This window comes from Pan paniscus, chromosome 1, assembly GCF_029289425.2.
Source record: "Pan paniscus chromosome 1, NHGRI_mPanPan1-v2.0_pri, whole genome shotgun sequence".
Lineage (NCBI taxonomy): Eukaryota > Metazoa > Chordata > Mammalia > Primates > Hominidae > Pan > Pan paniscus.
In genome coordinates this window covers 131805378-131923527 of record NC_073249.2, presented here as the reverse complement: position 1 = coordinate 131923527, position 118150 = coordinate 131805378, and the positions used below count along the sequence as shown (strand labels likewise).

Below are 118150 nucleotides of genomic sequence, written 5' to 3'. Positions count from 1 at the left end.
ATGGTGGCGCAGGCCGTGGTCCCCACTACTTGGGAGGCTGGGGTGGGAGGATCGCTTGAGCCTAGGAGGTAGAGACCTGGAGAACAGAGTGAGACCCCATCTCAAAAAAAATATGTATATGCATATATATACATATAGAATAAAGAAATTCACAAACGTAAAAAAATCTTATTGTCACTATTTTACAGATAAAATAACAGGCTCAGAGAAGTTAAGTAACACACTCAAAGTCATATAGCTATGAAAAGGTGTACAAAAAATTTATGTTTCAATAGAAAATCCTGCATTGCTGGCTGGGTGCGGTGGCTCACGCCTGTAATCCCAGCACTTTGGGAGGCTGAGGCAGGCAGATCACCTGAGGTCAGGAGTTTGAGACTAGCCTGGCCAACATGTTAAAACCTCGTCTCTACTAAAAATACAAAAATTAGCTGGGCATGATGGTGCATGCCTGTAATCCCAGCTACTCCAGAGGCTAAGGCATGAGAATCACTTGAACCCAGGAGGCAGAGGTTTCAGTGAGCTGAGATTGCGCCACTGCACACCAGCCTGGACAACAGAGTGAGACTCTGTCTCAAAAAATAATAATAATAATAAAAAAGAAAAAGAAAATTCTACATTGTTTAGAGGACACCTTCCAGATCATCTGATTCCTGCCTTTAATTGTCTTTGAGCCATTTTACAACTCAGTATAAATATGTCTTTTTCAGATTTGCTTAAAAACAGGTTGTAACATCTGCCTGGTTCCCTCACTGAGTTAGTTAAATAAAATCTTTGACATTATTTCCTTTTCTATCTGTGTCAGTCATGATTTTAGCTTTTTCTGAAAATTATCTTTTAAGAAAGATATAACTGGAATGCAACCCCAATTCTGACTTCAAGGCCCATTTATGCAACTCAAAGGTCTCCAACTTTTTTTTTTTTTTTTGAGACAGAGTCTTGCTCTTTGCCCAGGCTAGAGTGCAGTGGCGCAATCTCAGCTCACTGCAACCTCTGCCTCCTGGGTTCAAGTGATTCTCCTGCCTCAGCCTCCCAAGTAGCTGGGATTACAGGCGCCCGCCAATGTGCCCGGCTAACTTTTGTATTTTTAGTAGAGATGGCGGTTTCACCATCTTGGCCAGGCTGGTCTTGAACTTCTGACCTCGTGATCCACCCGCCTCAGCCTCCCAAAGTGCTAGGATTATAGGCGTGAGCCACCGTGCCTGGCCTAGGTCTCCAACTTTACTGTACACCTTACTGGGGAGCTTCTTTTTATTTTTGTTTTATTTATTTAGAGAAAGGGTCTTGCTCTGTCACCCACGCTAGAGTACAGTGGCGTGATCATAGTTCACTGCAGTCTGAAACTCACTGCAGTCTCAGCCTCCCAAGTAGCTGGGACTACAGGTGCGTGCCATTGTGCCTGACTAATTAAAGTGTGTGTGTGTGTGTGTGTGTGTGTGTGTGTGTGTATTTTGTAGAGATGGAGTCTTGCTATGTCACTCAGGCTGGTCTCAAACTCCTGACCTTAAGAGATCCTCCCACCTGAGCCTCCCAAGGTGTTGGGAGCCACAGTGCCCAGCCAGGAGCTTCTTTTTAAAGTGCAGAGCTCTGTGTTCTACCTCAAGAAACTCTGATTTACAAGGTTTTTTGTTTGTTTTTGTCTTTTTAACATGACTCCAGTTATTCTGTTGCAGGTGGTCTGAAAAACACTGCTTTGAACAACTCTATGATACTGCTTTCCTGGTAGGAGAAATAAAGTACCTGTACAAAGCAAGATATACATTTGCTTAAACTCTCAAACGAGAAAAGAGGGAGAGAGAAATTCTCAGCCTTAACTAGGAGAGTTTTGACAAGAAAAGATGGGAGGAAAAGACAGTGTGTGTGTTGGGGGCAACATGAGCAAAGGTAGAGATGCAGGAAAATGGAGAATGACTAGTAGTTGGATTTGGTGAGAATGAGTAAAGAGTATGAACAGTAAAAATGGAAATGTAGGTTTGAGCTCAAACGGTGGACATTAACACATTTAGTTAATAGGCAATAAAGAGTAACAGAATGATTTTGATTTGAGGTGAAAAGAAGATAACCAACAGCAGGTCAGAAGAATTCTGAAGAGGCATGAAGTTGCGGAGAGAGACAGACAACTTATGAATGACAAGAAAAGAAAAGATATGAGATCACAAGGATTTGAGGACTCTTCTATAACCAATGAATATTTATTGAGGGTCTATTTTGTGTGAAACGTGGTACTGAGCAATGGGAGAAGATGGAAAGGAAATTATTAACTTGGTATGATGCCAGGGAGACATAAGAGGAAAAGGGTGGTATACAGGTCTAAATTTGGTGAGTGAGAGTAAGGGTAGAGGAAGTAAGTAAATGAAAAATACATAGGGAGTCCGACTGACAGAATTTGCTGTGTACTTGGATAGAGAGAGCTGAGCATGAGGGAGGAGTCTAGGAAAATTGAAGTCTCTAGATTGGGTGATTAGAAGCATGATGACTTCGTGAACTCAGAGAAAGAAGAGTATGGAAAGGAGGAGGGATCATGAGTTATATATTTTATTGCATTTGAAGAACCTGGGAAAACATAGTAGAGTCTTGGGAATATAGGTCTGAAGCTCAAGAATGAGTTTTAGACGGCATACGTGGAATTGATACAAGATACACCTTAGTGGATTGGGGGAACAGGGAGGACAGGGTTAAGCCAAAGCTAAGATGGATTTCAAGGTAGGTAAGAACCTGGAGTGGGCAGAAGTGAACTGAGCAAAAGGTTAATTGCAAAATTTAGAGCTAAGAATCAAAGCAGAAAAGACCGTTATGTTCTCAGGTTCAAGGAATTATCAAAACTTTGAGATGGAAAGCTCAAGGGCTAGGGGAATGCAGCAAGAGCTAATTGAGAAATGAGAGCAAAAGCAGTGGATAAAGTACTATATATGTATATATTTGCAGAACTTCCTTTAGCAAGAGTAGTGTATTTGTTTGGGAGAACTACTTTAAAAAAAAAAAATTTTTTTTTGAGACTGAATCTTGCTTCGTTGCCCAGGCTGGAGTGCAATGGCACGATCTTGGCTCACTGCAACCTCCGCCTCCCAGGTTCAAGTGATTCTCCTGCCTCAGCCTCCTGAGTAGCTGAGATTACAGGCATGTGCCACCATGCCCGTCTAATTTTTATATTTTTAGTAGAGACAGGGTTTCACCACGTTGGCTGGGCTGGTTTTGAGCTGCTGACCTCAGGTGATGCACCTGCCTCAGCCACCCAAAGTGCTGGGATTACAGACGTGAGCCACTGAACCTGGCCAGAAGAACTACTTTAGGTAGGCAGTGAAACTCCATTGGATTTAATCAACAGAAGATGTTTCTTCAACTCCTATGTAGGAAAGAAGAGAGATTGGAAGATAGAGCTGGTAGAAGTTCTACTCAACTTCTCAGGAACCCCCTACTCTTATGTTAAGTTGGGGAGAATCATGAAATGTTTAGAGATAATTTCCTGTAGAAACTAGAGGAAGGGCTGAATTCTGGTTCAGAGAGATGAAGGAATAAGAAGGATGTCAGTGAGTTATTTTTATATTGACATTCTTATAGAATGATTGGGCTTTACTGTTGTAATGGTACAAGCCAAAGTAGACTAAAATTATTAAAACCACATCTAAATTATTTAGGAGACATGATTTTGAATTTCAGCTCTGTTTGTTCATCCCATCCCCTACAAATCAATTTGACAAGTGTTGAAATTCGACAGTGGTGTATTTAGCTATTGGTTATGGTTTTTTATTTCCCAAGAATGTCTTGTACGACTAGCAATCAGAATTTACACAATTGTTTTCAAAGTTTCCCATGATACTCTTACAATGTGCATTATTTGTTAAACGAATTAATAATTTGGATTAAGACAAAGTGAACTGAAATCAAGTTCATTTCACCTCTATGTTGATACATTAAGAGGATGACTTTCTCTTTCTGTACTAACAGAACACTGTGTGCCTAAAACAGTGTTAAAAAGCCAAATGCTGATAGATTTTTAAATATCTGGTAGAGGATTTTATCAACAAACCAGAGGGCTTTGTAGGAGCCATAAAAGGGGAGGCAAAGCAGCCCTTTACATCACTTAGCTGTATTTTATTAACTTTAGGTAATTGCTTAGGATAAAGAAGGAGGAGAAACACATCATTCTCTCTAGAATGTAGATTATCAGGTAAGACTCTCCCTCAGCCACAGAACTTTGAGCTTCCTAAGTGAGTTCCTTGACAAGCTGAGAACAATGGGAACACTTAGATAGCACCCACCTTGCAGGGTGCAATGTAAGTTGCAAAGGTGTACAGATGCTCCTTTACTTAGGGTGGTGTTGTGTACTGACAAACCCATCATAAATGGAAAATACACTAAGTCAAAAATGCGTTTAACGGGCCAGGCGCGGTGGCTCACGCCTGTAATCCCAGCACTTTGGGAGGCCGAGGCGGGCAGATCAGGAGGTCAGGAGATCGAGACCATGCTGGCTAACACAATGAAACCCCATCTCTACTAAAAATACAAAAAAATTAGCTGGGCGAGGTGGCGGGTGCCTGTAGTCCCAGCTACTCGGGAGGCTGAGGCAGACGAGTGGCATGAACTCCGGGGGGCGGAGCCTGCAGTGAGCTGAGATCGCGCCACTGCACTCCAGCCTGGGGGACAGCGAGACTCCGTCTCAAAAAAAAAAAAAAAAAAAAAAGCGTTTAACATGCCTAATCTACTGAACATCATAGCTTAGCCCAGCCTACTTTAAACATGCTCAGAACATTTTTAGCATGGCTCACACCAGAAATCCCAGCACTTTGGGAAGCTGAGGTGGGTGAATTGCTTGAGCTCAGAAGTTCAAGACCAGCCTGGCCAACATGGCGAAACCCCATCTCTACAAAAAATTAGCTGGGCATGGTGGGGTGCACGTGTAGTCATAGCTACTTGGGAGGTTGAGGCAGGCGTGGATTGATTGATCCCAGATAGTCAAGGCTGCCGTGCGCCCTGATCACACCACTGCACTCCAGCCTGGGTGGCAGAGTGAGACTCTGACTCAATAACAATAAACAAAAATAATACTTTCAGTACAGTATTCAATAAATTATACAAGATATTCAGTACTTTATTATAAAATAGGCTTTGTGTTAGATGATTTCGCCTAGCATCAGGAGAGAGTATAATTGTACCACATATCACCAGCCTGGGAAAAGATCAACTTGACAATGCAATGAAACGCATTCAGTAGAAGAATCTTGAAGGAATGCATTTCACTGCATTGTAAAGTCGAAAAATGTTAAGCTGGACTATTTTAAGTCAGGGACTATCTGCATAAGACAGATTTATTGAAAATAAATTCCCTGAAATATCCTTTTCCCTGAAACTAGATTGTCTTCAGGTAATTGATAATCTAGGTGTATTCAGTGATTTCACTCTCAGAACAGTTGTGAGACTTAGAATTGTACTTTGGACTTTAATGTACCATAATCTTGCCTCCTCCATGGGTGGTGGGTTTTGATAATTAGGCACTTGTCCAGAAAAGCTGGATTTTGGATGAATATATTACTTCATTTGTTTCTAAATTCAGAAAATATTTATTTATTTTTATTGGTGGCAGCAATAGAGACTAATTAGAAAGGATGAGTGCATGGCCGGGCGCGGTGGCTCACGCCTGTAATCCCAGCACTTTGGGAGGCCTAGGCGGGCGGATCACGAGGCCAGGAGATCGAGACCATCCTGGCTAACACGGTGAAACCCTGTCTCTACTAAAAATACAAAAAATTAGCCAGACGTGGTGGCGGGTGCCTGTAGTCCCAGCTACTCGCGAGGCTGAGACAGGAGAATGGCGTGAACCCGCGAGGCGGAGTTTGCAGTGAGCCGAGATTGCACCACTGCACTCCAGCCTGGGTGACAGAGCGAGACTCCGTCTCAAAAAAAAAAAAAAAAAAAAAAAAAAAGAAAAGAAAAGAAAAAAGAAAGGACGAGTGCAGAAAGAAGACTACTGCAAAAAGGACTAGTTTGGAGGCAGTTGTTCTAATGCAGACACTGAATGCTTCTGTGGGACGAGGAGGAAGTCAATGATGACCCCCAGGTCTTCCTGATGGCTTAGTGGATCCTGTAGCCATAGCCATATGGAGAGATAGAGAATCACTGTAGATAATATTCCATTTAAGAACTTGTTATTGAGAAAGGCTCAAATTCTGAAGACCTCAATTTCTATCTATACATGTTAAGAGGTAAAGTGAGTTTCTTACCTGTAACAAAAGAAACAATTTCAATGCTAAAAAATCCCGACATTTACTTCAACTTCATTTCAATTTGATATGTTTGTGAAATTATCTTGTATTTTCTACTTACCACAGAGAATTTTAAAATCTGAGACTTTAAACATAATTTTCCTTATTGAAAATAAATCCCCGTAAAATATCCTTTCCCCTAAAACTAGATTGTTTTCTTTTTAAAATCAAAAAAGGGCCAGGTGTGGTGGCTCGCGCCTGTAATCCTACCACTTTGGCAGGCCGAGGCGGGTGGATTGCTTGAGCTCAGGAGTCCGAGACCAGCCTGGGCGACATGGTGAAATTTTGTCTCTACCAAAAATTGGCTGGGCGTAGTAGTGTATGCCTGTGGTCCAAGCTACTCGGGAGGCTGAGGTGGGAGGATTGCTTGAACGTGGGATGTGGAAGTTGCAGGGAGCCGAGATGGCACCACTACACGCCAACCTGAGTGACAGAGTGTGACCCATCTCAAAACAAACAGACAAAACAACAACAACAAAACCAAATAAAAAATTCTTAATATATTGCAAAGTATAACAAAAATATTTTGAAAAGGGATGGCAATGGGTAATTTCCAAAACCGTTACTTGCTGGAGGACAAAAAATGCTTTTTAATTAAAATGCACAGCATGCAGGTCAAGATTAAGTGGGAGATCTGAATGCAGCATATGCATTTTCCATAAAAATAATAACTGTCATTTTCGATGCTTCTGACTTCTCATATAGAATGTCTAAAACAGGAACTTTGGTTAGTGATACACATGATTCATATGTATGGGTTGAGCTGCTTATAGTAACACCATTGCAGGAATGATAGTTGTAATAACATGAGGTAAATTTTATTGGGAGATAAGAAATTTGTAAGGGAGATAATATGTTTGCATATTTAACAACATTCATAAAAATAGTTCTTTTAGGCCGGGCGTGGTGGCTCACGCCTGTAATCCCAGCACTTTGGGTGGCCAAGGCATGCGGATCATGAGGTCAGGAGATCGAGACCATCCTGGCTAACACGGTGAAACCCTGTCTCTACTAAAAATACAAAAAATTAGCCGGGCGTGGTGGTGGGCGCCTGTAGTCCCACCTACTTGGGAGGCTGAGGCAGGAGAATGGCGTGAACCCAGGAGGCGGAGCTTGCAGTGAGCCAAGATTGCGCCACTGCACTTCAGCCTGGGCGACAAAGCGAGACTCTGTCTTAAACAAACAAACAAAAAAAATTTGCTCTTTTAATTTTTAATTATTTTTAGGGTAGTTTTTTGTCTCTATGAAGTGGTTGGTTTATATCACTACAAAAATATGATTCTTTTGGAATTGAATATTTTAGCAGGGGATGGCAGTAGAGCAGGGGCTCTTTATACTAAGGAATATTTCTAAACTCTAAAGTTGTATTTAGCTATAAGGTCTATGAAAACCACTTATGAATAGTTTATCAACTTTATTTTTAAAAATCGTACATAGGAACAGGATAGGGAACATGTTAGTTCTGATTTTAATCATATTGATGTATGGGTTCTTCATGTTTCAAAACAGTAAGCAGGAATTTTTATATGCTGATAAACAGTGATACTCTAGTATTATCCAAGCAACGTCTGTTAACAAGGCATTTTAGATCTAGAATTAAACAAAAAAAGATATAGCTTTGTAAATTTCCCTCTTTTTCAAAAATGATGGTGGGGAGACCAATCTGAAGAGGCTGTCGTGAGAGATGAATGCTCCTAAGTCAGAGAGTAGTGAGGAAGTAGAATAACAATATGTTTATGGGATGAGGTTGGTTGGTTTTAATTTGCATATAGTTTTACAAATGAAGACCATTTATAATGTGTAAAGGTCCTTTATTTTTCTTTTTCTGTGATATCTGTTCATGTTTTCTAATTTTCTCTCGAGTGTCTGGTCTTTTTCTTCTTTGATATATAAGCTTCTTATATATTTATCTGTGATTTGAATATCAGATATTTTTTCCAGTTTGTAATTTGTGTCTCATCCTTGCTTATGCTATTATTGTTATTTTTGCCAGGTAGTAGTTTCTGATTTTTTAATTAGTTAGATTTATTAATCTTTTATGGCTTTTAGATTTTGAGTCACAGTTAGGCCTTCCCATTCCTTTTTACGAATTCCAAGGTAAGGAGAGACTTCATCCATATTTTCATGGAATGCATTTTTTTGTTTTTGTTTCTGTTTTGCTCTGTCATCCAGGTGGGAGTGCAGTGGTGCAATCATGGCTCACTCTGGTTTTGACCTTCTGGGCTCAGCCATTCTCCCACCTCATTTTTTGATTTTTTCTAGAGAGGAGGTCTCACTATGTTGCCCAGGCTGGTATCAAACTCCTGGGCTTAAGCAATCCTCCCATCTTGGCCTCCCAAAATGCTGGCATTATAGGTGTGAGCCACCATCCCTGGCCTTTGTAATACATTTGTATATTCGTATTTTGCATTTAAGTCTTTGGCCCATTTGGAATATTTACTAGCATACAGAATGAGACATAGATTTAACTTTATTTTTTCCAGGTGCTATCCATTTATTCAAGTGTCCATCTTACCCCACTGACTTGAGATGCTGCTTATTTGGGTCTATTTCTGGGCTTTCTATTTAATTCCATTAGCCTATCTATTCCATTGGAAATCCCAAAGTATTAATTATTGAGATTCTATAGTATTTTTTAATATACAGAAGGTTATTCCTTCCTCACTGATCTTTTAAAAATTGTTCTTCTGGTAAACTTGTTTGTTTATTTTCCCATGTGGACTTTGGAATCATTTTGTCCTATTCCAGAAAATTGCCAATTAGTGTTTTCATTGATATTGTAATACATTTAAAAATTAGGGGCACATGCAGTGGCTCACACCTGTAATCCCAGGACTTTGAGAGGCTGAGGTGGGCAGATAGATTGAGCTTAGGAGTTTGAGACCAGCCTGGGCAAGAAGGCAAAACCCCGTCTCTGCAAAAAATACAAAAATTAGCCAGGCCTGGTGGGTGTGCCTACAGTCCCAGCTATCCAGGAGGCTGAGGTGGGAAGACTGTTTGGGCCCAGGAGGTTGATGCTACAGGGAGGGAGATCTCATTTGAGCCAAAATTGTGTCACTGCCCTCCAGCCTGGGCGACAGAGTGAGACCCTGCCTTTAAATAAATAAATAAATAAAATTAAAACTTAGAGAGCATTTACATACATTGACTTTTTCTCTCCAAAAAACCTGGTCTGATTTTCATTTGTTCAAGTCTACTCTTGTGTCCTGCAGGAGTGTTTTAATGTTTTTCTCATGTAAGTTTTGCATTTTTTTTTTTTTGAGATGGAATCTTGCTCTGTCGCCCAGGCTGGAGTTCAGTGGTATGATCTCTGCTTACTGCAACCTCCGCCTCCTGGGTTCAAGGGATTCTCCCACCTCAGTCTCCCAAGTAGGTGGGACTACAGGCGTGTGCAACCATACCTGGCTAATTTTTTGTATTTTTAGTAGAGACGGGGTTTCACCATGTTGGCCAGGCTGGTCTTGAACTCCTGATCTCAAGTGATTCACCTGCCTCAGCCTCCCAAAGTGTTGGTATTACAAGCGTGAGTCACCATGCCCAGCCAGTTTTGCATATTTTTTGTTAATTACCCCTACACACTTTTTGTTGCGATTATGTAGGTCTTTTTCTTCTTTTATTTTGTAAGAGTATTGTTTATCTGTGTGTTTGTACTACATACACATAATGTGTGTATGCATATATATATATATATATATATATAGACACACACAAACAATTTTGGTAAATTAATTTTTTTCCTGCTCCCACACTTAAATTTTTTATTGTTTATATATTTTTTAGTTGATATTTTGGGTATACATATACACGTACATGTGAGGATATACATATGTATACCAAAAACATCAACTGAAAAAATGTATATTTAAAAAATATATATATTTCACTTGATTTATAGGTATAAAATCATATAATATAGAAATGACAGTTTTACACTTTTTTTGTCAATAGTTATATCTTTACTTTCTGTCTTTCCTCTAGTTCCTTTGACTGATACTTTCAGCCCCACATTAATTAGTAGGGGAAGAACGAGCAACCCTTTTGTCCTGTTGACCTGAGCAGGAATCCTCCAAATTTCCCTATTAAATTTGAAGCTGGGTTTGAATTTTAAAATTAATTTTTAGTCAGACATTACTACTTTGCTTTATGTGAGAAATGGAAATTTTCATCCAACAACAAGATCCCTAAATGTCCAACAATAAGGGATTGGTTAAATACATTATGTTAAATTCATTGAATGTAACAGAGCACTTACAAAATATGTAAGCTTTTTGTCATTGAAATAAAACCGAAAGTATATGCAAGTATGCATGGAAAAATATCGAGGAGGACATTCAATAAATGGATCTAGGCCAGGTGCGGTGGCTCACGCCTGTAATCCCAGCACTTTGGGAGGCCAAGATGGGCAGATTACTTGAGTCCAGGAGTTCAAGACCAACCTGCACAACATGGCAACACTCTGTCTCTACAAAAAATTTTAAAAAGTAGCCAGGTGTGGTGGCGCATGCCTGTAGTGCATGCCTCCTACAGGTGGAGGTTGCAGTGAGCTGAGATTGCCCCATGCACTTTAGCCTGGGCAACACGGCAAGACTCTGTCTCAAAAGAAAAGTAAAAAAAAAAAAAAAAAAAGGATCTAAAAGTTATAAGCATATAAACTGGTGATTGATAACATAAATTTCAACTAATTTATAAAATCTAAAAATATCCATAACATTTTAGCATAATTTAAAAACGTTAGAGAGTTATGAAAAATTGGCCAGGTGTGGTGGCTCATTCCTGTAATCCCAGTGCTTTGGGAGGCCAAAGCAGGAGGATTGCTTGAGGCAAGGTATTTGAGACCAGCCTAGGCAACAGAGCAAGACTATCTCCACATAAAATAAAAAAAAAATTATCTGGGTGTGGTAGCGTGCACCTACCCAGCTACTCAGGAGGCTGAGGTGGGAGGATTGCTTGAGCCCTGCAGCTCAAGATTACGGTGAGCTATGCTCATTCCACTGCACTCCAGCCTGGAAGACAGACAGATTGTGTCTCTTAAAACAAAACAAAACAAAACAAAAAAAAAAAAAAAGAAAAGAAATGAAAGAAATTTACAAAATAAGAACTGTGTTCTTTGTTCTGGATCCCTTTCTGTTATTAATTATTTTCATAATGAAAAAATAAGCCTCTCCTGTTTAATTATGGAATGACCAGAGGTGTTTATCATGTATTCTTTGCAAAATGACATGAAAATGGTAGTGTAGAAAGATGTTTACAAGATATAAGCCACAAGGAAAAAGGGAATAGGAGAAAAGTCTACAACAGATAAGAGATTTCAATAAATTGTAAAAGCCAGAAATTGGACAGAGAAGTGATAACTGGCTTGGCAAAATGGAAGAGAGGCTAACCTCAGTGCTTGGAGGAAACTTAGCACTTGATGGTGCAGTGGACTGTGGAAGGCAGGGGCAGGGCACAGGCTGAAAAAGGAAGATTGCCGTATAATGGTTCACTAGGCTCTTGGACCCCTGGGTCCCTTCTCCACCTCATTCAGGCAGCCTGCACTCATGCCCTCCACCCTAACATTGCCACTATCAATGCAATCCCTCTATGAGGTTAGAAGTTTCTCCTCTGGAGAAAGGAGTTTATCCTTTGGTGAAGCGTTCTCATAAACAAAATGTCTAACCAGAGAATGGGAAAGAGCCCTTGGAAATGACAAATGTGTTTGAAATAGAAAGTTCGGTGGAAGATAAGGTTAAGGAATTATTTTGGTCAAGGATGTCTCAATCTTGGCACAGTTGCCATCTGGTGCTGGAAATTCTTTGTGTGGAAGTTTGCTCTGTGTATTGTATGATGGTTAGCAGCATCCATGGCTTCTACTCACTAGATGCCAGACCATCCCCCTCTTTCCTGTGGCGACAACCAAGAATATCTCCAGACATTGCCACGTGTCTCCTGGGGCAGGGGAATCAAGCTTCTCCTCCTTCTGCCCCGTTTGAGAACCTCTATCTCAGACAATAGATAAGAAAGATACAGAGATGATCAATAGGATAAAAGGACAATACATTTAGAGAATAATATAGATGTTCCAATAACCTACTAACAAGAATTCACAAAAAGAATAGAGAAAATGGAAGGGAGGAAAACAGCAAATAAATAAAAGAAAAAATTTGCAAATGAGATAAAAAAGACCGCTTGGTATCCAGCACAACCACTGAAAAAAGACCTATTTGTAAGGTGCATCAATATGACATTTCAGACTACTAGGGAAAATGGAAGATTCTAGAAAGAAAAATAGGTCAGATACAGAGGAGTGGGAACTAGAAAGGCGTTAGACATTTCAATGGCAACACTGGAAAAATGCTTTCAAAATGCTGAGGGAAAATGATTTTCAATCCATCTAAATTATCAGTCAGGAATAAGAGTAGAATGAAGACATTTTCAGACAGGCAAGTACTCTAAAAATTTACCCTCTAGTACCTCTTCTGAGTAAGCTACTGGAGTCTGTGATCTGGCAAAATAAAAGAGTAAACTGAAAGTTGTGTGTTTGGGCATTGGAAGATATTATTGATGGGCATTTGATAGATATGTTGAAGCATTTGTATCTAAAATTTAGGTTAGATACATTTTTATTTTATTTATTTATTTATTTTTGTAGAGACATAGTCTTACTAGGTTGCCCAGGCTGGTCTTAAACTCCTGACCTCAAGCAATCCTCCTGCCTTGGCCTCCCAAAGTTTTGGAATTACAGTTGTGAGCCACTGCATCCAACCGTAGCTACATTTCTTTTTCTTTTATTTCTTTTTTTTTTTTTGAGACAGAGTCTTGCTCTGTCGCCCAGGCTGGAGTGCAGTGGTGCGATCTCGGCTCACTGCAACCTCTGCCTCCTGGGTTCAAGCGATTCTCCTGTCTCAGCCTCCTGAGTAGCTGGGATTACAGGCGTGCGCCACTACGCCCAGCTACTTTTCTTATTTTTAGTAGATACGGGGTTTCGCCATGTTGGCCAGGCTGGTCTCAACCTCCTAACCTCGGGTGATCTGCCTGTCTAGGCCTCCCAAAGTGCTGGGATTACAGGCATGAACCACCACACCTGGCCCCTAATTGTTGATTTGAGAGAACATTGTAATATGGTTATGTTGCAAGGAAGCATGAGGGCAAAGTTGTTGTGGTGGTGGGTAAAAGAGCTAAATCCTCAAATACCATAAGATGTCAATAAAGAATATGTAAAACTGAAAATCAAGAAATTCTGTTACAAGGTTATCATTTAGGAGATGAAGAACATGGTAGGGTTGTGTGGAATGTAGGGTGAAGACAGGTGGGGAGAAGCAGGGCAGGGGGCTGATGGTACTCATTGATGTTTTTTGTTATAAGCCTTTAAGAATTATTTGATTTTTCACTTATGTGTGCTACTTTCACTAAAAATAAAAATGCAAACAAAACAATACACATACATTGTAGAAAATATATCACATATAATAAAATGCGCAAAAAGAACATAAAAAGATGGCCAGAATCTCATCCATCCAGAAAACTGAGTGTGCCTGTAGTCTCAGCTATTTAAGAGGCTAAATGGGGAGGATTGTTTCTGTATTTTATGGGCTGCCTCCATAGATGCCTGAGAGTTAGAGGCTGTCATGTGATGTGGTATCTGTGACTGGCCACTGTACTCCTGTACCCCAGCATGGGCAGCATAGCAGACCCTATCTCTTAAAAAAAAAAGTCTCACCCACCCAGAGATAACCACTGGTAATATCTTGAAATAGTTTCATCTGAAAACAAATGAAAGTACTTTTAAAAAAACCTTTTGGTTTGTTTGTTTGTTTGTTTAGAGACAGGGTCTCACTCTGTTACCCAGGCTGGAGTGCAGTGGTGCAATATCAGCTCACTGCAGCCTCCAACTCCTGGTCTCAAGCAATCCTCCTGCCTCAGTCTCCCAAAGCACTTGGGATTACAGACATAAGCCAGTGTGCCTGGTGAAAGTATTTTTAAACACTTATAAAACTACAAACACTCTTAATACACTAAAACTACCAACACAGGAAAAAGTAGTGCTTGGGGTTATTCATTTTTTAGTAATTCAGCCTTTCTGATCAAAATGTTTGGCGTCATTTAGTTTGTATCTTCACTAACAGAGCAGAGTGGAGAATTAAGGCAACTTCTCAAAATATTTTTGCTTTAATTATAATTTTTAGAAAAAAACAGCTTTTGGTCTTAGTTTTTCAAACAATTGGTTCTATTCAGAAGATTAAGAATTTTGGAAAATAAATTCATCAGGAAAACTTACTTCATTTAAAACAGTTTTTGGCTGGACATGGTAGCCTGTAATCCCAGCACTTTGGGAAGTCGAGGTGGGTGCATCACTTGAGGTCAGCAGTTCGGGACCAGCCTAGCCAACATGGTGAAACCCCGTCTCTATTAGAAATACAAAAATTAGCCAAGCATGGTGGTGCATGCCTGTAATCCCAGGTATTCGGGAGGCTGAAGCACGAGATCTGAAACTGGAAGGCGGAGGTTGAAGTGATCCGAGATGGCACCACTGCACTCCAGCCTGGGCAACAGAGCAAGACTCTGTCTCAAAGAAAAAAAAAAAGAGTTTTTGTATTTGTTGCCCATTTCAAGTGTGGATAAATACTTTCATTTCTCTGATCTGTTTGCTTGAACTGTTTCAGTGAATAACAATATAAAAAGTGCAATTCAGTCTTTATACATCCCATTTAAAATGCAGAAAAACTTCATATGGTAAATACAGAATTCTGAGAAAGTATCCTTGGAAAGGGAATATTGGTGAAACAATTAATAATACAGATTTAATGAACTGGATATATATATATACACATTATATATATATACACACATTATATATATATATACACACACATTATATATATATATATATACATAATATATATGTTTGTTTTTGAGACAGAGTTTCGCTCTTATTGCCCAAGCTGGAGTGCTATGGCGTGAGCTCGGCTCACACAACCTCTGCCTCCCAGGTTCAAGCGATTTTCCTACCTCAGCCTCTCGAGTAGCTGAGATTATAGGCAAGCACCACCATGCCTGGCTAATTTTTTATATTTTTAGTAGAGACAGGGTTTCTCCATGTTGGTCAGGCTGGTCTCGAACTCCCAACCTCAGGTGATCTTCCCGTCTCAGCCTCCCAAAGTGCTGGGATTACAGGCGTGAGCCACTGCACCCAGCCATGAACTGGATATTTTTAAAGAGATTAAGCTACCCTGAATTTTTCAGGAAAAAATACAGTTGATGTATTTTTCTACCTCCTAAGGTCACTGAGTTTTAATAAGCTTAAAACTTGCAACATTCAACTACTATTTACTGAATTCCTCTCATAGCTCAGGCCTTGCCCTTGATATATTAACTTACATGTTCTGTACAATCTCAAAAACAATCTTGCAGATTTCATGAGGCATTTGTAGAGGCCTAATATGAAGAAATATAGTGGGACATAGAGTATAGTGGATTTCTGTGGGTTTACCTGGCCTTGGTTACTGCTGTTGGTGTTAGAGAATTATGCATATCAAAGATAATGATGGTGCATTTATCAGGAAAGAACAGAGCTACTATCGGCCACCAGAGACTAGCATGGGAGAGTTTCTGTAGGAGGTAGTGTTGATACAGACTCTTGAGAGGACACTGTGAAATTGGTATTTTCTGGGCTGACTTCACAGATGTTCACATATAACCATCCTGCCCACAGAGAGTTATGAAATAGCTATGTGAGTGCACAAGGTAGCTATTGCGCAAACCAAAGTTGTCAGGTACTGCACATATTGTGAAGGGACTATGATGGGACACCGTGTGGTTCAAAGAGCACCGGTGCCCTGGTACGTCCTGAGAGTCTTGGGGAGAAAAAGGGGAACACGCATTTGGGGGCCTGAAGGATCTTTCTTTCTGCTTGACTGCAGGGCAGGTTTCTGTCCCTCCCTGTTCCGTGGTATAGATTTTGTCTTTTCCACATCAGTCCAGGTCTTCAGAGTCACTATGAATTATTATTACCATTTTATAGATGAAGAAATTGAGCCTCAGTGAGGTTCAGTTAGCTAAAGGCACACAACTCTAATAAACTGACAGAATTCCAGGTTCTGATTTAAATTCTATTGCCCTCTCTTGAAAATAAACATGGACAGCTTATATGAGCTTTTGTGTATATATTTTCCGGTCTAAATCTGCGGCAGATATGTGTGTCTTTCTGCGCATGTATATAGTAGATCAAATATGTTAGCTCTATTGACATTTCTTAGAAATAAATATCCTGTTATCAATGATAATGTTTACAAATTATTTATTTAGAACTTACCTCTTTTCAAGAAAAGGCCTTGTGATTGCTCTCTGCGAATTATAATGCATGAGTATACCTCTTTGTTATTTTGTTTTGTTTCAGACAATTATCTCTGGTTGATGCAGATCACTTGGAGGCTTTTGGGGCTGTATATAACAGGTCAGAACATCTATTTAATGTCAAACTTTATCTACTAGGCAACTTGGAATTCTCAGCCAGCACCAAATATTCAAATCCAACTTCCACACCCCGACAACAGAGGGGTTCCGGGTGTAGGTGTAGTGCTGGTGCACCCATGAGGGTGTTTTTCAGGAATTCTGGAGGTGGTGCTGGAGAGAACACGCTTCTTCTACACGCGCCCCCTACCAGTTTGGTATGCACCTGCAGCCCCAAAGAAGAACTGGCGGGACTCGAGTGTGGCCGTGTCAGACGTGGCAAGAAAAACCAGCAGTTGCCTTTTCATCTCTTTTCTGATGATCTAACCATGAAGTCCCCAGTATTTGAGCATTTAAGGCAGAATGTAAATTCATAATTTAAGAAGATTTTTTGTTACGTGGCTAGCCCAGGTACTGACCGCTGCTGGGGCGGGCTCACACAGTTCCCCCGCTGGCAAGTTTTGTGACTTGCTTTGGAAAACCCGGGAATTGCACCCTCTGCCCTTGGCAAGGTGTGAGCTTCCAGGATCTCTCCGCTGCGACTTCGGGTGTTAGGGTTTTTGGGCTCTTTCCGGGACCCAAGTTCCAGCGCAAGAAGGTCTGCTCGGGGGCCCGCCTCGGGGCCCCGCCCACTTTGGCCAGGGTCGGAGCCGCCCGGAGCGGGAGCCGGAGCCCGAGCGGCCGCGGCCCCTTTAAGGAGCAGCTCTGCGGTAACCCGAGCCCGCAGTCCGGGCGGGCGCGACGGCCGCCGCGGTAGCTGGAGCCTCCGCGACTGCACCTCCAAGCGGCCCGGAACCCGCGGCTTCCCTGGCTCCCGTGAGCATCTCACCGGGCGGCACTGGCCAGCGCCAGCCCTCGGGCCGGCCCGGATGACCAGACGCCTGTAGACACCCGCCGCCCTCTCCCGGCTCGGCGCAGCCGCCGCCCGCGCGCGACTCGCCCCGGGACCCGGCACAGGTGACGCCGTTTGGAGGGGGGGTTGGGGAGGAAGGCGGGCTTGCCTCGCCCCGCGGCTCCCCCGCGCCAGCCGCCAAGCGCAGCCCGCGGAGAGGGGTGCCGCGGCTTCCCGCCCCTGGCCTAGCGCGGCCGAGAGCTCCTGCGCCTGGAGGCTGGGTGGGCGTCCGGCGCGCGGGAGGCGGCCCGGGGCTCCCGGGCGGGCTCCGGCAGGTGTGTGCGGCAGGCTCAGCATCGTCCCCGCCCGGCGGGCCACGGCGTCGCTCCGGGAGCAAATGGTGTCCCGGGGCCCGCGGCCCCCGCGCCGCCCGGGCGCCCCGCATTCCTCTCGCGTTTCTCGGGCTGCACGATTCCGGCTGCCCTGTCTGCCTGGCGGTGCCTCTCGGATCTGAGCTTAAAGCGGGTGGGTGCAAACCTTTGGGCATCCAGGGAGAGCTTTCTTGTTAGAGCCCACACACAATCGGGCGCATCAAGTGGGTAAGTCCCCCTCCCCCGCCGCCACCTTCTGAAACAAGTAGCTCTTATTTACCCTTGCAGTTCTCAAGTGGGTCCCATTTTTAGCCACTGAGTGCTGAAAAGTCTAGTGGGAAGGGACCAGGCGGAGAGTCGGAGGGAGAAATTGGTTTCTATTTCCATCTTTACCTCTGTAACCCCTAAGTGCCTCGGTTTACCCAGCCATGAAATGGGATTCGTAATGCCAGCAGTTTCCTACCCCTCCAAGACGGCAGAAAAACCTCTGTGAAAACACTTTGAGTCTAAGTTCATTTAAGAGTCGCTGTTGCTGGTCTGCATATTTTTAATTGTACACACATTTGAGTGTTAATGTGGTGCACACTTTTATATGAAATTATGAAATTAAAGACTGATCTTGGATAATGTTTAATCCAAATACCAGTTTGGAGAAGATGGAAGAGTTTGTGTGGACCCTAGGAATTGATGTGTGAAATAGGAAAAAAGATTTAATAAAATCTTTACGCAGTCATAAATGGAGTTGAGAAAAATTGACCTTGGATTGTGGTGTTTTAAGTGAGTTACTCCCGTGCCAGCGCATGGTGTCGATTGAAATGTAGCTTCATCTTTGTGTAGCCGATTAAGGTAATAAGTTAGAGAATCCCAGCTCCCTTTTAATTGTGCTATATATGAGGAATTTTTATCCTTGCTTATCTTTTCCTTAAATTGGGCGAAACGAAATTAGAAAAGTGTATTCCCGCCGTGTTAGAAAATATGAAAGAATGGGTGAAGAACCATGGATTTTAGTTTATTTGCCACGCCCCTCCTGTGCCATCTGATAACCCAGAGAATATTTTGAGGGTGCTTCTTTTTTTTTTTCTACGCCTGCAACTCCTTTTGTCCCATTACCTCCCTCTGGAGTTTGAATCTTTACTGTCCTCATCCTTGAGATGAATTTTATCTGTTTAGGCTGGATGCCTCTGACCCAGCTGCCCAATCAGTCATTATTTATTTACAGTATTAGATTTCCATTTATATTCATTTCACTCTAAGCCTTCTTTACCCTGGTGGAAAGAATAATGGGTCTTTGCTACTAATGCTTTATACTTGGGGGTGACTAGGAATGGCATGCTCAAGGTGCTGAGACTAATGCAAACCCCAGGGAAGCTAGGTCCTCACTGGAGTCTTCTGAATAGGTCCTGGAGTACAGATGCAAGAGTTGGCCTGTCTTTTCCTTGATTTTCTGAAATCTCCACTGGGTAAATTCATCTGATCGCCAAGGGAAGTCTTATGAGCAGGGAGCTATCAGAAATCTGAGTGTTAGACTGATTAAGAGCCTTCCCTGCAAAAGACTGGGGAGAAAGAAGTAGTGGCTTTGTAGGTGTTGGAGAGTCCTCCCTGTAACCAGATAACTAGTAGGAAGTAAAGGATCCCTAGATTCCCAATTGAGAAATGGGAAAGGGGCTGGGTTTCAAAAGGGAAGTGGCACAGCTCCTAGGCAGGTTTGGGAATGTACCTGAGGTTTGATGGGCCCTTCTCCCTCTTTCTCTTTGAGAGTGTTTCTGGCTCCTCAGAGTCAAGCACAGCTGTCTTAACAGTTTTCAGACCTGTTTACTCTCCTCTTTGGTGCTCTAAAGGAGGCCCAGCGTTCATGTTCCTCTCTCAAAGCTGGTCTTGCATGTATTAGAGGAAAATGGGCAGTTTAGTTTGTAAGAAACTCTTTAGACCTCAGTGTCTCTCCCCACCCTTCTTTCCAAATTAGTCCCACATCCTACAGATTAAGGATTTGTTTAGGCTTCAATATCTCAAACTGGGATACTCAGTTTGGCTGAGAAGAGTAAACTGAACAGTCTACACTAAGATATGAAAAGCTAGCTTTTCTGTTAAGGAAGATAATGAATTAATTGTCTGGGTGAGAATTATGGGCATTTGGACAAAGGAGGGCCAGACTGGGGGTGGAGTTGTGCTGGACAACTTGTGCCCTCGTCCTTGAGAGAGGAAAGGATACCACCAAACTAGTGCAGTCACCTTGTTGTGCTTTTTCTTCTTCCATTTTCCTTGAGAGAAGAAGAAGATAGCAGTATGGAGGTGGAGTCACCATCTGTTCTCAAGGATGGGAAACAGACTTTAACTGAACATTAGGAATGAGCTGTATTCACCTGGCATTGGTATCAGGCGCTGGATGGATTACACCAGAGAACACATTACATCAGGAAAGTAAGGCTAATTTTGTAAGAAAGTCTAGGTATTTCCAGAGTGACTTTGGTGGTATTTTTTCTTGTTGAGGATGAAAGGTTGCACACAAAGAAATGGAGGCCTACTGCTCTGAGGCTTGTTATTCCTGGTGAGACAGTTGGATGTGCTGCAAGCAGATCCCAGACCTGATCAGGCAGGATAAGGCAGGAATAGCAAAAGGTGTTTCTTTGTTCAGAACATTGGTCTGTTCACGGAGAAGGCAATCCTGTGGATATATAAGAAGGAGCTTCTGAACTGGTGTAAAAGGCCAAAGCTTTTGAAAACAGCCAACGAGGAAGACACGTGGAAGGCTGTTCAGAGCTTGAGCCAGCACTGGAGGAAGGGAGTCCCAGACAGCGGGACCAATATCATGCGTGGAGTTTGACTAGGTGGACAAAGGCTTGTCTAAAGCAGTGTTTCAAACATTTTCAGACTACAACAGTACAAAATGCATTTTTACACTGAGACCCAGGGCATAGCAAGTATATGTGTATGTGAAACTAGTTTCTATTTCTATTGTATTTCTGTTTCTAGTCTGTGTTCTTAAAAACTCATAACGTGTTAGTGGATCACAGTCCACTATTTGGAAACCATTTGTCCAATGGGTAGAAAAACAGGCTGCAGTGGAGCAGGCTGGACGGAGGGGGATTGGAGATACTGGAGGAGGTGTGGGGAGCATAGAATTGATTGAGCACTACCTGGACCCCTGTCGGTGGGAGAGAAGGGAGTGTAGAGACTCATCTTGTGTCTGACAGGTGCAGAACTCACATAGATGAAATGATGGGACAGATGCAGAAGAGGGGACTTTCAACCAGTTCTACTCACTTCAAAGCAAAATGATTGGCTTTAAGGAAAAGGAAACGTGCAAGGAGTGAACTTGGATATGTAAGCAGATTTCTTTAGAGCAGTAAGATTTTCGTCTGTACGCTTAATGAGGAGACAAAAGGACCTAGAACAAATTGGCTGATGAATTCAGGTCATGTCCACTTTCATGGCCGGATAGGGAGCAGAGGGGCTAGTAGTGCAGGGGGAGGGTGAGTAGGAGGCTCACACCTCCCCTCACAGTTTTGAGAAGTTGGAGCAGAAGCAGCGGATGGAATGTGTTTTGAAACCCCATTTGCTGATCAAACTCGTTGGCTGCTTGCCTCACAGAGAATTTGAAAAGTATTCTTTTTTTCTTTTTGAGACAGGGTCTCGCTTTGTCACCCAGGCTGGCGTGTAGTGGCACAGTCTTGGCTCACTGCAACTTCCGCCTCCCGGCTTCAAGTGATTCTCCTGCCTCAGCCTCCCAAGTAGCTGGGATTACAGGCACCCGCCACCACCCCGGGCTAATTTTTGTATTTTTGGTAGAGACGGAGTTTCACCGTGTTGGCCAGGCTGGTCTCAACTCCTGGCCTCAAGTGATCCGCCCAACTCAGCCTCCCAAAGTGTTGGGATTACAGGCGTGAGCCTCCGTGCTCAGCCTGAAAAGTATTCTTATTACATTTTATAAAAGGGCTAGGCTGTCAGGACTTCCTTAGAAGTATAGATCTGTGATCAAATTCCAATCATCGTTTGTAGCCTTTGGGGGTCATCTAAACAGCTTCTTGGAGAAACTGATGAGGCAACCAGCAATTCTGAGTTAATTCCAGTATTTGCCCCGGAGTTAATCAAGGGCAGAGTCTTAATCTGTAGTTAATCTGTAGGCTTTTGATTTCCTTTTCATGACTATCAACATCTGGTTACAACACCGAACACTCCTAGCAGCAAGAAAAGCCTGGAGGAAAAGTACACAGGTGGCTGGCGTGGTGGCTCACGCCTATAATCCCAGCGTGGAGGTGGGCAGATCACCTGAGGTGAAGAGTTTGCGACCAGCCTGGCCCACCCACATGGTGAAACACCGTCTCTACTGAAAAAAATACAAAAATTAGCCACACATGGTGGCATGTGCCTGTAGTCCCAGCTATTCGGGAGGCTGAGGCCAGAGAATCGCTTGAACCTGGGGGCAGAGGTTGTAGTGAGCCGAGATTGTGCCACTGCACTCCAGCCTGGGCAATAGAGTGGGACTCTGTCTAAAACAAAACAAACACAACAAAACAAAAGTACACGGGTATCAGAGTTCACCCCAGCACGTTGCTTAGTGACTGCTTGCTTTTATCATTGATATTCCGACCTAGTTGGAGCCTCCCCTTGACCTGACCCTGCCTTATCAGATTTTCTTACCTTAGTTGATGTTTTCAGTGTTTGACTTCACCCTTCCTCAGCTGTCTGGTATTTATCTAATGCTTTCAACTGTGGTTTCTCTGTTATCTCTGACAACTCTCCCCCCATCCCCCACCAACTGCCTTGTGGTGTCCACCTGACTCCATGGAGCTCAATTCTGGGTCCTGGCTTGTGACATGTTACTATTCATTGAATTCTGCCATGGCAAAGCATAGGAAAAACTGCACATTGATGAGTTTATGCATTTATTAATTTAACTTTAAAATTTTGGGGACCTGGAGAAACTTTCTTGGTCAAATTAATTTTAATTAGTTTTCTCCAAATAGGCTGAAAAAATCTTTGAAAAATTAAACTTCTCTCTATATCTGTATTTAGTGGAATGGGAGGAAGAAGGAATTTTCATTTGATGAAAAAGTTTGAAAAATGTACAAGTTCTTTTTATAAAGTGTTACTTTATGGACATGATTTTTTTTTTTTTTAAAAGAGAAATAGGGTCTCACTGTGTTGCCCCAGGCTGGTCTTGAACTCCTGGGCTTAAGTGAGTCTCCTGCCTTGGTATCCCAAAGTGCTGGGATTACAGCCCTGAGCCACTGCGCCTAACCCGGGACATGATTCTTAAAACTAGTCTTGCTCAATTAACATGTTTTGCTCCATTACATGTAAAAATATTGAGACAGTTAGGAATTTAATTAAATGCTTTATAATTTGTTACATGTAAGGACTTATAAAGACTACAGCTTTGTTTAGAATGAGGTTTCCTTCCCTTTTCATATTTTTTAAACCTGTGTGAGTGCTCCCAAACAGATCAATTTCTTACATGCCCTATGGAAAAGTGGAGGAATCCAGGGCAACATAAGGATGAAAGGGTGAGGCCAAGAGGAAGGCTTGATCACCTGGAGCCAGAAGAAAGAACCAAGCCTTTAAGACATATTTAGCATTTTGAAGATTTGAGAACACTTTATAGTCACAGGCCTCTAAATGTTTAGTGTTTTTTTAAATTGCAAAAGTAAAACTAGCTCATTACAAAAAAATTAGAAACAATCAATATTTAAGAGAATGAAAATTCACCTCTGCTTCCTCTTCCAGCTCCCACCCTGGCTAGTTTCACTCCTAAACACACCTAGTTATCAGTTTTGGGGGTAAGGCCCTCCAGACGTTTTCTCTACAAATGGCAAAATGTGCCCAGAGTTATTTAGTTTTGGAAAATTTATTATTTTGCAGCTTGCTTCTTTTATCACCTTTTTCATTTAAATGTCAATAACATGTGATAGTATACATATAACCATATTTCTATTGGTGGACCTTGAAGTTACTTCTAATAATGTTTTGATAAACACTCTTATAAATACTGTATATCTTTTCAAACTTGTGCGAATTTTTGAGGGTAAAAGACCAATTCATTGGCATACTGCTTATTTTATAATTCGGGTAACACAGTGTTATCAACATTTACATATTCTGCTATTTAATTCCCCAAATATTCACTCAGCAGTGAAAGCACAGCGTTAGATGTTATGGGGATTTCAAGGTGGGGCAATGCATCCTCCTTACCTACAAGAGGTCACTCTCTGATAGGGGGATTAGGCATGCACATTGACTATAGTATCTTTAGTTTTATTTATATTCCCCTTTGTTTCAAACAGGATTTGGGATTTTTTACAAAGATGCATATGATATGACAAGATAAAGTATATTTAGTATAAAGAAGGAAAAGAAGATGGAAGCATAAGTGAGGCTGGTTAGTGTATTTCGAAGTCCTGTTCTTTCCTTACTAAAAGTTCTGGCTATAAGCTTTCCAGCAGCAAAGAGAAGAGGCAAATGATCTATAACAAGCTTCAGGGTGTCCAGAAGAGAAACCAAATCAGAGAAGCACACCTATTCCTGATTCCAGAAGGCGAGAAAAATTTTCTCATTTGAGTTTTCATTAAGAAAACACTATATTTGCAATGGCCAACATCCTGAACAACCTTCCCAGTATCTTACAGTAAAACCTAATGACTTTGCCTTACGATGCCATCTCATATCATGTTGCCCAGTGCTAGCCAGGGGTATCATGCCATGGCACTGCTCAGTGAAAGGTCAGTAGGGTGAGGTGTAGGTTCATGGGTTTAATCCAGAAATAGCTTTAAGAGGACCTAAAGGGACACATTAGCAATGAAAAATAGCAATGTGATCTTGTTTCTGCATAATTTTTCCACAAAGTAGTATAGAATATACAATTTCAGCGGAATTGCTGTGAGTAAAACCTACAGAATACTAAGTCTGTAACTTTTGAAATCAGAAATGAGGAAGTTTTAGATAGCATTAACTTAATAGAACTATAGCACTGGCTGGGAAAAATATTTTTCTAAAAAAAAAACAAAACAACAAACACCACCACCCTGTACTTGGTCCACACAACAAGGATGGTACTTAATCAATCCCATAAGTTAGAAAGGATTAGAGCCACCATGCTAAGAAGTCTTGATAGCATCTTCAAGATTAAACTTGTTAATAGGTTATACAGTGTGAGAATGTCATCAGGGCTTAGAGGTCTACCAGGTGGGTCAGCTTGACCGTGTTTCATAAAGCCAGGAAGAATTCACTTCCCATGAGTTATCTGGATCTGAACTTCCATGACCACATTCACCAAATTCTTGCCTTGGGAACGTTGCCCTAAAACAGTTCTTCATTATCAAGTCTGTGGGCCAAGCTTAGGTTTTTTTTATGTGACTTACTACACCTGAATTTAAACATGAGGTTGAGGCTACCTGAAGTTTGTGATGTGATGAAGGCACATCTGATTCATTTTGCACATCACCTTACTAAGCTGTGAAGTAGTTCAAGGAAACATGTCACCATATCTAGATTTTTTGACTATCTGGCAGTATCAAACCTGAATCAGGTAGATAAGTCCATGTTTATTGGGAAACAGTGCAGTTGGGACCAGTTTTAGGCAATGGCAATCTTATGGGAAGAGCTTAGAAAGGAAACCACTGTCAAAGTAGCTCGAGTAGAATTTTTATCTTTTAAGACTAGTCAAGAGAAGGAGGGAAAGAGTAGATCAAGGAGTTCCATTTGTAACTGTGAACAATCAATGGAGACAACTCACTACCTTCAGAGTAGCCCTCGGGTAGAGTGGACCTTAGGTAACAAAAGGCCACCTAGAGAATTTAGAAACTCCTTGGCTGTCTTCTCATTTTGGCCCCCAAATTATCCGGTCAGATCATAGGTATAAACAAGCTGCAGGGCCCTTAGGCCAAGGGTTAAATCAAGAAGGAAATGATCACATTCCTTCAAATATAGAATATAATATTCCTATATGATTTGGCATGACTGGAGAAATATTAAATAGGTGTAACATTTCTTGCTTAAGAAAGGGCTGGTATTCCGGCCATAGTGGCTCAGACCTGCAATCCCAGCACTTTGGGAGGCTGAGGCAGGAGGGTCACTTGAGTTCAGTAGTTTGAGACAAGCCTGGACAACATAATGAGACCCCATCTCTATTAAAAAAAAAAAAAAAGGAAAAGAGGCCAGGTGCAGTGGCTCATGCCTCTAATCCTAGCACTTTGGGAGTCTGAGGCAGGAGGATCACTTGTGTTCAGTAGTTTGAGACCAGCCTGGACAACATAGCGAGACGCCATCACTATTAAAAAAAAAAAAAGAGGCCAAGCGCAGTGGCTCATGCCTCTAATCCCAGCACTTTGGGAGGCCGAGGTGGGTGGATCACTTGAGGTCAGGAGTTTAAGACCAGCCTGGCCAACAGGACAAAACCCCATCTCCACCAAAAAATACAAAAATTAGCCAGGCATGGTGGTGCATGCCTGTAGTTCCAGCTGCTTGGGAGGCTGAGGCAGGAGAGTTGCTTGAACTCAGGAGGCAGAGGTTGCAGTGAGCCGAGATCGCTCCACTGCACTCCAGCCTAGGTGACAGAACGAGACTCTGTCTCAGGAGGAAAAAAAAAAAAAAGGCTGGTAATATCAAGAACTGTTCTTTATTGAGTGGTCTTTTAATCTGTTGCCAAATAAACCATCCATAGACCCTAGTAGCTTGAAACAGTGATTTATTATTTCCTGTGATTCTGTGGGTTGGCTAGGTAGTTACTGTGTTGGTTACAGATTCACTCAAGTGGGTGCCTTCAGCTAAAGGGTTAGCTGGGCTGAAGGATCCAAGATGGCTTGCCAGCATGGCTGGTAGTTGATACTGAGTGTTGGCTGTCAGCTGGGCAACCTCAGTTTTCTCATTGTGGCCTCTATCTACCATCCTCTGGTAGACTAGACAGGCTCCTGACATGATGGTCTCAGGGCAATTTTCCAAGATAGTGTTTTTTAAGTCCTACCTAGGCTCTAGAACCCTCAAAGCCTCTCTTCGGTTGTATTCTCTTTGTCAGCAGTTGGCAAGGCCAGCCCAGGTTCACAGGGCAGAGACATAGACTCCACCTCGGGATTGGGGGACTGGAGTGGCAGTGTCATTGTTGCAAAGGAATTTATGGCCACTAAATGGTTTACCACAGGTGACTACATGTACTAGGAACTGTGCTTGGTGCATTTAACAGATTATCTCACTTAAGCCACATAACTATCTTGCCATTAGGCATTCTCATCCCCATTTTAAAGAACCCGCAGGTCACAGAGGTTGTGTTGTTCTTGCCTAAGGCTACTTGATAAGTATTGGAACTAGGCTTTGATTCTAGGTATCTCTCTAGCTGAGTGGAATTCATCTTAAGAACCCAACAAGTGGGAGACATATGCTAACTTGTTCTTCAGCCCCTCTAACTCATTTAATACCACTTCCTTTCCTGTGGGGAACAGCCACAAGAAGAAAAAAAGAAGGCAGCAGGCAAAGCCCTACCTTAGCCACTTCCCTTATCCTAAGGACTTTCCAGGGGTAATGAGATCCATGATTTGGAGGTGAGAAGAACTTCCCTGACTCCATAGGTTCTGACTTCCTAGGTAGCTTGGCGGTGACTGAGTGATCCCTTTAAAAAAAGAACAAAATATATTTGGGGAAAATCATGCTTTGTCCAGGTTTTCCTTGAGTTCACAGAGTTGGCAAAAAGCCAAGAGATGTTCCAAGCCAAGAGCTCCTTTTGTGATCCCTCCAGGAAGGGAAGAGCAGTGATATGGAAATAAGTACATTAGATGCCAGGTGGAAAAGGCAGTCTGTAGAACCTCTCTCTTTTTTCCCAAGAGTCTCCCCAGACAGTAGAGAGCCACCTGGTCTCTGCTTCAGCTTCAGGGACTCTTCCTAGCATAGACTTCTTCCAAGGCTGGAGTCCAGTGTTTTGTTTGAAATGTTGATTTCCTTGAAGGTGGGCTCTCAAGTTGTATAAGCTTCAAAACCATTACTTTTTATTTGTGCCAGCTACTATATTAATTTGACCTCCCAATTACTATTGTCTCCTGGCTGAAGGCATTCTGATTTATCCAAAATCCAATGGCTGTAATTGTAACTCATAGGTTGAAAAACAAAGATTTCTTTATAAAAGTTTTAAGTGAGTCTGTAGTCCCAGATACTAGGGAGGCTGAGGCAAGAGAATTGCTTGAACCTGGGAAATGGAGGTTGTAGTGAGCCGAGATGTTGCCACTTTCTAGCCTGGGCGAAAGAGTAACACCGAAAAAAGTTTTCGGTGGAGTGAGATGCTAGGGAGCAACATTTGTCACGTAAATCACATGTGTACTCTGAGGCATAAGGCCTAGAAAATGACCTGAATTTCCTAAGGGTAGAATTCTTCAATAAGTTTGGAGTTGAGAAGCAGAGGAGCTGAAGGGAGAGATGGAGGCCTTTTTCTTTTTGGCTTCATTCTGCTTGTTAAGCATTATAAAAACAAACCCCAAGTAAAGGAATAAATGTAAATGAAATAAAAAATTTAAAATGAGACAAAAGATAAAAAGTTGATGCAAAATGGATGAATTATATCAGATTTAATTTATTTTTAAATTAAAAGCTAGAACATATAAATGTAAGCTAAGAAAATAGGAATAAAAGTTTTGTTAAAATCCAGTTAAAATTACTGTACCTATAATGGAAGGGAGAACTAGTTAGGTGTTGTGGATACCAGTGGGAGAAATGATTTCTTGGAACAGCAGGAATTTTCAGGGAGGGGTTAAAGAGGTGGGATAGCCTCCTACCCTTGCTGTGTCAGAATATCTTGGTGTAGGGACTCTGGGTTGTTTGAAAAATCTATATCAACAGAACTCTTTTGCTCCCACAAAACAAACTATAGAAAGACTACAAAGTCTTCTCTACTTGTAGGAATAAGCAGAATTGTATGTGTGTGTGTGGTGGGGGTGGCAGGGGAGCCTGGGATATGAACATTTTAAAGGCACTTAATTGGATCAGAGAAAGATTCCTGGAAGGCATTTAGTATAGGATGTACAAGGAAAGATAGGATTATGACAGGTAAAGAAAAGTCTTAGATTAAAGAAATGTGTAGCAGAGTTGTGACTCAACTGTCAGATCGGTTTTCTGAGCTTTGGTAGCAAGGTGGGGCCACCCCCAGCCTTTGAGTATGGATACTTTTTTGCTGAGAGTGGATGACACAGAGCTTAGTTTAGAGAACAGGGGTTAGCCTCCTTCCTAATCTAATGTCTGTGGTTGTAATTATTATATACAATTATGAGAAAAATAAAGGTCTATTAGAAATGTGTGAAAAGTTAAGCTTAAATATTTTGTTCTTTGTTATAATCAAAACAATCTGTAATCCAAAAAGATTGTTTCAAGGAGGTGTCAGTTGCCAGGGTCTGTAGCAGGCAGAATTAATCAGTTTCTCTTTAACTTGAACTCTGTTATGTACTCTTGGAGGAGTAAGGGCTGAAGAAATAGGAAATAGAGAATAAAAATATAAAGGATACCCTTTTTCAAAGTTCAGTATTTTAGTCGACAGGGAGGAACCATAGAGAAATCTTTTCTATAGCCATGAGCAATTCCTTGTTAAACCTTAAGTAATATCATTTATCTTTGAAAGGAGTGTAACAGGCCAGGCGCGGTGGCTCACGCCTGTAATTCCAGCACTTTGGGAGGCCAAGGCCAGTGGGTCATCTGAGGTCAAGAGTTCGAGACCAACCTGACCAACATGTTGAAACCCTGCCTCTACTAAAAATACAAAAATTAGCCGGGTGTGGTGGTGGGCGCCTGTAATCCCAGCTACTCAGGAGGCTGAGACACGAGAATAGCTTGAACCTGGGAGGCAGAGGTTTCAGTGAACCGAGATCGTGCCATTGCACTCCAGCCTGGGCAACAGAGTGAGATTCTGTCTCAAGAAAGGGAGTGTAACTTAATTATATGAACATAGGGCTTCTTCACCTTTCCTAGCTTGGTCTTCTTTTCCTCCCATTTGGTTCAATTTAAAAAGCAGTACCATGAATATTAGAGGATTTATAGAAATTGGGTTGACTTTTATGCAGCTGGCTTCCTGTAGACTTTTACACTCACGATAATGGTTCTTTAACTTGATGCTCAGAAAAGAAAAAGAGGTGGAACATTTTCTTCATATTATCCTCCTAAGTCTTTTTCCCTATATGTCTCTTCACATACAATTAAAACAACAAAAAGCAAAAACTATAACTGCAGTTAGCTGAGAGCTTTATATACATTCTTTTAGATGCTTAACAATTTTTACATGATGGAAAAGTCGAAAATGAGTAGTTGACATTCTTTTTCTTTATTTTATTTAATTTATTTTTTTTTGAGACAGAATCTTGCTCTGTTGCCAGGCTGGAGTTCAGTGGTGCGATCTCGGCTCACTGCAGCCTCCGCCTCCCAGGTTCAAGTGATTCTCCTGTCTCAGCCTTCCGAGCAGCTGGGACTACAGGCACGTGCCTCCATACCCAGCTAATTTTTTGTATTTTTGGTAGAGACGGGGTTTCACCATATTGGCCAGGCTGGTTTCAAACTCCTGATGTTGTGATCCACCGGCCTCGGCCTCCCAAAGTGCTGAGATTACAGGCGTGAGCCACAGTGCCTGGCCCGACAGTTATTCTTTACTAAGATTTCAATGTCTTTGGTCATTTTTTGACATTTTGTCAATGTTGAGATAGATAATTACAGTGTACCACCCATATGAAAATGCAAACAAAACTCAGAATGGGTGTAGGATGGTATGCCTTTTTTGGTCAGGGTTTTTTATTTGTTTCTTTGGCTTGGTAAATAGCTCATCTTCTGCAGTGATGTGCTTATTTACAAAAGACTTAGAGTTTGCAGATAGAGACGTTTACATCCTAGAGTGTTAGGACTACTGGTGGTGGTAAATAAGTCAACAAATCAGTACTTCTGCAGTTGATAAGAATGTTAAAGTACAATTACAGGTTATACATGAAACTTTTGAATGTATATCATGTTAAAAGGAGTTTACAGTAGATAAATATACTCCATTTATAATGCTACTTTTTGCTGTTGGACATTTTTGGAGGTGAGAATACTTTTGAAGTCAGTATACTTTCATGCTGTAATACTGTGGTTGTCAGTTCAGAAAATTCCTTTTCTAGTATTGTGATTACCCTGGTAAAACAAGGAATCTATAACACTAGCAGAATGGAAAGCACATGTAAGAGTATGTCTGTTATTATAACTGTTTTATTTAACATATTTATTGAGCATAAATTACATGGAAGACATTGTGTTGTGCATGGAGATTTAATGGTGAGGGGGAAAATGCCGTATTTCCCACCCTTATGGGGCATACATTCCACTGTGAGAAGGAAATGTCTGTTTAAGTCGCAGCTGTAAAGGAGAGGGACATGCAGCATGAGGGCAGGTAATGGGGGAATTAACCTGTTGACAGAGCTCAGAGAAGACAGCTGAAGAAGCATGGATGTGAACTTGGGAGTGGAGGGGTATGGAAGGGAGTTAGGGAATAGGATGTGCACAGGCCTTGTGGAAGAAGGGAACATGGCATCTTTAAGGAAGAGAAAGAAGGCCATGTTAGCTGGAATGCAGTAAGTGAGGGCAGGTGCCAACTGAGGCTGGAGAAGATGGAGTCCTCGTAAGAGCATTGAGAAACAAATGAAGGTTTTAAGATGAGGGTGGGTAAGGAAGTGACATGATCAGAGATGGCTTTTAGAAAAGATTCTCCTGGAGCCCTCCAGTTTGTTCTTCACTCTAAGGAGACCAGTTTGGAGACAGTCCAGAAATGTGATGATAGTAGCTTGAGAAGAAAATGCATCTTTTTGATAGTTATTTAAGAAGTATAATCCATTGGACTTGGTGGTAGATTGAATATGGTGGCAGAGTTGGAAGGTGCAGAAAGCAGGTTATCAAGGGTGACTCCTGGGTTTCTGGCTGTCAGATCTGAATGTATGGTGCAATAGGTTGACTATGGTTTGTCCCCATCAAAACTCATGTTGAAATTTGATTCGCAATGTATTGATGTTGGGAGGTGGGGCCTAGTGAGAGGTGTTAGAATCCTGGGGGCAGATCCCTCATGAGTGGCTTGGTGCCATTCTTATAGTAGTGAGTTCTCATTCTGGCAAGAGTGGATTAGTTCCTTTGAGAGTGGGTTATTATAAAGCCGGGACGCCACCCAGGTTTTGTCTCTTCACACATACCTGCTTCCCTCTTTGACCTTCTCCACTATGTTATGACTTAGTACAAAAGTTTTTGCCAGAAGCCAGGGCCATGCCCTTGAACTTCTCAACTTGCAGAATTGTGAGCTAAATAAACCTATTTTTCCTTTATAAATTATACAGTCCCAGACGGGCATGGTGGCTCACACCTGTAATCCCAGCACTTTGGAAGGCCAAGGTGGGTGGATCACTAGAGGCCAGGAGTTCCAGACCAGCCCGACCAACATAGTGAAACCCTGTTTCTACCAAAAATACAAAAAAATTAGCCAGGCGTGGTGGCACACGTCTGTAATCCCAGCTATGCTGGAGGCTGAGGCACGAGAATCGCTTGAACCCAGGTGGTGGAGGTTGCAGTGAGCCGAGATTGCACCATTGCACTCCAGCCTGGGTGACAGAGTGAGACTCCATCTCAAAAAAAAAAAAAAAAAAAAATGTAGTCTCAGATGTTCTGTTACAGCACCACAAAACCGACTCAGATATTTGTGATAACCATTCACTGAGATGAAGAACCTAGCTGAGGACCAAGTGTAGGGGTCAGGTTATGAGCTTGGTTTGAGATGCCTTTGAGACACTGTGTAGTAATATCAAGTAGCAGTAGGCTATATACATTAGCTCAGAGGAGAGATCTAGGATGAATATTTAAACTTTAGATTTTTCTACATCTAAGTGGTAACTGAAGCCACAGGTGTAGGTGAAATCACATAGGAAACAAGTAGATAGAAGATGGTCTGGAGTCTTAAAGAACTCTGTTATTTAGTAGCTGGGTAGAGGAAGTGTGGTGTTATGGAAGTACAGGAAGAAAGCATTTCAAGGAGAAAATGGTCAGGATCTGATGTTGCGGAGAGGTCAGGTAACATGAAAGCTGCACATAGCAGTCATTGTTAACCTTAGCAACAGCTGTTCCAGGAGAGTGATGTGGATGGGGACAACAGTGGAGTGTGGTGAAGTGTCAGATGAGAAATGATGACAGAATACAGGCAAATATTTCTAGAACTTTGTCTGTAAAGGAGTGGAGAGAGAGAGAGCGCAAGTGTAAAAATTCAAGCGAGAGAGAAACTTTATGGAAAAAGAGGATTGAAGAAGAGGTTGTAAATCTGTTGATTTTTGTTTTTGCTAAGAACTTGAGCCTGTTTAAGAGCCAATAGACCCTGGTGTGTGATGTTCCCATTCCTGTGTCCATGTGTTGTGGGGTGGGGGGACGGGGGAGGGATAGCATTAGCAGATATACCTAATGTTAAATGATGAGTTAATGGGTGCAGCACACCAACATGGCACATGTATACATATGTAACAAACTTGCACGTTGTGCACATGTACCCTAGAACTTAAAGTATAATTTTTAAAAAAAAGAGCCAATAGAAAGAGCCATTTGAGAGGGAGAGAGTAAAGGATAATGTGGAGCAAAAGATTCCCAAGAAGGCCAGAAAGGATGGATCTAAAGTGCACAAGTTAGAGAGGTTGACCTTAGGTGGGAAGACAGATAGTTACAGATGGAGGTAGTTTGTATAGTCGGTAGTGTGGGATATTGAATGTTTTCATATGTTGGCTTCTGCTTTTTTGTGAAGTAGGATGGGGGTCATCTGCTGAGAATGGGGTAGATGGATGGTGTTTTGAAAAGAATAGGGACAATTTGGGAATTTTATTGTGGACTCTGAGAGGGTTGGTTGGAGTGGCAAATGGTTGGAGTGGAGGGCAGTGTTGAGGGCTGTCTGATCCCTCTGTAATTCTCACACACTGGCTTCAACCTTCTCATGTGTGGCTTTCTGCAACAGAGCTCTGATTGTTCTGGACTCACTGCTGAGTAAATAGTTGGGCATATCCAGGATTAGGATTTTGTCAACTCTTGGCAATGGAAAGGGAATTTGGGTGTTAGAGTGCTGTGGAAATGGTGGACTTTGGGATGTAAGCTGATTAAAGAGGGATGTACAAGCAGAATAGGGCTAATGGGTTGGGAAAAAGCTGAGAGGTCAGTGGACTGATAATGTTGTAATACTGCACAGCTTGAAGGAAAGAAGGCCCTGGTCAACAAAGGGAATACTTGAAGTGTTATTTTCGAGGCAGAAAACGATGCATAGGGGACAATAAAGGTTCATGGGTGGGTAAGGTGGCATGGAAGACATGCCATTCCAGGTGAAGATAATGGACTGAGTCATCTAGGAGATGCGGAGCCAACAAATGGGCAGGAATATGGCAGGGCTTGACGACATCAGTGAGCCAGGGCTAATGTCTTTGAGTAAGCAAAAGTGATTGGGAGATTAGAATATAACAGTGAGGAAAGGAGGAGGGTGGTGTAACTGAATGGCAGGACCCTAAAAAGGATATGGGTGTTTGCAGTGGGCAGGGGAATGGAGAAATAAGGCCTGAAGGGGCAGAGGTGCCAAGGCCATCTCCTGACTCCAGAGTGTGAGAGGCTGGGCAGCTGCTACTTGAGAGGGTTGCAGGAGAAGAGGGGTGTCTTCAGCATGCTCAGAGGAGAGGCCAAGGATATGACACTACTTTCTGGGTGTAGAGCAGCAGTTCCAAGGGACCTAGAGGAAGGTTGTGGGAGGTGGAGAGGGTGATGGGCTGGGAAGGAACTTGGAAGCAAAATAGCGGTACTCAAGTGGTAGAGGATAGATCTCTGCAGTGGGCACTGCCTACATTTTAAGTGTTGCCTGATGAAAACAGGCATGAGTTATTGTATGTCCTGTGTGCTGCTGGAGGTGGATGATGGTAGAAGCAGAGACTAGGTGCACACCATATGCTGAGTACTGTTCTAAGTGCCCAAGAAACATTATATCATTTATTTCCTATTACAACCATGCCAGGCTAGTACTGTTGATATTTCTGTCTTACAGATGAGGAAACTGAGGTTCTGTTAAGGCAAGTTTAGTAATTTTTCTAAGGCTACACAGCTAGCAAATGGTAGAACTGAGACTCAAAATCAAGACTTTGTTCCTGTGTACTTCCCATGATGGTGTATCTACTTAACATTTCCTTCCCTGTGAAATTATTATTTTTAACATATCTGATAGACGTTGAGAAGTTAATGTAATAGGAATTGTCTTTCTGAATACCAAAATTAAGTTCAATTTTAGACCCCAAATCTTGTTTGCAGAGTCCTCTGAAAGTTAGACTAGGGCCCCTGCCTTCTGCAGACAACCCTCCCAGCTCTTCTTTTACCACTTCCATGATAGACACTTGGACACTTCTAAAGGGCTAGAGGGTGGTTAAGTTAAACTGCCCACTTGTGTCATTTTGAGTAATGCAGAATAAGTTCCTGGTCTCATTTTTTTGTACACTTTTTTTTTTTTTTTTTTTTTTTTGAGACAGCGTCTTCCTCTGTCGCCCAGGCTGGAGTGCAGTGGCATGATCTCGGCTTATTGCAACCTCTGTCTTTCAGGTTCAGGTGATTCTTGTGCCTTAGCCCCCCCAAGTAGCTGGGACAACAGCCGCATACCACCACGCCCGGCTAATTTTTGTATTTTTAGTAGAGATGGGATTTCACCATGTTGGCTAGGTTGGTCTTGAACTCCTGACCTCAAGTGATCCACCCGCCTTGGCCTCCGAAAGTGCTGAGATTACAGGTGTGAGCTACCATGCCCAGCCACAACACTTCTTTAAATATTCAAGGAATGCTCTCAAGTTCATTTTGTTTTGTTTTTGAGACAGGGTCTCATTCTGTCACCCAGGCTGGAATGCAGTAATGTGATCTCCGCCTCCTGGGCTCAAGTGATTCTCCCACCTCAGCCTCCTGGTAGCTGGGATTACAGGTGTGCACCACCACACCTGGTTAATTTTTGTATTTTGTTTGTAGAGATGGGGTTTCACCATGTTGCAAAAGGCTGGTCTTGAACTCTTGGGCTCAGGTGATCTGCTGGCCTTGATCTCCCAAAGTGCTGGGATTACAGGCATGACCCACTGAGCCCCGCCTGCTCTCAAGTTTTCAAGTTTTTTGTTTTTTTGTTTTTTTTTTTAAGAAATCTTGTTCCCAAGCTAACATTACTCAGCCTCTTAGCTCTTTATGACATGATAAGATTACCATCTTTACACCACTCTAAAGGTACTTTGCTATGTAATTAATTGGGAGTATATGGGACTGATGCTTGATCAAAAGATGCACTTCCACTCTTTCTGAGTATAAATGAGCCTGAAATTTGTTTTTTTTTTGTGTGTTTAGTATCATTGTTATACTGTTGTCTTTCATTGATTTGTGTCACTTACAATGCTAAGGTCTTGTGTGTATGGCTATTATGCCAAGTCCTATACTTTGGTATTGCCTTTAAAAATTTTATTATATTTTGCCTTTATGATTGGGATTCATTATTTCAGCTAATCAAGATAATTTCAAAACCTGATTGTGTTAACTTAATGTATTAGCTGTCTTTCCCACCTCTGTGTTGTATGCAGCTTAAGTAAACATACAAATATTTACAAAAAATATTTGCTGAAACAGGACCAAAAAAGAGAAAATCGTATAAAATATCAGGAGATATTTCTCAATTCTACTTTGGATCATTAATTTACATGCTGCTTCTAGTTTTCAGCTAGCTCTTGGGCTCACTAACTTTGTTGATCTAGCCACTTTTTTTGGTATTTTTCATAAGGCTATCATGAGAAACTTTCAGAACTTTGCTGGAATCAAGGTATCCTTCATTTGGTATTCTCCAATCTACCAGGATTTATTGGTCAGTTATTTGTGGAGGTAAGGTATAGGAAGGAATCAAGGATGACTGAGCTGTTCCAGGTTGGAAGATGGGGCAGTGTTGTGGATGTCCATGTCATTCATTGAGGTATAGCACCACAGAGAAGGGCTGGTTGGGGTTAAGTTCAACTTGGGTGAAGTAGAACCTGCGGGGCCTCCGGATGCACAAATGGAGCCCATCCAGAGGGTGGCTGACCATTCAGGGCTGGTACATGGCGGGTGGTGAAATCTAGTTGCACACAGTATAAGCTGTGTTGAAGGTGCAGGGCGCCTAGCCAGGCAGAACCTATAGTATGCAGAGAAGAGATTCAGGTAGTGGGGGTTGGGGAGAGGTAGTAAACATTGCCAAGTTAAAGGTATTTATGCCTGATCGCCTTCATTTTCTTGGTCAAATGGGAAGAAACCTCATCTATTTTAAGAGGGAGAACTAGAGATTTGAGAGCGGTGAATATTTGGAATCAATGTGGGAAATAGGAAAGGGAGCTTGCCAGGGATGGGAAAAGGAATGCTAAGCATAATTGGGGCATTCTTCCCAGCTTCCCCCTTCTTTGCTGCCCTTAAAGACAAACACACAGACCCATCCCCTTCTTTTTAGGGATTTTTACTGCAAAACACTCCAGCAGTGGTTCTCACTGAGGGATTATATCAGAAAATGAAGGAGAGGGGTTATGTATGTGCATGGAAGTGGCACTGGTATTTGATATATTCTCTAAGGAATCCCTGTATTTGCAAAGGAATCACAAATGGGGGAAATGAGTGAGTGATCGTGTTTTGGTGGGGAGGGGCTGGTAATCCTAACCTCACCTACTAGAACTGAGTCTGTTTTTTCTAAAGTCAGTTTCCTTTAAAATTGCCCCTTCTTCCCCTCATCCCCTCTTCCTTCTTCCTCTCTGTCCTTCTTTCCTCCTCCTCTTCTTTTCTCTTTCCCTCCCTCCCTCCCTTTCTTCCTTCTCTTTTTTTCTGAAACAGGGTCTTGCACGGTCACCCAGGCCTGAGTGCCCTGGTACACAATCATAACTCACTGTAGCCTCCATCTCCTGGGCTCAAGTGATCCTCCCATCTCTGCCTCCTGAGTAGTGGGGACTACAGGAATGTGCTACTACACCCAGCTAATTTTTCTATTTTTTGTAGAGACGCGGTCTTGTTAATGTTGTCCAGGCTGGTCTTGAACTCCTGGCCTGAAGCAGTCCTCCTACCTGGGCCTCCTAAAGTGCTGGAATTACAGGCATGAGCCCGACTGAGAACTGAGTCTTTTGGGCTCCAGCCTAAAAGCATCTTATTGGGATTTTAATAGAAGAGAAGATGTCCTCTTGGTTTACTTTTGGATACCTCCTCACTGTTATGTGTTACCTCTCCTGGGTATTTATTCCTTGGAAAGCAGGGAGCATTCTCTTAGCACCCTACACTTACCACTTTGTGTGGTGAGGATCAATTTCTTTGTATCCCTACTGGCTATAAGCATGTCTCCCTATTTTGTATTCCAGCACAGTGCCTGGCTCATGGTGGACCAGAGACAGATGGATGGACTGTTTTTTGATGTGAAGACTGAATTAGCCCTGGCAGTGCTGTTTCCCAGGGCCCTGTCTCTGGGAGTCCTCCTGCTGGAAGGGAAGGGCTCTCATAGCTGATAGTTAAGACATGTACAGTCATGCATTGCTTAACAATGGGGATACATTCTAAGAAATGTGTCCTTAACACAATTTTATCATTGTGTGAACATCATAGAGTGCACTTAACACAAACCTAGATGGAATAGCCTACCACACACCTAGGCTATATGACATAACCTGTTGCTCCTAGGCTACAAACCTGTACAGCATTTACTGTACTGAATACAGTACAGTACTGTACTGAATACATTGTGTAGACAGATGCTACACAATGCCAAGTATTTGTATATCTAAATACTACATTGTATAGTATTTACTGTACTGAATACATGGTGTAGACAGATGCTACACAATGCCAAGTATTTGTGTATCTAAACCTAGAAAAGGTACAGTTAAAAAATGTAGTAAAAAAAATTAAAAATTGGACTAGGCAAGGTGGCTCATACCTGTAATCCCAGTGGTCTGGGAGGCTGAGGTGGGAGGATCACTTGAGGCCAGCACTTTGAGACCATCCTGGGCAACATAGTGAGACCCAGTCTCTACAAAAAAAAAAAAAAAATGAGCTGGGTGTGGTGGCTATGTGGGAGGCTGAGGCGGGAAGATCACTTGAGCCTAGAAGTTTGAGGTTATAGTGAGCTATGATTGTGCCACTGCACTTCAGCCTGGATGACAGAGTGAGAACCTGTGTCAAAAAAAAAAAAAAAAAAAAAAAGATAAAAAATGTTACACCACCTCTGTGGAGCAATTACTGTGAATGGAGCCTGCAGGACTAGAAGTTGCTCTAGGTGAATCAGTGAGTGAGTGGTGAGTGAAAGTGGAGGGCTAGGACATTACTGAACACTACTGTAGGCTTTATAAACACTGTACACTTAGGCAACACTAAATTGATTTTAAAAATTTCTTTTTTCAATAAATTAACCTTAGCTTAGTTTCTTTTTTATTTTATAAACTTTTTGATTTAAACCTTTGATTTTTTTTTTTTTTTTTGAGACAGTTTCACTCTTGTCACCTAGGCTGGAGTGCAGTGGCGTGATCTTGGCTCACTCCAGCCTCCGTCTCCCAGGTTCAAGTGATTCTCCTGCCTCAGCCTCCTGAGTTGTTGAGACTACAGGCGTGTGCCACCATGCCCAGCTAATTTTTTGTATATTTAGTAGAGATGGGGTTTCACCATGTTGACCAGGCTGGTCTCGAACACTTGACCTCAGGTGATCCAACAGCCTCGGTCTGCCAAAGTGCTGGGATTACAGGCGTGAGCCACTGCACCCAGCCTTTGATTCTTTTTAATAACACTTATCTGAAAACAAACCCATTGTATGGCTGTAGAAAAAGATTTTCTTTATATCCTTATTTTATAAGCTTTCTTCTATTTTTATAATTGTTATTATTATTTTATTACTTTTTTGTTAAAAACGAAGACTCAGACACACACATTAGCCTAGGTCTGTCAGAACCATCAATATCACTGTCGTCCTCCACATCTTGTCCCACTGGAAGGTCTTCAGGGGTAATAACACACATGGAGCTGTCATCTCCTATGAGAACAATGCCTCCTTCTGGACTGCCTCCTGAAGGACTTTCCTGAGGCTGTTTTACAGTTAATTGTGTGTGTGTGTGTTTTTTAATAAATAGAAGGAATACACTGTATAATCATGATAAAAAGTATAGTGTAGTAAATGCTTAAGCCAGTAACATAGTCATTTATTATCATTGTCAACTATTATGTACTGCACATAATTGTATGTGCTAGACTTTTATATGACTGTCAGTGCAGTAGGTTTATTTACACCAGCATCACCCCAAACACATGAGTAATGTGTTGTGCTGCGGTGTTATGATGGCTACAGCGTCTCTAGGTGATAGGAATTTTCAGCTCCATTATAATCTTATGAGACCACCATTGTATATGTGGTCTGTCATTGACTGAAACATCGTTATGCAGTGCATGACTGTACTTCAGACCTTTTCATGTTTTTCCCTACTAAGAAATCAATGTCAATTAAAGTTTATGTAAACCATCTTGAATGAAAAGTATAAACATTATTTCATTCAACAGGTCTCTGGAAAAGTTTCTTTGATGTCCACAATTCCTGTGAATCAAGATGGACTAATTATAATGTAGAGTTCATGTCTAGACGCTCTTGTAAATTGCTACAGAAGTATTTCCCTTATCTGTTTCAGCTGCTCTTCGCTAGGCCAAATAGTATCCCAGCTTTCTGCCAGCTACTAGCTACCTGTAGAGGTATATGAAGTAGGTCTGCTTTTCCAGTTTTACTGTATATTCCTGTACTTAATAATCACCAAACTCTTGCAGGCCCTTTATATATGTTAGTAATGAGCATCCTTTGGTTTTATCACTTTTTACCATTTTTCTTGCCTGATTCATGCATTAAAGTGAATGAACAGGGGTAGCTGCTTCCTACCAGAAGCCTTGGTTTTCTGGGGAAATTTGTAAAGATCTCTAGATTAGTTCTTGATTTGGCATGACTGATTAAGCAAGCAGCTGTTTACTAAGAGGCAAAGCTGAGAGTAGAGCAATTTAATTGGCTTCTATCTGTTGAGCTTTTAATGGAAGTCACAGCTTGAATATATGGAGCTCTTTATTTAGTTTTAAATGAAACATTTTTCCAAAGGGAGACTCTAAACATATATCCCAAAGTCTTACCTGATAATAATTCTGTTCAAAATATAATATTCATCCAGTATAACAAAGACTTAAAAACTCGATTTTTGGGCGAGGGTGGGATGATACATTTTTTAACGGTGAATTGTTTTGAGTGCTTTTAAATACATTAGTTAAATGAAAAATTCATAAAATGGATAAGGTATGATATGTTTTATGGCACCTTTTAACATTCATGAAATAAATGCTTTGTATACATTGAATTTTAACAAACTAAATGAGCAGCCCATGCCCACCTTCTGCTCTAGGATCAGCAGAGAGCATACGAAAGTCTTCAGGGGAAACCTCCTCACATTTAAGATTAGACTCTCCATTCTCTTCTGATTACTGATTATATTTTTTTTTCCAATTTTGTGTCCATCTGGCCTCCAGATATCTATTTGCTTTAATCTTAGAAAAACATTATTCTCCTTACATCCCACTTAGCAAATTATGGTAATGCTTAATTTATGTACAAAACTTTTATGTATTGTTTGGTTAATATTAAACCTAGGCTAAAAGACCACAAATTAAAATTTTAATACCCAATAAACATATGTTGAATTAAAAAGAAGTAAAAGAGCAGTAAAGTTAATGGAGTCTCATAGAGAAGAATTGTAATATCAATATTTTTACCAAGTACACACACACATACACACAAAGAATGAGGAAAGAATTCATTATAGACATGAATTCTGACGGAAGGGGCCCTGTGGGAGATTGATTCTTATTACGATATCCTGGTCGGAAGGGAATGAAGTGGGGTTATTGCTAGTGCAGTCAATGACTTGGCTTTTCTCTGGTGAATTGACTTCAGTAGGTGACTTTATTTCTTTGCATTAGGCAGCTGGAAATGTGTATTGATTTATTTCTTTTTCATTTGAGAATCAGCTTTATCAAAGATGGAGCCATAGAAATGCTATATTTGCTGGATATGAGCAAATGCTTTAGTGCCTTTTTTTTTTTTTTGCTCTGAATGTTCCTGAGATTTTTAGGAGCCAAATAAAGTTCAGCTCAATTAGATAGAAAACACACTTTGAGTGTGCATATATGCATAGTACTATTCTTTCTGCTAACTCGATAGTTAAGACCTGAAGCTCTTTTATAAAAATCTTTTTTTTTTTTTTTTTTTTTTTTTTTTTTTTTTTAATAAGGGATACAAAGCCCTGCAGGCCTTTTGCTCCAAGAATGTGTGTGATTGAAGAGCATGTTTTAAAAGTTAAATTCTCATTTGTGCAGTGACGGTGTTAGCGGTGGAGGGTGTTCAGGTTCTTGGCATTTTGAACAAAGAATTAGACAAAATGCACAAACAAAGCAAGGAAGGAATGAAGCAATGAAAGTAGCGATTTATTAAAAATGAAAGTACACTCCACAGGGTGGAAGTTGGTCCTACCATAGGGGCTCAAGAGCCCGGTTACAGAATTTTCTAGGGCTTAAATACCTGCTACAGGTTTCCCACTGGCCACTTGTTGTACACCCCATGCAAATGAAGTAGTGGCCCACAATCTAGGCCAGTTGTGATGCCTCACGCCTGTAATCCCAGCACTTTAGGAGGCTGAGGTGGGCAGATCACGAGGTCAGGAGTTCAAGACCAGTCTGGCCAACATGGTGAAACCCCGTCTCTACTAAAAATACAAAAATTAGCCGAGTGTGGTGGTGCGTGCCTGTAATCCCAGCCACTCGGGATGATGAGGCAGCAGAATTGCTTGAACCCGGGAGGCGGAGGTTGCAGTGAGCTGAGATCTATCGCACCACTGCACTCTAGCCTGGGGGACACAGCAAGACTCCATCTGGAGGCGGGGTTGGGGGCGTGGCGGGGGGGGAGGGGAAGTTACACTTCTGTGCAAAGGAAGACTTGGCTGGCAGTCAGTCAGATTGGTTGGGGAAAGCAACCAGTCAGAGGCTGAAACTAAGTTATAAAGTTATACTCCTATGTAAATGTCTGATTGGTTGCGGAAAGCAACCAATCAGAGGTACTTTCAGTTTTCCATTTGCCACTCAGAAAAGTGAGGGAGGGGTTTTCGAAGTGAGTAACCTCCAGTTATTTTGTTAGTTAGGTGTGTAAAGTTGGGCTTTTCTGTTTGATTTAGTTCTAGGAAGTCAGTATGAATCAGCCTTAGGTTCCCTGCCTCCAGACCCTATTGTCTTGCCTCAACAGTGCAATGGCTCTTTGCTAAGACTGTGTTCTTCTTAAGATTTTAATTTTGTTTTAAATGTTGTTTGTCCTGCTGCAAAATTAGTTTTTTAATTATGGAATTATTTTTTGTTTTGTTATTACAGGCAGTGTTAGTTCTATGGTTTTTGGCTTGATTGTTTCTTAGAAATTATGTAACCAACTCTTTCATATCATAGATGAGAAATTGAGGGATAAAGAAATCAAGTGATTTGTCCTAAATTTAATTGAAATATTATTAGAAGAATAGTTTTTACTTATAGTACTTGAAATTCTCTGTTAATGTTAAGACTTAGATAATTTTGAATATCATGATGTTAAAATTATAAATGACACCTCTAATATTGAGATCTTTAAGATAAAACAGACATAAGATACATGACAAATAGATGGTAAAGGTGAAGAAATATACAAAAGGTCAAAAATTCTTATAGTTTATATTACATTTGTTCTAAATTTTAAAAATTACTAAAATTACAAGACATATTTCTTTAAAAAATTACTCTAGGTTTATTATGAGACAACAATTTATAGCTGTCATTTATCTTAACAGGTTGAAGAAATATGGAGATCAACACAAAACTGCTCATCAGTGTTACCTGTACCAGCTTTTTCACCTTTCAGCTTCTTTTCTACTTTGTAAGTTACTGGTTTTCAGCAAAAGTTTCTCCAGGTTTCAATAGTCTCAGCTTCAAAAAGAAGATTGAATGGAACTCAAGGTAAAGCATATGAAAATGTAATTGATGACAAGAAACTAGTTTATGAGATAAAATTATTTAAAATATTTCAAAAAAGTATTTCATTTAGGATCTAATGTAAGGCCAAATTTTTATTTGATCTTAGAAATAAAAGGAAAAACAAGTAGATGATCTCATGCAAAAAAAAGTTTAAGAATTCATATATTGAAAGATGTTAGGAGAAATTTACTTAAGTTTCTGAGGAAGTGTGTGAAGATGAAGTAGACTCCAGCTGACTGTGGATGAATACTAGTACTTTCGTGTTCTTCTTTGAAATATTTATAACAAACATATTCTTTGGAAACAAAGATGGAAGAAAAAATTAGTTGTACTTTTGAGTAGCTTATACCATACAGTATTGGCCAACTTAGCCAGACCTGGGGCAGTTAGACTCTACACATCAGGGAACAAAGTGTACAGTCAGTGCATATGAATCTTATAATGAACTTTGCATTATAATTTAGAGCCCTCCAGCATTTATTATTTTGTTATATAATTTTAAAGTAAAAATTTCTTTTTAGTTTTTTTTTTTAAACAGAAAAGTAAATGGAGAAAGAATTAGACATCTATTGATATAGAAATCTGCTGGAGTTTTATTTTTTATTTTTATTTTTATTTTATTTGTTTATTTATTTTTTTGAGACAGAGTCTCGTTCTGTCACCCAGGCTGGAGTGCAGTGGTGAAATCTTGGCTCGCTGCAACCTCTGCCTCCCAGGTTCCAGTGATTCTCCTGCCTCAGCTTCCTGAGTAGCTGGGATTACAGGCATGTGCCACCATGCCAAGCTAATTTTTGTGTTTTTAGTAGAGACAGGGTTTCACTAGGTTGGCCAGGCTGGTCTCGAACTCCTGACCTCAGGTGATCCACCCACCTTGCCCTCCCAAAGTGCTGGGATTACAGGCGTGAGCCACTGCACCCTGCCAGAGTTTTAAAAAGTTGGTTGCAATTTTTTTTTGTGTGTACAACTTATTAATCTCACAACATTTCAAACACAAAATGGCTCTGATGACTTCTTCACGTGCTTTAGAGCATTTTATGTCCCCAAACATCGCCGTGCATTTGTAAACCTCAGTGAGTCAGAGCAGCCGTGGCCGTATTTTTTGTTGTTGCTATTTAGTTGAAGTTAATACTAACCATAAAATGGATTCAGCAAGTCTCTAAAGTTTGCTATAATTATCTTTCATTGAAATTTCCTTTTAAAATTCAAGAAATTCTGTCAGTGTCTGAGTATTTATTTGAGAATGGTCATATTTGATTTGAAATTCCCTTTGAACCAAATTGTTTTGCAGGCATCTACTTTTATGATTCAGACTGTGAATTTAATAAGACTCTAGTTGTTTTTTTTTTGTACTTTACAGTGATGTATCGGGTTCATACATGTCAAAGTTCTTTTCACCCAAAAAGCAAGAATTATTTCTCTACATATTTTCAAAAAATAAGCAGTATGATTATTTTGTCTTAAGACTAGCACAAAAATATTGTTCAAATGCGTTATACTAGAGATACCATTACTTTAAAAAATCTTTTCTAACATATGAAGATAGATGGAATGGTAGGAAAGAGAAGGGGGTACATACGTTCTCTGATTAAATGTTGAACTATTTTCATTTCCTCTTTCCTGTGGTTAGGATAGGTAAAGGCATTTGAATGTTAGGTAGCTGCAAGTCAGAGAAATAGGAAAGGGTACAGAGAGATGGAAGCCAAGATGAAAATGAAATGAAATTGAAAAATATTTTGCATTATCTAGTCTTATCACTGCCATTCTATGACACAGGAAATACCATTTGGGAAACTGAGTTTCTATTTGAAAAAGGAGTCTGGGATTATATAAAATTCATTTAGGTATTCAGTGGTGTTTTCTTTTTTTCTCAAGTTTGCTCCTGCTTCTCACTCCAGCTTTTTTTACAAAGGACTTAAGCTGTAAGGTGGAGAGTGCAAAGTAGGACAAGGAGGCTGTATTTTGAGTAAAATATGTATAAATGTCTTAAAATTCAGCCTCCAGTTTGAAACATACAGGTAAACACACATAATTCTTTCTAGTGATCAGGAAAGAGTCTCTAAACATGAGTTGAGAGTGGTCTGAGCCATCTAGTATAAAAAGAAATGGAGGAAAAAAAATCACTGGAAATGCCCACTTGAGAGACAACAGTTTAATTAAAAGTGAAAAATTGTTGTACTGAATTGTTACTTTTTCTGAAAACGTGTATACTTACAGGTGCTACATCTTATAATGTAAAAAAATTTTCTTAATTACTTATATTCACTTTCTTACCTATCACATCGAAAGTCTTATTGTGTTGAAATACTACTAATTTTTAAATGTTTCTCTAAAATTTAGCTGAGTTATATAATTTCTGTTGGCAATATTTACACTACTTGTGATTAGTAACTTAAAATTGCTATTCTAAAATGGTCATTAATCATTTCCTTAGAGTGCTATCCCTTTATATGCACAAACATTTCTTTTCTACCCTCTTTGAAAAAAAATTGAAATATTTTATCTTGGGTAATATCTTGGAATTTCTTTTTAGATACTAAGGAATCTAAATTTTCCTTTGCTAGGAATCTGATTTTAAATAATAAAATATAAAATTTTTATTAACAGAAGTTTCTGAAACTATAGTATAGACTTTTAATACAGAATAGTGTATGAGTGAGGGCAGGGTATTTGTTTTTCCTCCTCATTACAGAGGGAGATATTTGATTGGACCAAGTAATATTTAACTTTTCTGTACTGAATCATACACCATTTCCATCAGCTGAGGGCTTAGAATGCTTTCCATTTACCACATAACATCTCAAAAGAGAAGTGAATCTGAGGCCTGAGTGTCAGAAATAAAAAGTTAGGTTTTTCAAAAGGGAGCTTTCTGACTATGGTTACCAAACAGTAAAACAAGTTTGTAAGAGAGATTATATATTTTTTAATTTTATATAATTTTTGAATAGCAATAGAGAGTGGGCTGTATGACCATTTAAATGGAGTATTTTATTTTATATCAAGGAATTTAATTTTTTTTTTTTTTTTGAGACAGAGTGTTGCTCTGTTGCCCAGGCTGGAGTACAGTGGTGCAATCTCCGCTCACTGAAACCTTTGCCTCCCAGGTTCAAGTTATTCTTGTGCCTCAGCCTCCCGAGTAGCTGGGATTACAGGTGTGTACCACCATACCCAGCTAATTTTTGTATTTTTGGTAGAGATGGAATTTCACCATGTTGACCAGGCTGGTCTCAAACTCCTGACCTCAGGTGACCCGCCCACCTTGGCCTCCCAAAGTGCTGGGATTACAAGTGTGAGCCACCATGCCCGGCCAAGGAATTTACATTTTTATCCTGTGCTCAAGGTGTGCTTGGCATGAAAATTATAGACTTGTAAACCAGATAAATTGGATTAATTATTCACATTTCAAAATGATTCTTAGGTATTATAAATGATACTTGGTCAATGCCTTTAAATTGGTGAGAATCTTTGCTTATTTAAAATATGGCTTGATTTAGCATGATACATCTATTTTGTAACACACTATTAGGTCAAGTATATTGGTTTCTAAAGTTACAATGAAATTTTCTGATACCAAACCTAATATTAGTTGATATATTTTACTTACTTCTAAAGATTTGGGATCATATTGTAGAGAAAAATTTATTGCACACCAGTAATTTTTAGAGAGAAAACTTTGCTGTACCTCTCATTTTTTATCCTAATGAAAAGAAGTTTCATTACTTGTGAACTTCTCAATAAAGATGTGAGAAATCTGAAATTGTTGGGTAAAAAAACTTTATTGTATGGATGAATACACAGTATCCTTAGTTCTCTAAGTAACATAGAGCTTGGGAATTAGTCACATCATTAAATTTATTAACAAGGTATATTCATAGAAACTTATGGTTTTTATGTTAAACTTATTCCTTATATACAAGAAAACTTGACCTGGATCTTGAGAACATTGTGCTTTCACTTGGGTGTTTCTTTTAAAAACAAATTTTCTGTATAAATTTATGTCCTCAATTTTTCTATTTAGAAATGTTTTCATAATAATGATAAAGAGGGACTAATAATAGCTACCCTTGTTTTCTTACAAATTTGTTACAAGAATCAAGTGCAATAGTGCATGTCAACGTACTTTACAAACTGAAGCCTCCCAGGATAATAAATCTTCATATCATGATCCATTCGAATTGTTTTAAGGATATGGAGTTTGTTAAAGCCAGTAGATCTGGAAGTCATTCCCAGCTGATTGGAGCAGGAAACTTATCCTGCATTGATGCTGTTGGGGCTGGAGCTTGGAGCCAAGGGTAGTGGCCTTGCCAGTTGCCATCTGTCTGCACAAAAGTCTGTCAGCTGCATCATCATGTATGCATCTATCTGTCTTAGAACTTTTAACCAATAAGTGATTCACCAGTTCTCTAGCAGGAAATTGTAGGCCTTGGTATCTTCCTCCTTCTTTATTCCAAAGTAAAGCTGTGGCCTTTGGATTTCTAAATGGCAAGAAATGGCAATTTTGCATTATACTCTCCGTTATACTCCACCCCTGTATATAAATGCTTCCAGGTATAACTTGTTCAGAATGTTCTGTGTCTTGTCAGAATTAAATTTTATTGCAAAGAATCTAAAATCTTTGTGTGTATTTTGTTTAATTTCAGGGTAGTATCCACATGCCATTCTTTGGTGGTTGGTATTTTTGGCCTGTACATTTTCTTATTCGATGAGGCTACTAAAGCTGATCCACTTTGGTAAGCTGTTTCTTTTTCTGAGATTGCCAATTTCATTTATGTTTTGATATTAATTATTTATAAGAACATCACTTACTTTAAAACAGAAAACATATTGATCGTATATGCCTTATTAAAATGCTTGTGCTCAGACATTCTAGCAAAGTGCATTTAAATGATTTATTTTAGATTTGAGCACAAATGAAGGCCATTTTGCCTTAGTGTAGCAATTGTTATCCCAAACAAGGAGAATATGATGATAATTTAAACATTTTTACTGTGTTAATGAGTAAAGCCAAGTTATTGTAGTCACAGTTCTGAAGAAAAATAAATCATTATTGAGGTAGGGTGGTCAACTTGGATAATATCTACTTAAGACTTTTTTGTCTCCAATTTATGTTTGACTCATTTGATATCAAAGAGATGAAATGAGAGTTACAGATGGCCATGTGATAGGAATTTAGTACCACAGGATTTGAAGCACTAATGCACTAATAATAACTGTGTTCAGCAGTAATAGGATAACATGTAAGATGGTCCTTTTAGAAAAATTTAAATGTCATTCCAATGGCAGAAATTTTGCAAACTGTTTCCTGGTGTTATATGAGAAGGCTTAGTTCAGCTTAGTTTGAGAGAGCAGGCATGTTTGAAGAAGCACTGCACTGAGATGAGGTAGTTGTGGGCTCCGGGGGATGTAGGGCAATTTAGCCTTTTCTTTTGACCACCACCATTTGACTGCAAGGATGTTTTTCTATTCATAAATATAAAATTATTCCCATAAGGATAATATCAGTATTGATACATTTTCATTGGGATGCTGTTTTTCAAAGAGAATTAATTTATTGAATTTAATTCCATGACTAGGTTTTTAAATAGTCTACCTACAAAATTTCTAGCTTTTTAAAAATTTTCATTTTCATTTTACTAACATGACCATCAGCAAAATAAAACCAGTTCTTTTGGGAAGTAAATTTCATAACAAAGATTTGATTAATTGTTCAAGTTTTGCCTTATCAAACTTTAACATAATTTTTGATTTGAATTTTATGTCATGATTTACTCCAGGTCAAATTTTCCCGGTTATATTTACAGATCAAAATTTGTAAAGAAGGCACAACTTGTGCTAAATCTTTCTATTAAATATTTGTAGTCCAGCTATTTTAGTTAGTGTTACTTTCACTAGTAGTTCACTTTGTAACTATCTTACTATGTAAGATAACAGCAGTAGTTACCTTACTGCTAACACCAGTACCACATGATGCGTCACAGTTTGGCTAAACTGTCATTGTGTGTTTTGCAATTTTATTTGAAGATGACAGCTTACCATTTGAGAATCTATAGAAAGCAATTTCATTATATTTAAATCTCTATAGAAAAAAGAAGTAGCGGTCATCTACAATCTATATACTTTAAAAAGGAACCTTTTTTTTTTTTTCAGGGGTGGTCCATCACTTGCAAACGTGAATATTGCTATTGCCTCAGGCTACCTCATTTCTGGTATGTGAGATGTTGTTTTATTGTCTAATTCTTTGTAAACTACTCACGGAATTATACAAAGAATACATAGTCTATGCTTTTGGTTTATTTGAGAGATAGCATTTAGGAAGCATACAGAGGAAAAAAATACCTCCCATGATGGTAGAACATGAAATGTCTTTTCATGAAATGGTTTTCTGTTTCTCACTGAAGATCAGAGTTACAGAGTGATGCCTCAAACAACTGAGGCCTGGACATTTTTTATCAGCAAGGATATGGTCCCTCTTTGTCCTAATGAGGCTCTTAAGTGTAATGACTGTGAAACTAACGAAGTTTAACTTTTAGGGTCCCTCACTTGCAAGAGTTCTTGAAATGTGTTCCAGTAGTCATGGTTTTGTGTTGTTTTTGTAAAATTTGCAGAAGTAAGCTTTTTTCTTTGTTTTTCTTTTTAATAGTTATAGTTTTTGGTGGCGTCACTATTTTGAATTAGTATTTAATTGCATTCTTTTTTATTTTTAAAATATTTTTTGTACGATTTGTTTTATAAATGAGTTGGTCATTTTGTACCTTCCCTATGACCATCTTATCTCTGTTTGAATTATTGTAGTGACAAAAATCAGTCACTTAAGCTTATTTAAAATTATTTCTATTCAATAATATTTTTTGTTTATTTTAACTCTGGAAACAAGTTATTCATTTATGCTTTCAACAAATATTATATTACATATGATTAGGTTGGTACAAAAGTAATTGCAGTTTTTGTGATTAAAAATAATGGCAAAAATCACAGTTACTTTTGCACCAACCTACATGCCAGGCCTTGTGCTAGATTCTGAGGGTTTAAAGATGCTCACAACCTGGCCCTTGTCTTAGAGGAGCCACAGTGGATGAGACAGGCATATAGGAGCAGAGATTTTATGGTAAAGTAGATAATCAGAGTAACTGAGGGATGAACAAAGTGCTGTGGGCTCAGAGTGGACAGTGATGAGTTGGCAGGAGAAAGAGTTCAATAGATTTGAAAAACAGTGCAACTTTCTTCTTATGTAATACCTTACTCACTTTTCTTTCTTACAGATTTGTCCATTATAATTTTGTATTGGAAAGTGATTGGTGACAAATTTTTTATAATGCATCATTGTGCGTCCCTGTATGCATACTACCTTGTACTGGTGAGTTCCAGGATTTTTTGTAGCCTAACTAGCAGACAAGATTGGGAATAGCGATGTAAAGGTGAACATAAATCTAAACATACAATTCTTAGTTTTTAAAGACCATCTCCAGATGCATTCAGGGATTGCTTTTGTGATATGCTATCTTGTGTATTAACTAAAATAATACCTTTATGTGTGTCTGTGTTGGTGTTGGTGTGTCTGTTTGTATTCATAGATTTTGAGACAGACAAATGACCCTAATTCTTTGAATTTCCATTTAAAACCTTCAGGATTGTGTAGCTATAGATATTTGTGTGTATTTCTAGATGCATTTATGATTTAACAGCAAAGAGTATGAGCCAGCGAAAATATTTCTTTTCTGTTTAATTCCATGTGCAATTACATATACATAATTACATTTAAGTAGGTTGGAGCAGTGGAGAAATCTTGCTCAGACTTTTTCAGAATTCCAAGACCAAGGTTAATAGAGGATTCTTCCAACAGATCTCAGGCAGTAAAGCATATTAAATTATATATCTAAAATTTCTACATATACATATGTAAACTAGCAACTTTATATTCCTTGTGTGTTTGTTAGGTTTCTCTAGAATCAATTGTTTTTCAACATAAATATACCAACAAGCTCAAGGTAGATATTGCAACTGCAATTTTTTCCATAAAGATGGTTGCTTTTTTGATATGTCTGTGTTCTATTGTTATAGTTTAAAATTTGTCTTTTAAAGTGAATCTATTCATAGGGAAACAAAATAGGAAAATTTAGATCAAATGATGAATGTTAACAGATGCTATAAGGATCCTATGTTATTTACCAATCTTACAGTAGTTACTCATTGACTATAGGAAGGTTTTTTTCTATGCAGTGAATTCCCAGGTCATTTTGTGCATTTTGTTATTCCAAGTAAAGCTAACAAAAATAATAATAATTATAATTTTGGGGGGGGGTAAATGATCATGAAATTCTTATCACTTATGCAATAATGAGAACTTGTATTTGGAAAGCACTTTCACTTAATACTTATGTAACCATTTAAGCTGTTTGCAGTAAGCTTTTTTTCTTAAATGATTTTGTTATTAAAACAAAGTAAAACTTAAAGTGATGAATAGAAGCAAGTTCCCTGTAGTTTTAAAATGTATCCTTACTGAAGAAATAGTTGAAAAGTAAGATTCTTTGGAATTTAAGGTATTATAGGTTATATAATGTCTTGATTGCTATTTTTGTATCTTTCTACTATATTTACTGTCATTTTAAAATTCTCTGGCAGAGTAATTTAGAGCTTAATGAATCCTCTTCTGTCTATATAGAGAGGTACAAATCCTACAGCCTTTTTTCCTGATACTCATCTTTCACCCCTGGAGCAGGATACTAATTATCAAGGAAAACCTGACAAGCCGATCTCTTATTCTAAGAGAAATGAACACATTTATGCTTTAATCCCCAATTTTTAAGGACAAACTACCCTCCTTTGTACACCCTTTCTGACTACATTGATAGCCTTCATTTTTTTGTGTATGTGTTCCTTGTGAATCACCTTCTATCTCCAATTAAACCATGCCTTTAGATAATGAGTTAGAATATATTTGGAAAACATTTAAACTTGAAAATCATTCAATATGCATCAATTTCCAAGCCCACCATATTATTATTATTTATTTTCTTTTTTTTTTGAGATGGAGTCTTGCTCTGTCACCAGGCTGGAGTGCAGTGATGTGATCCTGGCTGGGCAGAAGGGATAATGGGGAATTACTGTTTAATGGTACAGAGTTTCCATTTGGGAATATGGAAAGTTCTGGAGATGGATGGTTGTGATGGTTGTATAACAAAATGAATGTACTTAATGCCACTGAATTGTACACTTAAAAGTTGTCAAAAGGGTAAATTTTATGTCATATATATTTTACCATAATAAAAAAGTTAAAGCAAGCTTATGAGATAACTGAAACAAAGTTAGGAAGGAGAACTAATAACATATTGGACAATGTTATTACATTTTTAGAAAGGCTTCATCCTAACTATAAACTGAAACAAATGGGTGGAACTTAATAGTGATAAATGTTAAGTTTTGCATTTAGGTTCAACGATGCATAAGGATAAAGAATGACCTGGAGGTGGTAGATGACTGCATCTCAGTTATGCCAATTTATCACATCTGCTAAAACAGAAAGCTTTTTCAAATTTAGATTCTATTAGAGGAGGCATGGTATCCAATTCACACGTAGTTTGCCTGGTCAGACCACATCCAAGACCATCATCATCTGAAGTCCCTAAACTTGCGTGTATCTGGAAGAGAGCTGCTAGTTAATTGTAGAGAGGAGATATTAGATTAGGTAGCTATTGTCTTATAACAAACAATTGAAGGACCTGGAGATGTCAGCCTAGAAAAGCTAAGAACTAGAAGGACATGATGGCCTTGAAATGTCCCTGGAAATGTGAAAGGACTACTAAGTGGAAGGGGGAGTAGACTTATTCTGGATTGATTCTGATGTTGGGACTAGGACCAATGGGGTGGTAAAGAGAGGTAGGGGAGACTTCTATTTTGTGGAAGAAAGACATCCTCAGTGATTGGAAGATTATCACAATGGAAAGGCCTTTTAAAGTGGCTATTCTACCATAAGATAGCTTTAATCAGATAGATATAAAAGTAGATACAATCAGCAGAAGCTTTAGGTAGGAGCTTGCACTAAATAATCTTTAAGGTTCTATTCTAATTCTGAGATTCTGTGATGCACCTGTTTTGTTGAAATGATTTGATTTAGTTCTAATGCAAGAGAACTAGACAATGGGGGAATTAACAATAAGCTAAGTTATGTCACCAAGTTCTTAAGTAACCCTAGGAGGAAGAGGTGAAAGCAGCTGACCTGCCAATCCATTCACTTCCTTGGGGGACAGGAGGGGAGAAAAAGAAGGCACGTGGCCCAGTCTAATCTCCTTGTCAACAGGACTTAGGATAAATAGAGTACTGATGTTTGTTAGGAAGAAGAAACATTAACTCTGAAATGCCCTTAGCAGTGTGTCCCTGGGTAAGGATTACCTATAGTAAAGAGAACCCAGTACCTATAAGGCACAGCTCATTGGAGAATGTCATGTAGGCACACAGCAAAGAAATAAATAACTGGGTTGCCAGTGGCCCTTGATGTCCCAGACCTCTCTCTGCTTCATTTGAATTATTTGATGGTCTCTATCTTTGTAACATTTAGTAGAGCTTCATGCTAGGTAGGAACACTGTTTCACATGAGTCTCATTTGGCAGTCCAATCCTGTGTGTTAGCTCAAACCTTCATCTCTGTCTTATAAGCAGATAATCAAAAACCTTGAATGATTACAATTAAGCAAATAATTATTAAACATAGTAATAGATTTTGTTTCCAAACCTCAATTCTAGGTTGATGGTACCCTGAAACGGTTTCCATTAATAGGTAATAGACTGACCCAGAGTCTCAAGCACAATTGAAATGTGCTTGAGACTCTGGGTCAGTCTATTACCTGTTAAAAAATGCCCCATCATTGCCACTATAGAACACAGTCACGTTTTTACACAGGATTCCAATTTGGGATGCCCAGAACTTATTTCCTACCAACATATAGTCGTAGTGTAGTGTAGTGCAGTGCAGTGCAGTGCAGTGCAGTGCAGTGCAGTGTAGTATAGTAGGGAAAGGGTGCCCATTTCTGTCCAGGCCTTTGGTGGTAGAACAGTCAGTATTTAGTACCATACTAGCAGTAGTAGGTGCATAATTTAGTTCTCTTTTCCCCCCTACCTTCTAAACCTCTGGTCTTAGCCACTCTTAGCTGGTAGAAAAATTTCCCATAGTAAGAAAATCCAGACTTCCATAATCGCTTGCTAAAAGGAGAATTTTCTTTTAAGCTGCGGAAGGGATCAGAAAAATCCTGTTTTGTTTCCCCTCACAGTCATGCAGAGGCCATGGCAAATGTAGATTTTACTCTATGCAAAGCTCCTTAAAGGTAGATGACAGAGTGGAGACACCACACTAACCATAAATAACTTGTGAGTTTTGCCATAATTTACCAACAATAAAGTATCAGAATTTGTAATTATTTAAAAATATTATAGGAAGATTTAATCCTATCCCTTTAATAGCATCTATCTCATTTGTATTTTAGAGTAGGTTTTCTTGAATAGGAGAGAAAAGGATAAAGTAACAAGGAATTATGCATAACCTGAATCTTACCTAATGGCCACCTATGCTGATGGATGTATGTGTCACATGTGATGCTATCTGTCATTGGATTAAATGGGCCCAGAGTCATTGATATATTGACGGGTACAGGATCAGAAAATATAGACTCAAGATTACTGAAGCATAGTTCTGCACCCCAGTGTGACTCACAGAGGTTTTTTTTTTTTAAGATTTTTTTATTTTTCTTTTTTTCCTACTGGCAGGATCAACCAGGTATTACAGAGATTTTGAGCTAAGGAGGGTGGGGGATAGGGGATAGCAATAGGATAGAATGAGTGGTTTCAATTAGGGATGTAAGATTTAAATATAAGATACTATTTAAAAATTAAAATGTCATCCAGGGATCAATCAGTAATACCGTAGTAATTTAAGGAATGGAAAGATCTTTGTGTTAATTTCTGTTAATTTTTCTTCTGAATATAGATGTTTGTAAAAAAAAATTGAGTTTGTAGAAATACTGGGCTTAGTAAGTATAATGTTTTCTAGGTCTGATTCTCCAGAGATAACTACTGATAGTACTTGATGTATATTCTTGCAGTTTATATAAGTTTTACATAAATGTTCATATGTATATTTATGCCTTTTTGAATTTTCTAAGAGAGCTTTTGAGATAGATGGGATTTAAACCCAGCCTTCAAAAATATGCATATTTAGGTTGGAAAAAAAAGTAGGGAAGGCTTTCTAGGTTAGAAAACATTTTGAGGAAAGTCACTGAGGAGATATCAGATCTTCATGGGTGATACTGAGGACTTGGGGTGTCAGGGTATGGAATTTGTGTAGACATGGGTGATGGTTGTACATATGGATGAGTAAGATAGGGCCAGCTGATAGGTGGAGTGAAAATTCAGACTCACCAGCCCTGCATTTTTGCTTTTCACGGAATGGTTGTAGGATCTTTAGCCAGAAAATAACTTGATACAGTTGGCATGTTAGAAAAATAAAGCTGATGATGATATGCAGAAAAAAATCTGATTGGGGAAGAGGATATCTTTTAGGAGGTGCTTGAAGTAATATAGGTGACAGATTACAAAGAAGCTAATTTTGATGGTTATAGTGGTGGTTATATTAATGAGGAAGAAACAAATCTGAGTCATTTTGCAGTGAGTAGAGCACAGTATCTAATTTGGATTTCAGAGAAGGAAGGGAAAGAAAAGACCGAAATGATCCAGAGCACTAGAGGAAGATGACACCATGGAAGGAAATGGGAGAAGCAGTTTGGAGAGATACTGTGAGATGTTAAGAGGTTTTTGGAGATGTATGGCTATCCCAGGGGAAAGTGGCCCATATGCCATTAGAAATGAAGGTTTGTGTAAAGGGCAGTGCAGTCAGGGTCAGGGACCAGAAGAAGGATGATCAGGCAAAGGATAACTCAGAAGGTAGAAAGAGAACCATAAAAGAATGCATTTGGAAATCAGTGGTTTCCAAAAGCAATATTGGAAGCAATATTCCCTAAAAGCAATATTGTAAATAAAAAGCTGAGATAAATAATGTTTTAGCAGAGGCCATTTAAAAAAGCTATTTTAGGTAATTCATTTTTATTTGAGGATTAGGAAACATTGACAAGCAAAAAGAAAAAATGATGCCCCAATCTCACAACCTATATAACTATATTATTTACTTACTTAATATTTACATTTAGGAATGTACTTTTTTCCTATATACATATGTGTTTATGCGTATGTCAAAAACAGCATTTCTCATATAAATATATAATATGTATATTATAAAAATGTGATCAAAACTAAAATTTAAGTTTTCATTTTACATATTGAAGTGGTTCTGGAAATCTTGGGTCAGAAAGCAAGGAACCTATCAAAGACTAATGGGACTATGTCAGAAGGACACAAGATCCAATATGAAGGCTCTTCTGTTGGCTTAAAATGTGACATTTTGATCATCAGTTAGAATAATGACTGTGGTTGATTGAAATCCATTGACTCGTAAGTTCTTAATTATATTTTTAAAAAATGAAAGGAGAAAGCAAGCCAGTTGGGCAGTCTTGCTTGACATCTCATGTGGGTGCTGTTAAATGGCAGTTGAGGCTGGAATTATCTAAAGGCTCATTGGTAGGAGTTCAGTGGGAGAGTATCTATATGTGGTCCTTCCGTGTAGCTTGGGCTTCTCACAGCCTCATAATTGCGTTCTGAAGAACATTTCAAGAGTAATTGTTCCAAGAGACCCAGGAGGAAGCCGCAAGACTTCTTAGGACCTGGCTTCAGAAGACTTACTACATAGGTAATTCCAGTATATTCTATTTATCAAGTGAGTTGCTAAGGGCAGTTCAGACTTAAGAGGTAGGAAATAAGACCACCTCTTGATACGAGGAACATTTTGCACATACAGGGAGGGAAGGAATTGATGTGGCCCTGTTCAGACACTATCCATATCTTGATTTGTCAATGTTGGGTAATAATGTTAGATAGTATTTTCTTGCTGTGGTGGACAAGAATTTAATGTTCATACCTCTATTTGCCTTCCCTTCTTCCTCCCAATGTAGTTAGGGAATGCTAGTTGTCACTCAGTTCCTTTTAAAACTGTAAGTATTCTTATTTCTGGTCCTATATACTTAATTTTTTCTTTTTTTGAGACAGAGTCTCATTCTGTTGCCCAGGCTGGAGTGCAGTGGCACTGTCAGGGCTCACTGCAGCCTTGACCTCCCAGGGCCAAGCGATCTGCCTGCCTCAGCCTCCTGAGTAGCTGAGACATTCACCACTATACCTGGCTAATTTTTAAAAATTTTCTATAGAGATGGGGTCAGCCTATGTTGCCCAGGCTGGTATCAAACTGCTGGGCTCAAGTGATCCTCCTGCCTCAGCCTCCCAAAGTGCTAGGATTACAGGCATGATTCACCATCCCTGGTCTCTTGATACTTCATTTATTTATTTATTTATTTATTTATTTATTTATTTTTATTATACTTTAAGTTCTAGGGTACATGTGCACAACATGCAGGTTTGTTACATATGTATACATGTGTCATGTTGGTGTGCTGCACCCATTAACTCGTCATTTACATTAGGTATATCTCCTAATGCTATCCGTCCCCCCCTGCCCCCACCCCATGACAGGCCCCGGTGTGTGCTGTTCCTCATCCTGTGTCCAAGTGTTCTTATTGGTCACTTCCCACCTATGAGTGAGAACATGCAGTGTTTGGTTTTCTGTCCTTGCGATAGTTTGCTCAGAATGATGGTTTCCAGCTTCATCCATGTCCCTACAGAGGACATGAACTCATTCTTTTTTATGGCTGCATAGTATTCCATGGTGTATATGTGCCACATTTTCTTAATCCAGTCTATCATTGACAGACATTTGGGTTGGTTCCAAGTCTTTGCTATTGTGAATAGTGCCACAGTAAACATACATGTGCGTGTGTCTTTATAGCAGCATGAATTATAATCCTTTGGGTTTTGACCCAGTAATGGGATGGCTGGGTCAAATGGTATGTCTACTTCTAGATCCTTGAGGAATTGCCACACTGTCTTCCACAATGGTTGAACTAGTTTACACTCCCACCAACGGTTTAAAAGTGTACCTATTTCTCCACATCTTCTCCAGCACCTGTTGTTTCCTGACTTTTTAATGATTGCCATTCTAACTGGTATGAGATGGTATCTCATTGTGGTTTTGATTTGCATTTCTCTGATGGCCAGTGATGATGAGCATTTTTTCACGTGTCTGTTGGCTGCATAGATGTCTTCTTTTGAGAAGTATCTGTTCATATCCTTTGGCCACTTTTTGATTGGGTTGTTTGATTTTTTCTTGTAAATTTGTTTAAGTTCTTTGTAGATTCTGGATATTAGCCCTTTGTCAGATGGGTAGATTGCAAAAATTTTCTCTCATTCTGTAGGTTGCATATTCACTCTGATGGAGTTTCTTTTGCTGTGCAGAAGCTCTTTAGTTTAATTAGATCCCATTTGTCACTTTTGGCTTTTGTTGCCATTGTTTTTGGTGTTTTAGTCATGAAGTCTTTGCCCATGCCTATGTCCTGAATGGTATTGCCTAGGTTTTCTTCTAGGGTTTTTATGTATTTTAGGTCTAACATTTAAGTCTTTAATCCATCTTGAATTAATTTTTGTGTAAGGTGTAAGGAAGGGATGCAGTTTCAGCTTTCTACATGTGGCTAGCCAGTTTTCCCAGCACCATTTATTAAATAGGGAATCCTTTCCCCATTTCTTGTTTTTGTCAGGTTTGTCAAAGATCAGATGGTTGTAGATGTGTGGTATTATTTCTGAGGCCTCTGCTCTGTTCCATTGGTCAACATCTCTGTTTTGGTACCAGTACCATGCTGTTTTGGTTACTGTAGCCTTGTAGTATAGTTTGAAGTCAGGTAGCATGATGCCTCCAGCTTTGTTCTTTTGGTTTAGGATTGTCTTGGCAATGCGGGCTCTTTTTTCATTCCATATGAACTTTAAAGTAGTTTTTTCCCATTCTGTGAAGAAAGTCATTGGTAGCTTGATGGGGATGGCATTGAATCTATAAATTACCTTGGGCAGTATGGCCATTTTCACGATATTGATTCTTCCTACACATGAGCATGGAATGTTCTTCCATTTGTTTGTGTCCTCTTTTATTTCCTTGAGCTGTGGTTTGTAGTTCTCCTTGAAGAGGTCCTTCACATCCCTTGTAAGTTGGATTCCTAGGTATTTTATTATCTTTGTAGCAATAGTGAATGGGAGTTCACTCATGATTTGGCTCTCTGTTTGTCTGTTATTGGTATATAGGAATGCTTGTGATTTTTGCACATTGATTTTGTATCCTGAGACTTTGCTGAAGTTGCTTATCAGCTTAAGGAGATTTTGGGCTGAGACGATGGGGTTTTCTAAATATACAGTCATGTTATCTGCAAACAGGGACAGTTTGACTTCCTCTTTTCCTAATTGAATACCCTTTATTTCTTTCTCCTGCCTGATTGCCCTGGCCAGAACTTCCAATACTATGTTGAATAGGAGTGGTGAGAGAGGGCATCCCTGTCTTGTGCCAGTTTTCAAAGGGAATGCTTCCAGTTTTTGCCCATTCGGTATGATATTGGCTGTGGGTTTGTCACAGTTTTTATTATTTTGAGATACATCCCATCAATACCTAGTTTATTGAGAGTTTTTTGCATGAAGGCTGTTGAATTTTGTCGAAGGCCTTTTCTGCATCTATTGAGATAATCATGTGGTTTTCGTCTTTGGTTCTGTTTATATGATGGATTATGTTTATTGGTTTACGTATGTTGAACCAGCCTTGCATCCCACCGATGAAGCCAACTTGATCATGGTGGATAAGTTTCTTGATGTGCTGCTGGATTTGGTTTGCCAGTATTTTATTGAGGATTTTTGCATCAATGTTCATGAAGGATATTGGTCTAAAATTCTCTTTTTTTGTTGTGTCTCTGCCAGGCTTTGGTATCAGGATGATGCTGGCCTCATAAAATAAGTTAGAGAGGGTTCCCTCTTTTTCTGTTGATTGGAATAGTTTCAGAAGGAATGGTACCAGCTCCTCTTTGTACCTCTGGTAGAATTCAGCTGTGGATCCATCTGGTCCTGGACTTTTTTTGGTTGGTACGCTATTAATTATTGCCTCAATTTCAGAGCCTGTTATTGGTCTATTCAGGGATTCAACTTCTTCCTGGTTTAGTCTTGGGAGGGTGTATGTGTCCAGGAATTTATCCATTTCTTCTAGATTTTCTAGTTTATTTGCGTAGAGGTGTTTATAGTATTCTCTGATGGTAGTTTGCATTTCTGTGGGATCAGTAGTGATATCCCCTTTATCATTTTTTATTGCATCTATTGGATTCTTCTCTCTTTTCTTCTTTATTAGTCTTGCTAGCAGTCCGTCAATTTTGTTGATCTTTTCAAGAAACCAGCTCTTGGATTCATTGATTTTTTGAAGGGTTTTTGTGTCTCTATCTCCTTCAGTTCTGCTCTGATCTTAGTTATTTCTTGCCTTCTGCTGGCTTTTGAAGTGTTTGCTCTTGCTTTTCTAGTTCTTTTAATTGTGATGTTAGGGTGTCAATTTTAGATCTTTCCTGCTTTCTCTTATGGGCATTTAATTTTACAAATTTCCCTCTACACCCTGCTTTAAATGTGTCCCAGAGATTCTGGTATGTTGTGTCTGTGTTCTCATTGGTTTCAAAGAACATCTTTATTTCTGCCTTCATTTTTTTATGTACCCAGTAGTCATTCAGGAGCAGGTTGTTCAGTTTGCATGTAGTTGAGTGGTTTTGAGTGAGTTTCTTAATCCTGAGTTCTAGTTTGATTGCACTGTGGTCTGAGATAGTTTGTTATAATTTCTGTTCTTTTACATTTGCTGAGGAGTGCTTTACTTCCAACTGTGTGGTCAGTTTTGGAATAGTGCGATGTGGTGCTGAGAAGAATGTATATTCTGTTGATTTGGGGTGGAGAGTTCTGTAGATGTCTATTAGGTCTGCTTGGTGCAGAGCTGAGTTCAATTCCTGGATATCCTGGTTAAATTTCTGTCTCGTTGATCTGTCTAATGTTGACAGTGGGGTGTTAAAAGTCTCCCATTATTATTGTGTGGGAGTCTAAGTCTCTTTGTAGGTCTCTAAGGACTTGCTTTATGAATCTGGGTGCTCCTGTATTGGGTGCATATATATTTAGGATAGTTAGCTCTTCTTGTTGAATTGATTCCTTTACCATTATGTAATGTCCTTCTTTGTCTCTTTTGATCTTTATTGGTTTAAAGTCTGTTTTATCAGAGACTAGGATTGCAACCCCTGCTTTTTTTTGCTTTCCATTTGCTGGTAGATCTTCCTCCATTTCTTTATTTTGAGTGTATGTGTGTCTTTGCATGTGAGATGGGTTTCCTGACTACAGCACACTGATGGGACTTGACTCTTTATCCAATTTGCCAGTCTTTGTCTTTTAATTGGGTCATTTAGCACATGTACCTTTAAGGTTAATATTGTTATGTGTGAATTTGATCCTGTCATTATGATGTTAGCTGGTTATTTTGCCCGCTAATCAGTACAGTTTCTTCATAGCAATGATGGTCTTTACAATTTGGCATGTTTTTGCAGTGGTTAGTACTGGTTGTTCCTTTCCATGTTTAGTGCTTCCTTCAGGAGCTCTTGTAAGGCAGGCCTGGTGGTGACAGAATCTCTCCGCATTTGCTTGTCTGTAAAGGATTTTATTTCTCCTTCACTTATGATGCTTAGTTTGGCTGGATATGAAATTCTGGATTGAAAGTTCTTTACTTTAAGAATGTTGAACATTGGCCCCCACTCTGTTCTGGCTTGTAGAGTTTCTGCCGAGAGATCCGCTGTTAGTCTGTTGGGCTTCCCTTTGTGGGTAACCCGACCTTTCTCTCTGGCTGCCCTTAACATTTTTTCCTTCATTTCACCTTTGGTGAATCTGACAATTATGTGTCTTGGAGTTGCTCTTCTCGAGGAGTATCTTTGTGGCGTTCTCTGTATTTCCTGAATTTGAATGTTGGCCTGCCTTGCTAGGTTGGGGAAGTTCTCCTCGATTATACCCTGAAGAGTGTTTTCCAACTTGGTTCCATTCTCCCCATCACTTTCAGGTATACCAGTCAAACGTAGATTTGGTCTCTTCACATAGTCTCATGTTTCTCAGAGGCTTCGTTCATTTCTTTTTACTCTTTTTTCTCTAAACTCTTCTCACTTCATTTCATTCATTTGATCTACAATCACTGATACCCTTTCTTCCACTTGATCAAATCGGCTACTGAAGCTTGTGCATGTGTCATATAGTTCTCGTGCCATGGTTTTCAGCTCCATTGGGTACCTGAGGTCTTCTGTATGCTGTTTATTGTAGTTAGCCATTCGTCTACTCTTTTTTGAATGTTTTTAGCTTTTTTGCGATGGGTTCGAACATCCTCCTTTAGCTCGGAGAGGTTTGTTATTACTGATCGTTTGAAGCCTTCTTCTCTCAACTTGTTAAAGTCATTCTCTGTCCAGCTTTGTTCTGTTGCTGGCGAGGAGCTGCGTTACTTTGGAGGAGAATAGGCGCTCTGATTTTTAGAATTTTCAGCTTTTCTGCTCTAGTTTCTCCCCATCTTTATGGTTTTATCTACCTTTGGTCTTTGATGATGGTGACATACAGATGGGGTTTTGGTGTGGATGTCCTTTCTGTTTGTTAGTTTTCCTTCTAACAGGACCTTCAGCTGCAGGTCTGTTGGAGTTTGCTGGAGGTCCACTCCAGACCTTGTTTGCCTGAGTATCACCAGTGGAGGCTGCAGAACAGCAAATATTGCAGAATGGCCAATGTTGCTGCCTGATCCTTCCTCTGGAAGCTTTGTCTCAGAGGGGCACCCAGCCATATGAGGTGTCAGTCGGCCCCTACTGGGAGGTGCCTCCCAGTTAGGCTACTCAGGGGTCAGGGGTCCACTTGAGGAGGTAGTCTGTCTGTTCTCAGATCTCAAACTGTGCTGAGAGAACCACTACTGTCTTCAAAGCTGTCAGACAGGGATGTTTAATTCTGCGGAAGTTTCTGCTGCCTTTTGTTCAGCTATGCCCTGCCCCCAGAGGTGGAGTCTACAGAGGCAGGCAGGCCTCCTTGAGCTGTGGTGGGCTCCACCCAGTTCGAGCTTCCAGGCCGCTTTGTTTACCTACTCAAACCTCAGCAATGGTGGATGCCCCTCCCCCAGCCTCACTGCCGCCTTGCAGTTTGATCTCAGACTGCTGTGCTAGCAATGAGCGAGGCTCCATGGGCATGGGACCCTCCGAGCCAGGCGCGGGATATAATCTCTTGGTGTGCTGTTTGTTAAGGCTGTTGGAAAAGCACAATATTAGGGTGGGAGTGTCCTGATTTTCCAGGTACCATCTGCCACGGCTTCCCTTGGCTAGTAAAGGGAATTCCTGACCCCTTGTGCTTCCCAGGTGAGGCGATGCCCTGCCCTGCTTCGGCTCTGTGGGCTGCACCCAGTGTCTGATATGCCCCAGTGAGATGAATGCGGTACCTCAGTTGGAAATGCAGAAGTCACCCGTCTTCTGCGTTGCTCATACTGGGAGCTATAGACTGGAGCTGGTCCTATTCGGCCGTCTTGGAACCCCCGCCACCTCTTGATACTTTTAAAAATGAAGATATTAGTGCCCCAGTTTTTTCTTCTACTTCTCTAACTCCTACTTTGCTTCTCAGTTTTTATCACTTGTACTTTTATATTGCTGAGAATTAAAAATATCTACTTTGTATTCTGTAATCATAGTAAGTTTTTCTTTGTAGTCAGTTGATCTACACACAGAAAATCAGTAAAATATTTATTATGATTGTATTAAAATAGTTGATTGCAGGACCCAGATTACATTTTCTGTGTAATTTTTTTGGAGTTTCTAATTGCCTTCCTTTTTTCCCCCCATCATTTGCCTTTACTACATATTTGAGTAGCTTCATATCCTCAAGGATACTACTCCATCTCTGCAACCGTCTTTTCCCAGCTCCCACATACCTGCTCCAGGAGTTTGCTGTTCTGCTGCAGTCTGAACAGATTGCTGTCTGTGCTGCTGCCCAGTGGCCTGGGGCTCCCTGTCATTCCAATCTTGGGCTGAAGTCACTGTTTCCTCAATCCCATGTCTTTGACTTTCTTGTTTATTCACTCATTTTGCTGCAGCATATCCTCAAATGATACCTAAGAAAGCGAAGGAGGTAAACTCTGAGTCTGTTGCAAGTTCCGAAGATGTTTTTATTCTCAGACTATCTGGTGGTATCATTATCTCTACTGGTGGCATATGGATATGTAATAACATTTAACCAATGACCTATTGTTATGTGTTTCAGTGTCATAGGTAACTTTGAGTGAATATCCATATATCTTCTCATTTGTGCACATGAATAATTATTTTCAAAGAATAATTTTGTTGAGTGGAATTCTTGGGCAAATAGTATGTGTGTTTTTTTTTTTTTTTTTCAGACAAAGTCTCGCTCTTGTCCCCCAGGGTGGAGTGCAATAGCGTGATCTTGGCTCACTGCAACCTCCACTTCCCAGGTTCAAGCGATTCTCCTGCCTCAGCCTCCCAAGTAGTTGGGATTACCGGCACCTGCCACCATGCCCGGCTAATTTTTGTATTTTTTAGTAGAGATGGGGTTTCACTATGTTGGCAGGCTGGTCTCGAACTCCTGACCTCAGGTGATCCACCCGCCTCGGCCTCCCAGAGTGCTGGGATTACAGGCATGAGCCACTGCGCCCGGCCTAGTATATGTATGTTTTAAGGATATTGATTCATTCTGCCAAAATTCTCTTCAGAGAACCATTGTGTAACTGGTTCTTTTCATCAAGAGGCTGCTTGGTTTCTGTTGTTTGTTTTATTTTTGTTTTGTGAAGACTGCAGTTAACAGGGATCAAGAACTCTGAAAAGGGTTGGCTAGAAGAGTCTTTACCTGAGCAATGTGGAAATGATACTGGGAAAGAAAATAAGCATATACTGTCTGTAAATATCAGAAGGTTTATATGAAAAAGAGATTGGATTCAATTAAGTTTTTTGGGTTGTGAGGATCAGAAGTAGGACAGGCAGGTGGAAATCTGAGAGAGCAGTATAATTTTGGAACTTTTGAATAGCAGTCCCAGGTTGCAGTGAGCTGCTTACACTCCTCACTATGGAGTAGTCCACCCTAAGCTGAGGGCAAACTGGAAGAGCTTTTGTGGGTGGGATTTAAAAATCTATGGGTAATGGAAAGTAGGTAATTTTCAGAGGCCATTTCAACCATGCCACACTGTGGTATGATGAACATAAAGTCATCATGAACACAGTTAAGTTTAGGTTGGATGAAATATATTATAGTTGTGCAAAGTGAGATGAAAAGCTGACAAAAACCATAGGATCAATAAAACAGTTTAGTTTACCCTTAGAAGTATTAATTTTCCTTTTCATCCTGGATGCTTTTCTGCAACAAGTAGAAAGTAACAACTACTTTTGGAGGGTGATTTGTTCACGTAAGGTTATCTTTTATAGTAAAATAGCAGTGTTCATTAGTAGTGCATCCAGTCCTTCCTGACTATAATGATCTGTCTAATCATCCATTCCTCCCCATCATCCAGGCCTGAACCTTAGACCTGTGTGGTCACCCTTGCATCAGTAACTAGGTGTGAATGATTGCACCTAGGCAGGAAGGAATAGGCCCTTTTAGGCCTTGTCTTTATAATAAGAAAATTTACCTTGTTCAGTTGTTTTTTTAGAGACAAAGTCTCACTCTGTCACCCACGCTGGAGTACAGTGGTGCAGTCATAGCTTGCTGTGGCCTTAACTCCTGAGCTCAAGTGATCCTCCTGCCTCAGCCTCCTGAGTAGCTGGGACTATAGGCACACGCCACCATGCCTGGCTAATTAAAAAAAAAAATTTTTTTTTGTAGACGTGGGGTCTTACTATGTTGACCAGGCTGGCCCAGAATTCCTGATCTCAAGCGATCCTCCTGCCTCAACCTCCTAAAGTGTTGGGATTACATGCATGAGCCACTGTACCTAGTCCTTTTTCCTCTTTTGAGTGCCTTCTCTTTTGAGCGCCGCATACTGATGGCGATCAGTATTTTTCCTGATGGCCATCAGTATGCGTCTCATTTTATTCTCATGTCAGTCTTGCTATAAAGATGGCATTGTGCCCATTTTACAAAAGGAGAAACCGAAATTTAGATTAGCTTTGCCCCAAGTTGCCACCAGAGCTAGGATTCAAATCCTGCCCTCCATACCACAGGCATGTTGTCATTAACTGTCTCCGCCTCCCAAAACTTAATTGCTTTTAACTATCCCTGCCTCCCAAAATGTAATTGCTTAATTATAATAATAATTTGCTCAAATAGAGGAAGTTTTAAAAAGTTTGCCAATAAATATTTCTGGAAATTCTGTCAGCATTGGGATATAGTGGTGGTATCTGTTGGGAAAAGCTGAGTGTTGGGAGAGAAGCTGAGGCAGGGCTTCCATGACTGACATAATGTAAGAGAGTCTTGGAACATGTGCGGGGTCCAGGGTCTAAAACCCCTTGTGGCCTTTGGAACACCAAGCTCTGTGCCAAAGGGTGGAAGGCTACCCTGACGCACCGTAATCTAAGCCCAGGGCATAAAACCGCTCGTGGCTTGGATAGAATCCAAGGCTCCTGGCTCTGGAATGTGTCTAGACTTGCTGGCTCCTTGCTCCTTGCTCTCCCAGGATCGATTGTATCTTGAGTTAAAAGAACCTGCTCTCCATTATCTCAAGTAGCAGAGCATATGCTAAACCATCACAGCTGTAAATCATGTGCTTAATATAATGCTCCCTTTCGACCCCCACATTCTCACCACCTGTTTCTTTGTTTGATCACCAATAAATAGTCTGGGCTTCCAGAGCTTGGGGCCTTCGCAGCCTCCATACTTAGTGTTGGCCCCCTGGACCCACTTTCTCTCGTAAACTGTCTTTTTTCATTCCTTTGACTCCGCCAGACTTCGTCACCCCCACGACCTGGTGTTGGGACCATCACCCCAACAGTATCAAATGGCATTCTTAGACACTTCCATCTGTCGTTAATTTTAACTCTCTCGTTTTATGTTTTATAAAGTGATGAGGACAATGATGGTAGTAATGGCAGCCATATAGTCCTAACAACAGCCCTGTTTAAAAGTATTAACCCTTTGTTATAGATTTCTTGGAATAGGATCAGAGGAGTTCAGTAATAGGCACAAGGTTACACGGCTAGTAAGGTCAGAGCTATAACCCTGGTTTGTCTTTCTTTTAGACTACATCCTATTGCTCCTTAGTTTGCAAGTGTGCTCACTGTCTGCTTCTAGATGTTTTACTTCTGTTACAGTGGTCCCACATTCCCCTACCTCTTCTACTTGCTTACCCACTTTTACCAGCCTTGCTTCACTAACTCTAAATGTTTCAGTGTTTGGAGATTCAGACATTTTTATTTTCTCATAACAAATTTGATAACTTCTAATTCTGTTCCGCTGATATCTTTATGAGATTAAAATCTGGATGGTTTTCTCCTTTTCTTTTGGAATGAAATGTGAGTGAGCTTTTTTTTTTTTTTTTTTTTTTTAAGAGACAGGGTCTCACTAATGTTGCCTTGGCTGGGCTCAAATGATCCTCCTGCCTCTGCTGGCATTATAGGCATGAACCACCACGTCCAGCCAAAGGCTAATATTCTGATAATCCTCTCTCCCACTCAGAAATAGGCCTGAAGGACTCTTGGGATTTTGACTTTAGAGGTGATGTGCTTGTTTAACAGCACTGAGAAGGCCAGGTTCAACTCAGGAAACATGGGCCAGGCACTGTGTAAGGCTTTATGGATATAACAGTGAATAAGGAACAGGAAATGTAGATATTTGCAAGGAGCTAAGTACTCTCACAGATAAGCAGAGAGATCTGCGGAGGCAATTGACTGGGGGGTTCTCCCAGCTAAGAGTTAAGGGGTCAGGAAAAACTTTTCTAGAGGAATGTAGCAGGTCCACCTTAAGAGCTGTGCAGTCTGGGGTGGGTGTTTGTAAACCTTTGCTCAGCGCGGTTTCTGAGAAGTAGGGAGCTAGCTCCTTGGGGCTTATAGATCGCTGGCTATTTCTAGACTAGGAAAGCACTTCTCTCACTTTAATGTACCTTGGACTCACCTGGAGGGCCTGCAAAACACAGCTGCTGTTCCCACCCCTCATGGTTTCCCATTCAGTATGTCTTGGATGGGGCCCTGGAATATGCATATCTAGCAAGTTCCCAGGTCATGCTGATGCTGCTTATCTGGGAACTACACGAGAACCATTGGGCTAGAAGTACTAGAACTAACCATTCTCTTTGGGAAGAGGAGAGAGGACTTAGAAGAGCCAAGATGTTATGCCCAACTTTTTTCAAATTCAAGAGACAGTTTCCTCAAAGCATGGAAAATTTGCACTTTGGCCAAAGTTGTTTAGATGAACATAACATCAAATTTACCATTTTTACACTGACTCTTTTAATACTTAATGAAAATCATGAAGTCAGGTTTTATCTGATATTAATTTGGTACTTTGGTTAATACTTTTAATTCTTTACCAGTATGAAAGGAGTCGGAAAAAGTAATCTTTAAATTCTCAAAAAAGGTCTTAAATATAGTATACTTCATGATTTTTTTTGTTTTTAAAGTTAATATTAACTAGAGAGAAATTTTTAGAATTTTTTTAAAGAAACGGTTTTGCTGTGTCACCTAGGCTGGTATGCAGTAGTGTGATCACAGCTCACAGCCACACCCTCAAACTTCTGGGTTCAGGTGATCTTCCTGCCTTAGCCTTCTGAGTAGCTGAGTCAGACTACAGCTGTGCACCATTGTGCCCAGCCTAAAATGGTTTTTAAAATTTAATTAAGGCTTAGGCTGTTGCTGCTATAGTATTTTGATATTTTACATGACTTTGGGGAGTCTGCTTTAAAATACTTTATAAGTTGAATAAAAATAAATTTTGGTATTTGATCTTATCTTTGGAAAAACTATTTATTTGAAGGATACAGTAAGAAATTTAGCAAGAATTTTGGCTGACCTTAGGAACACATTAACTCGTAACATTTTGCAGCAGTCTGGTCTGTCATCTTCTCTAAACATTGAATGTAGTTACGTAGAATGCCATAGACTTAGAACAACTAAAGATAATTGTTAGGAAAAATAGATCAGAAGAAAAATCACCTTTGACGGGAGAAAGTCAGTGTTATGAATGAGAGAAATTATCCTTAAGGAATAAAAAGTTCACCTATAATTTTTTTAATGCTTCATGTTTATTACATACATGAATTTGTCTTAGTGAGGGGTTATAATAATACAAATCATTCTTTTTTTTTTTTTTGAGAAAAGTCTCGCTCTGTCCCCTAGGCTGGAGTGCAGTGGCGCGATTTCGGCTCACTGCAAGCTCCGCCTCCCAGGTTCACGCCATTCTCCTGCCTCAGTCTCCCCAGTAGCTGGGACTATAGGCACCCGCCACCACGCCTGGCTAATTTTTTGTATTTTTAGTAGAGACAGGGTTTCACTGTATTAGCCAGGATGGTCTCGATCTCCTGACCTCGTGATCCGTTCGCTTTGGCCTCCCAAAGTATTGGGATTACAGGTGTGAGCCACTGCGCCCAGCCATAATGCAAATCTTTCTAAGATGTTTATGTCTGGTGTCTGGCTCAAGTAAGAATCTCATTAAAATAACTTTTTCCTTTCATTTTTTTGTCCCCTCAAGAGTCATATTTTAGTTGTGTACTGTTTCCAAAGTTGTCCTTTTCCCTAATTTGCTACAGAATTTAACTATAGAGATAGCAAACAAACAGAACATTTCTCTTATTTTACTTTACTTGTTATTTTAACTTCTTCTTAAATATTCCAAGCAATTCTTTTGAGAAAACTCACCTAAACTTTGAACAAGCCACCAAATTTTTTCATTAAAAAAAGCACACAAAATACCTAAGGAGTTTGAAATGCAAATGGCAATTTGTTCCTTATTATCTTTAAAGTGGTTCTTTATGCTGAATAAATTAGAGGGCTCAGACATTTGTGCTTTTCTCATCCCCCCCCCCTTTTTTTTTAGCCGCAAATGTGATTTCGAATATGTATTAAAATGAATTATTTATTTGTTATTTTAAATTTTTGTATGGAGATGGGGTTTTGCGATGTTTGCCCAAGCTGGTCTCGAACCTCTAGGCTCAAGTGATCCTCTTGCCTTGGCCTCCCAATGTGCTGGGATTACTTTTGTGAGCCACCATGCCCAGCCTAAATGCATTTATAATAAAACAAAGATGAGAGTGGCCTGTTCAGAGCTATCCTAGTCGTACCATTTTACCACTGAAAATCCTGCAGCCCGGGAAACCCCTTCCTCTGATACAAAAAAAAAAAATCACGGCAGCTATGATTTGCAGTTCACAATAATGGATCATCCACTGATGCAACTTAAGTGTGTTGTAATTGTGAGCAGTAACAGTCTATCATTGACATTGCCCATTGGATTAACTGTTTTGATTTGTATTGACATAGTGTTAGTTTAACCTACCACACTGTGAATACTGTGACTGTATTTTCTGAGATTTCAGATAATGAAAATGAGAACAGTTATGATATCAACACCCAGAGTGTCCCAGACATCACTGAGAAGGAAAGTTATTATTGTATATGGAAATCTATGTTATTTTATATATATTAGTATATAATGATATGTTATAGACAGAGGGAAAGACACATAATTAGGGAGATAAAACAGAACATATTGCACAATAGGCAGGAAAGAATTTGGGATTGGGCATTGTTACAGTTTGAATTGTGTCCCCTCCAAAATTCATAGGTTGAAGTCATAACTCCCGGTACCTTAGAATGTAACCTCAGTTGGAAATAGGGTCATTGTAGATGTAGTTAGTTAAGATGAGTTTGTATTAAAATATGGTGGGCCCCTAATCCACTATGACTGGTCTCCTTGTGAAAAGGGGAAATTTGGACAGACATGCACACAGGGATAATGCCACGTGGAGACTGGAGTTAGGCTGCCACAAGCCAAGGAACTGCAGGAAGCTGGCAGAGAGTCCTAGAACAGATTCTTCCCTAGTGCCTGCAGAGAGCTCATGACCCTGTTAACCCCTTGATCTTGGACTTCTAGCTTCCGTAACTGTGAGACAATACATTTCTGTTGCTTAAACCACTCAGTTTTTGGTACTTTGTTATGTCAGCGCTAACAAACTAATACAGGCTTGGTGAAGGAGATGTGCAAGCACCTAAGGAGACTGTGTCTCTCAAGTCTGGGATAAGACAGGCAAGCACATCTAAATTAATCTGCACTTCTTCCATCTTGTTTAAATAAAAGCATTTAGTATAACAGAAAACTAGCATAGAATAATAATTTCACATAAATACCTATTCTTCATATTTGTGTGTTAAAGTAATAAAACCTGTGCATACTTCTTTCTCCTCCATTGTTATGTCTCTGGACTGGTATGGCTGTGCCCTGGTTGACTCTCTGAAAAGTTGGTCACCCCCTGTGCATTCAGTGCTCCTCTTGCCTGCTGTTTCTGTGTCTTTGGCCATCCCTCCTTCCTTCTTCCTCATCACAAATTCCAGTATTGCTAAGGGTAATTAATTTGTGATTATAAAAAGTTTTAGATTAACCTTGTTAAAGGTAGTTCTTATAATCTAGCTTAGAATTTTGAATCCCTAAAATAATTTTCATGAATAAATACTAAAAATCATCAAATAAAAAGTCCACCTATTATTTTTTTAATGCTTCATATTGTTCTCATTTGGAAGGCAGCATGGTATAGCCAGTAGAAAAATAGTTTCCAAACTTTTGTTTACATCTAATGTATTGGGGTAGGGAGGACTGTTTTCTTTGGCATGTAATCATAATTCTGATTTAATTGGAAGTGCTGGAGTGACTCCATTTACTTAGTAGCAATTTTTAAAGTATATTAAGTAAAATTTTTAGAATGTATACTTTTGGTTTTCCTTCCAATGTTTACTAACTCTGCTAAACTTATATCATTTAATTGGTAGAATGTACTAGGTATTGTGTTTAAATTTAGAAAGGTCTCAAAGATCCTAAATTTAGCTCCAGGATCTTCTGATTCACAAATATATTTTTCAGAACAAACATGGTGGCATATGTTGTCATACTGGGCAAATATACCTGTACTCACAGGCTTGTGTATTGTTATTGAGGATAAGTGCTTTTTTGAGATTTTTAAGGTGCTTCCAGTTAGTAATGGATATAAAGTGAGTTACTATCAGGTGTTAAATTGTTATAAAACTCCTCATCTTCTGAAATTCACAGTACTTTGTGATCATTCTTTTTTTTTTTTTTGAGACGGAGTCTCGCTCTGTTGCCCAGGCTGAAGTGCAGTGGTGCGACCTCGGCTCACTGCAAGCTCCGCCTCCCGGGTTCACGCCATTCTCCCGCCTCAGCCTCCCGAGTAGCTGGGACTACAGGCGCGTGCCACGTGATCATTCTTTTCTACAGTAATTTGAAAATGCCATTACTAATGGTTATTTACAGAGTTCATTTGTTTAACGTGACACAACTGCTTGAAGCCTATTTTCATTAAGTGGACACTGTATACGTAAGTGAACATAAGTGTATAATTTACTGTTTTTTAAAAATACTGTAGAATTCCAAGGATCTTTCTATATTCTCACGAAGAAAATCAGTTTAACAGTAAAAGGTTGAAAACTTCTTGATCTGTTTTGGTATTGATTGTTATATTATGCTGAGAAGCTATTGGATATTTCTACGGTATTTGGGAATTTTGTTAAGAATGTTATCCTTGACATTGTGTTTTATGTTTATCATTCAGAAAAATGGAGTGCTGGCATACATTGGGAATTTTCGCCTGCTTGCAGAGCTTTCCAGCCCGTTTGTGAATCAGCGGTATGTTACTGATATCATTGATTATTTTAAAGTCATGCTGTTTATTTTTAGTTTGGGCAAATCCTTTTCCCGTGATCCTCAAGTTACTATATAAAAGATACGGATCTGTGATATGAATTGTTATCACCATCATACAAATGAGGAAAGTGAGTTTTGGAAAGGTTAGAGTAACTTACCCAAGTTTCCCTAGCTAGCAAGTGGTGGTGCTAGGTTTTAAATCCTGCTCTTTGCAGTACGATGGTGCTTTATGATGCCTGCTTCCAGCTCATTCTTTCACCCTCCATGTTGTACACTGCAAGATGAATGGTATTCACTGAATCTTAGAATTGAGTGGGGCTCTTTACGGAAAAGGACAAATATCACTGTGGCTCATTTTGAGTCTAGCTCATATTCCTGACACTAACTTCCTCCTGTCCCCAAATTCTTATATTGACATTATCTTAGTGCCTCATTGAAATACATAATCTTTTTATTTTTTAAATTTAAAAGGCTACTTTTGGCTGGGCTCAGGGGCTCACGTCTATAAATCCCAGCACTTTGGGAGGTTGAGGCAGGAGGATTGCTTGAGGCCAGGAGTTTGAGACCAGCCTGAGTAACATTGTGAGATCCCAACCCTACAAAAAAAAAAAAAAAAAAAAAAAGGAAAAAGAAAATTAGCTGGGCACGATGGTGCTTGCCTGTAGTTCTAGCTGTTTGGGAGGCTAAGGCGGAAGGATCGCATGAGTCCAAGAGTTTAAGCAGTGTGTCCAGTGAGCTGAGATCCAGCCTGGGCAAAACAGAGAAACCCTGTCTGTAAAAAATTTATTTTTTTTAAAAGACTACTTTTATTTTAAATACATACAATGTAAATAACTAAACTAACAATTTGTAATATTGATAGTCATCACTAGTGAATTATTATTATTTTTGAGATGGAGTCTCGCTTTGTTGCCCAGGCTAGAGTGCAATGGCGCCATCTCTGCTCACTGCAACCTCCACCTCCTAGGTTCAGGTGATTCTCCTGCCTCAGCCTCCCAAGTAGCAGGGATTACAGGTGCCCACCACCATGCCTGGCTAATTTTTGTATTTTTAGTAGAAACGAGATTTTGCCATGTTGGCCAGGCTGGTCTCAAACTCCTGACCTCAAGTGATCCAACCGCCTTGGCCTCCTGAAGTGCTGGGGTTACAGGCATGAGCCACTGCACCTGGCCCATCTCAACCATTTTTAAGAATACAGTTCAGTTGTGTTAAGTATATTCACATTATTGTGCAACAGACCGTTAGAACTTTTTCATTTTGCAAAATTGAAACTCTACGCCCATTAAACACTAATTTCCCTCTCCTGCAAGCCCTAGACAACCACCTTTCTACTTTCTGTTTCTATGATTTTGACTAAATAATTCATATGAATGGAATCATACAGTGTTTATCCTTTTGTGCCTGGCTTATTTTGCTTACTATAATGTCCTTGAAATGCATCATGTTGTAGCATATGACAGGATTTTCTTCTTTTTAAAGGCTGCATAATATTCCTGTTGTATGTGTAACACATTTTCCTTATGCATTCATCCGTCCATGGACATTGAGATTACTTGCACCCCTGGCTATTGTGAATAATGCTGAAATGGACATGGGCATACAAATATATTTTTGATACCCTGTTTCAAATTCTTTTGGATATATTTCTAGAAGTGGGATTGCTGGATCATATGATGGTCCTTTAATTTTTTGATGAACCTTCAGACAGTTTTCCATAATGCATACATCTTTTTACATTCCCACTAACAGTGCACAAGGGTTCTGATTTCTTCACATCCTCGTCAACACTTGCTGTTTTCTGTTCTTCTGATAGTAGCCATTCTAATGGGTGGAGGTGGTATGTCATGTGTTTTTCTTTTTCTTTTTCTTTTCTTTTTTTTTTTTTTGATACAGGGTCTCACTCTGGTTCCCAGGCTGGAGTGCAGTGGCATGATCTTGGCTCACTGCAGCCTTGACCTCTCAGGCTCAAAGGATCCTCCCACCTCAGCTTTCTAAGTAGCTGGGGCTATAGGCATGTGCCACCACACCTGGCTAATTTTTGTATTTTTTGTAGAGAAGGAGTTTCACCATGTTGCCCAGGCTGGTCTCCAACTCCTGGGCTCAAGCAATCCTCCCACTTTGGCCTCCCAAATTCTGGGATTACAGGTTTGAGCCACTGCGCCTGGCTGGTCATGCGGTTTTGATCTACATTTTACTTTGATTCATGGTGTGGAGCATCTTTTCATGCATTTCTTGGCCATTTGTATATCTTTAAAGAATTGCCTGTTCAAGTTCTTTGCCAATTTTTTCCTTTTTTTTTTTTTTTGATGCAGTTTTGCTCTGTTGCCCAGTCTGGAGTACAGTGGCGTGATCTTGGCTCACTGCAACCTCTACCTCTTGGGTTCCAGTGATTCTTGTGCCTCAGTCTCTTGAGTAGCTAGAATTACAGGCATACACCACCATGCCCAGCTAATTTTGTATTTTTAGTAGAAATGGGGTTTTGCCATGTTGGCCAGGCTGGTCTCGAACTCTTGACCTCAAGTAATCCTCCCACCTCGGCCTCCCAAAGTACTGGGATTACAGGCATGAGCCACTGAGCCCAGCCCTTTGCCCATTTTTAAATTGGGTTATTTATTTTGTTGTAGTAGTACTGAATATTGATACTTTATCAAATACATGATTTGGAAATATTTTCATCTATTCCATAGGTTGCTTTTTCACTCTGCTGATTGTTTCCTTTGATGTGCAGAAGATTTTAAAGTTGATGAAGTCCCATTTGTCTGTTTTTGTTTTTGTTGCCTGTGCTTTTGGTATCATATCCAAAAAATCATTGCCAAGTCTTATATCCTGAAGCCTTCCCCCTATATTTCTTTCTAGGAGTTTTATAGTTTGGGCTTATGTGTAGGTCTTTAATTCATTTTGAATTAATTTTTATATATGGTATAGGGGTCCAACTTCATTCTTAGAATGTGGATATGTAGTTTTTCCAGCACATTTGTTCAAGAGACTATCTTTTCCCCATTGTGTAGTCTTGGTACCCTTGTCAAGTCATTTGGCCATACATGCAAGGGTTTAATTTCTACAGTAGCTTCTAACTGACTTCCTAATTCCAGATACACCCTCTCTCAGTCCTTTCCTCACAGTGTTACCAGAATCATCTTTCTTACATTCCACTTTCACTAGCTTATTTTTTCCCTAAAAGCTGCATCCTGTTTACACTTCTCTCTCTGACTTCTGAAGTTCTCTGTGATGTGCTCCATATGCCTTCAGCCTCTTTTTTAAAATTATTCATTAGAATCAGTTTTCTATCCTTACTGTCTTAGGTTCCTTTGGGTTTTTCTCATATTTCTTCCTTTATTCATATCCTCTGTTTTCTCCCCATCTTTGAAAAATTTACTTATCCTTCAAGTCTTAGTCAAAATCTAAAACCCAGGGAAGGCTTCTATGATTATATGTCTTTTGTTATTTAGTACAGGGATAACACAGAAAGTTGGGAGTATTCCACATCAGAGACACATAAGTTAGAGCACTTACCCTCAATGAAGCGTCATGAATAATTTCGAAGATACTGGCCATTGGAGGCACAAGCAAAGCAGGAAGATGTTCAGGACAATTGACAGGGCTCCCTAGGTCTGTGTGCCTAGGGTGTACTCTGGAACAAGATTACTTGTGAGGTCTCTTTTTAAAAATAATTTTATTTTTTATTAAAATTTTTGTTTAACCACCAGACCACCTGGGAACCTGTGAGGTCTCTAAGTGATGTATGCAGTTCATATCATTTACATAGAAGGAGCTCTCTTGGTGATAAAACACCTCCAGTTAATCTTGAGTTACATAGCTTATGTGACATTCTCAAGGGGGTCAGATCTCATAAATCCATTAATTCCTGGGTCACTTACCATAAGCAATCCTAGACTAAGTATGTTCTTCTAAAAGCATCCCATAGATGAAGCCTCTCTTGCTACAAATTTTATTAGTCTCTTTATCAAGAGGTTTGGCATTAGTGTGTTTACCAGGTGATTAGCCTGGATCAACTGTCTTTTTTTCTTTTCTTTCTTTTTTTTTTTTGTTTTTTGGAGATAGAGTCTCACTCCGTTGTCCAGGCTAGAGTGCAGTGGCGTGATCTTGGCTCACTGCAACCTACACCTCCCGGGTTCAAGCAATTCTCCTGCCTCAGCTTCCCGAGTAGCTGGGACTTCAGGCGCATGCCACCACACCCGGCTAACTTTTTATATTTTAGTAGAGATGGAGTTTCACAGTGTTCCCCAGGCTGGTCTTGAACTCCTGAGCTCAGGCAGTCTGCCCACCTCGGCCTCCCAAAGTGCTAGGATTACAGGTGTGAGCCACTGCACCCGGCCTCTTTTTAATTTTTATTATTTATTTGTTTTTGAGATGGAGTCTTACTCTGTCACCCTGGCTGAAGTACGGTAGTGTGATCTTGGCTCTCTGCAACCCCAACCTCCCAGGTTCAAACGGTTCTCCTGCCTCAGCCTCCTGAGTAGCTGGGATTACAGGCATTCGCTGCCACCTCACCTGGCTAATTTTTGTATTTTTAGTAGAGACGGGGTTTGGCCATGTTGGCCAGGCTGGTCTCGAACTCCTGACCTCAGGTGATCCACCCACCTCGGCCTCCCAAAATGCTGGGATTACAGGCGTGAGCCACCATGCCCAGCCCTTTTTTTTTTTTTTTTTTTTTTTTTTTGAGACAGTCTCACTAATATTCTCCCTGCTTCTCTCTGGGTGAGTTCTTTCCTCCCAAGGTGTCAGCTCTTAACTATTTACTCATCTTGGTGTAAGGGACTATGCCTTAGTCTTGGAATCGGATAAACTCAAGTTGCAATGACCTTGGACAAGTTACTGAATATTCCTGTATTATAGTCATTTTATCTATGAAAAGAACATATTTAATATTACCTACTTCTTTGTATTATAGTCAAGTGTTTTCTTCTCTTAGGTGGCACGTTGAATCAACATGTGTAAAGTAACACAACATATTTCCCTCTATACTCAGTGCATGGCCCAGCTGTCCACTTGGTTACTGCTGCTCAACATGGGTGAAGTGTTTTTGACTATTTCTCCCTCACTATATTTGATCCAGCATTAGGTTCTACCATATCACCTCCTAATATTTCTCACCTTTACCACCTCTTCTCTGTCTCTACCTTCAGTGCCCTAGTTCACCATCTCTTGCTGGCTACCTTACCAGTTTCTAACTCTGTACTGTTTGGTAGGGTAACCACAAGCCACGTATGAATATTTACATTTAAATCATTTAAAGGAAATAAAATTAAAAATTCAATTCCTTAGTCTAACTTTTGGCATTTCTAGTGCTTTATGGCTCCATGTGGCCATACACGGAACCTACAGGTATGTGTGAGCAACATACCTTTAGTAGAACATTTTCATTATTGTGGAAAGTTCTTTTGGTCAGTGGGGCTCTAGGCCAGGTTGGCAAACCATGCATGGCTCATGGGCCAGACCCGCTGCCTGTTTTTGTAAACAAAGTTATACTGGAGCACAGCCATGTTCACTTCTCTGCCATGATTGCTTTAACTCTACCATGGCAGAATTGCATAGTTCTGACAGAGAACAGATGGCCTCCAACAGCTACTGCTTTAATGTTCACTATTTGGCTCTTTATGGAAATAGTTTTCCAGCCCTTGTCATAGACCATCTCCTGTCTCCTATCCTGTTCCCCTTTCATCTCTCTTCTATATTATTATCTTTCACAATAAAGAAATATATGGCTTTGTAGGAGCCTACAACATAGCTTAAGAAGAAAAAAATATGCAGCTTCCTTGGTTAAAACCTCTCAGTGGCTCTGGCTGCTTACAGGATAAAATATGAGCTCTTCAGTGTGACACAGAAAGCTCTGCAAGAAGAGCTGTCTTATCTCCTTCTGCCACATGGCCCCTCAAACTCTCATCTCACACCAGCTTGTCCATCTACTGACAATGCCTCCTGTCTTCTTACTTGTTATTTAGAACTCAACCCAGGGATAATTTCCATCACTAAAACCCATCTCTTTCCAGGCTGAATTGGGTGCGTCTTACATATCCTTTCACAATAGCAACATATGTGTATATTACTATACTTAATGTATTTTATTGCAAAGTTCTCTCTTTTTTATGTTTCCTATTTATCTTTACATTTCATTAGATCAAGGGCCAAATTTTGTTAAACTTTGCATGGTCCAGTGTCCACACATTATCTGGCATGTAGTAGCCATTTGATTGCTTTTTGAATGAATGACTCCCAAGAGGTGATAAGTTAAGCTTTAGCTAATTCTGTCTCTTGAATATGATTCTGATTATGAGATTTTGAAGCAGGATAAAGCTACCTTTGACACTAATAGGCACCTCCATTTGTTTTTGTTTAAAACTCTTTTAGAGAAATTATAAAATTAGAGATAGTTTAATTTTATAATTTTATAATAAAAAGTTATACTGTACCTTTATCTAAAAGCTTTGAATCCTTCCTGTTAAGAAAATGAGAACTGGCGTTAGAATATGAATAAGAAATGGTATCATTGGGCAGTAAGGAGATTGTAACAATATTGAGCACAGCTTCTGTCAGAGTTTCCATAGTTTAGTTGTTTTCTTTTTTAGTTTGAGATATTTTTATTTTCTCTCCATTTTAGAGCTTTGTATATAAGAAGGCACATGGCATACATGTGCTGGGGTATAGAGTGAAAAAATACTGAATTAGTTTAGACACCTGGGCTTCAGTGAAATTTCTGCTGCTGAGTTATGCCCACACGCAGGTTTCTTTTATATAAAGTAATTTAATGGTGCTAACTTCTTTCTTGCCTAAATGCTCTTAATTGTTTTTGAGGACATATTTTATGAATTGATATTGAAATTGAATACCTTGTAAAAGCTTTGCACCTGTGTTTCTTAATATGTTCATTCAATATTTATTAAATACCTCTTCAGTACTTAAATGTCCCATTCTGTGACTTCAAGGAGCTTTAAATATAGCATCTGGCTTCATGTCTGTGTTTGAGAAAATAGTACCTAAAAATATAAAATACAATTTTTTCTTTTTTCTACTAAAAATACAAAAATTAGCTGGGCATGGTGGCACATGCCTGTAGTCCCAACTACTCAGGATGCTGAGGCAGTAGAATTACTTGAACCCAGTTGGTGGAGGTTGCAGTGAGCCAAGATCACGCTACTGTACTCCAGCCTGGGTGATAGAGTGAGACTCTGTCTCAGAAAAAAACAAGAAATTATTACCTCATTGAATATTAACAGTAATGTTCCATGTTAACACAATATTTGTGTGTGTATGAAAAATAACTGCATTGCCAAAACAAACAAACAAAAAAACAGTAGGAACACTGTCATTGTTTTACATTTTTGCAAATCTCTTTAATATCTGGAATGATAGAATTCAGCTGGATTCTCAGATTGGCTTCTGTTTTCAGTCTGTTGTGATAAGTAGTGTTTGAAGCACATGAAAAATATCTGGCCTCTCAGAGTTAATTATGCAATAGAAAAAAAGTATTTTAGTGGCCTTTTCAAATACTAATAATTGTGGATATTCCTTAATATGTCATCAGAATATACCAATAGGTAGTTTCTTAAAGGGTAAGTAAATGTGAAATCCGAAACCATATCAATGAACTTTTCATACTCTGTTATATTCAAATTCATTGGCCTTTCTTGGGCTTTAACCTTTTTTAAATTTGTTTATTTATTTATTTATTTATTTATTTTTTTTTTTGAGATGGAGTCTCGCATTGTCACCTGGGCTGGAGTGCCGTGGTGCGATCTTGGCTCACTGCAACCTCCGCCTCCCAGGTTCAAGCAATTCTCCTGCCTCAGCCTCCCTGAGTAGCTGGGATTACTACTACTCCCTGAGTAGCTGGGATTACTACGCCACCACGCCCGGCTAATTTTTTGTATGTTTAGTACAGACTGCGTTTCACTATGTTGGCCAGGCTGGTCTTGAACTCCTGACCTCGTGATCCACCCGCCTCGGCCTTCCCAAGTGCTGGGATTACAGGTGTGAGCCACCGCACCTGGCAGGCCTTCAATCTTTTACATATGCATAATTTTGATTCATCATGTCTTGGTCATTGGGAAAATATTGGCTCACTGAGTTATGTAGGTCTTCTAAATGTTGAACATTTATTAGATGACATTTAAGATATCACCGCAGATCTCATTAGAAAAGTCTTTAAGTATTGAGAGGCTGTCAAGCTCACAGTTGCAGATAACAAATTTTCCAATATTCTGATTTTCATTTGAAAGTTCAGATTTTGTTGTTGGTATCAAAACTGTCAGTTGCTTTTCTTTATGTGACAAGCCCACTTTTTTTTTTTTTATTTTTGAGAGAGTGCCTGCCAGATGGCTCAAGCAATCATAGTTTATTGTTTTGTTTTTTTTTTCAAGTAAAAATGGCAGTCTGTGGAAGAACCTGGTAGTTTAGCTTACAATTTAAACCATCAGTTGAGGGTTTTTCCTCAAGAAAACCATTTTACTTTGTAGCAGAAATGCCTTATGTGTACTTCCCATTTTATCATACAGAATATTAAAAAGACACATACTCAGAAGTCATTTAATAAAAATAAAAATAATTCTTACTGCTTCATTAAGGGCATTTCTAACTGAAACTTTTCCTTTTTCTGGTTTTGTTTTTAACTGCAAGCAAGCATGTGGTGGAAAAAGATACAGTGGCTACTAATACCATTTCTTTATTTGTGCTAAGATGCCAACAGTTTTATTTACTAGCACTTTACACTATCAGTATAGAAGTCAGCACAATGAAAAAGGCAAATAATGTTTTAATACTATTATTAAAATAATTATATCTTGAAGACCTCCCAAAAAGGACTCAGGGGTCCATAAGCCACATTTTAAGACCTATCATTGATAGATACTTGTCACGTAAGGCTTCACAGAGAACGTGGCATACACTCTTAAAATGTTTTAGGACTTTTTTTTTTTTAAGAAGTGGATGGAGAGGGAAGGGCCTGCATTCAAGAAGAAAAGAATCAACATAGGATTTTGAAAAGTGAAATAAACATGCTATGGGAAAGAGAAAGTATAGGATCAAAGAGTATGTCTTAGGAGTAGGGTGGATAGATGTAGATGATGTTGAGTGTCTGGGAGAGCTGACTGAACTTGACCCAGTAGACAGTGAGATTATAGTGGAGAAAGACATTCTGGAAAGACCACTGAGTGGTTATAACTTTTGATATTTGTAGGATAGATTGTAACACTGGAGACAAAAGTTTGGGTTAGGTTACCCAGTTCTTAGTTGTGTGAATGGACAGTGTAATTTTATTAGTTCAGAAAGTAAATAAGAGTCCATATTAAGCTGTGGGACTAGAGAGATGACAAAATAGAGATTTTGAAGAAATGAAATGAAATTGGCAATGAATGGATAAAAAATTAGAGAATACGGACAAGTTTAAGACAAATCTTATATTGGACCCAGAGAAATGTGCCCATCAAAAGTGACAGAGAATTAGGAAGACTCAGAGGGAAGGTGATGAATTTAGTGCGGAGATATTGGATAAGAGGACAAACAGAGCATCTGAGTGGAAATTTAGTGAGAGCTCGAGAGAGGAATGTTTGGATGATCAGAATAAGGTGATATTTTAACCTGTGAGAAAAGATATATTTAGAAGATTAGAGTTAAATGTTTAAGACTGGAAAATCAGCCAGGTGTGGTGTCTCATGCCTGTAATCCCAGCACTTTGGGAGGCCGAGGCAAGCAGATCACAAGGTCAGGAGGAGATCGAGACCATTCTGGCCAACATGGTGAAACCCCGTCTCTACTAAAAGTACAAAAAAGAATTAGCTGGGTGTGGTGGCGCGTAGTCCCGGCTACTCAGGAGGCTGAGGCAGGAGAATCGCTTGAATCTGGGATGCGGAGATTGCAGTGAGCCGAGATCGCACCACTGCACTCCAGCCTGGCAACAGAGCAAGACTGTCTCAAAAAACAACAACATAAAAAACAAAAACAAAAACAAAACAAAAAAACAAGATTGGAGAATCAGAGAAAGAAGAGTAGATATAATGAAGGAATAATTTAGGAGTAGTAGGGGAACCAAAATAATATGAAGCTGGAGGGAAACTTGTCTAAAATTCAGTTCTTAAATTCCTAACCTTCCAGGGTTAATATTTATTAAATACAAATGTTTACATGACTGAAGAAATTACATTTGCAACTAAGATGTAAGTAGAGTCAGCTTACAGCCCAGTCCCTTCACAGAGTTCCAGAAACAGTACAGCATCCAAATCCTTATTGGAGTTTTTCCAAGGATGTCAACAAAGATCCAGTTTGTTACTCACAACAGCACTTCTTAAAATTCTCTTCATTCCTCTTGGACTCACAATATCTCGACCCCACAGCTTTCCTAAGGCTCTCTCAAACTTCTGACTCTCAACTCCTCTAAAACTCAACAAACCAGTGCCATCAAGGATCAATTATTTGTCCCTGTCCTCTTTTCTCACTTTTTTTTTCTGTGCCTGCAAATAGCCCTCCATCCTCTTTCCAAATGTAAATGTGAATTAGAGCAAATAATTCCTAGTTTTTACACTTTTTCTAGTTTTTACACAATTTTTAGTGAGTACGATACCTCTACACAATTAACTCCCAGTAAACTTAATGGGAAGGTTCAAGTTCCTTTAGAAGGGTAGGAGGAGGAATAATTGCTAAATGACCAAAGTTAGGATTTTCTCTCTGGAGTGAAGGGAGGATTGTATTAATAAATACATACAATTTGCTGTCTTTTATGCCTGTCTTAGTAATAACAGTAAATGGTGGGTAAAAGAAAGTGTTGTTCTTCTTCTTTCCTTCCTTCCCACATGCATGTTTTCCTCCCTTCCCCTCTTTCCTCTCAGATTCAGTACATACCTTCACAAACTGTTAGCCTTTATTTGCTAGAATGAAAGAATGTTCTAATTAGGTAAGAAGAGGTGGATTCCAACAAAATAAGTGATCTTTCTGCCATGGAAGAGGGAGGTAAGGAGGACAGTTATGTAAATATTATTTCACCTTGAATTAACATTTGGGTTCTTTCCTTTGAAAGACACTGGTTTAAAGACCAGGCACTGGTTAGATGGAAAAATTGGCAGAAGCTAACACTATGGTTATGAGGAAGCTATGGGTGACCAATTTCTTTTTTTTTTCTTTTTTTTTTTTTAAATTATACTTTAAGTTTTAGGGTACATGTGCACATATGTAACTGACTAATTTCTTTTGTAGAGTTGCAGTCATATCGTCTTGGGTTTGGGAGTGTAGTAAGAATGTCTGTGAATATGTCTGACTCTCCTTTCAAAAAACTGGCAAAGAAGAGAAGCAGTGGAGGGGAGGTTTTTGGATTAGCAGGAATTGAGCACGTTGGTAAAAGAATAATCAATTTATAGAAGGGGAACTTGATAGAACAAGGGAAGGCAGGGTAGTTTATTGAATAAATCCTGGAAGATGAGGACTCTTCTCTGAGTTGAAAGGTAAAGGTGCCTGAGAAGAAGTTTTGAGATCTTGGGGTCAGAGTGGAAGGAATTCATGGTTGATGGACTCTAATGCAGTTGACTCCCGAACAACATGGGTTTGAACTGTGTGAGTCCACTGACACATCTATTTTTTTCAATAAAATTTGCACTAAGTGTGCCTGCCTTTCCTTCCAACTTCGTCACCTCTTCCACCTCTGCCACCCTTGCGACAGCAAGTCCAACTCCTCCTCTTACTCAAGGCTAGTTAACGTGAAGACGACGAGAATGAAGACCTTTACAAAGATCCACTTTCACTTAATAGTACATATATTTTCTTTTCTTTATGATTTTCTTTTCTCTAGAAAATAACATTTTTCTCTAGCTTACTTTATTATAAGAATATAGTATATAATGCAAATAACATAAAATAATGTTAATTGACTTTATGTTATTGGTAAGGCTTCTGGTCAACAATCAGGTGTTTGGGCAAGTCAGAAGTCAAGCAATTTTCAACTGTGTGGGGAGTCAGCACCCCTAACCCTGGCGTTGCTCAAGAATTAACTGTATATCAGTAAGAAACCAGATGCTCTGATAGGATTGAGAGACAAAAGTGAATGAGGAAGGGAATTGACTTGAATGGCAGGACAGGTTTGGAAGCAATTATATGGGAACTATGGAGTTAAATGAAAGGACTGTCGAGCCAGTTTGAGAATTCTGCTGAAGTTCAAGTCTTTTAAAATTATATTTGTGCCATTTATCTTAATAAAGATTGGTGGGTAATGATATTTATTGAATTTACAGTATGGGGGAGTTGTTACTCTGTCATGGCAGCTTCATAGTACAAAGGAGGTACTATCATTTATCCCCATTTATAGAGATAGAACAAACATAGAGGTCAATAGCAGAGAGAGCTAAGACCACACAGTTGCTCCATGGCAGAACCAGGCTTTCAACCCAGGCGGCCTGACTGCAGAGCACCCTACCTACTCTTCACATCATTCTGTATTGCCTAAGGAAAGCTGGCTTGATGAAACACTGGAGATCAGCAGAGTGGGTGAGATAGATGAAGTGGCAAGAGAATGGAGGGTGCTGATGTGTGTTCTGAAGTTAACTTGGAGTTTGGATTAGGTAGGAAAGGAAGTGAAAGCGTGGAGGTGATAGAGAGGGATTTGAGGATTTGAAGGTCAAAGAAGTAGTTTAGGTGAGATTGGGTAAAGAGAAATATGGAAGGCTTATGATTAGAGAGGAATGGGTTCACTGAGGTATAATATTTCTTGAGTAATTCCAAAGTTGCCATGTAGTCAAAGAAATGAATGGCTGAAGGAGAAGGGAAGTCTTTGGAGAAGAGAAGGCTTGAGGATCAGAGACCTGGATTAGAATGTGGATGTCATTGCTTTAGTGATGTTTTTCCTATTTGCAGTATTATTTCATTAATTTAGCCATTGCTATCTAAATAGTCTTTCTTAATTGTCTTAGATAATTTAGCCATTTTATCCTACATAAACTTATAAAATGTAATACATCTCTCATCCTATATAAATTATTTGATATTTTAATCACTCAATAAGATATTTTCAAGCTTTTTAACTATTAATTTTTAGTTTCTTATGTTGAACAATTTTAGCTTAATCAGGACTAATTCAGTTAAATTGAATATTAAGATACACAGATATGTTTTACTGCCTTTGCAATTTGATCTCTAAAATGATGTAAAATTAGGCAAGGCAGTTTTTTTAAGGAAGAAAAAGTGGAATAGAGCGAATGTTCACTGACTTTTTAAAAACCTTTTTATCTTTAGAATAGTTTTACATTTACAGAAAAATCAGAAGGCTGATACAGAGGGTCCCTGTGTACCCCACACCCAGCTTCCCCTATTGTTAGCGTCATAGATCAGTGGGTGCAGTTGTTACAATTAGCGAGCCAGTGTTAATATCTTATTGTTAACTAAAGTCCATACTTTGTGTGGATTTCTTTCGTTTTTGCCCAGTGCCCCTTTTCTGTCCCAGGATCCCTTCCAGAATGCCACACTACATTTAGTTTCATGTCTGCTTAGGCTACTGTTGGCTGTGATCGTTTCTCAGATGTCCCCTGTCTCTGGTGACCTTGACGGTTTTGAGGAGTACTGATCAGGTGTTTTGTAGACTGTCCCTCAATTTGGGTTTGTCTGATGTTTTTCTCATGATTACACTGGGGATATGGGGTTTTGGGAGGAAGACCACCGAGGGACAGTACCATTCTCATCACACATATTAGGACTGCATGCTGTGAACATGACTTAATCATTGTTGATGTTAAGCTTGTTCACCTGAGGTACTGTTTGTCCGGTTTCTCCATTTTAAAGTTATTCCTTACACTTGCCCTCCCCCTGCCCCTTCTATACTGTACACTTTGGAAGGAAGTCACTGTGTGTATTAGTTTGTTGGGGGCTGCCATAAAAAATGCCACAGTCTGGGTGGCTTAAATAACAGAAATGTGTTTTTGCACAGTGCTGGAAGCCGGAAGTCCAAGACCAAGGTGCCTGCAGGGTTGGTTCCTGGTGAGGCGCCTCTCCTCTTCTTGCAGAAGGCAACTTCTCTCTGTGTCCTCACATGGCCTCTTCTCCGTGTGTGCATGGAGGAAGAGAGGGAGAACTTTGGTCTCTCCTTTCTTTTAAGGGCACTGGTCCTATTGGATTGGGGCCTGACCCTTGTTACTTTATTTAACCTTAATTGCCTTCTTAAAGGACCTATCTTGAAATACAGTCACTTTGGGGCTTCAGGGCTTCAACATAAGAATTTAGCCGGGCGCGGTAGCTCACGCCTGTAATCCCAGCACTTTGGGAGGCCGAGGCGGGTGGATCACAAGGTCAGGAGATCAAGACCATCCTGGCTAACACGGTGAAACCCCGTCTCTACTAAAAAATACAAAAAATTAGCCGGGCATGGTGGCGGGCACCTGTAGTCCCAGCTACTCGGGAGGCTGAGGCAGGAAAATGGCGTGATCCCGGGAGGCGGAGCTTGCAGTGAGCCAAGATTGCGCCACTGCACTCCAGCCTGGGTGACAGAGCGAGACTCTGTCTCAGAAAAAAAAAAAAAAAAAAGAATTTAGTGGGAGACAGTTCAATACATTACACTATACACAGCCCACACTTGAGGAGTAGGGGTTTATGCTTTACCTTGTTGAAGGTGTGATTTCTACATAAATTATTTGCAGTTATTCGGAACAGATTTGTTTCTTCTCCCCTATTCATTCATTTATATCAATATTGATTTCTGGATATTTATTTTATACTTTAGGTTATAATCCAATACAACATTATTTATTTTGTTGCTCACATTGTGAGTTTTGGACCTGGAGAGCTCATTTGGTTGGTTTCTGTGTTCCTTTGACATAAAGAAACGTCATTTTGTTTTTTGAGCACTTTCTTGCTCTCTGGCCCTAAATGATACTCTAACAGGTTCATATTGTATATTGTGTATTCTCTGTTCCCAGCCCTCAAATCAGGTATTTCTCAAGGAACCCTAGTTTCTTTCATTGGAGAGTGGTATTAGAAGCCAACATGTGGATGCCATGTATGCTCATGGTTACTGAGGCATCATTGTTTCTATGGGCTCCTAGCTGACAGAACCTGGAAATATGCTGACCTGTGTGTATACACCTATCTATAATTATTTCTGTATGTATGCATTTATAGCTATATCAAGCTAAAATAGTTCACTGTTTCCAAATCTAATCCAGTATCTCATGGAAAAAATCTAGCTTCTTCTTGCTTGTCTGAAACCTTTCACTCCAACAATGAGAAACCTGGTTCCCACTATTTTTCATCAGACAAATCTATTTATTTGTTCAGTCCTGATATACATGTATAATGGTTTCAGAATTGTTAATTGTTTTTGCGTGAACTAGAGTACATTGCCTGTATACAGTTTCTTTTGCCTTTGTCTTATAGTCTCCATCTTTGAAGTCACTTAGGTCAGCACCTCTTTCTACCTTACTCCTTTCAGGGATGTTATATCATGCATTTGTAACAGTTAAGATTCTTTTGTCACTGTTTGCATTGCATCCTGGTATCCCCCAACCTCCTGATTGTTTAAAATTTTGCATACATCAGGTTCACTTTTTGTGCACTTCTGTGGGTTTTGATAATTGCATAATGTCAAGTATCCACCACTGTAGTATTATGCAGAACAGTTTCACCACCCTAAAATATCCCTTGTTTTACCTACTCAATCCCTTTCCACTCTTTCCGAAACTCTGGTAACCACTGTTCTGTTTTCTGTCTTGATACTTTTGCTTTTTCTAGAATGTCTATAAATGGAATCATACAGTGTACAGGATTTTCAGACTGATTTCATTTACTTAGCACTTTAGATTCATTCTTGCTGTTACATTGATTGATAGTTTATTTTTATTGCTAAGTAGTATTCCACTGTATGGATGTACTACAATGTCCATCTTGATGGCTTGTAGTTGTTGGCAGTTATGAATAAAGCTGGTGTAAACATATATGCAGCTTTTGTGTGGACATACATTTTTTAATCAGTTGGAAAAATACCTAGGAATGTGATTGCTGGTTTGTGTGCTATGAATATGTTTACTTTTATGCCTGTTAAACTGTCTTCTAAAGTGGTTGTACCATTTTGCATTCCTAGCAGCAATGAATGTGTGTTCCTCTTGTTCCACACCCTTGCCAGCAATTGTTATTGTCCATTTTTTGGGATTTTAGCTATTTTAATAGGTGTGCATAGTATCTTGTTGCTAAAATTTGCACTTTCTTTTTTTTTTTCTTTTTTTTGAGACAGAGTCTCTTGTTGCCTAGGCTGGAGTGCAATAGCACGATTTCGGCTCACTGCAACCTCTGCCTCCCAGGTTCAAGAGATTCTCCTGCCTCAGCCTCCCAAGTAGCTGGGATTACAAGAATGCGCCACCACACCCAGATAATTTTGTATTTTTAGTAGAGATGGGGTTTCGCCATTTTGGCCACATTGGTTTCTTTTCTTTTCTTTTCTTTTTTGAGATGGAATCTCGCTCTATCGCCCAGGCTGGAGTGTGGTGGTGTGATCTCGGCCCATTGCAACCTCTGCCTCCTGGGTTCAAGCAATTCTCTGCCTCAGCCTCTGAGTAGCTGGGATTACAGGTGCCCGCCGCCATGCCTGGCTAATTTTTGTATTTTTAGTAGAGACGGGGTTTCACTATCCTGGCCAGGGTGGTCTTGAACTCCTGACCTGATGATCCACGCTCCTCAGCCTCCCAAAGTGCTGGGATTACAGGGGTCAGCCACTGCGCCTGGCTGGCCAGGCTGGTTTCAAACCCCTGACCTCAGGTGATCCACCTGCCTCAGCCTCCTAAAGTGCTGGGATTACAGGCATGAGCCACTGCAATTTGCACTTCCTAATGACAATAGTGAACATCTTTTTATATGCTTAGTTTTCATCTATATATATTTTCTGATGAGGTGTTTGTTATGCTCTTTTACCAGTGTTTTAATTGGGTTGTTTTCTTATTGTTGACTTTTAAGAATTCTTTGTGTACTTTGTATACATGTACTTTACCATACATGTATATTTTAAATATTTTTTCCTAGTGTGTGGTTGTCTTTTCTTTAACAGTGTCTTTCACAGAGCAAGTTTTAATTTTAATGAAGTCCAACTTAACCAACTTTTTCTTCCATGGATGACACTTTTGGTGTTGTATCTAAAATACCACCACCAAATGCAAGATCATACAGGTTTTTTTCCTTTTTTCTTATGGAAGTTTTATAGTTTTGCATTTTACATTTAGGTCTATGATCCATTTTGAGTTAATTTTTGTGTAAGGTGTGAGATCTCTGCTTAACTTCATTTTTCTTGATGTTGATATACAATTTTGCACACCTTGTTGAAAAGACTTTTTTTCTCCACTGAATTACCTTTATGCTTTTGTCACAAATCAGTTGAGTATATTTGTGTGGGTCTATTTCTGAGCTCTCTTTTCTCTTCCATTGGTTTATTGATTATTTCACTAACACCATGCTGACTTGATTACTGTCGCTTTATAGTAAGTCTTGGAAATGGGTAGTGTGAGTCCTCCAATTTTGTTCTTTTTCAGCATTGCGTATGCTATTCTAGGCCCTTTGCTCCTCCTTCACTGAATTTTAAAATTTAAAAACTAAAATAAAAATGGTTAATCCTCAGAGATGCACTATAAATGTGATGTTTCTTTAATTCATTTTTCAGGTGGTTCTTTGAAGCTCTGAAGTATCCCAAGTTTTCTAAAGCTATCGTTATCAATGGAATACTCATGACAGTAGTATTCTTCATCGTGCGGATTGCCTCAATGCTTCCTCATTATGGCTTCATGTATTCCGTGTATGGAACAGAACCCTACATAAGACTTGGAGTTTTAATCCAGTTATCCTGGGTCATTAGTTGTGTTGTTTTGGATGTGATGAATGTCATGTGGATGATCAAAATTTCAAAAGGTTGCATCAAAGTCATCTCTCACATCAGACAAGAGAAAGCCAAAAATAGTCTTCAGAATGGAAAACTTGATTAAAGGAGTGCTACCGATAAGCAGACTTCATTACTACCCAGCATATCTGCTGATAGGATGAATTCTTGGCATGTTCTTGTGTATCTTTATTAATTATAATTGTTATTCAGGATTTCAGTGTCTTTTTTTTTAAACCTTAGAAAAGAGAAGGCCGGGCGTGGTGGCTCATGCCTGTAATCCCAGCACTTTGGGAGGCCAAGGTGGGTGGATCGCTGAGGTCAGGAGTTTGAGACTAGCTTGGCCAACATGGTGAAACCCCATCTCTACTAAAAATACAAAAAAAGTAGCTGGGCGTGGTGGTTGGCGCCTGTAATCCCAGCTACTCGGGAGGCTGAGGCAGGAGAATCGCTTGAACCCGAGAGACGGAGGTTGCAGTGAGCTGATATTGTGCCACTGCACTCCAGCCTGGGCGACAGAGCAAGACTCCATCTCAAAAAAAAACAAAAACAAAAGAAAAGAGAAACTAAAATTAAAATTTAGTTTTCATCCCAAGATGTCTTTTCTGCCTTTCTTTTGCCTTATTTACAAGCATGGATAAAAATCTTAAAGGTTTAAATAAAAATGATCAGTGTAATGGTGAATCTTTTGAGAAATCTCTTAACTGCATTGGTATTTTTTCTCTGTGAAAGATGACTATGATAATCTGGTACAAATGGTTTTATGTCACCAATTTTGCTGCAAGAATGGGAACTGCTTTTAAATCTGTAAATAGCTCTTAACATTTGTTGTATGCACTCTTTTCTTACTATGGCTGTCAACACTTGTGTAGGGTTTAATTTCTAAATTGTTGGCATGTTCTTTTCCTCAGGCTATTCAGAAGTAACAACATTTTTCATTTCAGACGTGCAATCACCTATTAATGATGAAATATTTTACCACTTTGGGAATATTTAATTAGTTTAGTCATGGAGAATACTTCCCACATTTTAAGATTTTTCAAATATCACTGTCATTTCTATTTTAGCATTTTATCAAATTATTGCTTTTTTATTTTATAGTAAGGCTTAAGACAGATTATAGACCTCCTTAAGAGATGAGTTTCTTCTTCTAAAAATGCATGTTGATAGAGGACTATTTAGGCTAATCGGAGGAATCACTAAGAAAGAAAGTTTTAACACTATTTATCCCTATCTGCTTTCCTTGCACTTTTTCTGTGAAAAATATTTTCTGTTTGCAAAATCTTCGCTAAGTTCTGAACCCAGCACCATCAGTACCAAAGTCTTATGCAATATGTATTTATTATGCTCCTGAAATAGGCCTCTTCTTGATGAGACCCAAACTATTACAAAAATATCAGTATTCATATTTTACTCACAATTCATACCCGTGCTTACTTAGTCAGCATTTTAGTGCTTTGAATTTCTATCTTAAAGCACAGAAAAAAAAGGTAATTTAATCCAAGTATTCTATCATCAAAATTATTGTCTGATTATATGAAGATAAATGACTGGAGACTCTGGTTGTGTGTGTATGTGTTTTGCTTTTACTTTAATTCTTGCAATCCAAATATAGAATTATATATTTATCTATTATTGCCTTTATTTATTCTTTAAGCACTTGAGTTTAATGATTATTCTTACCTGAGAAAGGAAGAAATTTAATTCTACCAGTGATGAATACTTGAAATTAATTGAACTCATACCAAAAGATGTAATCCAGTTTCTCAGTTTGAAGGAGAATGTTTGACTCACTTTCATTGTTCATGCTAGCTGAATATAATCAAGACTTTTGATCTGATTTGCTTTTATTATTCAATGCAGATAGAGCCTGATAAGTTTTAGAACATTTAAAGAAGATTGAAATCTCAGTCAGTAACTAAATGATAAAATGAGATTGATTGGCTTATATTAGGTACATTTATTTTTGAAAGAATTAATGTAAAATAATAGTTATTTTTAAAGCAGCTAATATTACACTGATAATTTGTTGCTAAATTTAGTGCTGTCCACATCATAGGTGCTTAAATATGTACTGGTTAACTAGAGGGGGGTAGGAAAGCAAGCAGTTTTATCTTGTTCTTACCTTTTTGCAGGAAAAGTGGCTTTAAAAAAATTTATATAATAAAACTATTTTGGAAATTCATTCTTTTAGAAAGAGACCTTGAGATAAATATTTTTGACTCTGGATATTTCTATAGTTCTGAACACAGATTTTAAACCCACTATCAAAATGAAAACAATATAAAGCTATAATATTAGTGAGTCTCCATGTAGCAGTTTGTTTTTATAGTTACTGTTTCATGCTTAAAACTTCATTCTTACTTTCGTTAATGTTACCCTTCACTGGTATAGCCACTCACTAAATAAGTATATTTAAAACATCAAAATTTTGAACTAAAGTTTGTGATTCCCTTATTCAGCAATCCTTATCTTATGCTGGCTGCATGAGTTAATTCAACATCCAGATTAAATATCCTAAAGTAGGTTCTATATATTTCCTCATACAACAGACATGGAATGGAAATGCCACTAGAAACTGCCCTGCTACTTTTAAGTCTGACCTTTGCAGGAGGTACACTTTGCTGTTCTATGATTGTATTCACCTACCTAAAATACGAATGAAGACAGAACATATCATTTACTGCACGATGAATTTTTCATTTATTAAATGAAAAACGTTTGCTAGACATTTTAAATATTAAGTATTTTGACTACACGGATTAATTTAAATGATTCTATCAGGCATTCTGATATTTAACAACTCTATTAAAATATTTATAGAAAAATAAAAGCAAATTGATATAAATTTTTGAGCAATTCTATTTTTGTAGAAAAAAGATGACAACCTGTAATTATAAAGATGTTTTTTGAATGTGTAGTATCCTAGAAAATAAAAGTTCTTGTGAAACTTAAAAAATGAATGAAAACCAACTAATAGCATGCAAGATCATAGATCCTGCATTAAATTTTTATTTGTGAATATTTGAAAATTATGAGCTATAACTTATAAAGTTTGCCTTCTTATGTCTAAAATCTTTTAAAGGATTATTTGCATTTATGTAAAACTTGAAATGAAGTTATATATGAGTGCAAAGAAATTGACTTCTGCTCAAATATGTGTTGATACTCTACAGTAAATTGAATTAAATTTTTATCCCAACTGTTTGATTTTGTTATTTCATGGACTAGCCTTACGTTAAGTGAAATAATATTTATGTTGTTACCACCCCTAAGAGTGACTCTGATATATTATGGATGACCCAGGACGGTCTTAAAGGTCTAGTTTTAAAAACTGCCTAGTTTGTAAGTATTTGATTCCAGTTCTTTTCTAAATTTTAATAATTTGACTCAAAATTTTTGCTACAGGGTCAACTTTTAAATTGTATATTTCCTCTGAGGCACACCGGGCATTTGGAGAATGGTTCTTCACCGGTGTAGAGAGCCAGGTTTACTGTTGGTTGTACCATCTGTTATCAGGCATGCAGAAACATTTCTCTTCTGGAGAAACAGAGGGGAAGGTGTTGTTACAGTGTACATGTTTCCTCTGTGTCATTTTTAAGGGAAATAAACATGTTCCAAAAGATGCTGTTAAAATAAATATTTGAACACGTTTTCTGTTTCTAGGTTGCTCTTAATTCCAAACATTTAAATAAATGTGCATTTGAATAGCTTTAAGTGGTTTAGACTATTAGCTGAAATGGAAAAATTCATGTATTGTCATCATCAATAATACTTCATAAAGGTTTATGTATTTTTATGTGTTTGGATTCCATAAGAAGTTGAACTTAGATAATTTTATCAAGAGTAGCACAGTGTTTCTCAGGTGCGAGCTGGCATACAGCGAGACCCTTCATGTGTCTCTGGATGCACATATATCTTCCCAACCTTAAACACAGCTCATTGAAATACATTAAAGCTACTGAAAGTGAGTTCTGATGCAAAACACATGTGAGGTGTGTAGGAACAATGAAAAGCTAGAGGATCTGGAGTTAGAGGAGGCATTGAGAGTGCTTTTCCCTTAAACGCCGTGATAGTCCTCCCTTGATCTAGAAGTATTCTCTTTGAATCCTTCCATCTCTTCCTCCTGGTACGCCAGATGACTTCATCAGCATCTCCCTCTTTTATGCTCACACCTTTCGCTGTCAACTTTTGAGACCTCCCCATGTATCTATAAGCTTCCCAGTCTCTTATGGCAAATTTAAAAGTTTACAAATAGGTTCTCTCATTGAAAAAAAGCATTGTAGTAAAGTTTAAAGTGGAGCTCAGACAAATCATGACTTATTAAGAGACTACAGGAAGCCATTCAGCATTTAATAATACCTGTTTACAACATGAGGCAAAGCTAATAATGTTATGGTTTTATTAAGAGACATCTGTCATCTCTGTTTTTCTTAAACTGGTTTAACAGAGCTTTGTAATGTGTTTCAGCTGAAGATGTATTATAGGCTTGTAAATTATCTAAATGTTCTTTTTAGACCCCATGACAGGAGCACAGAGGAACTGAGATAACTCTGTGTTATGAGAGGGTGGATGCTGGCTTGTGGCAAAATTATTTTAGAGTCCTGCTCTTTAGGGAAAACTTTGCTATGGTAATGTTTCTTTGAAAAAAAAATTTACCAGCAACTGCGTTACTTGGTGTTTTCCAAAGTACAACATCCAAGGACTTGAATCTTACCCCTTTCTAGGCCAGACTAGGCCAGCCTCTAGTTTTGATAATAATTCATACCTTTATTGGAATATATTTTGGATAGCAGTGAAGAATTGAAAGCAGCTCCTAAAGATTGGTTTGTTTGCTTTGAAAATGTTTACACTTATTCACTCTAAGCAGTGGACCATTTTGATATCAGGCCCTATACATAAGACCAAAACCAGAAATATTTCTAAATCTCAAAGATTTATAAGTACAGTACCTCTGGCTGAAAACTCGTTAAACATCCTTTGGATATTTTTTCTTTATATCTTTATGTAATTATTTCTGTAATTAAGTGTACATTAGGGTTATGTGCTACTTAACAAGCCTAAAGGTATAGCTGTATATAGAATGTGCTCTGTGTTTTTCTGTTTCCTGCTTGGTTTGTTTCTGGTATGACTATGTCTACTTTTTATTTAAGGAATTTTGTGTAGATATTACTCTCACTAACTTGTAAATAGGATAAGTTATGAGATTTTTTGGTATTAGAATTTGTAATAATAATGACTTTTAGATTTTATTTGAAAAAGCTACTTGGAAAGCAGTAAATAGAACTATAGTGATATATATAGATACATAGATATATACTTTTTTCTGAGAATGTATAATATATAATTGTCAAAGATTTTTGGAAGTCTTTCAAAATATACTTACTACCGTTTTGAGAACATACCTTCTAATTTATTTCCATAAGGCTGAAGAACTTTTATTTACAAAATGTAAGACTAGATAATGTATGAATCAGTGTTACTAGGACTTATCAGTACTTAAAATAGCAACTTAGCATTCTTTATTTTGTTTCCTGGTTGTTTTATTTGGAGGGATAATAAATGTCTAAGTTATTTCCATTAAAATTTTGAAATGTTTGTATACTTTATGTGTGCCATTTTAAAGTATATGCAAGTTCTAAGCAATAATCTGCATGTTATACAAGGTTGACATATTTTGTCCTGAAATTTTTAGTTAACATTTCAAGAATGATAAAATGAACACCCTGTAAATCACCCTTCTCCCCCTCCCCTCCATGAAAACCTTGGGATTTTCTTGTGCTAGAACACTACCACAATGTGGTGCAAAGCTTTGTATTTTGTGGAAAAAAAAATAAAATCACAATTATTTAGTGCAAAAGTTTGTCTGCAAGGTGTATACTTTAATAGTAATTAATGAATAGATTAATGATAAAATTATGTTCTGCAAATCAAATAATCTCTTCTAGCACCTTAATCCTAAAGGTAAATTTTTATTCCTCAGGATGCTTGTAGAGCTTGCTTATTTCCTTCCCTCCCTTTCTGCCCACTGAAGTCACAGCTTGGTAGCAAACCAGCAGGAGTTGCAACCATTTTAGTCATGCTTGTTAATGAAAGGAATGGTGCTGTCTAATCGATATGTTCTTTTAGATTAAGTAAAACTTTGGCGGTTGTGTTTTTAATCTCCTTACCTTTGTCCCTAGGCCTCTCATGTGGTCTCTAGTGCTTTTTGCTGAATGTCTTGGCTGGAATTCCTACCTTCTCAAATTGCCTGTGGTCTTAAATCCTGCATCTTGGTCTGAGAATATCCAGTAGGTCAGGAAGCAGAGCACTAATTGAATACTGAAGAGGTTTGCCTATGGAGAGTACCATGAGTCATGCTTCAGAACATGCCTAAAATGTTGTGTCCAGACTGGCAAAAGAACAGCTGAATTTCAGAATGAAAATAGCAGTCACAGCTGTCAGTGGAGATAGGCCACAGGTGATATTACAAGTATTCAGAGCTACTTGAAGCAAGTGTAAATGGGGTCTCTGCCACACCTCAGGCTGTTTCAGACATGATCCATGTTTTGTTCTTCTATCTAGTCTTTTTCTAAAAGTCTGCTTACTGCTTTCCCTCCCTTTTGATGGTCCTTCAGCATGCATAAAATAAGTGATTTGACAAATTTGTAACTGTTCCCTATGCTAGTAACTGGTCTTCTGACAGACGTTCCTAGATGTCCGCACCCCCCCCCCGGAAAAAATTGGACTCTTCATCTAAGGGTGGTGCACACCACCCTCTGCTTGAGTAGCTGTGCCCATTGTCATTTTTGGCACAGTGCTCCTAGATCCTCCCTGCCATTGCTGCCTAGTCCCTTTCTCTTTTCATCTACCTCCAGCTAAATTCAATTACCATATCTAGTCTTGTCGTCTTACCAGATCATGGATTATACCAGCAGAAATTACCTGTGGAGAACTTTTGAAAGGGACTTGTACAGAAAAGGAAAGGCAATAGGGATGATAGGCTGGATGATTGGCTGTAGTTCTGTTGAGGATAAAAGATGGAAAGGTGGATATTTGGAAAGAATGACACCAAGGAAAGAGGAAGGGACTTCAGAGAACAGAAAAAATAAGAAAATGTTATGTATATATACATTGCATTTTGGGTGACAGGAACCTATCAGGGAAAAAATGAATATAGTAAAATTCCTATACATGGTATCAAGAGTATAAGAAGTTACAGCTTTTCTCAGAACCAGGCATGGTAGCCCTGTTACTTGGGGAGGCTGAGGTGGGAGGACCACTTGAGCCCAGGAGTTTCAGTTCAGCCTGAGCTACATAGCAAGACCCTGTCTCTAAGGAAAAAAAAAAAGTTTTGTGACTTTTCTGTGTTGAATACGTACATATTCATCATATATGCTTCCCTATATGTATGTAGGTGGGTGTATATACATGTATAAAGTACACTGTTGTGGACAGAAAGGATGTATGAATGGATGAGGCACAAGAGGGTAGAATTTTGTTTGAATTGTCAATTAGAGCAATTTGGAAAGAGTGAGGTGCCTAAAATCCTACAGTAACCATGAAGAAGCATCTTAATCTGAGTCTTAGTTTTGTTATCTGTAAAATAATCTCTGATGTTCCTTCCAACTCTCCCATCCTATTAGTAAGAGCTTTAGTTTGAAACGAGGCAATCAGGAAGGAACAAGTGTAGCTTTGAAGGCTTAGTGATATGATTTAAATGACATTCAAGGAAGATTCTCAGTGTCAAATTAGATGAATGAGAATACAGAAGAGGTTTAGTGATGGAGAAACTGGCCAAGGACCTGCAATGTAGTTAAGCCTGATGGCTGGCCTGGGACAAGGAAGATAAATAAAGGGGCTGACCTGATAAATATCAGAGAGAGAGGTAAGGGGATTTAGAAAAACAACCTAATTCAGGAAACTCAGGAATAAGGCTGTGGAATGGAGAGGGGACAGATGCCACTGGGTTGTGATGTCAGAATGTGGGGAGCTGCAGTCATTTGCCATGAATGATAAAAGAGAAGGCATAGTAATTGGAAGAGTGGTGGAGCCTGTGACAGACTTAACATAATGCCAGTGTTGTGCAGAGTTTCTCCCAGAGAGCATCTGGAAGAAAGAAAAAGCTCTGTCCAAGTACCACACTGTTGTGGTTTTCATGACTTTTCGGATTTCTGACGCAATGTCTTGCCTTGACCCCTTGTATCTGGATATTTCAGGTTCCTGACTGGTCACTGACCCATGGTTTCCTCAACACCCTTTCAGGTTCCAATGAGCTGACCCCATGATTCATTGTTCCCCATAGGGTCAGCTCAGCCCTGTCAAGTCAAGGAGCTTGAGAAAGGTCTAGAGATGATAGTAAGAGGCCTAAAGAATAAGGCCCTTCTCTGAAGTCCACTAGCTAGAGGCTACTGTGGAGTGGGGAGACCCCAGCCTTGCAGTGGGATTGGTTCCCTGCGTGAGGTGGTCTTTGGATGGTGCAAGAAAGGGCAGAAGCTCAAAGGGTGGAGCAGAAGCAGCTGTGGATCCTGGAGCAGGGGTGGAGGCTGCAGGGACAGTGTTAGGCTCCCAGTTTCAGTTTATGAATTCAGAGGGGAAATGGAGAGGCACTTTGAAACATTCTCTCTTGGACAACCATGCCATTTTTTTGTTTGTTTGTTTTTGTTTTTTGAGTCAGGGTCTCACTCCGTCTCCCAGGCTGGAGTGCACTGGCGCAGTCTCAGCTCACTGCAATCTCCGCTTCCTGGGTTCATGCGATTCTCCTGCCTCAGCCAACAAGTAGCTGGAACTACAGGCGCGCGCCACCGCACCCGGCTAACTTTTGTTATTTTTAGTAGAGACGGGGCTTCGCCATGTTGGCCAGTCTGGTCTCAAACTCCTGCCCTCAAGTGATCTGCTGGCCTTGGCCTCCCAAAATGCTGGGATTACAGGCGTGAGCCACTGCGCCTGGCCCCATGCAGTCTTTTAATTGGTCTTCAACTCCACACTGTCACCTCCATCATACATGCTACCGATGGAGTCATCATTTAGAATACATCTGAAATTTTTGTCACAGTCCTGCTCAAAACTTCCAGTACTCCACTCCCAAGTCTAAATTCCTTAAGCCAGATCTAAGGTTCTCGACGATAGCTATAGCCCTACCCTATCCAACCTCATGGTACCCCTGAAAGTTCTCCCAGAAGGGTGCCACTGCCGCCCCCATGCTCATCCAGCTCCAGGCACTTAAACGTTGGCTGTGATGTGGCCTAGAGGCCCTTTCTTTCTGATCTGCATTCTATTCATCCTCAAGACCATATAGTAAGGGAATTGGTTCTTATTTTTTTCACTAAAAATTAAACAAAAATGTTCAGATAAGAGTTGAGAGAAAAAAGCCTCATTAAATTGTTTTAACATTTATTGAGTACTTACTTGTTAAAATGTCACATGAATTCCTGGAACAACCAGGATAAATAAACTCATTCTTGATTGGCAAGCTGGATCTCAGAACCTCCTGTCCTGTATAAGCGGGGCCACGGCCAAGCTGCTGTGTTTTCTCTTAGCTGAGAGGTCAAAGAAATTAGTTCCTCCCACCCCCATTGAATGGGGCAACTAGTGGGTGCAGAGCCCACTACAGGCTTTAGAACAGACTTTGATATTTTGAATAACACCATAGAAAGTCTTTTCATCTGGGACTCCAGAAACCTGGATTCCAGTTCTGGCCCTAATACCTTCTAGTAAGCATTTTAGGCAAGTGCTTTCACCTTACTGGCTTTTGTTTTTTGATCTGGAAAGTGAGGAGTTGAACTGGTTGAATTAAAGGCCACTTTTCTTTCAGATTCCATCATTCAGTAATTATGGGCTGGGCACGGTGGCTCATGCCTGTAATCCCAGCACTTTGGGAGGCTGAGGTGGGCAGATTGCCTGAGCTCAGGAGTTTGCGACCAGCCTGGGCAACAAGGTGGAAACCCTGTCTCTACTAAAACACAAGAAATTAGCCGGGTGTGGCAGTGTGTACTTGGAATCCCAGCTATTCGGGAGGCTGAGGCAGGAGAATTGCTTGAACCCGGGAGGCAGAGGTTGCAGTGAGCTGAGATCACGCCACTGCATTCCAGCCTGGGCAACAGAGTGAGACTGCATCTCAAAAAACAACAACAACAAAGAAAACACGGTAATTAGAATCAAGGTTAGGGACATGTAGCCCAGGGTATGGTAGGGTATGAGCAAATTCCTATCAGACAGCAATTCCAGAATACTAGTTTCAAGTGTGTAAGTTTTTGGAGGTGGTCTAAATTTCAGTTTTGATTGTGACTGTATGCTCTTGAATGAGGCCACTTGTTTATGACTCCATCTGCCTCACTTGTAAGAGGAGACAGTATCAGTTGCAATCAATGAACCTAGCCAAAAAGGCTAACTATAAATATTTGCTGAATGCTTCAACATTCTTAGGGGAAATAGATAAAGTTTTAATGATGTACTTTCCCACTGTACTTGCAGCCAAGTTGAATTTTGTCATATTCTTCCTAGTGTTAACATTTAAAAGATGTAAACATTTTCATCATAGTATCTAAATATAGAACTCATTTTGTTTCCCACAATTAAATATAATCATCAGAAAGGAAAATAGATGATTAACAGAAATGTAAATGGTAAGTTATTTAGTCCCCTCTCACCAAAACCAATCTGAATCCTCTATCTTGAGAAGCCAGTCCATCACTAATGGGTCATTTACCTTGATTGACTCAGTGTTAGGACTTGCTGTGAGATCAGGACTTTCTATAAGATTTCTGTGTTCTTTGTGACTCTATATGTACACTGCTGGGATTATTTGATGGGCTTTGTGGAGAGTCAAGGCCAGGATGAAATCAGATGGGGACATTATTATGACAATGTTTATTGTCTGTGACTTTGCTGGTATACTTGTTTCCTGCAACATTATTGATCTTTAGCTGATTGGTGGTAATTATCCATAGTAGATCCATTCCTGATTTTTACAATTGACTCTCTGAGGTGGCAGTTCCCAACCTTTTTTGGCACCAGGGACCAATTTCATGGAAGACAATTTTTCCATGCAACAGGGTAGTAGGGAGGATGGTTTCAGGATGAAACTGTTCCACCTCAGATCATCAGGCATTAGATTCTCACAAGAAGCATGCAGCCTAGGTCCCTCGCATGCGCAGTTCACAGTAGGGTTGGTGCTCCCATGAGAATCTAATGCCCTGCTGATCTGACAGGAGTCGGAGCTTAAGTGGTAATGCTCATTAGCCCACCGCTCATCTCCTCTTGTGTGGGCCAGTTCCTAACAGGCCACAAACTTGGCCTGGTGTTTGGGAACCCCTGTTCTAAGGCACCATATCATGAAGGAAAGTAAGACGTCTGCATGCTGTAGGGAAAAATGTAGATGATTCCTTAGCTTTGTAATAAGCAAAACTAAATACTAATTAGGATTTATATTCTAAAGAATGGAGTGAGAAAATAGATGTAATAGTACTGTAATTTTTTTCTTTAAAAATTACTACTCTAAATGAAAACATATGACTTTGAACCACTATTTTTCTTTTTCTTTTTTTTTTAAACGGAGTCTTACTCTGTCGCCCAGGCTGGAGTACAGTGGCATGATCTTGGCTCCCTGCAGCCTCTGCCTCCCAGTTTCAAGTGATTCTCCTGCCTCAGCCTCCCGAGTAGCTGGGATTACAGGCATCCACCACCATGCTCGACTAATTTTTGTATTTTTGGTAGAGACAGGGTTTCACCATGTTGGCCAGGCTGGTGTTGAACTCCTGACCTCAGGTGATCCACCTGCGTTGGCCTCCCAAAGTGCTGGGATTACAGGCATGAGCAACCGCACCTGGCTGAACCATTATTTTTTAAAAAAGGAATCTAAGCTGTTTATTTAAAAAGTAAAGCCAGAAGTCTACATTCTATTGTCTACCCCTTTCATGACTTTCTAGCCATTAGCTTCAACTCCTAAATATCCTTACCCTAGATCAAACCAAATGTTTACATTTTCTATGCTTAACCCAGGTAACAGAGACCTGCTGGAACATTATTCAACTCTGTGTATTGGGGCCACCACAAATTCAAGATCTCATTCACTTAAAAAAAAAATTAACACTCTAGGCACCATGCAAGGGAAAGGGTATAAACGGTGAACAAAACTGTCAGGGTCTTTGCCCACAGGGAGCTTAGAGTCTGGAAGGGAATAGAGGTTGCAATTAACTGAATGTTTGTATCCCCCCCAAATTCATATATTGAAATTCTAACCTTCAAGGTAATGATATTAAGAGGCAGGGCTTTGGGGAGGTGATTAGGTCAGGAGGATGGAGTGCTCATGAATGGGATTAGTGCCCTTAGAGACCTTAGAGAGATCCCTCACCCCTCTGCCCTGTGAGGTTACAGTGAGAAGACAGCTGTCTGTGAACCAGGAAGTGAGTCCTCAGACAACAGATTGGCTGGAGGTTTGATGTTGGACTTGTCAACCTCCAGAACTGCAAAAAATTTCTGTTACTTATTTCTATTATTTATGAGCACCCACTTGATGACAGTTTGTGATAGCAGCCCAAACGGACTAAGACAGAGATAAGGAACAAGGGAAAGCAAATCAAGTGATTCTGTGTAGAGTGTGTCTTTCATCTTCAACTCCTAAGTCTGGCATAGTGTTTCACATTTAGTAAGTGACCAGTCAGGAAGTCAATAAAAAAAATTGATTCAATAATAAAAAAGAAAAAGTAAATATTTATTCAGTATGCATTATGTACCAGGCTTTATTTTAGGCTCTGAATATTTATCAGTGAAGGAGGCAGACAAGGAAGACTTAGCTCTCTTAGAACTTAAATATTCTAGCAAAGAGAGATGGGCAGTAAAGAAGTCTGAAAAAAGAAATAATACAATTCCAGATAATAAGTAACATGAAATAAATAGAAGAAAATGGAAATTGGGGACAGTTTAAACAGGTCACTTTGTGGAGATGGCACTTGTGCTAAGACCAGGCAGGAGGCATCTCCAAGTATTGTGAAGAACAATCTGTGCAGAGGAAGTAGCAAGTACAGAGTCCTGGAGGTGGGGAGACTGGTGTGTTCATTGAAAAGGAGGCAGTGTGACTGGAGCATGAGGGAGGAGGATGAGAGATGAAGATGTGGTCAGAGAGGAAGGAGGCATAAGATTATGCTGGGTCGTTAGGCCATTGTAAAGTGTTTGGCTTCTACTGTGCCAAGAATAAGCATTCTGGGTTTTAAGCAGTCCAAGTGAGAAATGATGTGGACCTAAATCTAGGGTTTCAAACATTTTGTTCCACAATCCACAGGAGGAAACATATTTTGTGTGGTGACTCCACACATAAACATAGATACATAAGCAAAATTTAATGAGACAATACCCTTACCGTGAATGACGCCCTCTGAATTTTTCTGTTCTCTTTCACTGTAAAAGAAGAAATGCTGGTTGTCACCCACAAAACTGATTTGATAACTCAGCAATGAGTGGCAATTTACAGTTTGTAAAACATTGGTTCAAACTGAAGTGGTGACAGTGGAGATGAAGAGAAATGGATTCAGGATATATTTTACAGGTAGAGTTGACAGTAGTTGTTGATGGACTGCTTACAGGAAAGTGAAGGAAAAGCCTCGATAAATGATGATTTTGTATGATTTTGGCTTGAACAAATGGGAGAATGGTGGTCCTAAGATAGGGAAGACTAAAGAAGAAGCAGGTTTGAAGGAGAGATGGAGGAGAAATCAAGAAATCTTTTCTAAACACTTTTTAAAAATCTGATTATATATGTTATTCATACAGATTTGTAATATTAATTGCTCAAATTACAAGCCAACTATAAAAAAATCTTTTTATATAGACTCTTAAATATATCTTAAATGTTATTTGTATTTTCATCAAAGAGATACAACTTGCCTACTGAAATAAAAGAGAAAGAAATGTGATCCGTGGTCTTGCCACACAAATATGACAATGCTTAGTTGTTTAATGTCTTCTTAATGTAACCTTTTCTATGCATAATTCTTTAATCACTACCTAAGCATTTATAAAGGTAATTCATTAGGACTGGGATCATATAAACACTGTCCTAGTCTGTTTGTTTGGACTTCTATAACAAAATACCTTCTACTGAGTAGTTTATAAACCACAGAAATTTACTTATCCAGTTCTGGAGGTTGGGAAGTCCAAGATTAGGGCCTGGCAGATTCACTGTCTGGTGAAGACCTGCTTCCAGGTTTCACATCCTGGTTTATTGATGATGTCTTCTTATTGCATCCTCATATGGCAGAAGGGTTGAATGAGCCTCCTTGGGCCCATTTTATAAGAGCAGTAATCTTATTCATGAGGTCTTCTCTCTCATCACTTCCCAAAGGCCCTATTTCTTAATCCCATCCTACCAACCTTGTGGGGTAGGATTTCAACATAGGAATTTTTGTTGGGGACACTGACATTCAGACCATAGCAAGCAGTTTAGAGATGATCAGTGGATCTGGAGACAGTGACATTCATAATCATTGATGCTTAATAGGTAGCTTAATTTTTTAAATAATAAAGTGGTTTTAACGGGGAACCAAATAATTTAATGTTTTTCAAACTTTAAAAATCCATGCAAATTATAACATCAAAATTTTCAACCAGTTTTGGATATGTGCCCATACTTGTACATATGAACACCATACACACTCCTTCAACATCCATCCTTATCCCCACTGAGAATCATGAATACATTTTTTTTTCATTTTTCAAATACATAAAAAATGATGAAATATGCCTGTCCAAACTACATGTCTCCTTTCTGGTCCCTTTCACGCCTCTTCTGATTCATCTTTTTACAACCTACTCCATGATCTCATTCCTTGATGACCAGTGATTTCATCAAGCCCAGTTGGCCTTTACCTTTACATACAGCGAAGCTTATTTCACAGTTCTGAGAAGAGTGTTAGAGACTGTGTCTGTACTAATCTGAAATCCACATAAACAGTTTTTTTTTATATTTCAATGCTTATTGGGCACTTTGTATGAAGTATTGTTGTAGGTTCTATGTAAACAAATATGAGGGAGAACATGAGGCCTGCCCTCAAGGAGTTTATAATCTAGACTTGTTGCCAAGCAACTTTAAAAAGATAACCTTTTTATTTTAGAGCAGTTTTAAAGTTACAGAAAAACTGTGAAGCTAGTACAGAGTGCCAGTATACCCCATATACCCTCAGTTTCTCCTTTGGTTAACATCTTAGGTTTGTTTGGTGTATAACATTATAGTCAGTTTAAATCATACAACTTACAGAATTTTGAATTCTGACCTTTTCACTTTACAATGTATCATAAGCATTGTTTCCATTTAAAATGAATATTAATGCTGGCCAGATACTCTAGATACTACCTTTGCCAGCCACCTCATTTTTCAGATGAGGAAACTGAAGCACAGAGAGCTCTTAAGTGTTTTGGTTAAAATCAGAATATGGAATAAAACTGTACTTGCAGTCAGCTGTCCCAGGTCCCTGAATGTCATATGCTGCTGCTTCTCATTTACCAGGGAGAAGATGTGAGGATGTAGGGACTGCTACCTCTCCACTCAACCAACCAACATTTACTGGGTACACACTGAGGATCAGCGATTGTGCTGGTGGTGGGGAAAGAGCACAGAGCCTGGCCAGTCCCTCTCCTCAAGGAGCTTACATTGTAAATGTCTGGGAGTTGAGATCACAGAATAAAAGGACATTGAGTTACCATTTTACTTTGGTGAGGTGTCAAGGACAGAGTGTACTGGGGAATGGGAGCGGAATAATTTCAGAGGGTTGGAGTGGTGGGCTGAATAATGGCCCAAAGATGTCCATGTCCTAATCCCTGGAATCTGTGGTTATGTTACTTTACATGGCAAAAAGGACCTTGAAGATGTGATTAAGGATCTTCTTGATCTTGGACTATCGAGGCTGGCCCAGTGTAATCACAAGAGTCCTTATAAGGGAAAGAGGGAGGCAGGAGAGTCAGAAGAGATGTGACTGGAGATGCAGCTGGCAGTGTGATGGGATTGTTGGCTGGAGGCCAGGCCAGGGAACAAGAAATGTGGGCAGCCTCTACAACCTGGGAAAGGCAAGACACATATTCTCTGCGAGAGCTTCGAGAAGGAATGCAGCCCTGCCAATGCTTTGATTTTGGTCTGTAAGACCTATTCTGGACCTCAGACCTCCAGAATGATGAGAGAACAAATTTGTGTTGTTTGAAGCCACTAAATTTGTGGTAATTTGTTACAGCAGAAATAGGAAACTAGTGAGCTGGCTCTGTAGAGACTAGTTTTTATGAAAAGAAAGACAAGCTATTTAGATATTGTAGTACAGAATGTTAGATTTAAAGGTTCATCTCTGCTCTAATCCAATAGCTTCATTTTTTTAGTTGAAATTAATGATGAAAAAAGTATCTGCCAAACTTTTTCTTATTTAAACTGATTAGATTACTTTTGTTTTGAAACTATATATGTAGCAGCATGATTCATGATAGCCCCAAACTGGAAACAGCCCAAATATCATCAATAATAGAGTAGAAAAAGAAATTGTTATATATTTCTTCAATATTACACAGCAACGAGAATGTATGAACTACAGTTACATGCAGTAATGTTGATGAATCGCTTGAACTCATGTCATTGTTGCTGGAAAGAAACTGGATACAAAAGAGTTAATACCCTATGATTCCATTTACATAAAGTTCCATTTACATACATAAAAATAGGCAAAACTAATCTACGATGTTAACGGGTGGGACTGAGTAAGGACTGGGAGAGGGCAGAACGGAGACCTTTGGGACACTGGCAATGTTGTATTTCTTGGTCTGTGCTGGATATATGGGTGAGTTCACTTTGTGAAAATTCATATTAATTGTACAAACTTGTGCATGTTATATGGTAATAAAAAAGGTGGCTTAAAATAAAACTGTATGAATGTGTTTGATCTGAATGGTGGTTCTAACAATAGCTTGACCTAAAGAATGTGAACTTTTAGAAGGAAAGCAATGAGCAGAATCCCCTGCTGGGTCCTTCCTGGATCCATTGCCCAAAAGGAGAGCCAACAATCCTCCGTGACTTTAGAATATTGAATATACAATTTTGTCCGAAAATCCATTTGAAACACTTGCTTTATGTGTCGACTTATTAACCTCTCTGCCTCTGGGACACATTATTTTTCAAGCTGGTGTTTAAAAATATTATTTAATTGTGGGTAAGTAATCTAGGTTGGAAAGGAAGTCTTTCCAAGTTAAGGATAAATAACAGTTGCCTAGTGATGTTTCTGTGGAAGAACAAGGCTTTCTGGTGTGTTTGGAATTGTCTCTACTAAGGGCACTCTTTATTTTAAGCAGGCTTCAAGTGGAAAGCTAAGCGCAAAGCCTAACTAATGAGACCCTTCACACCAACTATTATGGCAGGATAATTTGTACAAGGCGGATGAATTCATTTATAGAATGCTGAACAATTTATATATTAAAAAGTGTCTAGATTAAGTGATTTATATAATATGTATTTAAATAAAAATATTCAACAGTTTCAATGAAAAATAGAATTTTCTGTGACAAATGTATTTTATAAGCTGTGCAGTCCTCACATCATTTTTGATTTCCTGAAAGTAAAAATGTGTAGATAATAGTTGAATAACTTGGAGAAATTCTTGTTCTTCAGCAAACATTAAGGAGAACTTCAATTAAATTTAAGTAAGTTCTCTACCCTTCCAGGCTTGTGCTCTGTGTTTACTGTGTTTTTGAGGCCACAAGCATGTGAGCACTACAAACATTAACTTATCTTTGCTAAGAAGGATAAGGGCCAACACAGTACTTAGAATTCCCAAAGTACTTATATCAACCAGATTATTTCCTCACAAGGTTCCTTATCACATATAATTCTGACCTCTAGTTTTTCTTTAAGCTTACCTAAGGCTGAAAAAGTTTTGAAGGATTCTTAAAAAGTTTTTTTACAACTTTAAGGGAGCTCAAATTATGAAGTTGGATATTAACTTGACACAGTTTGATTTTTGACAACTTACTTCCTACCAAATAAAATGGATTAAAGTTAGTGCTCAGCTCTGGTAGAGAATATTAAAAACAGCAACAGTGATAACAAACAACAGAAACACCCTGAAAACATAAATAAAAGGAAAATAATATATAAACACTGCAGTGCTATCTGAGTAGCTAGTCAAGAGAAAATATGAATGCTCTTTAGGTCAAAGCTGACAGGATTTTTATATCAACTTAATTAAAGTAATAAAAAAGAATAATTTTATATGCTACTTTATCCATACTAGTACTTAGGTTACAAAATTGGTTGGGAGAAATTTTGGGACAATGATATATTAAAGAACAAATGAACAGAAAAGGAACATATCATGTACTACCTAAAATTTTTAAAATTTAGTTTTAAAATATTTTCTTGTTTATGAAGTCTTAGACTGCTTATTAAAATCAGTATTTACTAAAATAATAATACTTAAAATACTTATTTACAACTGTAATGTAAGAGTTTTTAAAATAAGATTGCCTCCTTTCTTCTCTCCTTACTTGTCCTTTCTCTCCATCAGTGATTAAGGTGCAGTGACAGACTTCCAGTGCTTCTCAATGTGCGTTGAGGATTTTATTCAATGTAGGTTCTCATTCAGTAGGTCTGTGGTTGATCCTGGAAATCTGTGTTTCTAATACACTGCCAGGGGATGCCAATGCTGTTGGACCTTGGACTAGGATTTGAATAGCAAGGATTGGAAATAAGATGTATTAGTCCATTCTCAAACTGCTATAAAGAACTACCTGAGACCAAGTAATTTATGAAGAAAAGAGGTTTGATTGACTCACAGTTCCACAGGCTGTACAGGAAGCATGGCTAGGAGGCCTCAGGTGACTTACAATCATGGCGGAAGGCAAAGGGGAAGCTGGCACATCTTACCATGGAGGATCAGGAGAGAGAGAGAGTGAGGGGCGAACTGCCACACACTTTTTTTTTTTTAATTATACTTTAAGTTCTGGGGTACATGTGCACAATGTGCAGGTTTGTTACATAGGTATACATGTGCCATGTTGCTTTGCTGCACCCATCAACTTGTCGTTTACATTAGGTATTTCTCCCAATGCTATCCCTCCCCCAGCCCCCCACCCCTGACAGGCCCCAATGTGTGATGTTCCCCTCCCCGTGTCCATGTGTTCTCATTGTTCAACTCCCTCTTATGAGTGAGAACATGTGGTGTTTGGTTTTCTGTCCTGTGATAATTTGCTGAGAATGGTGGTTTCCAGCTTCATCCATGTCCCTGCAAAGGACATGAACTCATCCTTTTTTTAGGCTGCATAGTATTCCATGGTATATATGTGCCACATTTTCTTAATCCAGTCTATTATTGATGGACATTTGGGTTGGTTCCAAGTCTTTGCTATTGTGAATAGTGCCGCAGTAAACATACGTGTGCACGTGTCTTTATAGCAGCATGATTTATAATCCTTTGGGTATATACCCAGTAATGGGATTGCTGGGTCAAATGGCATTTCTAGTTCTAGATCCTTGAGGAATGACCACACTGTCTTCCAAAATGGTTGAACTAATTTACACTCCCAATGTGTAAAAGTGTTCCTATTTCTCCACATCCTCTCCAGCACCTGTTGTTTCCTGACTTTTTAATGATCTCCATTCTAACTGGCATGAGATGATATCTCATTGTGGTTTTGATTTGCATTTCTCTAATGACCAGTGATGATGAGCATTTTTTCATATGTCTGTTGGCTGCACAAATGTCTTCTTTTGAGAAGTGTCTGTTCCTATCTTTTGCCCACTTTTTGATGGGGTTGTTTGATCTTTTCTTGTAAATTTGTTTAAGTTCTTTGTAGATTCTGGATATTAGCTCTTTGTCAGATGGGTAGATTGCAAAAATTTTATCCCATTCTGTAGGTTGTCTGTTCACTCTGCTGATAGTTTTTTTTTTTTTTTTTTTGCTGTGCAAAAGCTCTTTAGTTTAATTAGATCTCATTTGTCTCTTTTGGCTTTTGTTGCCATTGCTTTTAGTGTTTTAGTCATGAAGTCTTTGCTCATGCCTATGTCCTGAATGGTATTGCCCAGGTTTTCTTCTAGGGTTTTTATGATTTTGGGTCTTATATTTAAGTCTTTAATACATCTTGAATTAATTTTTGTATAAGGTGTAAGGAAGGGATCCACTTTCAGCTTTCTACATGTGGCTAGCCAGTTTTCCCAGCACCGTTTATAAAATAGGGAATCCTTTCCCCATTGTTTGTTTTTGTCAGGTTTGTCAAAGATCAGATGATTTTAGATGTGTGGTGTTATTTCTGAGGCCTTTGTTCTGTTCCATTGGTCTATATCTCTGTTTTGGTACCAGTACCATGCTGTTTTGGTTACTGTAGACTTGTAGTATAGTTTGAAGTCAGGTAGCGTGATGCCTCCAGCTTTGTTCTTTTGGTTTAGGATTGTCTTGGCTATGCAGGCTCTTTTTTGGTTCCATATAAACTTTAAAGTAGTTTTTTCCAGTTCTGTGAAGAAAGTCAGTGGTAGCTTGATGGGGATAGCTTTGAATCTATAAACTACTTCGGGTAGTATGGCATTTTCACAATATTGATTCTTCCTATCCGTGAGCATGGAATGTTCTTCCATTTGTTTGTGTCCTCTTTTACTTCATTGAGTAGTGGTTTGTAGTTCTCCTTGAAGAGGTCCTTCACATCCCTTGTAAGTTGGATTCCTAGGTATTTTATTCTCTTTGTAGCAATTGTGAATGGAGTTCACTCATGATTTGGCTCTCTGTTTGTCTGTTATTGGTGTATAGGGATGCTTGTGATTTTTGCACATTGATTTTGTATCCTGAGACTTTGCTGAAGTTGCTTATCAGCTTAAGGAGATTTTGGGCTGGGACGATGGGGTTTTCTAAATATACAATCATGTCATCTGCAAATAGGGACAATTTGACTTCCTCTTTTCCTAATTGAATATGCTTTATTTCTTTCTCTTGCCTGATTGCCCTGGCCAGAACTTCCAATACTATGTTGAATAGGAGTGGTGGGAGAGGGCATCTTTGTCTTGTGCCAGTTTTCAAAGGGAATGCTTCCAGTTTTTGCCCATTCAGTATGACATTGGCTGTGGGTTTGTCATAAATAGCTCTTATTATTTTGAGATACATTCCATCAATACTTAGTTTATTGAGAGTTTTTAGCATGAAGCGCTGCTGAATTTTGTCGAAGGCCTTTTCTGCATCTATTGAGAGAGTCATGTGGTTTTTGTCTTTGGTTCTGTTTATGTGATGGATTATGTTTATTGATTTGCATATGTTGAACCAGCCTTGCATCCCAGGGATGAAGCCGACTTGATTGTGGTGGATAAGCTTTTTGATGTGCTGCTGGATTCGGTTTGCCAGTATTTTATTGAGGATTTTCACATCGATGTTCATTAGGGATATTGGCCTAAAATTCTCTTTTTTTGTTGTGTCTCTGCCAGGCTTTGGTATCAGGATGATGCTGGCCTCATAAAATGAGTTAGAGAGGATTCCCTCTTTTTCTGTTGATTGGAATAGTTTCAGAAGGAATGGTATCAGCTACTCTTTGTACCTCTGGTACAATTTGGCTGTGAATCTTCCTGGTCCTGGACTTTTTTTGGTTGGTAGGCTATTAATTATTGCCTTAATTTCAGAACCTGTTATTGGTGTATTCAGAGATACGACTTCTTCCTAGTTTAGTCTTGGGAGGGTGTATGTGTCCAGGAATTTATCCATTTCTTCTAGATTTTCTAGTTTATTTGCATAGAGATGTTTATAGTATTCTCTGATGGTAGTTTGTATTTCTGTGGGATCAGTAGTGATATCCCCTTTATCATTGTTTATTGCATCTATTGGATTCTTCTCTCTTTTCTTCTTTATTAGTCTTGCTAGTGGTCTATCAATTTTGTTGATCTTTTCAGAAAACCAGCTCCTGGATTCATTGATTTTTTGAAGGTTTTTTTGTCTCTCTATCTCCTTCAGTTCTTCTCTGATCTTAATTATTTCTTGCCTTCTGCTAGCTTTTGAATGTGTTTGCTCTTGCTTCTCTAGTTCTTTTAATTGTGATGTTAGGGTGTCAATTTTAGATCTTTCCTGCTTTCTCTTGTGGGCATTTAGTGCTATAAATTTCCCTCTACACCCTGCTTTAAATGTGTCCCAGAGATTCTGGTATGTTGTGTCTTTGTTCTCATTGGTTTCAAAGAACATCTTTATTTCTGCCTTCATTTTGTTATGTACCTAGTAGTCATTCAGGAGCAGGTTGTTCAGTTTGCATGTAATTGAGCAGTTTTGAGTGAGTTTCCTAATCCTGAGTTCTAGTTTGATTGCACTGTGGTCTGAGAGACAGTTTGTTATAATTTCTGTTCTTTTACATTTGCTGAGGAGTGCTTTACTTCCAACTGTGTGGTCAGTTTTGGAATAGTGCGATGTGGTGCTGAGAAGAACGTATATTCTGTTGATTTGGGGTGGACAGTTCTGTAGATGTCTATTAGGTCTGCTTGGTGTAGAGCTGAGTTCAGTTCCTGGATATCCTTGTTAACTTTCTGTCTCGTTGATCTGTCTAATGTTGACAGTGGGGTGTTAAAAGTCTCCCATTATTATTGTGTGGGAGTCTTAAGTCTCTTTGTAGGTCTCTAAGGACTTGCTTTATGAATCTGGGTGCTCCTGTATTGGGTGCATATATATTTAGGATAGTTAGCTCTTCTTGTTGAATTGATTCCTTTACCATTATGTAATGTCCTTCTTTGTCTCTTTTGATCTTTATTGGTTTAAAGTCTATTTTATCAGAGACTAGGATTGCAACCCCTGCTTTTTTTTGCTTTCCATTTGCTGGTAGATCTTCCTCCATTTCTTTATTTTGAGTGTATGTGTGTCTTTGCATGTGAGATGGGTTTCCTGACTACAGCACACTGATGGGACTTGACTCTTTATCCAATTTGCCAGTCTGTGTCTTTTAATTGGGTCATTTAGCACAGGTATATTTAAGGTTAATATTGTTATGTGTGAATTTGATCCTGTCATTATGATGTTAGCTGGTTATTTTGCCCGCTAATTAATACAGTTTCTTCATAGCAATGATGGTCTTTACAATTTGGCATGTTTTTGCAGTGGCTGGTACCAGTTGTTCCTTTCCATGTTTAGTGCTTCCTTCAGGAGCTCTTGTAAGGCAGGCCTGGTGGTGACAGAATCTCTCAGCATTTGCTTGTCTGCAAAGGATTTTATTTCTCCTTCACTTATGAAGCTTAGTTTGGCTGGATATGAAATTCTGGGTTGAATATTCTTTTCTTTAAGAATATTGAATATTGACCCCCACTCTGTTCTGGCTTGTAGGGTTTCTGCTGAGAAGTCTGCTGTTAGTCTGATGGGCTTCCCTTTGTGGGTAACCTGACCTTTCTCTCTGGCTGCCCTTAACATTTTTTCCTTCATTTCCACCTCGGTGAATCTGATGATTATGTGTCTTGGGGTTGCTCTTCTCAAGGAATATCTTTGTGGTGTTCTCTGTATTTCCTGAATTTGAATGTTGGCCTGCCTTGCTAGGTTGGGAAAGTTCTCCTGGATAATATCCCAAAGAGTGTTTTCTAACTTGGTTCCATTCTCCCCATCACTTTCAGGTATACCAGTCAAACGTAGACTTGTCTTTTCACACAGTCCCATATTTCTTGGAGACTTTGTTCATTTATTTTCACTCTTTTTTCTCTAGTCTTGTCTTCTTGCTTTATTTCATTAATTTGATCTTCAATCACTGATATCCTTTCCTCCGCTTGATCAAATCGGCTATTGAAGCTTGTGTATGCTTCATGAACTTCTCGTGTTGTGTTTTTCAGCTCCATCAGGTCATTTATGTTCTTCTCTACACTGGTTGTTCTAGTTAGCCATTCCTCTAATCTTTTTTTCAAGGTTTTTATCTTCCTTTCAATGGCTTAGAACATGCTCCTTTAGCTCGGAGAAGTTTGTTATTACCCACCTTCTGAAGCCTACTTCTTTCACCTCATCAAACTCATTCTCCCTCCAGTTTTGTTCCCTTGCTGGCGAGGAGTTGTGATTCTTTGGAGGAGAACAGGCATTCTGGTTTTTGGAATTTTCAGCCTTTCTGCTCTGGTTTCTCCCCATCTTTGTGGTTTTATCTACCTTTGGTCTTTGATGTTGGTGACCTATGGATGGGGTTTTGGTGTGGATGTCCTTTTTGTTGATGCTGATGCTTCTTCTGTTTGTTAGTTTTCCTTCTAACAGTCAGGCCCCTCAGCTGCAGGTCTGTTGGAGTTTGCCGGAGGTCCACTCCAGACCCTGTTTGCCTGGGTGTCACCAGCGGAGGCTGCAGAACAGCAAATATTGCAGAATGGCAAATGTTGCTGCCTGATCCTTCCTCTGGAAGCTTCATCTCAGAGGGGCACCCGCCAGATGCCAGCCAGAGCTCTATTGTATGAGGTGTCTGTCGGCCCCTACTGGGAGGTGTCTCCCAGTAAGGCTACCCGGGGGTCAGGGACCCACTTGAGGAGGCAGTCTGTCTGTTATCAGAGCTTGAACACCATGCTGGGAGAACCACTGCTGTCTTCAGCGCTGTCAGTCAGGGACGTTTAAGTCTGGAGAAGCTGTGCCCACCACTGCCCCTTCCCCCAGTTGCTCTGTCCCAGGGGGATGGGGGTTTTACGTATAAGTCCCTGAGTGGGGCAGCTGCCTTTTGTTCAGATATGCCCTGCCTACAGAGGTGGAACCTAAAGAGGCAGTCTGCCTTGCTGAACTGTGGTGGGCTCCACCCAGTTGGAGCTTCCTGGCAGCTCTGTTTACACTGTGAGCATAGCAGCTGCCTACTCACACCTCACCATGGCAGATGCCCCTCCGCCTGCCAAGCTCCAGCATCCCAGGTCGATCTCAGACTGCTGCACTAGCAGCGAGAATTTCAAGCCAATGAATCTTTGCTTGCTGGGCTCGGTGGGCATGGGGCCCACTGAGCCAGGCACTGGAGGGAATCTTCTGGTCTGCTGGTTGCGAAGACTGTGGGAAAAGTGCTGTATTTGGGCAGGAGTGTACTGTTCCTCCCGCTACAGTGTCTCTCACGGCTTCCCTTGGCTAGGTAAGGGAAATCCCCTGACCCCTTGCGCTTCCCGGGTGAGGCGGTGCCCGGCCCTGCTTCGGCTTGCCCTCTGTGGGTTGCACCCACTGTCCAACCAGTCTCAATGAGATGAACCAGGTACCTCAGTTGGAAATGCAGAAATCACCCATCTTCTGTGTCAGTCTCACTGGGAGCTGCAGACCAGAGCTGTTCCTGTTTGGCTATCTTGGAAGAGTCCCCCTGCCACAGACTTTTAAACCATCAGATATTGTGAGAAGTTACTATCATGAGAACGGCATGGGGGAAATCTGCCCCCATGATCCAATTACCTCCCACCAGGTGCCTCCCCTGACACATGGGGATTACAATTCCACATGAGATTTGGGTGGGGACATAGAGCCAAACCATATCAGAAGAGTTCCTCCTCAAAGAGTTCATAGTCTACTTGCAGCCACTTCCACTCTCCACTTGAATTCAAAAAGTTTCAGTTGATTTTTCAGATGACATGTACAACCAGATGCCAAGCTGGAGTTTCTCCCTTCTTTTAAGATCTAGACAGAATTGGATAGAAACACAACCCTAGTTTGATAGCCTATAAAAATCCAGACTTTCCCATAGTTTATTGAAAGAACCCAGAGGTAAAACTTGGTCCTTCTCTAATTTTCACAGAAAACCACCTGCACAGAGATGCTGTCTATATCTATTTGTAGACTTACTGTTGTAGACGAAGATAAAGGAAGAGATGATGTAAACAGGGCAAACCCCTCTGAAAGGAACTGTGGGCTCTTGCTTCCACAGATTAGCTCAGTATCTTGATCTTCTCACTGTCTGCAGTGCTATATCCATCCTGCAGTACACACTGTAATTGCCATCCATAAGCTTGGGCTTCCCAAATGTGTGCAAGAGAGCAGCACCTGAGCTACATCTAATCAGATCCCTATTTGAACTCTCTTTTAAAACAAGTAAGGCAAAATCTTCCTTCTGTCTGGAGAAATCTCTTGTTTAGTGTAAATGTTTAATAGGTAATCATATAAGTAACATTAAAAAACATGCTGAAATAATTAGACAGGATAATAGACAACATAAAGCAATGTTTAATTACTTGGTAAGTACTGGCTGTGTGCCAATGTAGAGATCAACTATCAGGTGTGTGTGTGTGTGACTTCCTCCCATTCTTTACATTACTTAAAGTCACTTAATCACATAAGCAATAATATAAATGTGTTTAGTATTTTACTTATATATAAGACAAAAATTGCCAATGCTCTCTAGCCAAAGACTACCAGGAACACACTTGTTATTGAACAAGTTGGATCTATTACTCTGGCAGTAAGGAAGAAGGCATTCCATGGGGAACATCCTCTTATGCTGGCTGCCACTCACCCTACATTTGCATAACTTAGAAGTTTATTCATATAACCCTTCTGAACAAGAAGCTCAAGTTCTATCACCTTTTAAAAGGCAAAAATAAAAAATGGTGAAAGGTGAGTATCTTGCTATATTAGTAAACGAGAAGGAGAGATAAAAGGAGAACCAAGGAGACTGTGGTAAGGAAACTGGAAGTTTTA

The 118150-nt window shown here is 39.5% G+C and overlaps 1 protein-coding gene across 3 annotated transcripts; it reads left to right on the top strand.

Annotated features, from left to right (window-relative positions):
* The first annotated feature begins 16790 nt into the window (after positions 1-16790).
* Positions 16791-97452, top strand: TLCD4 (TLC domain containing 4). Of its 3 annotated transcripts, none has more exons than XM_008960529.4 (7): positions 16791-17093; positions 43745-43910; positions 48566-48655; positions 50073-50131; positions 51185-51279; positions 73665-73738; positions 91380-97452. In XM_008960529.4, the coding sequence occupies exons 2-7, from the start codon at positions 43756-43758 to the stop codon at positions 91696-91698; spliced, it is 792 nt and encodes a 263-aa protein (XP_008958777.1). In that variant the 5' UTR covers positions 16791-17093; positions 43745-43755; the 3' UTR covers positions 91699-97452. The 3 variants fall into 3 exon arrangements, with proteins under 3 accessions (XP_008958777.1, XP_034787607.1, XP_008958776.1); XM_034931716.3 differs by lacking the exon at positions 16791-17093 and adding an exon at positions 17505-17639; XM_008960528.6 differs by lacking the exon at positions 16791-17093 and adding an exon at positions 17729-18113.
* The last annotated feature ends 20698 nt before the right edge of the window (positions 97453-118150 follow it).

Coding starts and splice junctions, on each gene's coding strand:
- TLCD4 (XM_008960529.4), top strand. CDS start 43,756: ATGGAGATCAACACAAAACTGCTCATCAGTGTTACCTGTACCAGCTTT. Junction 48,656..50,072: donor ACTAAAGCTGATCCACTTTG/GTAAGCTGTTTC, acceptor TTTTTTTTTCAG/GGGTGGTCCATCACTTGCAA. Junction 50,132..51,184: donor CTCAGGCTACCTCATTTCTG/GTATGTGAGATG, acceptor TCTTTCTTACAG/ATTTGTCCATTATAATTTTG.